General features: G+C 47.3%; 5 protein-coding genes across 9 annotated transcripts in view; 3 read left to right on the top strand and 2 right to left on the bottom strand.

Annotated features, from left to right (window-relative positions):
• Nucleotides 1–1,902: 1,902 nt before the first annotated feature.
• LOC144110524 (uncharacterized) lies at nucleotides 1,903–54,870 on the bottom strand. The gene is made up of 23 exons (XM_077643512.1): nucleotides 54,690–54,870; nucleotides 30,272–30,308; nucleotides 28,614–28,788; nucleotides 27,689–27,806; nucleotides 27,082–27,160; nucleotides 26,786–26,875; nucleotides 26,524–26,644; nucleotides 26,081–26,155; nucleotides 24,589–24,733; nucleotides 23,931–24,003; nucleotides 23,380–23,509; nucleotides 22,398–22,583; nucleotides 20,751–20,862; nucleotides 19,877–19,962; nucleotides 19,430–19,555; nucleotides 18,396–18,560; nucleotides 15,398–15,524; nucleotides 10,899–11,852; nucleotides 9,648–9,970; nucleotides 9,416–9,481; nucleotides 9,210–9,284; nucleotides 6,877–6,995; nucleotides 1,903–5,392 (listed from the first exon to the last, which is right to left on the bottom strand). Coding segments are annotated over exons 2-22 (3,330 nt in total). The 5' UTR covers nucleotides 30,274–30,308; nucleotides 54,690–54,870; the 3' UTR covers nucleotides 1,903–5,392; nucleotides 6,877–6,893.
• Nucleotides 54,871–57,140: 2,270 nt separating this feature from the next.
• On the bottom strand, nucleotides 57,141–77,999 carry JMJD6 (Bifunctional arginine demethylase and lysyl-hydroxylase PSR). 5 transcript variants are annotated; one of them, XM_077644758.1, is made up of 10 exons: nucleotides 77,770–77,999; nucleotides 75,372–75,586; nucleotides 73,654–73,806; nucleotides 72,363–72,389; nucleotides 68,099–68,295; nucleotides 65,504–65,651; nucleotides 63,815–64,003; nucleotides 62,148–62,320; nucleotides 58,976–59,087; nucleotides 57,141–57,709 (listed from the first exon to the last, which is right to left on the bottom strand). In XM_077644758.1, exons 1-10 carry the CDS (start codon nucleotides 77,861–77,863, stop codon nucleotides 57,692–57,694), a joined length of 1,326 nt encoding a protein of 441 aa, XP_077500884.1. In that variant the 5' UTR covers nucleotides 77,864–77,999; the 3' UTR covers nucleotides 57,141–57,691. The 5 variants fall into 5 exon arrangements, with proteins under 5 accessions (XP_077500884.1, XP_077500885.1, XP_077500886.1 ...); XM_077644759.1 differs by lacking the exon at nucleotides 77,770–77,999 and adding an exon at nucleotides 76,782–76,866; XM_077644760.1 differs by lacking the exon at nucleotides 72,363–72,389.
• A 225-nt stretch (nucleotides 78,000–78,224) lies between these two features.
• okr (DNA repair and recombination protein RAD54-like okr) lies at nucleotides 78,225–91,448 on the top strand. Its single transcript, XM_077642797.1, has 5 exons — nucleotides 78,225–79,107; nucleotides 80,651–81,156; nucleotides 81,962–82,387; nucleotides 87,857–88,093; nucleotides 88,934–91,448. The coding sequence occupies exons 1-5, from the start codon at nucleotides 78,400–78,402 to the stop codon at nucleotides 89,172–89,174; spliced, it is 2,118 nt and encodes a 705-aa protein (XP_077498923.1). The 5' UTR covers nucleotides 78,225–78,399; the 3' UTR covers nucleotides 89,175–91,448.
• A 28,570-nt stretch (nucleotides 91,449–120,018) lies between these two features.
• Nucleotides 120,019–144,179, top strand: part of LOC144110506 (A disintegrin and metalloproteinase with thrombospondin motifs 18-like) — a 156,778-nt gene continuing 132,617 nt past the window's right edge. The window contains exon 1 of the mRNA XM_077643481.1: nucleotides 120,019–120,908. Coding sequence (XP_077499607.1) covers nucleotides 120,795–120,908 — 114 coding nt within the window. The 5' untranslated portion in view covers nucleotides 120,019–120,794. The remainder of the gene's footprint in view (nucleotides 120,909–144,179) is intronic.
• LOC144110791 (uncharacterized) lies at nucleotides 125,568–127,547 on the top strand. The gene has a single exon (XM_077643887.1). The coding sequence runs from the start codon at nucleotides 125,568–125,570 to the stop codon at nucleotides 127,545–127,547; it is 1,980 nt and encodes a 659-aa protein (XP_077500013.1).

The raw sequence follows: 144,179 nt of genomic DNA on the forward strand, positions 1-144,179 counted from the left end.
AGTTTCAGCACTGCATGGCAAATACCCACACTGTAAGCAAGAATCAACAAAAAAAAAGGAGTTCAAATGGTTGAAGTCACCCTTTAAACTATATATGTGGCAATATTTACTCCATCATGTGGAACAAAAATGAGACAAATGTGCTGTTTTACTCCGTTTGTATATGGATCGAGTCTAAAGGTGGATTCTTCCATGTTATTTGAAATCTGGTTTCTTAGCGTTTTTCCTCGACAAAAACGCAGCCGCCGCGGTCGGGTTCCCGGGTTCGAACCCGGCCGCGGCTGCTGCTTTTTTATGGAGGAAAAACGCTAAGGCGCCCGTGTGCTGTGCGATGTCAGTGCACGTTAAAGATCCCCAGGTGGTCGAAATTATTTCGGAGCCCTCCTCTTCTTCTTCTCTCTTCTTTTCTCTCTTCCTTTCTTCTTTCACTCCTTCCTTTATCCCTTCCCTTACGGCGCGGTTCAGGTGTCCAACGGTATATGAGACAGATACTGCGCCATTTCCTTTCCCCAAAAACCAATTATTATTGATCTAAACGCTCCCCAAGTTCCTACTGGAGTAAAAAAAAAAAAACACCACTTTGCGCTGTCTGCACCGCCACCTGGCATCTCCTCTGCTTCTGGTCTGTCGTGTTACGACAGTGAGCATGGCGGTATTGTAATGACGGTGAGTGATATGCCCTCTTGGTTACCATCGTCGCTTGCTGGCTACTCGCACCCGTTGCTTCATGGGCGTCTGATCCGCTACATGATGTCGGAATGTCGCCCTTTTATGCTGCAGTAAGCTACATTGAGCTGTTCCTCTGAAGACTCCAGCATGCTACCAATATGCTTTCTTCACGCCGCCACCGCCGCTAGAGCCCCCACTTAGGTCTCATTCTCACGGCGTGCTTTGGCATAGTTCGCGCGGTGTGTTGCAATCAACTACAGTCTAGTGCATCGACATGGAACTGCGACGGAATAGACTTTCAACGCCGAATTACTTGATGTATCCAATGAGGCTACATTGTTTTTCAGTCACATTAAAAACCAAGCTTTAAAGGCATGAAGTTGAAAGCAAACACTGTCATGCCTTGTTTCCTCTTCACCACTGGACATGATGGTGTTGGGTAAAAATAAGGAGTATGCATTGAGACAAAGAGGGCAATATCATTAGCAATATGGATAAGATAGTTAAAGTAGCCAAAGGGTTACACACAAATCTATACAGTAGCCAATGTCATCAGGACGTAAACGAGAGGCAGTAACCCACAGCCATGGGACATCCCACCATTAGTGAAAGAGGAAGAAAGCCTTAGGCTCAATTCAAAGGGGGAAAGCAGCTGGTGAGGATCAGGTAACAGAAGATCTGTTGAAGTACGGATGGGAGATTGTGCTAGAAAAACTAGCCACCCTATATATGCAATGCCTTATGACCTCGAGAGTACCAAAAGCTCACAAAGCACAAGCCGATCACAAGCAAATGGCATCTGCCACTGTCGTCTAAGCCACTGCTGGGGTTCCGGATGGCAAAAAGAAGGCGTGCTGCAAGGTCACACGAGAGCAGTGCAGTTGCCCAAGCTGGGTTGCTGACTGCCTGTGCAGCTCCCTGAATGTTTCCGCCGCTGGCACTGCTGTGAGAAGGAGCCTGAATTGGGATGCAATAAATGGCAACATGCTTGTGTTCCATTTCCGTGCGTAGCAAAAATTTTGATCCTTTGTACTCCTAAACACCTTCCTTGTGTTAAGGAGTAAATAAAATACTTCATACATGAGTAAATAAAACCTGCTTTTTGGGTGTACACCAGAGGACGAGCCATTTACTCCATTTTGGGCGTTTTTTTGCTGTGTAAGCCAGTTACTAAGAGTGTTGCGAAGTCCCGGCTACGCCTTGTGAACACACACTTGACTCACATGCAGTGACTCACAAATCACCAATTTATTTGCTCTTGTAACTCATATTCATGAGAGTACACAGCGCTGTTCGAGCAATCAAGACAAAATATACAAGATCCAGCGTTAATCACACACCAGACAAGAAATAACAAAGGAACGAAGTCAACAAAGAAGAAAAACATCAACAAAGTGAGCATCAACGTAATCTTGAGTTTGTGAACGTATGTGTGCACTCATGCACTATGTACAAACATTATATAATTACAAACAACTGGTTCCAATACAGGATATCTTCAGAGTGAAGGTGACAGTGACGCTGCTATAGCGTGCAGTCTATCTAAGCTGTTCAACGAGGTGTATACGCATGCTATGAACATGAACACAGTGTTTGAACTTCAAGAGCCTGAATTCAATTGGGGGCAGCCTTGAACACAGCTGCAGCGCTGGCATAACAGAAAATGGCACACAAGCCAGCCATAGTGCCCTGCCCAACCAACTTGGCCCTGCCTATTGTAGTGTACGTAGATCGAGGCACACACAAGTGCTCATACTGTTCGCTGCAACTATAGAAACACCTAGTTATTAAAAATACGCTCCTACTTCACGTGACAGGAAGTGAAATCTGTACAAACGTGTTCTTCACATTAACATGCAGACTTTTATTAGATCCAAGGATCTCTCTTGGCAATCAGTCAGCACTCTGTTCGCTCTAACCGCCTGCATGAACATGAATCTTCAGGCTGTGCTGCTAATCGTTGAAAGTTGATGTACAAACGCACAGAGTTTCGCTATGTGCGGTGCAAAAACCAGAAACGCTGGAAAACATAACTCCAACAGACGCAGCCCCAGCTCAGAGTTACGTTTGTTATTGAAGAGTGCTCTTGATAAATGCAGGTCTAATAACATCGCTAAGCTCTTTAACACTGTGCTTTCAACTAAGCTCTTCAAGCGACACCACAATTTTAGGTGCACACCAAAAGCGAGACATCTACACGCACTTAAGCGAGTTTTGTCCAGAAATAAGGCAATGTCACACAAGCATTTTCTTCTGGTTCCTCTCATCCAAACTTGCACTCACCCGTCAACAGCTGAGCAAATTCAAGGCGGAGATACCTCCAGTGGTATTATGTTATCACAAACACTTGCATGACAAGCCTTTTTTTTTTTGCATGATATGTTTGCTGACGTTAGCACGCACAGTGTCAACATGCACTGAGCTATGTAGCTAAAAGTCTCTCTTGTTGAAGTTGAGCCTTGAGGTCACTGTACGTGCGACAGGTAGACACTGCTGTGTCTCAAAGGAAAGTAGAAAAACATTAACATGCCGTCTCTGTTGGACGAAAACCCAACACAAGTGCCAGAGCTGTGCAATGCACCTCGATAACTTTCCTCGGCAAAAAGCTGGGATAGGCGTTTGTAAAATGCAACTGTTTTCAAGCAACTTATATATACACATAATGAAAGCCTGAACACGGCATTTGCACTGAGTAGTATGTTTCTGTTCACAACAGTAACACATGCTGAGCATGCTAACAAACGGTTTTCTACAACTACAAATAACCACTGGCTTAACGCAAACATTGTTCAGCAGTATTTGACAAACACTGAAGCTCATTTCAGCTGATTTCGAATCTCGTTGATCTTTTATATTTCATTTTATGCAGTTTTTTTGAAAATTGACACAATAAAATTTTTATCAAAAATAAAAAAAAAGACAGCATTGGATAAAGAAAAAAGCCTTATGGTATCTTCCACCGAATCTGCCACCGAAGCTGCCTCGAAACCAGTGCGAGGCGCAAGGGCCCACAGTAATGGAGCACTATGTGCTCAGGAGCAATTTATTAAAGATGAAATTGCGCTCTGGTGCGCACTGGGCTGCACCAGTGCACACCAGTGCTGTTTATTGAAGATGCTATTGGCTATCCACCAGAATGTGAAAGCCGCAAAAGAGAAGCAAAAAAGACAAGAAACAGATGGATAACTGTTGAGTCATTTTGTACAGACTTGAGCACATTCAGCACTGAGACAGACTGCTCTTGTGAAATTGCAACAGTAAATGCTCGATCTTTGTGTGTGTTGTTCACCATGCCCATGAGTATTCCAGAGGTGAAAATAAATAGTATAAATAATACAAATTCAAATGAAAAAAAATCAGTAAGGTTGAGTACTGCTTTCAGCAAAAAATAAAATAAAATGATGCCTACCCAAAAAAAGATAGGCAATCTTTACAACTTATCGAGCATAAGATGTTAAAAATAAAAATGTTTCACTCGGTTTCTAAACCAAGTGTCTGTTCAGTGGAAAGCGCAATGTATGGTGCAAAAATGAGATAACTCGAAATTGCTCAAATATAACAAGGGTATGAATATGCAACGCATTCTATGTACAGCTTGCATGGAGAAGTGGGCGCAAAAGCGCGTACTGCTAATGCCATCAAAGGATGCAAGCTTAACACAATGGCAAAAATCTGCCCAAACAGCAAGCGTGCAGCTTCTGTGCACAACCAACTGAAGTGCCCTGCACTTAACAGCTCTCATCTTGCGCTTAACGTGATGAAGACTGAAAATAAAAAAAAAAAGACAACAAGCGTACACAACAGTTGCAGACTTATATTAAGCTGAGCCGTTTGCATTTCATGCTTAACCAGCCATAGTACCCCACAGAAATGTCGATTGGTGTTAGAACATAGTTCTCATCAGAAAAGGATTGAACCTCGGCAAGTAACCTTGCGCGCTCACTTTTAGAGCTGACTGCATAACCTAATGGTATCAACAATGCATGTGCTTTTGTTTTCTCTTGACATCAAAACAAGTTTATGAAAACATGGTTGTCTGCAGAACAATTTGCACTAAAATTTTTATGGATAGGATATAACAAACAATCCTGCTAAGGGTAACGTCACTCCTAACGAACACGAAGCAGCCATCTAAGAGAGGACAGAGGAGGTGACACCAGCCGTCGAGCAGATATATTGCAACACGTACAACGTTCTTGACAGCAAGCCACACACGCAAGCAAGTTTAACGAGCTCAGTGCCACTGCATGGTTTGCTAGGCTGGTATCGCAACCTTTGTCTCGTGTATCCACTTGAGGGTTTCTTTGATGTCACGTACGTGGCGCTTTCAACGACCCAGTACCAGAATGCAGCAGTCTCGCGCTAAATGCATTTTTCCCGACTGTACGAAGAACACTGGTCAGGTACATCGTGGACAAATGTCGAAAGCACCTCCACCATGACACGTGGCTTCGTCCTCCGCCGCACGCTGCTTCACAATAATGTAACAACTCCCAAAAGGGCAGCGGTTCCAGCTGCTGTACAAATGTGTGTGTGAACGTGAGTCCAAAATGGAAGTGGCATTCATGAGACAGGGTGAGACTGAAAATGAAAGTTGCGGATTACGTCTTGTTCATTCTTGAGCTGGTCTTCCAGGCCTGCAAGCGTGGATATTAGCACTGCCTTGCGGTTCCTGTGTCCTGCTTCGGGTGGAAGGTTGAAGAGATGACCATTGCATTCGTTTCTGGGCCAGAAGATGCGTGAAAACACATTGAAAGGGAGTGCAAGTACTTCAAAGTTGACGCAAATGTAGGCAATGCAGGTCACCACAGTCACCACTGAACAGTACAACAGTGAACAAGGTTCGAACACAATGGCTTGAGGTTGAAGGAAGCTAACAATACTCGCGCACAGTGCTTTAGGAAGTGTCAAGTTCATCCACCTGCTTTGCTTGACCCATCTGCTTTGCTTGAGTGTGGTTTGTACGGACCAATTATATATGAAGCCTAACGTATACTGCCGATTACAAGTCGCCGTTTTTAAAAAAAGATTACCTTCCAAAGTCGGGGGTCCACTTATAACCGGAGTACGAGGAGTCGTAAGGTCGATCTATATGCGGCATCAAAAGTATGCATTTACCCGCGTAATGAACCCAGTCACATAATGAACCCATCTCCACTTTTATCGTTGAGAATTAGCCTTTTTTTTTTTAACTGTTAGCTTTTCTTAGCACATTCTTCAGTTTCATGCTATCCACAGCGCAGACCTTGACAGTGCGCCAAGATGCTGCAGAACGATAACACAAAGGCATGTTATCTTTTGATGAGAGCTTCTGTGGGTGGCGCATTTGGCAAACTTGGCAGAGCACTAAGACGCTGTGACATTTGACAGAAGTGCCGGCTGCTAATTGACATTGCCTGTGTGGCATTTTTCCCGTGCATCATCTCTGCACCGATACCACGTGGTGATCCGTGCATAGTAATGTCTTAAGCGTCATTGCAAAGAAGACATGCCGCCAAAACGAAGGGTCTAAACTCGTTTAAGGGACACCGAGGACAACCACATCAAATTTTTGTTCTCCATAAAAATCGATTCTATGACTCTTCCCGGCTATGCTGCGCCATCGTCATACAACCGTCACCTCCACTTTTTGGGCTCCGACCGAACGGCACAGATCAAAGCGGACACTTCCAGAATGTGCGCCCTGGATTCTGCACTGCTCGATTCCTCTCATAGCTTCTTCAGCTCATCCAGCAGAGGTCTGTCAACCTTAGCTATGCGAGTGGTTATTGCTTCTAAGTCTATTCTGCTGTGATGCTGTCATACAAGAGAGCTACACTTTAGAGTGGAAATGCCACTTATATAACAGACCGATGCGATGAAACACATCTCTGATCTTTCATAAGTCTCAAAAGTGGAGTACAGAGGAACCTCAATCTCGCTTTGCAATCACGTCTGATACGAATTTATGGGAGATATACGAGTTTTTAAAGCGCCCTGGCCAGAATGTGCTGCACATAACATGATTCATGCTGAATCAAAGTGAGCTTTTAGAGTTCGGCTAGCTGGTGCATGCAATAGTTTCAAGAAAACAGCGAGGAGACGGGATGTGCTGACAGACTGAAAAAACATGGGCGCTGCTGCTATATTGGTCTCTCCCCACGTCTTGTCTCCGTGCTGTTCTCTCAGCATGTGATCGAGCTTTTTGAAGCGTATGTGTGAACTTACAACTGTTGCTGCTACTGTCATTGCTGTCGCAGAAGAGCGAGCCTGACTTTGGGACCGGCGCTGACGAGTGCTCCCAGGGCGTAATTCACTTCGGCACTAGAGACATCCAAATCGTCCACCTACAACGGCAAGTTCAGAAAACCTCTCAAGTCTTTCACGCTTGGAAAAGAACTCACACTGTTAACATCACCCACGCACGTGTCACATAAGAATAGAAACACTGTGCTTTGGCTTTCACACCTCACTGGCACGTCTCGCATGGCAGGATTCTGGGGACGGTGCTCAATGACACAGCTCTTTGTCACGTGTCGAAAAAACATATATTCTAATCTAGATGTGACAAGAAGTGACAAGCTATTAGAGCTCGGCAGAGCAATGAATGCACGTGTTGCCTTGCCTGAGGTCTCATGTATGCTGACAATAAAAGCTTAAATCATAAAAAGTAATTGCGACAGTCCAAAGTTTGACAGTTGCCAAATAACTAGCGACAAAGTTCTGGTGAAAAGAAATATTGGAGTACAGGGGTGAGCAGGCTTGTATAGGGCGGTTGAGCACTGTGATGCAGAGAGAATGAAGTGAAATATCAGCGCAGCTGCTTCGCTAGGGAAAAGGTGCTTATGCCTGCAGGGTTTGTTACGTACGTGTATCCAGCTGTGCTCGAGTGCGAGTATTGCCTGTGAAACTCAGTACCTGCTGTAAAATTCTGCTTCCTTTCTTTCAAAGAGCACCATTAGAGCACTTTATTTTTTATTTACTTATTTACAAATGCTACCATACCGTGACATTGGGACATTGCAGGAGCAGGTAAAGAAATTTTCACAAAACGCAACAATAGAAAGTACACGACTGCTGGAGCGAGTACAGATATGTTCACATAAAATACGATAACATTAAGAAAGCACATGATTAGGTAATTCACGCACAGAATGATTGCCAGGCAGTTGACGTAATGTGCCATCTGAATTATTTCGTAATTAGTGTGTAAAAGGAAAAATGAAAATTTAAACCAGTCTAAAAATTTCATATATGGCAAGATGTTAAGCGGGTTAGAACAGCAAGTGGCACGCGCCGAACAGCTGGCAAAAGAAAAGGAGGCGTCAGCATAAATATGCTTGTTGATGATCTTGTGAAAAAGAATAATGCGTTCACACATGCGTCTGTGTTGAAGTACTATGTCAAATGATAAAGTACGAGCGTGAAATTTTACTTACTTATTTATTTATTTACGAATACTGCAGGCCCTTCTCGGGCCCATGCAGGAGTAGATACAAAGTAGAAAAAAAAATGACAATGGCGGATTGAACAAGAGAGACAGGTAAATGCACAAATAAATACAAAATAACAATTTAATCATTACAGAAGCATCACAGTGGGAATGATGTTGGATCAAAGTGATTAACGTGTTATAAGATTCGACTGTGTTGCAGCTCACCACAGTAGAGTGTAGTTTATTCCAGTGATGGCTAGCTGAAGGGAACAAGGAACATTTGTGAACATTAATGTAGCTCATGGGTTGACGAAGTGCTTTCATATTGATAGTCCTTGAGGAGTGGCGAAATGGTTCCTGAAGGTAAGTTTTTTGTTATCTTGTTAATGTGGGACTTTCGACAAGCGCGCTCACCTCTGTACCATAAGCAATGAAATTGAAAGAACATTTTATTGAGACCATGATAAAGGAACTTTAAAACGGAGTAGGCTCAGTACTGGGCACTCATTAGGACAAGACTCACAATCGGCCCATGCAAACACTTCTAGCCAACAACATGCCCAAGCTAAGGCATCCCGTGATGTGCTACCACAGTCCATCAGAGTATATTGAAGCCCCTGTTCACCACCTAATGTCAAACTTGGCCCGCTCTTCAGTCGTAACCTGCCTACCCTCCTGTTAACTGCAGAATGATCATTTGCTGAGCGGAGATATACTACACAAACAAGCCCAACACAGTTGGCTCTTTTATCGCGAAAGCTGTTATACAGGGACATCTCCGGCGTATTCAGCGATGGCCGTCGACCATGTATCATGTGACGGTCATGGATGCACGGTCACGGTCGTAATGTGACCCACCCACATGACTAGCACTAGGCATGTGACCATGTGCATACAGTGATCATTGTGATGACCTAGGTTGCCACAGTCTGTATGTCTTGGACTTTACTCTGTGTTTTGGGCACTAGATAAGACAGCCTGTGGCACAGCTGTTGCTAAGTTTAGCACGTTATGCGGCAGAGTGGAAATATTTGCTAATCTTTATTTTTATTTTCAGTTTATGTTACTATGGAGGTTCCTTGCTCAAGTAGTTTGCAAGCAGACAGACAAAACAAGCAATACCAACCTTCAATATTTTGTCCCCAACCTGCAGCTTTCCAGCTGCTGAGCCCTGTGGATTGACCTCCTTCACGAATACTCCCTGCAGAAAAAAAAAGAGAAAGAAATAAACAGTACAGAAAAAGAAATTACAACTGGGCAAGTTTGCAGACCAAAACAAATGTGCCAGAAATAATAAAACCAGTCCAGAGCATAGCAAAAAGGGTGCCATACCAATAACGGTGGTCTGTTTTCCAGGACAAAATCGGCCTCCGAGCCCTTCTCCAGCACGATCTCATTCTGAAACGAGCGAGAAATGAGAAACGCACTCGGGAAAGCTCCAGACGAAACACTGAGCACATAAGCAATCACTTGCACCCACTGACCAAATTAAAACAGCTCATGGTGATTCGTGGTCACGTAAAGCCGTATTCCATACGCAAATCTACATTTACAGTTCACTAACATGGTGTTCCTGTGAATCTGTCGACGAGCGGCCGGGTACGCTGCTTCGTTGGAGCAAGAACTCTGGCTTTGGTGGCGGCGTTGGCGCCAGTGTGCTGGCCTCGCCCGAATGTGTCCTTGGCCGCGGGGGCAGAGGCGGTGCCGGCTGCTCGCACTGCTCCTGTGCCACCCTGAAGCAGGGGGCGGGGCCGCCTTCCGGCGTAGCGCCCTCCGATGTCAGGCTCGAGGGGTCCTCGCTTGGCAGGCACACAGAAGACGAAAGCGAGGAGCTCGACTGGGACGGTGGGAGGTCCTCGCCTTCCGCATGCGGCGCCAACTTCTCAGCTGTGGCATGAAAGACCAAACTGGATTGATTTGTATCCCTGCTCTTGTGATCCCAACAGAATTTGTAGAAATTTAAGGGGCCAGAGTGGTGGCCAAACTCACTGCTATGCGCATCAGTGCAGCAACAAATAAATCTGTTCAAACCGCGATTATCGAGTGTATAATACAGAACACACAGATTCAAAGAAAAAAAAGCTATGCAAAAAAGTTGACAGACAATTACGATAGTCGGTAATGTGAAATTTGAGCCCAGCTCTTCACATGACAATTCCCACCACTGGCAGGTGGCCTGTTACACTGCTTGCCACCCTCCGGGATCTCCCTGTGGTGTTTCGACCTGCCAACACGCCACCCGTCGCAAGCCTACACATGCCACCTGTCAGGGGGCGTGTTACGCTGACTACACCCATGTCGACTACAACGCGGAATCCACGAATGGGTGCCTAAGAGGTGCGCTTCAAAAAGGGGTATTCTGGTTTCCCTGAGAAAAAGATGGACAGAGTGAGGGGGAAAGGAAATGTGGGCGGACGGTTTGTGCCACCATACAGGATACAGTGGGCAGGCAAGATTAGGCCACAAGTTACAAAAATAACACCCAGAATAAGGCCTAGACTTGGCTTTACACTGAAAAAGGACGCTGATAACACTGATAGTGTTTCATGCTTTGAATTCCAAGGCTTGGGCAGTGCACACAGTTTTCAATGAGCCAGATATGCTCATGCAGCTTGAACAACTGTGACCTTAAATCAACTTTGACCTTGCAACTATGCAACTATGACCTTAAAATCAGCATCGAAAACACAAGTGTGGAAGTGTATACTAAATGTTCAGTGTGGCACACCTACCTCAATCGATCAAAAACGTCTACAAAGTCTACCATAGTGCTTCTGCACTCTGCACTGGCAAGCAGTGACAACTAAGAACTTACGTGCCCATCCTGGCTGTGGGCTGCGACGCACCGGCAAGCTGTAACCTTCCTTTGAAGTTCGGACATCCCCGCAGTACTCAGGCAGAAGAAAAAGCGCAGGTCCATCAACCGTTCCACCAGCCACAGGCTTCAGAGGATGCGGTGCCTGGACCGTGTAACTTTGGACCGGTGAACCAGCAACCTTGCGCGGCGACCTTGTCATGACCCTCGGTGACACCGGACTCGACCCGCGCCTTGGAAGTGTCCTCACTGGTGAGCAGGGCGCTCCACGAAAGTACTGAACGGTGCCATCCGGGGGGTGCGACACGGAGTGGCCTCTGGGCAGAGTCACCGTGTCCCAGTCACTGGAGTACCCGTCGTGGTAGGTAGCTGGGGCCCTGGCTGGCTGGACGTAGGTTTCCTGATCGCTTTTGTAACCCAACTGCTCTTGCGAATCTTCCGAGACAAGCCGGTGCTGAAACTTCTCTGCGAGGCTCGCTCTCGACGATGGGGGGTACTTGTCAAATGGACGCCGTGCCACGCGATGGGGTGATGACGCCATCATGTGACTCGGCATCAACTCGGGCATTTCTCCGAGGTACTGCTGCTGCTGTTGTCGCGTGTGATCCCAGGAGGCCACTGGGCTGCGGGGCGGCGGCATACTTGAGTGATGAGGATGCAATGTGTTGCTGTACTGTGGTGCTTGCAAACTGTGTACGGCGGCGAGCTGTGGCGACGATCCCTGCTGCTGCTGCTGCGCTTGTGCTGCGACTGGCACAGACAGATGCTGCTGCTGTGATGATGATGATGATGCTGGGTGATGTTGATGGAGGTAGAGGTGCTCTGCGTTGGCTGCGTGCGGTCCGGCCGGGGTCTGTTGATGCGCGTAAAGAAGCTCGGAAGGTGTGGCTAGGCTGTGGGTGCTTATGTGGGGTACCGGGCTGGGTAACGGACTCGCTACGGCCCTGACGGTTTCTGCGTTGAGAGCGATGGAGAGACATACGAAAGGGCATTCAGTGGCAGACATAGCTGCAAGGACTGTCACTATGAGAGAGAGAAAGAGAGAGAGAAAGAAGAAACTAGGTAAAAGCGCTCCAATGGCACGTTATGATTGGACAAAAGGAAGAGCTATGCAATCTCACCAGTAGCAAAACTTTTCATATGTTAAAAAAGTTTAAAGAAAGCCGGAGAGTCATTGCTGTTGTTATTATTCTCGATTATAAATTACTAGCTACACCACCATCAAGGCATTTTGCACAGTGGTACAAGATACATATTTCCGTTGCCCACGTGGTAACAATAGAAATAAAAATCGAAACAACACAATGATTACTGCTGCTATTATGAGTGAATGTATACACAAATATTAAATAAAAAAATAGAAAGAAAGAAATGGTCTGCACCGAAACTAATTCAGAGATTGTTGCACGAAACTCATCCTCAAATAGGAAGTCAGCGAACTCCAGCGGCAACTTAGTATGCCTGGCGATGGCGAAAAACAAGCTTTAAAAAGCAAGTTTATCTTGCCCGCACTATGCCCGCACTGCACACAACAAGCGGTCTCGTCGGTTGCTGACTTGAGACTTCTACAATTAGGCCCAGTCCACACTGGTCACAATGCGACATTTCTGATTGTCCAGAATGCAGTTGATGAAGAAAATGTCCACTTTTCACCAAACTACATGAAACTGTACGGCCACAAGAGGTTCGTAATCAATATGGTTCATAAGAAGCACACTTCATCGTTGCTTTCAATCCCAATGTTTGCCTTTGTGAAACCGAGTCTGCTGGGCATTTTATTTTGTTTCCCCTGATCTGCCTTCCCAGAACATTTAATTTCAATCTTCCTTATTTTGTACATGTTTTCTGCCAAAATAGATATGAAATACAAATAGAAAAACATATCAGCTATGTGGAGAGAGAATTTTCCTCTTGCAAAGCTCCCTCCATCTCATGATTTCTGCAGAACGGATTCAACATTTAGCTTTTAAACTGAAATGCAAGGACATTGCATAGCAAATCAAATTGGATAGGCAAGTGTCTGCGCGCTTTCCTTGTCCGTGTCTCTGCGCTGTTTCAATTACATTGCATAAATACTCTTATAAGGCAAGCACAACAAAATTTGAAGGCAATTTGTGGTATTTTTAAGGAAAGCTGCAATTCTTGTCAGTCACTGAATTGAAAGACATCTTCGTATCAGCCTTACCTAGAAATATTTAGCGTGGTTCTTCGGACAAAAGGGGGTCTGGGAAACCTTAGGATAATGATGGTAACAAGTGTTGTAGTTTGTGAAAGCTCAAAAACGGCCACAACGCAGAACTTTCTTTAGTAGCATTGTTGGTGATGTCTTTCTCCTTCCTTTTCTCAGTTAGTAGCAAGCTCACACCTCACCCCGACTGCAATTTGCGTATTAATCAACCCCCCCCCCACCTCAAGTTTAGACAGCATGATTTTGAAAAACAGGTCTACCTATACGCGGGTAAATACGGTAGTTGCTGAATAGTTGACTCAATAAGCACTAGGATAGAGCTTGAGAAAGAACTATGTGAACCAGCTATACAAATGAAAAAAAAAAACTTCTAATGATGACACTGCAATTACCTACGAACTAATGCATAAATTTTACAGTGAAAATGACTGAGTCACATTCCCTGAGGCCTATGAAATGCAGCCATATGCAGCCATATGCAGCTATATGCAGAATGCAGCCATATGAAAACATAAGTTCACAGTGAAAAAGTAGGCAAAAAGTTTGTCCAGCTGTGGCCAGCTTTGAACTTGCTCATTAGAAATGTCTGGTCCAGGAGTGTAATTAAGCTAGTGCACTGGTATGTGTGTTGGCAAGATTCTGTTATCGACCGCGTTCACGAACATTGGGGGAGCTTGTAAACACCGCAGGTGGCCAGGAGATTGCCGGTGCCACCTTCTCCTACTGTTTGCAGTTTGATTATCATGTCATTCGAGGACCGCTCCAGGTAGACGTGTCTAGGATGTCTAGATTAAATGACTGCATGTGTAAACAAATGTAGCGTACGTGACAGCACATCGCACTACATGAGAGGCTTGTGCAAATCAGAGAAACACACAACTGACCGAACCGAACGCCCACACATTGTGAGCCGTTTTTCCAGCATCACAACACATTTATTGTGATGTTTTCAAAAGATGTCAGCTTCAAAATGATGTTGCATACTTTTTAGTACATGCTCTTCAAAGTACTAGTGGTTAATGAGTCGTCACCTTCATAGGTGCACTGTAAAATGAGATAATTTTCTCAAGTTTTGTTTACATCTGTTTCTATGGGCTACACACCCGCTCCGATAAACCCACCTGAGGGTAACTCCGGCATGCATATATTGTGGTGTTTTAAAGCTATACTGGCTTCAAAACGATGTTCCACACTAGTACATTCCATTCTGAAATGTGCTCAGCTCTTGTCAGCGTAGAGGCAACCACATAGCTGCAGTCTGAAATCAGAAAACCAGTTCGGACACTTCTGTTTACATGCATCACTGTCGGCCGTACCCCAGCTGTTACCCCCAGCCGGCAACAGCTGTGTCACCTCATCTTGCTTACATCACAGACTTGAGTTGATCAACACAGAGCATGTGGTGGAGTTCATAGGTGCTGTGTTTGTAGCCAGGTGTGCCCACGAAAAAGACGAAATGGGACACTTTGTTCTTTACCTCAGCTTTGCAATCAGGTGAGACTGCATAGCTATAATACACCATGGCATGCAGCAGGCAAGAACACACTAGTGCGGCCAAGTTAGCTGATCAGTACAACACATATGGGAAGAAGCAAACATGCAAGTTGATTGTATGTTTAAGTGCTGGAAGACCGTTTACCGTAATAAGGTTCCCCTAGAAGGGAAGGTGGTCACCAAAACCAACCTTGACTTAGCCAAGATGCTCGAGAAAACAGATCATAAGAATAAGATCTTCACTAATCTCGAAGCTTAAAAAAAATCACCTCGCTGCACCACGGAAACTTGAAGTTCTTTAGTTTCTGTGTCCTTCAAAATTAAGAATGCCCAGTTTTTGTTCTATTTAAGCCAACGATGAGCTACTAGCCATTTTCAGCCTGCTCTGTTCTTTATATGTAGAATGTCGCCTTGCGTACACCTGAGCCTGACAACTGGCACAGTGCGATGCAGCTGGTCCGTCAAGTGCTCCCTAAGATGACATCAAAGTGGAGGGTAACAATGCAGTGTGTCTAGGATACCAACCGCTCTACAAAGAGCGCAAAAATACAAAAACAACATGCTGGTGTTTTGCGAAAGGAGCTGTCCCATTTTACGGCTGAGCGATGTTCTGCATAGGATCCTGCATGTGTTTTTTAAAATGCGCAGACTGCCTACCTCCGATTCAAATCCCAAACCCCTACTGCTCGCATTGTGGCTGGACTCGAATGCACAGGCTTTACGGAAACGCCATTTTATAAAACCACACTGGACACATATGCAAGTTTCGAAGAAGGCAGAAAAAAAAAAGTGCCAGTGGTTCCGCAGCGTTGTTTACCTAGGTCAGTGCACATGGGGACGTTGTTGTTTGTTGCAAACGAGCTTTGAGTGGGTTGGTGACAGGCAAAGCTTTCAGCAGGAACGGGGTTAATGTCCTGCTGGTGCCTTAGGATGCAAGGCTCGTGCTATGAAAAAAACAAACAAACAATGAAACAACACAGGGAAGTTAGCAAAGCGAAACATGTACAGCAGCAAAGTGCACCTGTGATTCTGCAGTTTCATCAGCAAGCTGCCTCAGTAAGACCTGCACAGTGTCATGAGCTCCCCTTCGTTATACTGTCGCATCATGCAAAAGCGAATGAGAAGAAAACCGGAAATATTTATTCAGTGCCAAAGAGCATGGAACTGCATACCAAACATTACAATTAACTACACTGTTCTGCTTTAAGGACTATTACCAGTGCACAACACTTGGCATGTTATGCTGCACTGTCACTGGTTCTATTCATAATTAAAAGCTGCACTGAACTCTCTTATGAGCCAATAATGGCATCAGCTGATCGCCTATTAGCATACACTCCTGCTACAAGAAATTGTCACCCGCAGCAAATATGTTTTTACAATGTGACTCTCTGATCCCAGACCTACACTTTAACCACCGTAAAACCGAATTTCACATCTGCAGTTGGTGCAAAAATTGTTTTATGATTGTGAGGTAAACTGATAAAACTGCAGACAAGTGTGACGTTTTCCTGAAAGGAGCGACCAGAGAGGGAACTGAAGTAATAAAATCAGCTTCGCAGGTATCCTGGAGAAGTGAGCTTGCCAGGAGTGGTCGGGCCTCCGCTGCTGGGACATTTGATGTGCAACACAGTTTTGAGGCAGTGAAGGTGCACAATGTGCAACGGCAAGTGTAAAAGCACTGGGCTTCTTTCAGTGAAGTGAGAATCACAGCAGTGAGACAAACAGCGAAGCAAACATGTAAAAAAAAACGACGCAAAAGCCAAGTCACTCATTTGTAGTAAAACCGTCCCGCAGAAAAAGTTGCGAGCCAACGCTCCACTGCCAGATGCAATGCACCTGCTAACAAGCTAGGCCTACACTTTAAAAAAGTCGCACCTAGAGCATTTCTTACAGGCACATTTGTTTTTGAATTGCATATTTAGATGCTGATGGTGTTCCGCACCATGATGTTTTGTGTGACTGTTGTGTTCAACACATGAGGAACATCATCCTCACTATGTGGAACATAATCAATGCTACACATCATTATGCTTAATGCTCCTCATGTTGTTTGAAGGTAAGCAATGAATGATGAGGATTAAATGTTAAGTGGGTAAAGGACACTCAATGCAACAAGAGAGGTCTGCCATTCATATCAAGTCCTTACACCATGATGGATACTGAACAAATATGCCCGTGAAAAAAAAAAAGAAAGGAATGCAGGTGCATGTACCGTACTGTCATCAACATAAGACAACATCACAAATGCAATGAAGACATGGCTTGCATTTCTTAACAGCTTTTACTGCCAACAACATGTTCTTTCAGAGCTCAGACTATGTATGCGAATGCATAATAGTACATACTTCCATGTTTACTGCAAACTTAGACGCAGTTTTCACAGACTCTTTTACAAATGATCTTGTCAAGAAAGAAGCTTTCAATCAGTACAGTGAACTCCCTTAGTATATCTTGGTGTATTTGCATATTTTTTTAGAACATTATAAATAATTTTATGACTGCTCTCACAAAATTTCACTGTAATATCTCAAGACAATTTTTTTTTAATCTTGTCTCATGAAAAGGCTGCAGTTTTAAGAAAATGTAGCGAAAGGTTGGTTCAACATTCATTGTGTTCCTACAGATGTGCTACAGGAGAAGACATTCTTGAAATTGCTTTTTTGCAAACCACAAATTTTGGGTCTTGAATTTTTGCGATGCAGTGTCTGTTGACATATCTGGAGTGAGAAGAAAATTTCATACCCGAAATCTAAAATCCAAAAATTTGAAATACAGAGAATGCCTTGACCTACACTATGATTCTAGGGGTGCAAAAAAGTAAACAGTTCAAAACCGACAAAACAGTCGCGCAGAAATCTGCTCTGCAAGGTGAGTGTCTCGGCAGAGAACCGTAATGATTAAAACCGCCCATTGTTTGAGTGTTTCCACGCAATGCAGAGCCGCCACAATTAAAAAGAAAAAATTTTTTTTACTAACGGTTTTTTACAATTTTTGACAATTTTTAACACTTTTTTTTCACAATTTTTTATCAGTCCGTTTTTGCAGCAAAACTTGGGTAAAGCACTAAATAAAGACTAGGCATACACGTGGATATGACAATAAAAAATAAATAAATTTTTGGGCCATTTTTTTGGATTTCAAAGGCGTGTCTCTCCTTACCACTCCATTTAAGCCGAGTTCAGGGGCTACTGTGAGCTTTTCCACAGACAATGCAAAGAAAATTCATAAGACAAGCAATTAAAATTGCACATAATGGCAAATGCGATCCCTAGAAAAGTCACACGAAGATAATCCAATGGGTTTTTCATCACACGTCTTTCCAGCGTAGAAAGAGCAATGAAGAATTAAGCTTGGCCTTATATGTGACAAGTAATAAGATGTATTCTACTCAATACGTTCACTGCGTCAAGGGTCACCAATGGGTCATGCCATCTATTTATGCTGTGCGGCTATGAATACTGAGTCATGCAATGAAGCCACTGGACAGCACAGCTTTTTCATAGAGCCAGCAAAAAAGCATGCATGCCAGATCACTTTTACCGTCTGTTGCCAGTTCAAAGAAGCTGGCTTCACCGGTGGCTGACCGGTGGGCCAGGTCACACTGAAGAGAATTTTAAGAATGGCTCACTGGTGGCCACAACACGCAGGGACTAGGGCTCCGAAAATTGCTGCCGCAGTGAACGTTTCAAACAAAGTAAACAGCTGCAAAATAAGAAGCTGGTTGCATGCATTCCCAAGTGCCTCAACTGTTACAGCTTATTAGCAACACAACATCCTTTCACCCCTGCCATTGTCTCAGATCGTCAACTCACGGGTCTGTCTGCGTGCACCTGAGCCACATCGGCAGCAGCGTTTGCCGACGGCGATGTGGGCTGGACGATTTTAGCTTCCCGAACCACCACTTCGGGCGGCGGCAGCAGAGGCTTTTCATGTCCAGGCCTTTCTCCTCGACCGAAACCATCCAACCGAGACGTTGGCTGCACGGCAAAGACAATGCGAGATTGAAAATGTATTTCAGTTGCTCGTGCAATGAAATAACTCCACAGTGCCGATTCAAACAGCACATGTTAACCCTTTCAAGCAAAGCTCATTATTTCAACTCAACACAAAAATTTGCAGCCTCAACAGTATATACTATCTAGGTCTCAAGAAAGCACATTAGCTAGTTTTGCAATACGATGCATCAACTGTTAATTTCCTACCGGCATGAACAAAATCATGCATAAAGCCTCACAATGGCCGGAAACTGCAACACTGAAATACCACGATTTGTCAAATAAACACCTCAATAAAGTAAAACAGAAGGTGCACATGACACTAGAAGCACAGGAAAAAAAATTATATTATTACTGGTGCCAAAATCTGTCCGTATGAAAATGGCAGAAGTGCCAGCATGCTTGCTTCTTTGAGAAATATTAATTACTGCACTGTCCAGCTCACATCAAAAAGCACTTTATTTGCAAAATAAAAATGTTCGATTAAGATGAAACAGGGAAACCACTGCTAAGGGTGTACTAGCACACTTTCAGAAAAAGCGCAGAGTGCGCTATGTACACAATTGTTTACAGAGTGCCTAAAGGGGTTTTCTCATCATCTGTGCGAGCTGTGCAATGTCAAATATGTCGCTTCCCCAAGCAGTATTATGTGCAGTATTATGTGCAGCTGTCGAGAGAATTTTCAGAACACAAAATGAATATCGAAAACACAAACACCAGCTCGCAAGTATCCCAATGAGCTGATTTGGTGCATTTTCAAAAGTAATGAACTGTACACAACTCTGAAATCGTAGAGACAACAGGCAAGCAGCAAAGGTTACGCAAGTGTTCTGAAGAAGTGTGACACTCACCTGTGACACCACCACATTTCCGACGCCAACCACGTCACCGTTCATCTGCCTACGAAGATTCCGCACATGCCGGGCTCGTGCTTTTAGCTCCTTGGGGTATGGAGTTGGCGAGCGGACGAGACGACCCTGAGCACGCATAAAATGGACCAATTGTGGGGGTCAGTAACATTTGGGCAGCATGCAAAATAATTCGCTCCTCAAGTTACACTCCCATATTCAAAGACGACAAAATGGGAAAAAAAAATGACAGTGACCAGCAGCCAGCGAAAGGAACTAACTTATCTCTCGTACGACAGCAAGCGTCACAAATAAAAGAAGTTACCATCAATACTTGGCTACTGTGTTATAGTAAAGCTAAAGTTCTGCACGGCAGCACTGCAGACCTAACTTTTCATAGTACATATGATACACTTTTGCAAGGTTATTTGCGTCCACATATCCACGCACCGGTCGATCCACGTCAGTGTCGAAGGCAAATGTGATGGTGCCTCGCCGCTCGCTGGGCACCGCGCTACCATCTTTTTTAACGGCATCTGGATAAGAAAAGAAAGCACTGGTTTTCACTAGGTGTACAATGAGCACACTAATACATGAAAGAAAGTACAGAATGATGCAATACTAGTATAGCATTAAAAGTGCGAGCTCTACAACATAAACAAGAAGAGTGAGTGAATACTACTACCAGCCTTTGTGAAGCATGGCATAATTTACAAAGAGATGCACATTAAGAACAAAATGAAAAGCAACGTTAAATCAAGACCAAGAAACAACTGACATGAATATGTAATACTGAAACATAGGTAGACAAATTGCAGGTACCAGGAAATGCACGAAGTCATCTTCTACCACCCAGCACAAAAGCATAAAGTCATAAAGTCCTCTATGTTGTGCTCGATGCTTGATTTGACATCAAATAAAGTGATACTCTTTCTGTTTCCTTTCTGCCCGCTTTTTCACAACACTTTAATGAAAAACGCAAAGCTAAAAGAGTTTTTAATGAGGCTTCATAGAAGTAATGGCAGGCCACAGCGGCGTCAATACATATCATACTAAAACATAAGTAGACATAAATGCAAATACCAGGCACTAGAAAATTTACCAAGTCATCTTCTACCATCTAGCACATTGGAACATTGCTTAGTTTAAAACCAAATAAGGCAATGCATTTCTTGCTCCGTTTATTTCTTTCTGCCTCGTTTTTAAAATGTGTTGATGGAAATGCAGAGCTACAGTGGCCATCTCAAGGCTTCACAGATATGTGACAGCAGGTCACAGCGTCAGAACCTCCAGAAATGTGATGTCAGCGGCAGATGCTACATACTCGGCTGATCTCCGTGAGCAGAGGATGATTCCTGTGGCAGGAGGAAACAGGTGAGCACGCGTTGCCCCGTCTCGCGATCCACGTCCGACTGCAGCAGTACCAAGGGCTTTGTCTGCAGACAGAAGGTGAGCACAAAACGGTTGCTATTACCATCATTATCACCACTACTATTATCATTGGCAGCAGCAGCAGCCAAGTTAAAAGCTGCTACAAAACAAAAACACCCATCCAAAAACCTCCAACTATTCCTGCTTTGTCCCAGCCATGGCCAACCTAGCTGAGCTGTGCAAATTTCCTAATCTTCCCCCCCAACTCTTTTTTTGTGACACTGGTAATAATTTCTTTCCCTTGAATAATTCTCTTAACTTAACCCTTGTGCTGTGGCACTCGTTGCCAAAGCTGGCCTTGCACTGCTAAAATCCATCATCATCACCATCTTACATTAACAGATCATCGATTGATTAGTACCTGTCCTCTGCATGACATATCTTGTGGCAGCCAACTTCCGGTTGTCCATTCCTCCGCTCTCATCATGGCAGGTGGCATTTCACTCTTCTACTACCTGCCAACATGCCACCTGTCGCACATCTACATGCGCCACCTGTCAGGTGGTGTGTTACACAGCTAGCCGCCATCCAGTATCTTCCCGTGGCAGCCAACTTCCGACTGTGCCTTCCTCCGCTCTCATCATGGCAGGTGGCATTTCACTCTTCTAGTACCTGCCAACATGCCACCTGTCACACATCTATATGCACCACCTGTCAGGTGGTGTGCTACACAGCTAGCCGCCATCCGGTATCTTCCCGTGGCAGGCAACTTCCGGTTGTCCATTCCTCCGCCCTCATCATGGCAGGTGGCATTTCACTCTTCTACTACCTGCCAACATGCCACCTGTCGCACATCTACACGTGCCACCTGTCAGGTGGTGTGTTACACAGCTAGCCGCCATCCAGTATCTTCCCGTGGCAGCCAACTTCTGGTTGTCGATTCCTCCGCTCTCATCATGGCAGGTGGCATTTCACTCTTCTACTACCTGCCAACATGCCACCTGTCGCACATCTACACGCGCCACCTGTCAGGTGGTGTGTTACACAGCTAGCCGCCATACGGTATCTTCCCGTGGCAGCCAACTTCCGGTTGTCCATTCCTCCGCTCTAATCATGGCAGGTGGCATTTCACTCTTCTACTACCTGCCAACGTGCCACTGTCACACATCTACACGCGCCACCTGTCAGGTGGTGTGTTACACAGCTAGCCGCCATCCGGTATCTTCCCGAGGCAGCCAACTTCCGGTTGTACATTCCTCCACTCTCATCATGGCAGGTGGCATTTCACTCTTCTACTACCTGCCAACATGCCACTGTCACACATCTACACGCGCCACCTGTCAGGTGGTGTGTTACACACCTAGCCGCCATTTGGTATCTTCCCGAGGCTGCCACTACCTGCCAACATGCCACCTGTCGCATATCTACATGTGCCACCTGTCAGGTGGTGTGTTATGCTGAACAGGCTGATGCCAACCACAACTATGACGCAGAACAGGCGCCTAAGAGTTGTGCTCCAAAAAGCCTTTTGTGAAAGCTTTGTGCTTCATGACATCACAACGCACAGCAGTGAAGTAGCACAACGATACCAGTGCCTCACCTGGTTCTGGGACAGCCAGAGTGCGTGCAGCCCCCCGAGTTTGGCGAGGCTGACTGGCAGGTGCCTCAGCTGGTTGCCACTTAAGTTCACCACCCGAAGGCTGGACAGGTGGCCGAGCTCATCCGGCACATTGCACAGACGGTTGTCCCGCAACGACAGGACGCGTAGCTTGGCACAGCTGCCAATCTGAGCCAAGTTAAAAAAAAACAAAAACAAGAAACACACCATTGCATCACGTGCAAGCAGATGATTACATAAGTCTGGCACGAAAAAGAAGTGTCAATGAAGTACCCTGCAGTGATACTTCAGTGACACCTGTATGTGCACAGTGCTAGCTTTAAACTCTGTGCTGTGGCAGCTATGGTTTTTCTATGGCTACAATAGCAATAATGACCACTGGGTACACTTAAGTGTTTGCATTAGCTTGAGAAGAATGTTTAGGCACCTCACAGCAAAAAATTAGACCTATACAAGGCGTAAAAACTGTATAGAGACAGTTCTCTTTCCAGCCATTAGGTGTCACTGATGTGCGACCGTATCTGGGATACTGCAAATGTCTCATACACCACTGATATGAAAAAAGCAAAGTCTTTACTCTTCGTCTTTACTCCTTATGTCTTCTCTAAGCAGCAATGGCCCGAGCTAAAATAAAAAAGCACTAGTCTCACCCACAGATATTTTTTTTCAGACAAGTACTCATACTTCCGCTTACATTAACTAACACTGATGGATACTTTGCCATGTTCACATGCATGTTTCTGAAATCCATTGGCATTCAATAATCTTCACAATCACTCACCCTCACCGGCACTCAATCACACACAAACAAAATATGGATCTCAGGAACCACTCATGAGTGAATGTGCCTGTGGTAGACTGCAACGCTCAGAATTACTTACAAAGCTCAGTCTGCATTTTGCAGCCCACAAAACACATGCCGATTCAAGCAGACACATTATCTGATTTTTTTTTTTCAACTCACCTCCGGTGGAAGGTCTTCCAAAAGGTTGTCATCAGCCATGAGTATCGACAGGTTTCGAAGAAGCCCAACTGTGGAAGGCAGTGAATCAATCTCGTTGCTGTTAATGATGAGCTCCTCGAGTTTGGACAACCTGGAGGGAAAGGTGAAGCGTTTCATTTGAGCAGAAGCATACTGTGTTTTGCATTTTCTCAGTGACAAGCTTTTGTCTAAGGAAGAAGGAATCCATTATTGTAATTTATCTCCACGTCTTATCATTTGTCCTGTAAAGCAGGCTAGATGAAGGATCATGAACATGCTGTCTTCTGACTTATCAGCCACCTTCTTCAACATAGACCCATCCAAAGCTGACGTCTTTAAGAATCAGTCCATTAAATGAAAATGTGTGAAACGTCATTGGGACCTTTGGGCGCCTTGGAAAAGCCACTGCATGTTCTGAAGGAAATTTTTTTACAGACATCAACGCACAACATGCGAAATCCCCGAAAGGCCGATATGCAGCTTCAGAAGCTGCTACTAAGCAGGTGTGTAAATCAAATCTGACAAATACTCACTGTCCGATGCTATCAGGCAATGTTGCTAAGTGATTGTCATCAAGTCGTAAGGTTGTGAGATTCTGCAAAAAGCCTGTAACATACATCACATCATCATTATGACTGCAGACTGTCCTGGAAGTGTTTTTAAGTTACTTGACAATTTTGAAGAACCAAATCCGTTGTCTAAAAAAGTTGACTGGCACAAATTTGCAGTTGTGACTCTAAAAATAAATAGTTACACTGGCATTTTCTGCCCAGTCTCCCAAACCAAAAAGCAGATGGGAACAAAACGACAAAGTCTGAAGTTGCACGCTGTATATTTTTTTCCGGAAAGCTGTGAGACGAGGCTGGGAAGTGAACATTCAGTTTTGTAAAGATCCCCTTTATAGTCAGCCAGTTTAAGTACACTGAACCCGGTTTGCAGTGCCTCGTATCACAAGAATTGAATCAAACTTTTAAGGGCACTAAATACCTTAACTAAACAAACTAAATGTGCCAAAACTAAACTAACAATAACAGATGGATGACATCAGCCGCAACAGCAGAACCAGCATGCAGACATTACAACCCTAAAAACCTCTACCACAGCACAAAAGACCAACAAAAAATTCTGTGACAACCATATGTTCAGTTTACTGTAACAAGATTACATTCTTTGAGAGATGGAGTATCTTACCAAGCGTCTCTGGAATCTTTTGCAGCTTATTTGTGGTGAGTGTGAGATCGGAGAGCATTGTCAGGTTCTCGATTTCATCAGCAATGAATGAGATGCGATTCCTGCTGGCATCCAGGTAGGTGAGCTTTATTAGGTTTCCTATGTACTAATTCAAATACAGAAAAAAAAAAGTGCAAGCAGCAAGCCGTGAGATGTTTAGTGCAGTCAACAAAACAAGCACACAGTACTGCATAGGGCAAAAAATAATTACAAAAGCATGCGCAACAGAGAAGATCAGTTAAGAACAACCCTATGAAATGACCTTCACCTCATAAGCCTACATTTAGTAAGCTGCTGATAAGCTGGTAAGACAGCTTTGCTCACAAAATGTTTGGATCAAATAGGTGACAGCATAATAAGTCAGAAAAAGAAATTATGCATCTTTAGGATGCTCCCACTCAGAACACAAACATTATGTGATGACGGCAAGATGCTGATACCAATCGCCAGCCAGCCAAGCTCACACTAGAACTGATGGCCACATCAGAAAATGTAACGCAAACAGCACTGCCTGCTTAAAAAGTTACTAAATGTAACTCTTTGCATCGTGTACCGTCATCTAAAAGCTAGAGTCAGAATTTCAACACTAGGGTCGATCCTTTTTGCACAGATTTGGACGCCTTCTCTTTTCATTTAGGAAATGAACATTTTCAGTAAGGTCATTCATGTTTTTCATGCTCTGAATCTGCATGCGGCTAGTAAAGTTGCCAGTGACATCAGGTGATCTGAGGCTGCACCTATTGTCACAGAATCTGTAGGCTTGTCGTGGCTTGACTTGCTGATGTTCAACAAATGGGCATGACGAAGATGACATGTGAAGTATTATGACATCACACATGGCTATTATTACCTTTCAGCTTAAAAAAATATATATACTTTTTAGTAAATCCCCTTTCAGCACTGTGCCATACTTTTTTATTTCACAATTGGCTTCCTCCTTATCCGTGATAACTTAGCAGTGGAGCGAGGTCTCTATTTTCAGACCTTGCAATACTACCTACCTAGCTACATACCTACTGCTGCCACAGATAAAAAATATAAATTCTCTCGAGCACAGCTGAAAGGTCACACGTGTTTAGTAAACCTTAGTTTGCAGCACATAGTTCTAACTAAGCTAATTAATACCTTTCTTTAAAGACAATGCCCAACTCGACCACAGAGAACGCTGCTCAAAGTATTTCCCAGCACCGAGCCTTTTCTTCTACTTGGCTGTGGCTTCAGTATGCAGTTAGAAAGAGTCATGTAACAGCTTGGAATAAAAACAAGTCTGCAGGCATTAATGCTATTACTGCAAATATTTCTGCCATGGACAATAAGGAAAGAAGGAAAAGAAAAAAGATGACACGACTTTTGAATAATTCTCCACCGCAACACAAAAGCCGAATGCAAGTACTATAAGTGATCATGTCAAATGATGAGTAATAACAAGTGACCCAACAGAAAGCACACTTACCGAAGGTAAAGCTGCCAGCCTGTTGCTATCACACCACAGCTCAGTCAAGCTGGGAAGGCTGCCAATAACTTCAGGCTGCAAAACAACAAAGTGCCATTACTGTAAGGACCAGTCACGGCAACCCTATTAGGAGCAATATGAGAGCTCTTCGCAATGCAAAGAAGGTTATGTAGGTGATGAGATATTTTACAGAAAAAATGTAGACTAACTTTGGCGCCGATTAAAGTGCCCAAAAACAAGCCACCACATGCAGGAGGGTATCATGCAAGGCAGAGGGTTACAATGCACGTCCTTAAGTAAATACTTCACAATGTTGACCGGTGTCTGAAAGAGGTTGAACAACACATAACCAGCAGACACACACGAAAAAAAGCCCACTTAGGTCATTTTTTCACTTTATCTTTAGATTTTGCAGATCCAACAATAAAGGCTCAGGAACCTACCAGCTCAGTGAAGTCGTTCTGGCCAATGTCAAGGCGAGAGAGTTCTGTTAGGCGAGCCATGGACTTCGGGAGAACCTTCAGGTGGTTTTCTCTCAGCTCCAAGATTTTTAATTTTGACAGCCTGCCAAATTGCAAAAGTTTGGAGACAATCATGCACAAGATACACAGTAATCAACATTGCACCAGCTGTAAAAACCTGTGCAAGCAATACTAAACAGACAATTCAAAAAAGAAAAATAGTTCAAAATAAATGAATACCTACCTCCCAAAATTTGCAGGCAGGTATTCCAAGAACGTGTCATTGAGATAAAGCTGTTCTATGTTTATGAGCTGTGTAAAACCTTCGGGAAGTCTGAAATGCGAGACGTTACAGTTCGATCACTTTTGTCACGATAGAATCAGTGCCAAGCTCTGTAGCAACTGCAGTGCTTCTCACGCCTTCGACATGAAAAGTTCAGTACAGACGTGATACAAAACTGAATTTGCATTTTAGGTGCTAATGAATACCATGCACAACAATCGTGTGAGCAAAAGGTTGATGCTAAACGGGATACTCACTTTCCTACTGGGTTCACACTGGCTTCTACTATGGACAGGCATTTACAACCCTTGATGTTGTCAGGAATTTCTATCACATCTGAAAGTAGAAAGCGGGTAATCCGATGAATCATCCTCGACAAGCTTTACTCACTAAGGTACTACAGTACTCATGTAGTATTCGAACTTCTTGTGATATTTGTGATGCATTGCTATCTCGCTCCTGTGAATTGCTATTTTATGCTGCGCCGTGTGTTCACTTGTATGACCTGTATATATTATTGCTTTTTTGCGTCTTTTTCCCTGAATATCACTTCAAGAATTGTACTCCCTGATATGTTCATTCTTTGTGTATTTTACTTTCTAGTATTAATGCCTTACGTTAAGTTTTACTCATGTTATTTCCTTAAGTGTACCTTTGTGGCCTTTCATTACTACAGTTGTTCCTGTTTCATGTTTTTATCTTGGTAGTAATGTTGATGAGCCCTGTATTGATGTGTATATTTTGTATACCACTTTAGAAGGCTGCTTACTCTGCAACCCCCCTTACACAATGCCCCCATGGGGCCTGTAAGGTATTTTAAATAAATAAATAAATATTGCAAACAACATATGTAAAGGCACTTACTGTTCTTGCTAATGTCTAGTTCTTCTAGACTGACGAGCGATGATACTGCTGGAGGTAGAGTTTGAATGTCATTATCACTTAGGTTTAACTTTCTTAGTCCGTGGCAGTGAAATAGAGGCTAGAAAAAGAGAAGACAATTGCTCGGATCAGCAGCAAGTAGGATGATGGGAAACTCAATGAATGCACAGTACAAAATCAAAAAGCATGGTGTGCACAACATGAGAAGCACACCTATTATGTACAACCTTGCTGTTTTGCGCTCCTGATAAGCATCAACCTATTCACATTCAGGTGCATGCTGGAGTATCGTGCAGAATAAAAACATCCCATTCTTAGAAGCTATGCACAAGCTTTGCCACCATTTTCAATGAAGAAACTGAGTTAATTTTTCTTTGATCACAAGAGGTGCGACAAAACGGCCCAATGCAGATAGTTTTATCTATAACCTACACCTGAAATGTTCTTTCAGGGTCCAAGCAGCCATTTTGAAAGAAAAAAACACGGCGCGAATAAGGACGCAAGACAAAGAATAAGAAGTCAACAATACAGGCGCTGTGTTTCACCAAGCTAGCCAAAGTTGCCGTCCTTCGAAGCGGCCAATATGTAATTGTTTTAAAGCCATGAAAACCCAAGTGCAACTCTCAGCAACCTTAGCAGGCTAACAACCACTGACCTGTTGTAAAACATAGTTAGCACACAGAACACAACAGTGACATGGTGATTTCAAAAGTTCAAAGCAGACACACTACAGCCTGTTTGGATGAGAGCACATATGTGTGAGAAAAGTTTCTGTGGATGGATTGAGCTGCCTACACTACATAATTTGTGAACACATAGCAGCAAATTTTTTTTTTTTTCCTGTTTAAGAAATTAATAGCACCTGGAACGGGTCCTATACCAAAAGGCACTGAACAAAGTGGCTCACCCTGGGTAGATCCTTGATCTGGTTGGCATTGAGATACAGCTCCTCTAGAGTGCGCTCATGGTTGAACACCTCCGACGGAACATCTTCCAGGCCCTGGTGGGCATAGTCCAACACTCGGACTTCCTCTCGGGCGGGCCGCAAGCAGGGGCAGTGCCGGAACACTGGGCCCATCCCCCTGTGCCCCATAAAAATCAATAAGCTATGTGGCACTGGTCACTAGGCGAGACATCCCGGACACACAGAAATGAAACTTGTGAAAGTGCAATCACTTTATCCAATCATCAGTGTACTTCACCTGCTGAACTTGTTTTTAAATGCAGTAGATGTATAGGAGACTCTCTTTAGGGTAAGTGGTATAGCCACCATGCGTTTTTGCGATCCAAAGGAATTTTATACACGTAAGCCTGACCAGTGACAAATATACAGGCTGAATAATGGGAACTCTCAACAATGTGCTATTGGTGGTTATGTGATTCAGGGCAGCAGCTAGCCTTGACTCCGTCCCACCCCAACACACCCTTTTCTACTCTCCATTCTCTTTTATCTTTGCAGTTCCAGACTTTCTTCCTTTCTTCTCTCAGTCCCTCCTTTATCCCTTCCCTTAGCCAGCCTAGCTGGTTCAGGTGTCTGCAGAGGTGTGAGACAGATACTGCGCCATTTCCTTTCCCCAAAAACCAATTTATTATTTAAAAATGGCCTGGCTTAGCTTATGGTTAAGCCTAGGATGCGAAGCATACGTCGCTTGGCAAGCCGTACTTCTCGTTCTTCTCCCGTTTCCGTGGCTCTTTGTAACTTGCGCTTTGCGGTCTGGCGAGCAGCCCTCTCCCTGGCCGACATCTCGCTGCTCAACTGACTCAACGAGTGCGTCGCCTTTTATACAATTGCGTGACGTCAGTATCTCCTAGCGCTAGGAGCGGGAGTTAGGCCGCCGGCGGAGGCTGCGCGTCCGCAAGCGAGCGCACGAGTTGAGCCCCAGCTTTCACAGCTGTTGTGACGTCATATCACGTGGTGCGCCGATGTAGGTCAAGTGGTAGCTACGCGGCCGCGTGCGGCGCAGCAAGGAAGAGCTTGGTTGTGCGGCTAGTATGCTTCGCATAATATTTGCACTTCCAAATATTATCCCATCCTCAAGAGAAAAGCAACTAAACCTCCATAATGCATAGAGTATCCTAAAGAACAAGCAAGCAGTAAATTTAATTCCCTTTTCTGACAAAAGCCCAAATGCACAAACAACACACACAGGCACCAGTAACATGCCCAAGCGCCATTCTGGTCTGGCCTGCAGGCCTAACTCTTAAGCCTTAAGGCAGAAGTCTGAGACCACTTTCTGAAAGACAAAAGAAAGCCTAGAAAAGAAAAAAAAATGCACTCTTTTTGCTTGTCATTTTTGTCTTTCCTTCCTATAATTTTGTTTCACGTTGGTCTCTCTGCTTACTTATTTTAGGTTTGGTCATTCCATGATACATATCTGGCATGAACTGATCATAAGTGTACAACCACCCAAAAATTCTCTGCATAAGCCTCATCCTCAATAAAGCTGCAGGCAGCGATCAGCACTCATGTGCACACATGCTACTCCACTGCACTAGTTTACAAATATGAGCACTCCACTCCCCTGACAGCACATGCCATGCGAGACGAAAAATGATAAAACTCACATTTGCAAACGTCTCAACAGAGATTTTCCAGAATTAACTGTAAAAAGAAAAAGGAAAGCATATAGTTTTCAGAACCGACACATTTGGTGAAAAGTATGCACAAGTGAACTATTTCTTCATCTAGATTGCAGCATATTTTAGGATTTACCATCCAAAATATGGACAAGGGCATGTGGGTTTGCTGAATTCTTTGTAAGTATATCTGTTGACATTTTGAAAATTGCAAAAATATGGAGTGAAACCTGCTTGAACATGACAGTCACAGAAACTCTTACAACTGCAATCAAACCACAGCTACAATCTTCAGTGTATTTACTTAAACACCTTTAGAAAGTCCTTCCTATTATAACCGGCTGCTTGTTTACGCATTAATATGGCACTGAAACCGTTAGTTGTGGTCTGTTTAGCATAGTAATGCACCAGACATTAGCGTGTGCTTGGTTCATGCGTCAGAAATGAAAAGCTGCTACAACTTCCAAGACCCACGGTCAAAGGAGCAGGGTTATTAAGCTGGCTATAGGTAGACTGGTGTCACTCCATGCCAAGGAGGGACAGAAACCATAAACACACCAACAGTGCACTGGTTCATTAAAATGGTGACACTTCACTGTCTGAACTTGCTCTCCCGAGGACAGGCATTAACGTTTCCGCAGCACAAACCTGGGAAGCACTGATACCAGGTGCATTACTTACAGAGCAGACCTCAAAATACAATCTCAATTACAACCACAATGTAACTATCCTCAGGCCTAGCTTGAAAATAGAGAAAACTTGGTAGTGCTTGCGACCAAGTCGCATTACAGCGTCTCACACAACATGATACCAGATTACAGTCCACTGTTTTGAACTTCAACACTCTTCTGAGTGCTGGCAGTTGGCACAGAGTTTCACACGTGGCTCTTCTGCATTCTACCCCGCAACGGAGTTCAGCGTACATGAATGCAAGGCATAAAGAGAAAAGGCAGTTGCAAACAGAAGTTTATGGGATGTGAGTGTGCAGAAAAAAAGTTTTTATTGCGGCATAGTCACCTAACGCAATCACCTGAAATCCCGCCAAATAAGACGGGGCATGCTTGCTCCATCTCGTGGTATCAATAGCAGGCGGCTTGGTCGCAAAGTAGTGCTAAAATAAATTTTCCCCACACCCCGTGCGTCCCATGAACTTTTGCTGCCATGTGTGAACACTAAGCCTCAGGAGAAAAGAAACCATGAAGACATCCAAAGCAAATTCCATTAAACTGAACAGCCCCTTTGGAATTCAACCCCCTCGAGACCAAATGGAGCCTGCAGGTCACGTGACCAACGAAAAAAGAACAGTCAGTACTTTCGCCAAACTCAATACGCCCCTCTCACAACGGCCCTCACTACAGGGCCACAGAAAGTTGATCTCAAATACACTACACAGACGCACACACAACTTTCAAGAGGCCTTTTGCAGCATTTTCCAGCGCCTCACAAGCACGCGCCCTGCCCAATGCCAACGAAGGTTGCACCAGGTGCGAGGAATGTGCTGCGTGCACGGGGTGGCCACCTGATCGCAGGGAAGCGCGAATGGTGGTCATAAGAGAGCGCCCCACCAGGAGACGACAAAAGTAGCGGGAAGCATGTACAGGGGAGGTGTCGCGTGACTGGACCCAAACTGTTGCATGTGCCTCTCAGGGGACATTGCAGGTGCACCTCTCGTTGTAAACACACCAAGCGCTTTCACCACTGCAATGACCTCACAAATCTCGTAGCACTTTTTCCTGGGCTGCAACGAACTGCGCGCAGGCATTGTCTAGTTTTGTCACATTATACATGCAGCGTGTAATCCATAGATCACGATGTTAAAGAGGATCGAGGGTCAAAATTTCGAACACAAAATGAACATGCTTGTTATTCGCTTCAAATATTTGATTTGAGAACTAAAACTTCCGAATATGTTCCGAACAAGTTGGTGACTCTCATAAATCAAACCATAAAAAAACCACAATATCTGAGCAAATTATCAACAGACCAAGTTTGAAGTGTCAGGAAAATAAAAAAACAGCGTCCTATTCACTTTCTTCGTCGTTTATTGCTCAGACCGGAGGTATTTGGATGCTGATAGGCTTGAATGGTCATGCAAAATTCCACTAGTGGACTTTCCCCCATATCAATCAGGATATTTGGGATGGCTGACCGCTCGCTTCGAACAATTACAATGCAAAAGCGCGTGGATTGTTTATTTGATCCTTCCATAATGTGTTACATATTTAATGTTCACACCCATGGCCCTTGTCCCATCGCCTTCACGACTCTTCTAGCGTGATTTCCGGCATCTCGTTTTGGTGCAGGAAAGGCCACGTGCGGAACTTGGCATGGGGTTCCTGAAGGGGGGCCCGAGTCAGGGTCATTAGCAGTGCAAGCGATTTTGTAAAAATCCCGCCTATTGCATGGTACATTTTAACCCATATACCTCTGAAGTTCGCGTAACAGTAGGCGTGACAACAATAGGAGGGTCCCTGTCGTTAGGCCAAATAATAGCCTGGCACCGTAGTTTCAGTTTCCGAGCTTAGCCGCAAGTCCACGACGATGGTGGCTATCGGCTGCACATTCCCCAGCCGTCCGAATCCAACTGTGCACCACTTTCACTCACCACTGGCGTCGCTGATCATTTATTTTCCTTTTTAGGAGCAGTTGTTTTAGGAAATTTGCCTACTTATCTTTTTCTGAAACTTTTTTTTCGTGCTGAACATATATTCAAATGGACTTTTCCTTCACATCTGTCTTGCATTCGTATTAAGACATTTCGATACTCGTGCACCCCTAACAAAAAATAAAGGCCGGCAACGCTGGTGGCATGCAGTACTGAGATGTGCTCTGCCTCCAAGTAAATTCCAGCATTATTCCCCCAATGTAACACACATCTCTCTTCAAAAGCATGCAACTGCTACGAGACACTGCTGCTGTTCACACCTCAAGTGCAGAGTGTTTCAGAGAGCACTTTCAAAAATTCTTATAGATAAGAGTAATTGACACAGAAAGATCTTTTCAGGGCAAACTGTCAGTTGCGGCACACGTCATTTATTTAAAAGTGGCAAACTATCAGAAATCAAGCTTATTTTGGAGAAGGTGGAAACCACCATCCAGTATCATTAGTGGATTACTGTAGTGGATGGTGGCACGGAGGATGGTGGTTTAGTGGCACGGTGAGCAGTGGTTTGGTGGCATGGTGAATGGAGCATTAGTGGCACAGTAGATTATGCATGGTATGCGGGGTTTAACATCCCAAAGCGACATATGAGGAACGCTGCAGTGAAAGGCTGTGGATTAATTTCGACCTCTTGGTGTCCTTTGGCGTGCGCTGGCATTTTTACATTTTGCCTCCGTTGAAATTCAGCCGCCGCGGCCAGGACTCGATCCCGCGATGTTGGGATCAGCAGCCGTACGCAGAAGCTACTGAGCCACCGCAGCGGGTACTTATTTAAAAACCATGCTAATTATCTAGCTAGCTAACTTTATAATTAGCATATTCTACAGCGATCACGTTTAATGGCGAGTTAGCAACCAAAGGCAAGACAATGCCATACCCGTTTTAGAAACGAAGAAGTACCCTAAAGCCCCGCAGCACGAAAAAAATCGGGATTTTTTTCGCATGAAACTGAAACTAAGCGCATGAGGCGCGCAAGAAGTTCTGCACAAACTCAACGTTCGCTGGTGATGCGTATACGAACGACTGTTTGATGAACAATGGCAAGAGCAACTCAGTATAAACCATGCATTCAGTGTAATCAACACAGTGAACAGTATACCTTCTCTGCATATACCAAGGAGCTTTACACAGGCCAGCTTTTGCAGTCAACATAATTAGCAGTGTAGAGCCTCGGAATTTTCAACATGTGTCAGCTAACGGCGATGCCAGTTCTCTGTCTTGAGCAGCTCATCAGATCACCGACAACCATTCGACTGTGTAGGAAACGAAATTACACACCAATATCTGACCTGCCGTGGTGGCTCAGTGGTTAGGGCGCTTAGCTACTGAACCGGAGTTCCCGGGTTCGAACCCGACCGCGGCGGCCGCGTTTCGATGGAGGCGAAACGCAAAAGGCACCCATGCCCTGTGCAATGTCAGTGCACGATAAAGATCCCCAGGTGGTCGAAATTATTCGGGAGCCCGCCACTTTGGCACCTCTTTCTTCCTTTCTTCTCTCACTCCCTTCTTTATCCCTTCCCTTAAGGCCTGGTTCAGGTGTCCGCCGGGATGTGAGACAGATAATGCGCCATTTCCTTTCCTCACAAACCATTTTAATGCGACAGCCTTATGGAGGTCGTATCACAGAAAACTCGGTGTCGTCGGCGTCTTTGGCCATGAGCGAAAAATGCCGCATCTCGGTGGACACCTGAACCGCCGTAATGGAAGGGATTCTCCTTCCCTTACGGCGCGGTACGAGTGTCCAGCGAGAATTGTGAGACAGGCGTCATTTCCTTTCCTTAGAACCAATTTTCATTTCAATTTCCTTCCCTTACGGCCCGGTTCGGGTGTCCACCGATATATGTCAGACAGGCGTCCTTTCCTTAAATTGTCCAATTAACGGGCCACGCGTCGCGCCGAACGGGCGTTGGCGTTCTGTGGACTCCTTGGCAGCGCTGCAGCATGCTGTCGCGTCTCAATCTTAAAGAGGAAGCTTAAGCGTCCCCCAAATTTTCTCGTCAATATCTGCGCGTTGGGAAAAAAAATTGAAAATCGGTTTTTGGGGAAAGGAAATTGCACAGTGTCTGTCTGGCATATTGGCGGACACCTCAACCGCGCCGTAAGGGAAGGGACCAAACGTGAGATTCATAAGCTTTTCCGCCGGTGGCACGATTAAAAGCGTTCCCAATGAGAACGGCGCCGGCTGTCGAACGACGGTGTGGAAGGGGACAGCTAATGAAAGCCGCTCCGACAACCGTATACTCTATTCCACATGGGCGTGCTGAGACTACTTCGCCGCGCACACCAAAGGCAAAACGCTTCTTTCCACGCGAACTTGCCGAAAGAGACACCGCCGGACATCATATGCGAGTGACGGAAGTAGTATTCGTATCGCGGGATGAGAACCCGCGTACACCGCAATAAATGACGCCAGAGCCAGCAGACGCTTAGCGCGCCGCGATTAATTATTTACCGATGTCCGAGTGGGAGCCCGGCAGGAAATCACGGGGAGGCATCTCTGGAACGAGGCGCCGCGACCTCTCCGAAGATAATTAGCCCAACGCCCGCAGTAAGTCTCCTCCGCGCGACGAGCTTCTTCTATATACAGCGTGCAAAGCAAGAACACAAAATACAAGACGCGGACCCCACAGACGTTCGCGATATATCTCGCGGACCTAGTCGCGTAAAATCCATGCAGCGCTGTGGAAAGTAGTCCTAAGGCCTCAGCCAAGCTGGGCGTAATAATAATAATAATAATAATTGGTTTTTGGGGAAAGGAAATGGCGCAGTATCTGTCTCATATATCGGCGGACACCTGAACCGCGCCTTAAGGGAAGGGATAAAGGAGGGAGTGAAAGAAGAAAGGAAGAAAGAGGTGCCGTAGTGGAGGGCTCCGGAATAATTTCGACCACCTGGGGATCTTTAACGTGCACTCACATCGCACAGCACACGGGCGCCTTAGCGTTTTGCCTCCACAAAAACGCAGCCGCCGCGGTCGGGTTCGAGCCCGGGAACCCCGGATCAGTAGCCGAGCGCCTAACCACTGAGCCACCACGGCGGGTGCCAAGCTGGGCGCAGAGCGCAGAAAAATTTGCACCCTTAAGGGTGTTTTGATGCGCTATATGTATCTCATAACCTTACACCCTTTTAAATGGGCGTCACGCTGACTGAAACACCCGTTCACGGCGGTAGTTACAGTTGCACCCATTTACCGCAAATGCTTTGGATACATGGAGTGAACCCTCATTAAGGGTGTAGCAAGTAGCCATTGCTTAGTAAGGTGTCCGTCATTTGTGGGATTCATGTACCCCAAAAAGAAAGATGGAAGTCACTAAAATAAGCAAACACCAGATTGTTTAAAATACACGTGGTCGGCTTATATGAGAGCCGCGACTGTCACGATGATTGCCGGGCATCTTCTTTGCGCCTTGCCCAGACATGTTTGCAACGAGGACGCATTTTTTCATGGCCGCAGAATGACTATGATGCATTCTATCTTGATATATTAAAAAAATTAGCTACGGCACGAGGCGACATCTCAGTAAAGGCCGCTCACACAACAATGCGATGCCAGCCTATGCTATCACCATAAAGAACCCAAACAACCATGCTTTATAAGGCGGAATAAAAGTTACTTATCGAGATGATTGAATTCAGCAAGCAAGCACACAGTCGACACAAGCAGCCGCAACGTGTCGTCGCGTATTTACCCACTACACATTTCCTCCGGGCTTTAGAGCCATTGGCGCCCGGCGGCCGAGCAGATCCACCTAATTATCAAATTGTAACTCGGACAACGGTAATTAAGCTGCACACATAAGGCTTAAATTACCTTTTAACAAAGACCATATCATTTATTGCAATGCTAAACGTACGCATGAACAGGCCCAAATTGCTCGGACACACTATAGGCAACTTTCCATCCAATGGAGCTCCAACATTTACACCTGTGTACCATCAAAGGGTTATCGGGTGTAATAAGGTCGCCATCATACCCACTCCGATTTTTTAGGTGAACCCACAAAGTGGAATAGAATTATAAGGGAGTATAATCACTCATTAGCATCCACCCAAGTGCAGCCACACGCCCTACCATCTGCTAGCCTTCCTGGTTACCTAAGTCGGTAAAGCGACTGCCCCGGACAGGCGGTGGTCTCGGGTTCGAACCCCGGACCAAGAAGCATTTTTCTTAAACTACGAAGCTGCTGTGGAAGCTGTACAGCTTTCCTTTGTAGTCGTATGGCTGCACTTGGGTGGATGCTAATGAGTAATCACTCCCTTATATAATATACACAGCGCACCTTTCTTAAAAAGCTACAAGTGAAGGCGAGAAAATTCAGCAACGTTTTACCCTTGCCGGTGAAATTCTCTTTTTTTAACTACACCCTAAACAGAAAGGAGTAAAAAGGCAGTAAACTCCCCTTTTTAGCGCGCACACTTTCGTTGAAGGGTGTGCGACAGACATCTTACTCCGTTTTTACTCCCGCATAGGCATATCCGTGTGTAGAGTGCATACATCACGCACTCGAGCCTCCATCGTCTAGAGCTACGGCTGCTCACCCCCCCCACCCCCCCCCCCCCCCCCCCCGCGCACATCGAAGTGCCCGAGCAAGTTGAACTAATACCCGTGTTACACGGGCGTTTTCAACGGCAGTTCAGTTGATTCTCAGTTGAAGTGAACGGGAGCTAGCGGTGTTACACGGCAGTGCTAACTGCCGTTGTAACTAACTGCCGTTGAAATCTCAACGGCAGTTGAGTTCGACTGAGATCGGGGATCCCAGTCGAACGGCCAACTGACAAGATTGCGACCTACGGACCGAAAAACTTGCCCTCTTACTGGATTGTCTTGGCTCAGTGTGCTTCGAACCCGCAAATTTCTACCGCAAAGCAAAAATACACAAAAAGAATTGTCACTATAGTAAAGAGTATATACACTACGATCATTTACAGCAAGAAGAAAATGCACACACTGCTTTTTTCTTATTTACACATCGCTCTAGACGCGAGGTCATGTGGTTAGAGTGCTAACTGAACTGAACGCGAAGTGCTCGTGTAACAGCTGGCGATTTCATTCGAGTTCAACGGCAGTTGAAATCCTCAACTGGCGGTTAACTGAACTGTCGTTGAAAACGCCCGTGTAACACAGGTATAAGCCAACGGAATTCACTTTCCTGCCATTTCGAGCAAAAAGGGCCTGCTCTGTCGGCGTCTTCGAAACTACGCAAGGCATTCTGTCAAGCGACTACGCTCTGTTCCACTCTAAGCGTGCAACTCTGCGGAAGAAGCTGAGCAGGTATATGCACTGCGCACGCAAAACCGATTCGCCCCGCTGCCTCTCACTTACATAATATTCAAAGCCTCGGCAAGCGGCTGTACGAAAGCATGGTAACGAGTCAAACAAAATGCCAGACACTGCAAGCCACGGTACGCCAGCACAAGGTCCCGACTAAACATACTTGATTTCTCAAAGTGGCGCAGTCAGGCATTCAGTTCTCCCGATACCCTTTGATTCAAACGACGACTTTTCCAAATTTTACCCACAGCATTTTGGGGCGTGGATACAGCCAGTTAAAACAGGCGCGTTTGGCTTTTGCAGCGTAGCCCGCTAGGAACGAAACGGCGTACAGCGACACTGCAGCTCGTACAGCGCTGCACCCTTTTAATACGAGACTGAGTATACAGCGACTCAATTATCGGCGACGAGTGCCGAGACACGTCGGTTTCTTTTGCCGCTCGCAATCGACCCCGGCCTTTCCGCGCGTTCTAACAACGCTCCTTTGAGAGGCGCGTTAAGCGGAAACCACGCGCGCGCAGTCAGTTAGCTGGGACATGGAAGGGTGCTCGAGGTAGGAAGGACGCACCCCGAAACTGCATAAAAATCAAGTTGCGAGTTTCGGGAAAGGAAAAAAGGGGGAGGAGGTAACACAAACGCTAATACGTGCGAATAGGTTTAGTTTATGGGGGTTTAACGCCCCAAAGCGACTCGGGCTATGAGAGACGCCGTAGTGAAGGGCTCCGGAAATTTCGACCACCTGGGGTTCTTTAACGTGCACTGACAATGCACAGCACATGGACCTCTATAATTTCGCCTCCATCGAAATTCTAGAGGCCCGTGTACTGTGCGATGTCAATGCACGTTAAAGAACCGCAGGTGGTCGAAATTTCCGGAGCCCTTCACTACGGCGTCTCTCATAGCCTGAGTTGCTGTGGGACGTTAAACCCCCATAAACCATAAACGTGCGAATAGTCGAAATTTCGAACACAAAACGAACATGCTTGTTACTCGCTTCAAATATTTTATTCGAGAAACTGACGTTCGAAAACTCGCCATTATGTTTCGAACAAATTGCCGACTCTCATAAAGATCCCGTCGTTCTGGTTGGACCGCGACGGATATCTGCATGCTCCTTCGCTGACTCGGAGAGCTGCTCTGGATCGCCGATTGGAATGCGTCATTAGATATCTTGGCTCTGTCCTCAATGGGATAGGAAGGAGGCTACGAACGTGAGAAGGTTGCGGTCTAAAAAGGCTAACGGCACTTGCGGCCGAGTCTTGTTTCCTCGTGTTCGCGGAGCAAGGCTTAAATTGTCACCGAAGACGCAACTGAGGATGGCTCGCATATCCACTGACTCCACCGTTCAAATTACAAAGATTGCACAGTTAAAACGGAGCTTTCATAACCTACAAAAGCAAAAAATAACTACCGCCGCTGTCAACAAACACTGTCGCGGTCAACCGCGACAGTGCTTGACGATAGACACCTTTAGCATACTGTGTTACCGTTACCGAAGTACCGGGAGGCCGCCGACCGCCTGTGAGCGCGCGCTGATTGGTCCCGATGCTGCAGGAGCGCGCGCAGCTGCCGGGCACCTGGCGCCACCTGGCGCCCTTTTGCGCGTGCACATTGGCATTTGCGCATGCGAATTGGCTGTGCGCGGGCTCCCGGTACTCCGTTACCGGTAACACGGGATGCTTAAGGTGTCTAATAGCTCGGTGGCGGAGGAGGACCGCCACCCAGCTTTGCCGCAGAACAGGGCCTCCATAGACGTAGGCACGTCCGCTCCTAGAGGATTGGCTATGTCCTCCGAAACACGGGGACGATAGCGCCCTCGCGTGCCTGCAGGAAAACCGAACATGAAGAGACCCCCCTGGAGGATCTCGAACCTTTTCAGCAATAAAGCTTTCTTCCTCTCGTGTACGAACGCAAGCTCCGCCTCATGGCCTTGACCTCTCAAGAATTGGGAGGACCAAAGTAACACACGGACAAGGTCCCCGTCAATCCTACACTTTCTTGCCCAATAGCCTCCCCGACCAACGGTGACAGACCTAGCTTCCTCTTCGAAAATTAAATTATATTAAACTCGTGCATTCATTGCGGCACGAGGTAACTTTACTGAAATAGAAAATACCACACGCCGAAGATGGGATCTGAATGCACGACCTCCGGATGTCGTCTGCTCTGCCAACCGAGGCAGCGGCTGACTGCCAGTCTTCTGCCTTCGTGCAGCCGAGTGTGCTCACCAGGCCACATTCGACTACAGAGTGGCGGACGGTCCTGTTATACCGCAAGCTCCACACAGAGTCGAACGGGGAGAGCGGAAGCTGCGAGAGAACCCTCTATGCTCTGTTAAGGCATCAAGACAGCAAGAACCGAGGCCCTCGCTACAGTTCCAAGACATATGATTGAAATACACTTTGCTGCGTTCCGACCGTTTGCTTGTGTTTTTGGAATTGTCCAACATGAATAAAATTAAAAAAGACCTCCGAATTTAAGAAATATTGGAGCCTACAGCACCGCACAGGATCGGGCCAGACCCCGGCCTGAAAATGCGGTGTTTCGCCGGGCCTGGACCAGGCCCGTGCTTGAAGTTCCGGGGCCGGACCGGGGTACAGGGCTGATTAGACGACTTGTGTCCGGCTTTTGATTCATTACTGCAGCGTTACGTACTCTCTGGGCGTTCTAGCAGCGACAGAGATGAAACAGGGCAAATGTGAAGGCTGATAAAAGAAAAAAAAGAGAACTCTTATTTGCTTGTTTATTGCTGCCTACTTCGGTCGCATTTTCCTCGCATGATAAACATTACGAATCCTACTGCTTTATTTTTCTTTACCAGCTGCCCGAAACGTATCAGATATGAAGGAATCTCGGACGCGACACTCTTTCCACGGAGTTCTTTGCTCACGCGGAATGACGTCATTTGTAGACAGGGTTTCATCAGCGTCACTCACAGTGCAATGTCCAAGTAACATCGGAAGCGCACGCGTGGCAACGCAGTAGTGAGAGGAATTTTCAGTGACTGAAGTGAAGAACCAAAAAAACCGCTCATGCAAGTCCTAAAGCGTAAAATCCAGCAACGGGCTGCATTACTGCGGCATGCTTAGTGAAACGCTGTAACGCTTGACACGCCCCTCATTTGCACGAGTGCATTCGGCTACTGAATATTAACAGAATACCGCTGGCTTCGGCTGTTTCGGCTATCAGTAAGCCACGTGCGCGGTATTAGAGAGTTATAGCATAGCGTGATCTACTATCCGCTGCCGTGATCCGCTTCCGCGAGGCGTCACTGCTTACGCGCTGATTGGTCAGTCCCGACGCGACACGCGTGCACGCAGCTGACGGGCACGTGGCGCCATCTGGCGCCAAGGATTTCTGCGCATGCGCAGTGGCGCCTGGCGGGAGCGGCTCACGGATGCGGGCCGCTATGTATACCTCTTTATTATCTACCGAAATGCGCCCCGCAACATGCTCGGCTTTGTGTTAAGAATCGCTGGAGAAGGACCTCTGTTCGACTCCTTGGCGGGCAATGGTATGTTCCAAGATCGCCGTTGATTGTGTGCCTTCGCCCCCCCCCCCCAAGAACACATCTCTGCGCGACGATAAACACCACTCTGAAAGAGTTACAATCGTTTAGGCCACATCGGGTCATTTTAGACACTACGCAGTAGAGCCCACAAGGGTAGGGAAATTATTGCTCGTTGTGACATACGTATTAATGAAGCCATGCAGGCAATAAAACCAAGGAAAGCATAGGGGGAACGTTGCGATGTTTTTATGTGATAGCATAAGGAGTGCGCTGAGGCGTTTTCCCGGCGGTGCTGTTACATTGCTTTCACAGTCGGTTTCTGGGCCAAACATGGCCTCCCAGAGTATCGGACAAGTGCGGAACTGATCGCGTTCGAATATTGCGAGAGATCTATAGTAGGATCGATACAACTTCAAAAAACAGCAGTTGTTAACACTGGGCCACGATCCGCGGCGTACTCGATTACTCCACTAGGCAGTCATAAAAGTACACGAAATCAGCCTTTTGAAGTCTGACTTTATTAAACAAGCCAGGTATGAAAATTCTAGATCTTGTAGCTTTTTCTCCTAATTAGCCTCTTGTTTAGGTGACAAGAGAAGTTTTAACAACGGACTACGTTTCTGTCGTGAAGGAATTCTGTGCGCTGGTCCTAAATGTGGGCGGAGCTTCACTGCAGGCATAAGTTGTATCCGACTATAGCAGAGAATTGATGGTCGCAACTTGCGTCAGCCGTCGGCAGGGAGCCGAACCGCCAACCAACACACGTAAGGGTGTCTATGGGAGCGGGCAACACCATGGGTGTCTATGGCATTGGTGCCTAAGGGGAGCCGCTATGCTATCGCTTTGTCACCCGTAGTCAGCGATTAAGCGTTCCACTTTGGGGATTACTTTACATTTGAATTTGTGGTGTTCCATCAAAGGGTAAAAGAGTATTGCTTGTGCAGCAATTAAACTGAACGTTAATCTCGGTAACTTAAAGGGGCTGTGAAGGGGGCTCTAAAAAAGGTGCGGCATGCCTGCGATATGCAAGCACGCCGCTTCACGAATAATGTCCAGCAAGAATTTTTTTAAATGCGCTTTGTAGAGGCTGAGTTATCTGTAGTTAAAATTCGAATTTCAGCGTCTTCGCGCCTTTCCCTCTCCTCTCGTCACTTTTTGCACGCTGGAAGGTAGGCGCTCCTTCGCCGACCCCCCTCTGGAAGCGGAGCTTCCCGACCGGCCGGAGATGAGCGGCTTATTGGCCGCGGTAGCTGCCTGACGTCTGAAAGAATCTAACCAATGACCACCTCTCACCTTGTCTACGTAGATGCGAGCGACGGAGAAGGGTGCGAGCATGAAAAAAGTCGCCGGGAAGGGCTCTCCAACTTTGACGCGTGATTGTGGGTCGTCTGGTGCGTGTAGAAGAGTATTATTTGGCTCTGGTTTTCATGGCAACACAGTGCAATGATCAAGTGAGTTAATGTGCTCTCCTCGGAAGGCGTTTCAGAGCCCCTTTAAGAGCGGTTCTTGGCTCCAGTGAATAGTTATTTAAAACCGGCGCTGTAAAAAAAAGACAAATGACGCATACTAGAGGCTCTATAGCTTCCCGGTCCAATTGACAAAACGCAAGCACATGCGGCACATTTGTTGATCGAGCATATTTCGTTAAGCGCGCAAAATGTTCTTGAGCTGCACCCAGTAGATCTTTAGATGTCAATGTTCAAAGCTAACCGTCACCACTAAAGAGGTATTCATAGGGGCGATGTAATCCATCCCTGAGTGACAGCGACTGCGTACACGTCACGCCTTCGAGAGTACTCGCAGCTAAGCAGCTTCCGGTTTTGCTCCGGCGGCCGCCGCCGATCGAGGAGGGGACCGTTCGTTCGGCCTCTACGTTCAGTCCCTGTCTTTCCGGGAGATGTGGCCTGCGGTGTCATGCGTGGGGTGCAGCCCGCTGCCGTCTTCCTTTTTTTTTTGGCTGTTCCCCTTCTGGTTTCTTTTCTCTCTCATTTCCCCTCCCTTTGGGACATCTATTCTGTTTCGTCTTTTTTTCGCCTCCTGTGTCCCGACACCCACACAACCTCGCAAGGGAATACCGCTTTAAAACACGACCCACGGAGGCCTGGGCCCGTTTGCTTTGAACATACTCGCTAGATAGCAGCACACGGAGTAGGGCAGCCCAAAAATAGCGTTTTTATGGCACTGGACCTCCTTACAGGGCTTCCGCGCGCTTGATTCCGTTGTACAAATTATATTAGCCAAATTTTATACTGCCGAGTCTCGGGAGGATAAGAAGCGGACAGTCAATGAAGCCAAGGAAAGCATCTGCGACTTACTTTTTTATTTTTGGCAATGCTGATCAAAGGGGCAAATTAACTGCGCAGCTGTCTTCTACTTTTCAGATTTTTTTTACTTCTACTTTAGGCCAATAAATATCTCGCTAAATTGCGCGCGCGAGGTTGCACTCTAATCACAAATATGCCTACTTGGTACGAGTAAAAAGGAAGGTATGCTCCAGTGCACTCCCTTTTACAAAAAGGAATTGCACTCATACAAAAGGGAGCGATCAAAGGGAGTGCGCTCGAGGAGGGTTTATTCCCTTTATACACCTTTCGTGTTCACAGGACAGTTTATTCCCTTTATACACCTTTCGTGTTCATAGGACAGCTTACTCCCTTTTTACACCTTTCGTGTTCAGAGGACAGCTTACTCCCTTTTTACACCTTTCGTGTTCATAGGACAGCTTACTCCCTTTTTACACCTTTCGTGTGCAGAGGACAGCTTACTCACTTTTTACACCTTAAGTGTTCAGCGGACAGCTTACTCCTTTTTGCACCTTTCGTGTTCAGACAGCTTACTCTCTTTTTACACCTTTCGTGTTCAAAGGACAGCTTACTCCCACTTTACACCTTTCGTGTTCAAAGGACAGCTTACTCCTTTTTTACACCTTTCGTGCTCAGAGAACAGCTTACTTCCTTTTACATCTGCCGTGTTTAGAGAACAGGTTACTCCCTTTTTACACCCCTCGTGTTCAGAGGACAGCTTTTTTTACACCTTTCGTGTTCAGAGGACAGCTTACTTCTTTTTTACTCCTTTCGTGTTTAGAGCGTATACAGCGAACCTGACACTCGCAATCATCTCAATACATGCATCAACACGATAGCTCGCTGCACAACGCCAACAATTGTCACGAGGCCGCTCCGAAGGCGCCAGATCTACACGAGGCCGTGGGCGAAGATGAATGAAGCCAATTGCCGAACCCTCAAGAGGCCGGCTGCCACATCGATGCAGAGCGCCCCTGCTTCAGCACCGCTCGTAAGGAGAACAAAAACAAGACGGCTCTGCACGCGGCGAGCAATAAGAAAAGCCCACACAGAGCAGAGCAGAGCCCTTTTGGCTCGCTTTATTTTCTCCGGGGGAGGCGCTCTTATTTTAAGGCGCCGCTAGGCCCGATATAGAGCGGCACTTTCTCTTCTGACTGAAGTGCGGCGGAGACCTGCAAGAAGAACAACTAGCCCCGAAATCTCGCGACCTCGGCGGCCCAGTGGCGTGAGTGCCGACCGCGACGCCGGTGCTTCGTCGTAAGCTTATACAGGGAGCACCTATTTTGCTGTATTTTTGCTTTGTTTTGTTCGTTGTTTCGTAGAGGCTGTGTGCGGCGCTTTTTTGCACGCGCTGCGTCTCGCGCGCAAGGCTGAATGCGTCACTCGGGTGGCGGGTGACGTCGCGAGTGACGTAAGTAGACGAAGGGAGAGGGGGAAAGGAAGGGGGAAGCTCATGGCCGGGGCCCCCCGCACGCGGTCCGTATATGCGCTACAGGCAGGGGGTCCCCCATGGCAAGTCGAGCCAAGGATTAGGAAAGAAAAGATATGGAGGGGAAAAAAGAAAAGGTTTCCCCAGAAAGCCATGTACGGCTACAAAGAAACCTAGGTATACAATTCTCCATACGTATATATATATATATATATATATATATATATATATATATATATATATATATATATATATATATATATATATATATCCCAGCGGCGACATGTACTTGTTTTGTAGCGAGAGCTACATTACTGTAGCCGCTTCGCCTCTTCAGCATGGTCGCACCGCTCGGCGCGCCATCTGGCATGCCGTCACTCCGCCGTTGCGCTCGTCGTGGAGCAGACGGCTCACCAGTTGTGCGCATGCGTAGTAGAGGTTAGGCGTAGCGGCAGGCGAGCCGCAGCGTTTGTTAGGTGTCGCGTCAGCGTACCGACGTGGTCGCTCGGAGCCCGCGGGAGAGGGCGACCAAACACATGAGGGCATACGAACTGGCATCTCCAGTCGGGGGTGGGGAGACATCGTCGGAACAGCCCCTCAATTATCCCCTGTCCGTAGCTAATCGTCTAATTCAGCGGCGACGGGAACCTTATCCGGGGGCAAGGGGGACAAACTATAGCAATGATACAGAAGGGGCGCTGCTGCCTTCGCAGAAACGGGCCGCGGCTTTTGGTCCCACCAATCCCCACCTACGAGGTATTTCCGGCGCCGACGCTGAGATCTGGCCTCCCCAGATATCTGCGTCTCCCTGCGTCGCCTCGCTGCAAGCGCCGAAGAAACGCTGCCTTGTGCTTCGGCCGTTATGGAGAACGATGAGTCGGCTAGGCTGAAAGAAGCCAGACTTCGGAACGATACAGCGTGCCGAAGAGACCGAGGAGCGTGTCAAACGTCTCGATAAGCGTCGTAATGAAGACGCGTCTAGACGAGCTCGCTTAGCCTCCGACAGTGAATCCGCGACGGTAGAAGACGACGTGCCGAGTGGCGTCTCTGAAGGAAGCCAGACTTCAGCGTTGGGACGAAACAAGCATAGACAGAGATTAGCCAAGTAAATCATCAGTAGCATTACATCGCTTAACCAAAGCGAAGCCTAAGCGTAGTCATGGCCTGTAGCTCTCGCTACCTATACCAGGTTTAACCAGAGCTAAACCACAGCCAATTTTTTTCTCCTGCTTTCTAATCAATTATGTTTAAGAGATGAAATAACTACACTATTAATCTCCCATTGGTCGGCACCACAAAAAGTAAACATTTGCCTACTAGTCCTTGGTTTCGGTGGCTGTTGGCTTCCTCCTCCTCCTACACACACACACACACACACACACGCACACACACACACATACACACGCACACACACACGTGTTTACAGATGCATCCTCAAACTGAGGAACTCGGACAGGATCCTCGCGTGCGAATTGCACATGGAGTGAACCCTCCCATTTTATGTTTTGCGAGCCTAATTGGTTGCGAGAAAAACTCCACTTTTACCTGGAACCCATGCTCCGCAAGCTCGCCAGTGTACATGGACATAAGTGTACGCTGGCTGTGGGCGCCCCAACGGTTCAGCACATTAGGCTTCAAAGGAGAAAAGTTTACCGCAGTTTATTTAATTTACCCTCCACGCAGTGCTGTTTTCTTGCCAGCAACGCCTGACGATAAGACGTCTGTCGTGAAAACTCAGCGAAAGCATTTGGGTTTACCCTTGACGATTACTCTGACTCTAAGTCGAGGCTTCATACACACGACAGAACTATTCAGGAGGAAGAAAATGGGTGGCGCATATAAAGAGTGGAGGTGGTGTGGGCGTGGAGAGTATAAGGTCGAGGGTGACGGTACACCCTAAGCACGAATACCCCTACATGGGAGTAATGCGGGTGTGCCCTAGAGGACAACTTACTCCCTTTTTTACTCCTTTCTGTTTTGAGTGTAGGTGGGTGGGCAGCTCAATAGCTAGCGAGGCGGGCAGGGGAAGTGGCTGGAGGGTGGTGTTCATGGAATTCAGCTGGCTTCCCCACTGCGACTTCGAATCCGATTTCGCCGCCGATTTTTCCTTACGCCATCTCCTGCGTGGGCTTCCATAGCGGGTGGAGATAGGTGGGTAGGTGATGGATCACGCTGGGCGAGTAAGGACGTCACCGACTATGTGACTGTGGGGGCGGTCACTGAAGCACGCAGTTGTGATATCTGCGTCACTTGATCACGTGATGTCGTGCGACGCGCGTGCGCGCTGCAAGGTAAAGAAAAAAATAGGGGCATTTCCACCGCCTCAACACCAAACTGCGTCCGAATCTCCGCACAAGATCCTATATAGTGCACATGCTAACAGATATTCCGGGAGAATGTGTAACCACGTGACCGTAGGTGCCGCACGTTCTCGTTACGGGCCCGCACCACAGCCTGTACATCCGTTACGACTCAAGCCCACCACGGCAAGTCTTTGTGGGCTCCAGGTGAACGCGAGTTTTTGGTCACAACGTACAACGACGCCGTTCGCCTCAGGAGAAAGTGACCTTACAAGAGGACACCGTAAATAAATCCACGCAATTGTTCGAGCATATATATATATATATATATATATATATATATATATATATATATATATATATATATATATATATATATACATATATATATATATATATCATATGGCACAGGTATGATATATGATATAGGCATCATAAGGTATATACCTATACCATCGCTATACTATAACCACAGCAGAGGACCCAACCTTGCCGCGAAGAAAACGCCTCTGCGATTTTGCTCTCTCATTAGTCCGTTTGACCAGAGCAGTTCTTCGCGCTACTGCTATCTGCGATACAGTGAGGAGACTACACAAACACCTGTGCGGAGCTCGCTGGGACGGCCTCTAGCTTTCAACCCACATTATGGAGAGGTCTTTGCGGGTTGACGACAGCAAATGTGCGGCTAGTTGCCTCTACACACCCTTTTGACCACTTTCATTCAAAAGCGTGGATTTACGAGTGGTTATCTGAGGAAAGTGCGTAGAACACAAACACTGCCGCCGAGTGGCAACCATGACAATGACGGCATATACCTGCAGAACACGCGTGGGTAGCGGTGATATTTATGAACAGGTGGGATTAGCCTCACAGCGTACAGAGTACTGTGTGTATTCCAAAGAGTTAGAGCACGTGCAAATGCTGCGAAGGCGGGGATCTCAGCGTACACAACCGAAAACGTTTCAAGGAATGAATAGGAAAAAGGTTAACACTTTTTATCGGCAAGCTAACACATAACAGCTCGTTTCACTCTAAACAGAAAGGAGTACAAAAGGGAGTAAGCTGCCCTCTAGAACACACCCTTTTATAACGGGTGTGTACTCCCTTTCTACTCTCATTGAGGTGTATTCGTGCTTAGAGTGTTGGCGAAATTACGCATACGTCAAGAGGACATGAAAAGCAGTGCTTCGAATGAGCACAAAGCTTCTGCATAAGCCACATGCGGACAAGCAAAATACTCGCGAGACACAGCCCCCTAATGGCGCGTTCACACTTGGACGTTCGGCGGCGAGAGCGAGCGGAATCCGCTGCCGCGGCGAAGATTCCGCCGGAATACCCAGCGGAAAGGCCGATCGGTCCAGGACCGAATTCTGCCGCCGGAAAAAAATCCGCCGAATCTCGTTAGCCAATAGGAAGGCGAGCACCCGCGGCGACAAACATGGCGGCGCCCTTCGATGCAGGACGCCTCGCTTCGGACTGAATTCGTCGCTGTTACTGCCTTCTTCAGCGCGTTCAGAGGCCATAAAAGAGCCAGCGGTCTTTCGCTTTGTCTTATCTCGCCCATAAGAACACGTTTGAGCGATAAATTTGCTTTATTTTTATTTCGTGTGACGATTCTTCGCCTTTTAGGCCTAAGAGGGGCGTCGGTTTGTTGACAACAATGGTTCCTCTCCTAACCACCAGATGGCGCCACTACACGTTTAAAATGTGAGAATGTTATAAATGGCGTAACATCCGATAAGGTGGTGGTGGTAGTGGTTTTATTAAAAATAATAGTAAAAAGGAAGGAAAAGATTTTTGCTAGCCCCGGCATCTGCCATCGATACTGAAGCACCTGAGCTGGGGCAGCGGAAATAAAGGATAGCAGGCAGAATGGAGAAATGAAATGAAAGAGGTGAGGGGACAGGAATAGAGGACAGGGGGAGAAGTAATATGTACAAACTATTAACATCCGATAAAATAGCTGCATTTAGCGTACGCAAGCGTGCATACGGTTTTGGTATGTAGACAGCATCGATTAACCTCTTGCCACATCTGTGTACGCCGTGAGCAGACGACACACAGGCGATGAGCGGCGACGCGGTGGCCGGGAAGTGTGAACTAGAGTCACTTTAGTGACTCTAGTGTGAACGAGACAGCATTTAATAATAATAATAACTGGTTTTTGGGGGGCAGGAAATGGCGCAGTATCTGTCTCATATATCGTTGGACACCTGAACCGCGCCGTAAGGGAAGGAATAAAGGAGGGAGTGAAGCGGCCGCGGATTCCGCTTCCTCTCGCCGCCGAATGTCCAAGTGTGAACGCGCCATAAACCTTCGCTGTCAACCCCACGCGGCGGCGAACATTTGGGGATCGCGTTCGGGGCGCGCGCTCGCCTTACGACCCGGGGCACAGTTTAAAAGAGCCGTGGCCAGGGCGGCGTGCAGATCGCATTTGGCTCACCTCGCTTTTGCTCCAGCTAAAAGGGGGCGTGCGGAGCTCGTGACCGGCGTGACACTGACTGCGGCGGCCTCTCTCGCGGTCCAACGAGGGACCGGGAAGTAAACAAGCAAAAGAAAGGAAAGAAAAAAAAACACGGAAGGCGACACGACAGGAGACACGGTCACGGTTGACCCGTCGCCTTCCTTGCACTGTCCCGCTCTTCCTCGAACCTGAGAAGCAGCTCGCCCCCCGCGTACATACGCTGCCTGACATCCGCGAGCTGTTTCACCGTAGGAAGCGAGAGGGTTTCGATGGCCAGATCACGGATGACTCGAATTTCCGGATAATACGAATTTTTACGGGGTCCGGCACAGAATCTGTCATGTGCGCGTTCCGGAATTAGTTTTGTTTTTTTTTTTGGGGGGGGGGGCAGGAAATGGCGCAGTATCTGTCTCATATATCGTTGGACACCTGAACCGCGCCGTAAGGGAAGGGATAAATGAGGGAGTGAAAGAGCAAAGGAAGTGAGAGGTGCCGTAGTGGAGGGCTCCGGAATAATTTCAACCACCTGGGGGTCTTTAACGTGCACTGACATTGCACAGCACACTGGCGCCTTAGCGTTTTTCCTCCATAAAAACGTAGCCGCCGCGGTCGGGCTCGAACCCGGGAACTTCGGATCAGTAGCCAAGCGCCGTAACCACTGAGCCACCGCGGCGGGTTTCCGGAATGAAGCGAATGCTTATTCAGATGATGGCAGATGATATACGAACGGGGCAGAGGAGGGCAGTCTGCTGCATGACAGGTTGGTTACGAAAGGGCAGGTGCAGCTGCCCCTGATTAATTCATTTAGTGTGGACACCCTACCCACGCCATAAGAGAAATGAAGGAGAGGGTGAAAAGAGTGAGACGGCAGAGAGAGACTGCAGTGGGAAGTAATAATTGGTTTTTGGGGAAAGGAAATGACGCAGTATCGGTCTCATATATCGTTGGACACCTGAACCGCGCCGTGAGAGAAGGGATAAAGGAGGGACAGAGAAAAGGAAGAGGTGGCATAGTGGAGGGCTCCGGAATAATTTCGACCACCTGGGGATCTTTAACGGGCACTGACATCGCACAGAACGCGGGCGCCTTAGCGTTTTGCCTCCATAAAACCGCAGCCGCCGCAGTCGGGTTCGAACCCGGGAACTCCGGATCGCCGTGGGAAGGGTTTCTGTTTAATTTCAACTCCCTGGAATCGTTCAGCGTTCTCTGGGCGTTGCACGGCTAGCACTCGGCCACTTTTTCCTTTACGCCGCGGCTGGGATTCGAACCCGCGACCTCTTGCACGGCAGCTCCACGTCACAGCCACTGGGCCATCACGGCCGGGACATGTGTACAGCAACGCCGCCACACCCACGATGTGGGACTGTGAAACCGCAGGCATCTGGTTGCTTGATTGATGGATACAGCGACTGAACGACTGGTTGGTTGACTGAATTAAACATGGTATAATCCACGGTCGATGCACGGGCGCATTATTTATGCCATCGGAGAAGACAATAACGCTTGCGGTGTTAGGATGATCAGGAAAACCAAAGTCGCGCGCCGTCGATTTTAAACGCGCTTGGTGTGCAATGAGCGCAGAAACGTGCTATTAAACAAGCCTGCGCGAAGAAATGGCAATGAGAACAGCATATATCGGAATTAAGCAGGACTACTGAAGTGAAATAAACAGGGAAGAAAAATCGTACGGATTTCGGACGACACCGGGCGTTTCCGCGAAATTAGTGTGTCCAAGGTTTGAGTGCTCTTAATGCTCCTCATCGCGTGCGCATACGTCGAGGGAGCGCAATTTGCAGTTATCAACGCATCTTCGACGTTGCGATCGAGACCTCTTGCCACCCCCCCCCCCCCGCCTGCGCGCGCGCACGCGCACACACACACACACACACACACACACACACACACACACACACACACACACACACACACACACACACACACACACACACACACACACACACACACACACACACACACACAACCTTTTCATCTACACGCATACCCGGAAAGTCGACAGCCTTGAACGCAATAACGTCTTCCATAAGGAGGGAAAAAATAATAAAGGCTTGCGCGGCACTAACCAGCCGATCACAATCTAAACCCTCGAGGAAGTTTATTAACTAGAGAGAAAAACAGAGGGATGGAAACTTCCTCGGAGTCTGCGTCGAACAACGCATATGATAAGAACGTTGGCAGATAGCGAGCCGCGAAGTGCTTGTACTCTCCTCGCTATAGCCGGTAGTTAGGGGCACTCATTAATGGGTGAAATAGCGAAAACCGAAGCTGCAGTAAATTATCAGAAAGTAGAAATAATAACAGCCCATCGATTGAAGGTCTGGCGGAGGAAAGGGAGAGAGGTTTAGCTACGACAAACTGGGGTAATGAATTCGAGGGAGGCGCGTTAGGAGTTAAGAACAGTACCGAATACAAGCGAGAAGCTGTAAATTAACCTAGCGACATCCGACATCAGTGACGGTGCAGTTTTTGTCAAAAGTTTGGAGCCCAGGATGCTTGCTTCTGAGTCACACCAGAACTGCTGCTCTAATGCACCCCCAGTGTTTCAAATCTCTTGAAAGTAAGAACTCTTGACCTGCCCCCTCTAATAAGCAGGACATCCACGAATGCTGTAGGAGACCCACTACAGAGTTTAGAAGAAAGCCCCCCGAGCTCTAAACTTTTGACAAAGGCAGTACCTAACGGCGCTAAACATAGTGTAGGTGGCGCTGTATAAACTGCCGCACCCCACATCTCTCTCTCATCATGCCTCCTGGTGAGGAGCGATATTGGAAGCGTCAATTAATAAGGCTCGCGGGCAGTTTTCCCGCCACGGTAACTATGGTGTGACGTCTGTTTACTTAAAAACATCAGTATCTGAATGCTGCGCATCAGAGAATAAAACGATAAACCTAACTTTATTTTCTATTTACTATTGTTTCTTTGCAATCGCGAAGTTTACGAACTGCGTTTGGACTTCTCCAGTCTGCGACTTTTACAAAGTTAACGAATTAAAGTTCGAAACTTAACGATACGGGGTTGTGGCTAAAGGTTTGCTTTTTCTCTGTATATAATGCGCCTATTTAATTCGTTATATCTTACTGTATTTATGTAATTATATTCCACTGAACTTGCTTTACTCTTTACCTGAATTTTTAGCGTCGCTTGTAGTATAGTTTACTTTCCCGCCAATTAGTGTATTATTACTAGGTAGTATTTCAGATCCCGCGAAAACCCCTCCATGGGACTGCAGTACAAATAAGCTGCACCGCACGATGCTTGTCAAAAACAGCAGCTCTACATCGCTTTTTCTGCACGTAGGTTCCAAAATTTGTCGGGAATTGAGATCAACCATAATAGAGACTCGAAAAACACTCGCTTTTCCTTTAAATATGAAGTGTGAATCGACATGCTTCAGGTATATATATATATATATATATATATATATATATATATATATATATATATATATATATATATATATATATATATATATATATATATATATAACGTCTTAAATGAGCGCTGGTTTCTCCGTTATTTATAACCTTCAATCTCTTAACGGTAAGCGATGAGAACAGCGTAATCTCCAGCCCCGAGCGCGACCCTTCAAACGCCTTCCCGACAGCTTCAGTGTGAAGTCGTCGGCGCCGCTCAAACTCGCCAAAGCGACTGACGATCACTTTGGCGAAAGATACAGCGCCGAGATGCGGCGCCGTCACACACGATACCGGGGCGCGCGGGCGCCAAGAGGCGCGACAAATGACAACACGTCTGGATTGACGCAGTCGGACACCCGAGAGAACTGGAGAGTCTTCTTCGCTCATCTCGGGCTTCTTTTTTTTTTTTTTCTTCCAGCGCTGGGCCACTTTGGACGCCCGCCGCCCGCAGACACAGAGAGAGTTAAATATACATGAACTGAGTAGGAGAAGCCGTGTGCCAAACCGCACCCGTCGGAAACCAAGCGAAGCAACAGCAAAAAGACATCGTGACCGCGAAAACGTGAAGCGCACAAACACGGGAGCCGCCAGCAGAAAGCGCTCCCACTGCTCATCTGATCCCTCCCTCCGACGAGCTCAGTTTTGAAACGTTATGAGCAGCGCCCAAATATAGGAGCTTGAAATTACCCCATTTCGAGCAAGGCCGGAGTTGAAGTGACAGGGGGAGAAAAAAATACAAAGGCGAGAAAGTGCAGACGAAAAGTCACCCTTCCTTTTTTTTTTATAATTAGCTCAGCAAGTGGATCTGCTGCAGAGCCCAAAACAGCTTTCGGGAGGGAAATTTTGCGGGGGAAACAAATGTAAATGTGAACAGAACGGGAGAAGTATTCTCTCCATTAGCTTCACCTAATTCGCGTTACAGGAACAGATAATCGTAGTAGTGCCGTAGTAAAACGGACGGACGGTCCGTGCGAAAGTTGCAGCAATCTGCGAAGACGTACACGAAAAATATCAGGAAAAGGTGTTCTCACCGTAAAGACCGCTGGGTGTTCTCGCCCACTCCTTCAGCTGGCCGGTCGATCACGCATATTTGCACTTTTTTTTTCTTGAGTATTGCGATAGTTTCCTCGGCAGTACTGTCACCTTTCCGACTTCACCTTCCCAGCGCCTCCGTTAACTCCGTGCGCAGCGCGACGGCAGCCATGACGGAATAAACCGGAAAAACATCACACGCTATACAGGAAGTTGCTTTGCTTAGTGCGCCCTCTACAAATAGGTCAACGCCTCAGTTACTAATCGCTGCGGGCGGCAAAATAACTCCAGTACGTAAAAAAAATACGTTATTTGTTTATTTTGAAACTACTTAAATCGCAAAAATTTTGGCTGGTGAATAAAACGAATTGCAGACAACAGCGCGAATTTTGAATTGCCACTCAGCTACCGCGCTTGACACTGATGCGAGTGCACAACACGTAAAATGCGGTCGTCATGCTTAAGCGACACTTTGCTGCTTTGATATCTGCCATAATTTCGAGTATTTCTGTCACAGTTAAATTTCTCTTGCGTAAAAGGCTCCTTCAGAAACATGACGAACGCTGCCACTAAAAAAATTCACGCCAAAGGGAGGTGATAGCAGACCCCAACAAATCGAGAAACGCGACGAACAAGAGCTAACGCTCTTAAAATCGGTATATCTGAGGCTTTGGTTCCTACGCGGAGTATCGATTTAAAACAACAATAATCGCTCACGGCCGGTATATCTGGTTTACGATAAACCTCTACGACCGCGGAGAGCGTACTATACACAAACAGGCTAACTTTAAAACTGGCGTCCGCTCACTTTCTTAAAACACATATTTTTTTCTCAGATGTCGTAGTCTCCCTACCGGTGGCGGTGAAAAACATTAGCCATTAAATGGTTACAGAGAACTGACTGGGTGTGGGCCCTATTGGACACCTCCTCTTACAATACTAGGTGAAGCCCCTATTCCGGGGTCCCATTGGCAAGTAACGCAGCCCGCGTCCGTTGAACCAAAGCCTTTGGGTCTTAGGTCTTGACAGTCGAGTAGGGCCGCTTCCCAGTCCTCTCTGGTGGGGATGGGGGGGTTTGGATAGATGGGCTTGGTTGGCACACCGAAACCATGTGGAAGGTGACAGCCACTTCCCCACAGAACTGGCACGTGCCTTCAAAGGTTGGGTCAAAATGCTTAAGCACCGCCGGGCACAGTACAGTGTTGGTGAGAATTTTGATGAGGAGGCGCTCATCAGCGTGATCCAGTCCCTTACGAGGGGCCAGGTAGCACAGGTGTTCCTCTTTGTATTAATCGGTGATGTGTTTGTAAGGGCCAGATTGTCCGACTGGAGAGCACACTTCCAGGGACATATATTAGTGTGGGCAGAGAAAAAGTACGAAAAATAATGTTGCCCAGCCCGCACCGCAACTTCCAAGGGCAGGGAGATAGCACGGGGAGAGTGTGCACGGGCGGCCTCATCGGCCTGTTCGTTTCCATGGAGTCCCTGGTGTAAGCAATCACCTTGCGCTGCATGCACTACGTAGGAGTCCCAGTGTACGACTGGCGCATGAAGCAAGCACATATTAGTGCTTCAGAACTAGTTACCGTTGGTATTCAAAGAGCTAAATTGAGAATACATCCTCCAGATCATGGACGTCCTACTCAGCATATCAAAGTAAATAAAAGTTATTACCGAGGGAATGTCCAGGGGAAAATGTGATGGTAGGCCTAAAACTCGATACGAGTAAAACCAAAGTAATGTCCGACAGTTTGTAAAGGAGCAAAAGGCATTGCAAGCAAGGAGCGAGTGCAGATTTATGGGCCAAGCAGCGACAGAACACGAGAAAAAAATTCCCGTGCAAAGAGGATTAGGTCGGAGTGCATTTGACAGGCACTCTCAATGAACTGCAGCTTACCAACATCCCTCAAAAGAATAATGCATAACAGTTGCATCTCGCCAAGACTCGCCTATGGCGTTGAAACTGCGAGGCTAACAAAAAGGCTAAGAACAATGCCGAGGACAGCAGAGTGGGTGGTGCAAAGAAAAATGGTACATGTAATGTTAAGGAACAAAAAGGCAGGAGCATGGATTATGCAAAGCACACAAAGATAGGGGGCACATGAAGGCACATGGCACAGATAACCAGAGGAAGTGGATACTAGAGGAAGTGTATGCCGAGGGAAGGTGAAATGCAGTCGTGGTTGGCGGTTGTTCAGATGGAATTATATTAGCAGACATCACATATGATGCTTTGATGAAGAACGTCAGCAGCGGCCCATCAATCTGAAGAAATGTATTGGATATCAATTTGCGAGTATCGGTTGTTGTGAGTAAAATTCTAAGCTATTAAACTTGCCTTTCCTCGACACTCCAATTTTAAAGCATTTGTGTGCTTATTACCATATCCAGAGCTCCTGTCCACTCCTTGCGTGGCTTGCTGTCGAGGTTCACAAGGTAAGACACACAAATAAATAATTCCAACCTCTTTTATTACATCTGAACAATGAGACGAAGAAAACCTTCTGAAATGGCAGCATGAGTAAAAAAAGAAAAGGATCATGAAATGGCCCGAGAGCGCCATAAATAATGAAAGTCGAAAGGGGGGTGAAAAAACCTCTTTTTCAAATAATAATAACATTAATCCTCGTACTGCACAACCGAGGCTCTTGACTATGTGGCAGCAGTGGCGGATGCGAAAAAGAAAAGAAAGTGACAATCGTGACTCGAGATCCACTGGCAAACGCGTGCGGATCCACCACTTTCTTCTGATGAAACCGGTCGTCAAGAATAAGAAAGGTGGGGGCGGACGAGCGAGGTCTGCAGTCCCAACAACAAACAGATGTCTCTTGGCAGCAGTGGCTTAGCTGCCGTCAAGCCGACGATGAGCTGACGTGGCAATGGCATTCTTTCACTCTCTCTCTCTTCTTTTTTGGCATGACATGCACAGTTGCAACACCAGTATAGGGAAATGCTTCCTTAACACCTGCTGCAGCTCCGCTTGTGATCCCTGTGGTCTTCTCTACTGGAGGAGCGCTTTCTGCAAGTGGAACAAAACCGAGCACGGCTCTGAGGACACTCGTTAACGCCGAAAAGACGTGCGCACTCCTACAACAGAGTGAAATATTGCGCTACATTACTGTGACACCGAGCTACAAGTTAGAAGAGTTACCGAGTTGCAAGTTACCGAGCTTCCAAGTTACAAGAATAAGGCACAGGTCTTTTGTGCAATAGTTGCATTTCAGCTGAATTAGTCAAGCATGAAAATAACCAACGCAATCAATCATAAATAAAATAAACAGTAATGCACAGATCGTATTTGAACTCCTAACAGTAAGACACCACTAGGTATTGGCTAAACATTTGCGAGATATGTGCAAAGTGTATTGCCCTTCAGGAAACTCGCTTATTAGCAAATCAGTCTAATTCTAATAAGCGGTTAGGGTTTACTGCCAAGAAAAAAAAAAACTGAACAGTATTCTAGGCATCCTAAGCGGTTTTGGAGCTACATGCAATTTCAACCTGTGTTACCTGCTATCCCAGAAAATAAATAAATAAATAAAAGCGCAAGACCGAGGCAAGGCAAGCGACGTGCCCCACACATCAACTTGCACAACGATGACAGGAAGGTTCCCACAGGTTCACCAACATAGCCACGCAGAATATAAGCTGCGGCAAGACAACTTTCAACTCGTGACACAATTGAGGGTGGCACCAGTCTCACCTTCCTCGCCTGACATGGCAATAGTTTTAAACTCTCAAACAGAGACATCGTCAAGGCTTACAAAACGAGGCACAGGAAGGGTACCAATTTTGAAGCACACTCCAATCAGCGCCAGCAGTTGGAAAGCATGGGCATCTACATGACTTCCAGCTAATCTTCTTTTGGTGCTACCTAAAGGCAGCTAATAAAATTACTAATGCAACCGTCTATTCCAGCAGCTCTCAAAACTGAGTTCTGTGGAACTCTTGTGTTCTGTGGAGCGCTTTTTGGGTTCCACAAGTTCCAGAATAGGATACTGGTTTACTGCACAGACAGTCATAATTATTACTGAATTCGGCCATTTTTTTTTTCATGGGCCGTGCACCTGCAAGTTCTTTTCGCAAGCATGGCAGGCAACGAATGATGAAAGCCAAGACATACGGATTTCTCAGCTCCGCCAGCGATCCCCGAGGCAAAAAAATAAAAATATAAGGACCCCTTATTCGGATCAGTGGAGCTGAAGCAACGCCAGCAAAGCATACCTCCGCGCTGCTTGTGCCCTATTCACACAGGGATTCAAGCGAGTGTTAGCACGTTGCGTACCTTGTCATAAGTTTGCCACGGTATTACAAACACGAGTTTCCAATAGATAACCAGGCCCCTCCAGATGAGCCCAGCGAGTGACCAGTGCCAGTCAACGACCACCAGTGGCAGGCTGGGTCAGAACAAAGCGCAGGGCGAGAGAGACAGATGGGCAGGCGGTGAGACCGTAGTTGGCGGCACAAGCCAGCATGCCGCTAAGTCACCCATCATCAATTTGGGCCACCGCGCAAGCTACAGCCTAGCTTTCTGGTCAAGTCACAGACTGACTTAAATCTCACCTGGACCCCGCAAAAACTGCTCTAAAAAAAAAAAACAGGACCTCCTTGTCAGTTTTTCTTTCCACGATATTACAAGCTTGTGACATGTTGGAATAAGGAGCAATAAAAGTGTTTTGAACAAGTGCTAAAAAGATATCTCAAGGTATTTTTAAATGAAAGGAATGGACGTAGCAATGTGATGCATGCGATCTGAGAAATGCAACAACAAATCTTTACACCACCACGTTTAGCCCTCAGAAAAAAGGTAAACTATAAACTAAAACTTCTCGCCACAACAGATCCACGATGATCCGATCAAGGATGATACAAATTTGTAAAATTCCCTGGGTGAAGTGCATTGTGAATAATGGGCAGAAATTTGTATGTTACGAACATTCTCCTGCACCACTAAGGATGGTACGAATGCGGGAGCCGCGATCCCACCCGCTAGCACCAAGCGCTGCTGTTTTCAGCCGCGAAGTGCGCATCACGGGCGCGTGGCCCACACGTTGCCGACACCACAGTCGCCAGTTGTGTAGTACATACTGTAAGCAGCGGCACATGGCCATAAATATATCCAATTAGCCGTTAAGAAAGACATTTGCTTACTAGCTGCATTTCTTGTGCTTCAGCATATGGACTTTTTATGGTTTTCTGATGATACAAATTTAGGGTGACATGAATATTTTTCGTGACCCCGCAAGATTTTGACCATTGAGATTCTACTGTACCTATGCTCCATTAGTGAGCTGTTCTCAAGGAAACTATAATACTTTGCTGTCCAAAAAAATGACGAAATTTAGAAGTAGTAAGCATTGCTACTTTATTGCCAAAATGCAGCCAACAAGCTGCCCTATAAATGCTTTACACGGCATTGCTCCAATCTTTCTCGCATCTGTTACCAGCCTTAACATGGGTCAAATCAGCTGAAAGCTTTGACATGGGCACCAGTTATAGTACTAACATGCTTACACCTGCTCCCTGAGCTTTGATCAAACGTTTTGAACTCCAAAGTAGACGCAATAGGCCAAAAATGGGATCCGCTGTGCAGCTAGTCTTCTCTAAGGTCCTAAAGTGAGTTAATGGACAAAAAAAAAAAGGCAGGGCGAAGGATCTCCACGATGAAAAGATGAGAAATAAAAGAATTGGGAGGCTGGGCACGAACTTAATACAGTCGCCGACCAATTTTTCGGACTTGGCGGGTCCCGGAAAATGGTCCGAATAATCGAACAGTCCGAAAAATCCGTGAACTCCAAAAAAAAAAAACCTTTCTGCAAAAAACTGGCTTTCAAAATCGTGAAAATTGCTGCTCCCCATGTTCCACCTAAAAGCGATAATATTACACTGCATGTGAGCCATAGTCATGTTTCTGTCATTTCCGCGCCCTCTCATCTTACGCTACCAGACAGTGTGACGCGGCCGCAAGTCATGCCGTGAACGAATGAACTCGCCGCGCAAAGCAAGAACAGCCATGACACAAGGTAGTTTTTAATTTCACAAGGTGGGGTCAAAGACCCATTTCCCAAGCATTTCACCTTAAAGCAGCCGAGCACCAGGCAGGGGAAAGCTTGTAACCCATTGTATCACCGGTGGGTACCCGGCGGCACTGGGGATCGAACCCCACAGCGCCCGACGATTCTGTTTAAATCCAAGGTGGTGTCTTTCGTGGTGGCGCAGAACGAGTTAGTTGTGACAGTGATGCCCGCGCGTGTATACTAGGTCGAAATAACGAACTTTCGGATGAAGAACGATTTCCACAGTATTGTTGGCGTCAGTTTTAGTTCGCAAAATCAACTTTCACCACACAAAGTCCAAAATATCGGTTGTGAAAATGTACACGCTCCTATGGGGTGTGCAATGGCTCCTCAGCTAAGCCCGAAATACCGCGCAAGTCAGATTTATTGGAGTCTAAAAAATCGGCCGGCTATTGTAGTACAAGCACCAGCTCCATGTTCTTATCTTGATTTCCACTGATCTCCCCTTTCCAGAAATTCTGTCATGAAGCTGCTACTCTGATATAAAAAGCTACAGTTGTGAATAACGAATATTTCACCGTCAGCTAGAAAAATAGCCACGCTGTCTCATCAATGAAAGTACACATGCAGAGGACAACAAACTATCATCTTAAATACACAAACAAAAGAACTCTGTTTCTTATGACATCTGATGCTGCTGTTCTGCTATATCAGCTTCTGTGGCAACATTATGCAGAGAATTCAAAGCACAAAGTTTCCACGATACAGGCCACCACTATGGCATCACCGATTGCAGTCTATTTATACATGTGACTCCAGTTTAAGAAAGCCACCTTGTATTGAAACAAGTGGCATTCAATTACCTCACTTGCTATGCCATTGAGTATGTATTTTCATCATACAAACAACGGAGCTAATACATGCATGCTACGCCTTTTTTTTTTTCATGCGTTCCCTTGAGCCAAGCAAAATTCTGACCGGATTTGCAAAACCGATGCATGAGTGTATTTCACAGCGCAACAAACTCGCCGCCTAGTGAAGCATGAACCACGGCCGTCAAGCTGGCTGAAAATGGTGCCATTCCTGACGAAGCCGAAAGTGCACGCCGCCGAAGGCCAACTATTCTGCACGATGCAGGCAAGCAATAAACCTTTACTTGAAGCATTGAAAGCGTCCCCGGAGAGCAGTGACAGTAGCAGGGCAGCTTCGTGCGTGCCGGCGATAAGGCGAGCACCAGATCATCGAGATGGGTCAGCCGAATGCGCCGACACACCCCTCGCTCTTTGCTGCGCATCTGCTGATAGAGCGTGCTGGCATGCAGTTTTGGCCAGTTTGGCCACCACTCGCATGCTCCGTTTTGCTTTTGGCGCACCTGTACACTCCACTTGTGCATCAATACCAACAGCCAAAAAAAAAAAAGAAAACCAGAGAGACCCACACCTTTTGCGTTTGTAGCCGTTGAGGCTTCCTTTGCCAGAGTCCTCGTCTGAGCTCGAACAGCAGGAGGACTCGGATGACGATGAACTGGAGCCCGACGAACTGTCCGAAGCCACTCCAGAACCTCGGGATACGTCTATGTTGTCGGCAATGGCAGCCAGCTCGGGCCTGTGCTCCTGAACAAGCCAAAAGCGAGAAGAATTGAAATGGGGGGGTTAACGTCCCGAAGCGACATGTGAGCTCAGAGGGACTCCATAGTGGACAGCTCCAGATTAATTTAGACCACCAGGGTTGATTAACATGCGCTGACATCACACAGCAAACGGGTGTTTTTGTGCTTCGCTTCCATCAAAATATGGCTGCCGCAGCCGAGATCAAATCTGTGACCTTGGGATCAGCGGCTAAACGTTAAAGCCACTCAGCCACCATGGCAAGTCAGTGTAGTGTGCCGTGCCCACAAACCACATTGGCGAAATATGTACAGGGGGGGGTTGAAAGACCAAAAAAGAGAAGACTACAGCAGCAAAGGGTGTCGAATTGGCCCCTTTTTGCAGTGTGCAGAAAGTTGCCACAGATGTGACCACATTTGCTTTTCTACTGCACTTAGGGCGGAAAGGTGTGCAGACAAATGCACCACACATTTGTGCTGAAGGAAGCAGGAAGAAAGGAAAGCACGGGAAATGAAGTAGGAAGTCTGAGGATGGGTGGAACCCCTGTGGTCATTTTCCACAGCTGCCACAGTACCGCGGTCATATTACGTGGCTCCGTCCTGAAGTGTGTATGCATGGCGTACGCCTCATCAGATGCGACTGGCAGAGGGCGGGTGGAGCCGAAACACTGAAGTGCCAGCCAGCAACACGTGGTGCGAAAGGCCAGGCGCGAGAGATGTGGTTTTGGTATCGCATATCGACACCAGGAAGATTGCTCTGGAGTCCGTCCGCACCTTGTTAGTCTTTCAGTGCTCTTCTGTTTTATTTATATGCTAGGCATTTCATGTATGCACTGCAAGCACAAACACCAGCTCACAATTGCTGATTCATTCATAAAGTCTGGAGCACTGAATACGAACAAATTTTAGCACTTTTTTAAAATTCATCCCACCAATTAATTTGATTCAGTATTCCATTGCTATGAGGGTCGAATTAACGAGTTTAATGCAGATTACAAACGCTGCGCACAGATTTTAAGAGTGCCAATAGAAAAACTGGGAATTCAAATTGCGTTCTCTGCAACTGAGAGCACGGTCCCTTTCAACCACGAATGAGTTGTTTTCTTACGTACCAGGTGGCACTGCATCACTGCATGCAGCCGTAGTTACGTAAGCTGCAGCAAAAAAATACATTTCCAATCAATAAGAGCAGAAACGGTTTTGATCAAAACACTGCCGTGCAACCTTCAAGGAACATTTCTTAGGCACGAGAGAAGCAGCGGCAGGTCTTTCTGTAAACCTTGATCACACTTTGGCATCTAGCTAGGTATCAAGCGCGAACGACTGGGGCCGGATCCCAATTCAAATCGGTCATGTAAAGACAAAGGATCTTCATTTAGATTGGTTGTAAATGGCTAAAAACAGGATCTTCAGTTGACAGGAAGTGAAGCCAAAGCTGGTGAACCTGCTTCGACTACCAGCTACCCCAGCTTCAGAGCGTGAGCAGGGTCACACGTCTCACCTTGAGGGCCTCGTACCACTTGCGCGACAGCTTGGGTCTCCCACGCACTGTCTTGTGCCACACAATGGGGAAGTTGGTGCGGCTGCAGAAGTTCTGCGTCACCGCGATGGTGTGGTCCAGGTTGAGCACCACGTGCCACCAGCCGCCAGGCACAAACACCACCTCACCGGGCTTCTGCACCAGCTCCAGCTGCACAGGAGGGAACCTTCAGGGTTAATCGGTTTCTAACAACCTCCAGTGAAAACACCATGCATGTCAGTTGTGCACAGGGATTCGCTTCTTTCCTTTTTGCTTGCCACTTGTGGATAGCGTCACACACGTCGGCTTGCCACTGTATGCTACTTGATCAAGTCATCTTAGGCTCTTTTTAACTTTATTGCTTTCTATTTTTTTTTTTCACACCCACCCAATCCTGCCTAAGGTACTTTTACTGAGGCTAGCAGTACTTACGTAAAAACCAAAAGTTCCTAAGCTCCCCAGGTGAGCTGTGCAGTGGAGCTCTAGTCACACTCCTGGCACTTTCAAAGCCTGAACACCACATTTTGAAGTTGAAGTTTATTTCTCGCTCTTAGTGGTACAGGTATCACTGGGAGAGAGAAGACGCAGGGAAAAAAGCTGCTTGAATGCAGCTTGAGAGGCACTCTACTCCCACATTGCCGAGGCAGCGTATTGCCTAAATTTTTCACAAGACAGCTACAGGTGAGGCAGTCGAAACAAAAACTAAAGTATCAACATGAATTAAATACTGACAGTAGGATTTCAACATTTAGCATCACAATCAAAACAAAAAGCAATGTAAATACTACAAAACAAAAGCACTACATCGTCCAAGTGTACAACACAAGCAGGATTTACCCGCGTTATAATCTTACCTATTTACAGTGCAGAGCAAGTTCAAGCAAAACGTCTTCGAAAAGGTACAAAATGGTTTTTAGGCTCTTCACTGTGATATCTCTTAGCGATATGTTGTTATTTTCTATAATGTACAGGTATTTTGAAAGAATAAAAGTCATTGATTGCATACCGTATTTGGTGTGACAAAGAGGCAATGACCAAAGAAAATGAGAGCGGGTATCATACACCGTTGAATAGCGAGATATTTTTAGAAGCGAGAGAGTGGTTTCATTGTTAGTAATAACCGCAGTTTTGTACATTGATAGCAGTCTGAAAGGAAACAAAGAAGTGATCTTTAGAATGCCAAATTTAATGAAGTATGGATGCGTGTGGGTATGCCACGATACATTTGCTATTAGTCTAATTGCCCGCTTTTGTGCTGTTATTACATGCCACCAGCCATTAAGGTTTCTGCCCCAGCTCCACCCAAGCGGTGAGGAAGGCTCTCCTCACCTTACACCAATTTGGAACGTCGTGGATGCTACACGAGCCGCACCGCAGGATCCAAAAACAAACTTTGTGGCCCTGGAACTTTTCAACAGGATTGTACGTACACCAAGAGTCACAAAATACTGGTCGAGAACAAGCGAAAAAGAATTTTGTGCCCGAGAACAGTGAAAGATCATTTAAGTTAACATATTTATACACTCCCGAGCTGTACCTTCTTAGCAAGCACTAAAATCTTGGTTTGTGGCAGCATCAACAAATTTCCCCTTCCACAGGAATGTGGCTACCGTGGCTGGGCATCAAACCCACATTTCAAACACGCATTCCAACCAGGCTAGGGCTTCTCACCGGCTTGCACTCCTCGGGCCACCCTGGCTGCTGTGTCCTGGGGTAGACTAGCCGGAACCACGTGATGGCCTCGTCCCCTTGCTTGCCCCCGTCTTCCGGCCGCAGCTTTAGCATCTCCTTTGGCGTGTGAGTTGGGAAGAGGCACCACCTGGGAAGGCCGTGGGAAGGCGATTAAGACAGGAAAATCATCACGCAAATTATGCCACGCGCCCAACATCGGCAAACCAGCTCTAAAAAGCGAACAAAATAAAAGGCCAGAAAAGAGGGCAAAGCAAGAAAGCACAGTGGTGCAACATAAGGCCTTAGTGAAGCTGAGCAAATTAAGCCGTGGGTACACTTTGCAGTGAAAGTAATGAGAAATAAGTGTATGGGAAAAAATTTATTTTGGCACCGTCACACAAGCAAATAACCTAAAATGCCAACAAGTAAGAGACTACATGCATGCTCTATCAGGAGGGGTTATGACCTAATTTTTTAGAACTGAGCAGACTTTTTTCCGTGTTTATTTCAGACAGATGAATTACTTTTTTCTTGTTGATGACATAATGTGACATTCTTGTGCATTCAAAAGTCACCTGTAGTTTATCTTTCCCATTTGGTCAGCCCGAGCATTCGATTTAAAAGTAATTAATGCAGAAACAGTCACAATGAGAGCTGTGCTTATAAGAGTAAATGTTAGTGCTACTAAGTTTTTCCAAAAGTAATGGAAGTCAAGTGATGGAACAGTCCGACAAAAACTCAAGTGGATGTTGGCTGCCAAAAGGTGGGTTGTCACGTTATCATTGGGCTGCTACAATGGGTTCAGTGAGAGGACCGAGCATCTTGTGGTCTGCGTGTTGACAGCAGTGATGGAACTCCCCCTGAACCATTGAAATGATTAGAAATAGTTATCTGATTCCAATCCGTTATTGTGCCAGTTTTCTCCTAACAGCCAGCCAGCTGCAGCGCGCATGTCGTGGATACCGACCTTTTCCAGTTAAAACTTAATTTCCAAAGCTGAGTTTGACGCAGTTTTATTGTTTTTTTTTCTCAGTTTAAACCGAAAAGTCCAACCCTTTTTATCAGGCCACATCAACACTGGCCGAGTGCGTCATGAGGCAGTGCTACAATATTTTTATCGTGCACACACATCCTGTAAACTTTTCCTGCCAACTACAGTGGCAGCGACAAAGGCACCCCAAAGGCATTTGAGTTCAAGGTCTTTGCATCAAAGGGCATCGCAGATGAAGGTGACCACCTGAAGGAGCAGCTTTTTAAAAACAAGATTTCAGAGAGAGGAAAACTGAGCAGCTGACGCGATTCAAAAGCGTCGTTAAGGAAAAGTGTGTCCCCACTTATTAAGAGATATGCTTACACTTTTAAACACAAGTCTGAAAAGTGCACGACATAGTAGCACCAAGTGCTTACAGTCGCCAGAAAGTGCTCATGGCGGTCCTATTCGTACAATGCATTTTTCAAATTTTCGTTGGAGAAAAAATACTAAATGGCATCTAATGTGGTTTTTTTTTTTCCTTAAAATTTCTTGTCCACAGGACTTCCACATCTCATAAAATCCATCCATGGTGACAGATGTTACCCACTCCTAGAGAATGGGCTACCGCTTTACTAAAAGGGATGCACAAATTCTATCAACTGAAACTTCCCAGAAGGAAATGTCTTCCAGTTAAACAGAAGCACACTGAAAACGATCTACCACTGAATCAATGAAGTGTTGGTAAAAAACAAACAAGTGGTACCGTAAAAACCGGACTATAGGTCGGACCGGAATATAGGTCGACCCCCTAAGTAACCAATTCTAAAAATGAAAAAGATCTTTTTTCAATGGGAAAAGTACCGAAAGACATCCTTACTTTGAAACAAATGCGACTCGAGAGGTTGCACAATGGTGACAGTATTTAATTTCATTTAAATGCTGCTTGTATGTACACCCGGCAAATTTTTTAACAATATCGCGCACCAATCGGCCCGCGTGTTTGTTTCTGGCACAGGCAAGTACGGCGCCGTAGAGCAAAGCCCTCCTCTTCATGAATCGCCGCAACCAGGATGGCGAGCCTTTGAATTGCGCCCTCATGAGTCTAGAGGCACACGCGATCTCTGCCGCTTTCACGTGGATGCATTCGGCAGTCACAGGCAGCGATCTTGCTCGCAGTGCAACGTTTCCTTCCTATTCTCGATACACTACGGTCTGGCCACGAAATGTTTTCTTCTGGTTGCTGCAAGTTGTAATACGCAGCTTCTGCCTCCGCCAGTACTGAATGCTCTTTTCGGATGCTCCAAATTCGCGCTGTACCGCCAGGTTCCCGTGAGCTTCCTCGTACTCAAACGTGTTTTTCTTGAAGGCGACGGTAAATTGCCGTTAGCTTCCGCTTTGCATCTACTAAAACGCAAAATGGCAGCACTGCTGCTGATGGCGATGGTGATGGAGAATGTTGACTTCAGCCATCCACTGTTGCAAGACTTCCGTATTTTTTCCGCCAATGACCGGTATATAAGACGGGGGTCGACTTTTCACCATGGTTTTTTGAAAAAAAGTTCGACCTATATTCCGGTTTTTACGGTACTCAATTTTCATCAAGCTGGAGCCCAAGCTTATACCTTTTGTGGCCGTGCACCAGAGCGTTCCAGGCGCTGGTCCCCAGGGGATCTATGTGGATGCCGGTGCCGGAACGGGCAGAACCCATGACGAACCAGCGGTACGGGGGCCTTTTCTCCTCGCCGGCGTACTGGAACAGGTCATCAGTGAAGTAGACAGGCACTTGGTAGTCCTCGAGCAGCTTGGCTCTCCGCGAGTGCTACAATACACAACGAAAGGGTGGTTACTTTCACCGTTACAGGAAATCTTCTGGCTGACCGTTGCATCCGCATGGCTTTGTTATTCCGCCAAGGAATTTTTCAGGGACCTACTTGCGAGTATGTTTTTGCAGGCTAGTTGGTGCCTAAGCATTCTGGGTTTTTTGCGCAAAAGACACGACACAAAAGAAACGAGGTAGACAGTGCTTGTCCTGTCTACCTCGTTTCTTTTGTGTCGTGTCTTTTGCGCAAAAAACCCAGAATGAGAAGACCTACTTGCCCCCGCGACTGCAAGTCATGAGCCGTTTCTAGCACACGTCCAAACTGACAATCCACACACAAAAAGACAGACTATACTGTAAGGAGAATGGAGGCAAAAAAAATCTGCTACAACAGGCCTAGTTGTGGTGAGTGCCACAAGAGGGCACTAGTGTACCTTGAAATTTCAAAAATTCACACGAGAGCACTAGGCGCAGGATGGCAAGGGAAAGGACAGACGGGACAGAAGAAAAATTCGTTGGAGGCACTTAGATATCTTTTAACTGTGGGAAGGCGAAAGCTGTTTGCAACTCATTGCACTGATTTTAATTACACAAATTATAGATCACGTGACCTTAAGATCACGTGACATCACAAGGTAAGGCGACCGGCGATGTAACTGATGGGCGGTCACCGTGAGTATGAGCCATCAAAGTCTATCGCCTTAATAAAGGTTGTCGACATAGAAGCCATGTGTGTTGGTGTTGTGTCCCTGCCGAAGCGTGACGGTGCAAAAAAATTTTACGCTGCTTACAAACGAGGTTATGAACTGTACAACAAGCTCAATTATAATGCTACACTATACCAGCATTTGACACGAATGCATGCTTTGGGTTACAAAGAAGCCACACTGCTCAAAATAAACACAACAGTGAAGGCTACAATGAGAAAATGGTTTCACCAAGTGCTTTCGAAATGTGGCAGCGGGTTGCACAAAGCTGATACACAGCTTGCATCAGATAACTAATTATGCAACTCATTATGGCAGCCACTCTCTGAATAAGAGAGATCCCATCATGCTGCTGGAAGAAAGCGTACTCCTTCATTCTGACGTGTTCAAAATTTTTATTTTCAAAGCACTAACTGCCATCTCGTATATCACACATGTATTTCTTATCCAATTCTTAGTTACCATACACTCCACTAATGCGTCATCTCGCAGCGAATTCATGCATTGTATTTATAATAAAAGAGCCTCTTGCCACTCATAATTTCATTCTTTTTTTAGGTGTAAACAGCAAGACCTATATTTAAGCATAGTTATTGCAAGTAGTGCAGACACGAGTCAAAGCACATTATGACTTTATTGAACCACAATTTAATGAGTGTTTTTGTCACGATAGGCCAATCTTTCCTGCCGAATGCTCTAGGTTGTTTTTCATTAGTAATCAGACTACACTCGAGGCCAACAGTAAGGGTACTGATACTAAAAGTTTTTAGCTACACGTGAATGTCTTACTAGTGTTGTTTAGTCATAACGACTATCCTTTGCAATGTATTTCTTGCCACAACTTTGACTGCATTTTCATTAAACGGAGGTTTACCAGCCCCTTTTCTTTACAACTGTGCTGAATTAAATCAAAGAAAAGGCCACAAAGTGGTGTGCTTATGATGAGACAGATGGGCTTATAATACCAGCTGGAAGAAATCACAACCATGCTAATTCTGAACAACTTTCTTCAGTTCCTGGAGTGCCTCTCCACGATAAAGTTTACATTTTACAGTAGAGTTAAAAATTTGCTTCACTTTTCACGGCAGCCAAAACCATAGCACAATAGCCAGAATTGAGGATAGAATATGCCAGAACAAATACTTTACACGGACATCTAGTTGCCTTAGGTGTTGGCAACTCGACAGCATTAAACGCTGCTGATGCACGCCACTTCCGGTCTGGTGGCATCACTTTCCTGCCAAAGGGACACTTTCAAGACCAATGAAATATATTTTTTTTCTCGATGAGGCTTTTAATGCTATTGCATTGCATTAAAAGAAGTGCAGTGTTGCACACATGCTGAACCGTTGCAAAACCAGCAAATGGATAACACAAGCACAATGCATGACTTAAAACAATTCAAATTATAGCTTCACATTAGTGCATAGTGAAAGAAGACTTACGAATCAAGCTGCAGAGTATAAAAAGCATTCAAACACTCATTCCTCACTACTCAGGAATACTCCCCCATAAAAGGGGGTGCTACAAACTGAAGAGAATGCAATATGCACTTGCGCGCCATACTGCAGCAATTGCAGTCAATAACGCACTCACCAGAGTAAGAGGTGGATTGGGATGCCACTGCTACTATACATTATTATACAGGCATGCAATGCCATACAAACACATAACCGGTTGATAAATGTACACACTGCAACGATCTTTAATTTAAAACCTTGTTGGTTTGCATTTCAAGGAAGTGAAAAAAACGTCCGAATTATCCAGATGTCGAATTTTTAAATGGTCCCTCAACACTGCCAAAAACAATTCGCGTGAAAGTAAAATTTATTTTGCAAAAACCTGAGCAATGGTCATCTCTTTTTAAGAAAAAAACTCCGTGATGACGATTTTTTGCAGTTCCATTAAATAAATGCTTTAATGCGTGCACATTGTTGGGAGTGTCGGAAGCAGGAATGCTTCATAATGGCAAAGGTCTTTGCGGCTTCTTTCAGTGTGCGATGCCGTAGCACTGGAGCTTGTTTGCACGTGGAGCCGCACGTGAGGAGGCTTCACCGCACATGCTGCCAACAGCACGTGACAAGCGCGGAGTTTCGGCACGCTGGAAGAACGGATATGCCGCACACATAGAACTGAGGGAAGCGCGCACTGGCACTGGAGCAGTATGACGCCTTCGAAACAAAAAATAAGCAACGAGCCAATTATCGTTCTAAACGGTGTGTAGTTTATGGGTTCAGCTGGCTGATAGGTATGGCTGAAGCCTCGGCTACGAAACTATGCGGCCGGACTTTCTCTAGGTTTGCCTACGGGGGACAATAACACATCTAACAGGTCAACACGGTTGCTGTTATGCGCACGTCAGAGGGGTGCTGGAAACAATGTAATGTGCAGTTCAAGCCTGAGGATGAATATTTGGGTAACCGCTTGTTGACCAGGCTGTACCTCGACATGGCGCCATATCGGCAGCCTAACTGAATTAACCGACGCCAGCCCTAGGGCGTCCAAATAAACACGCTTCTGACGCCATAGACTTACAGGGGTGTTTGGCAGGAGACTGGCAACAGTGTGAATTAACGGGTGTCAAATTAGCGAGGTTTGACCGTGTGTAAGCAAGATTCACGATTATTGCTCACTATGGCTAAACACTGAAGATTGTTTTCTGTTCGTCGATGGCGTCCAGGTTTGATTCTGGCCTGACAGGATGCATGATAAAGTACACGGAAGACATACAATCGCAAAATAACTTCTCCCTGAATAAACTTCTAAACATTACTTTTTTGAAGGTTTGGCTCCCTTTCTCTTTGCTGTAATATGCAACAATGTTAGGTATGTAAACATTAATACAGTAGCTTGTTTGCGCTATTCCATTAACAAGAAATACAGTCTTGGGTGTCCTGATTCACACATGCTGGTAGCAATACTTTCTAGTTTATTATACCATCAAACATTATTGTAAGCTAGCCTGACAGTAATTTTAAATTTAAAAATTACAACACTTTAAAATGCAAAGAATACAGCTGCAATGGCACGCAGAACTGTGCCAGCAACAAAGTGCTCAACCTCAACCTTTATGGCACACACATGAGCCCTAGGCAAGAACAAAGAAAACTGAAGACAAAAAGAAAACATTACTGGAAGTTCTGTCAACATAAGTTTCCGATCACAATGCCTATTCACAACATTCAAATCTTCACTGCTGTAATGCAGCGTACTGTGCCAAGGTTCTGCCGTACTTACTACAGTTTGCATGCGGGCGTGCCGCACATCATGTTACAGCTTGTACATAAGTTTCATTTCCTTTAAGCAGCATAAATAGTTAGGAAGTTCATATTTAAATTATGGTCCTTCGCATAGGCCTACCGTGATCTTGTTACGTTTTCCTGTGCCCTGCAACCAAAAGCACAATTATTTCAACATGCACATGCAGGAGTACACGTCAGCTGCAAAATGTAAAAAAACTGGCGACGCTAGATTCTTAAAGAGCTCAGCATCGACCTGCACAAATGATCAATCTGTATATGTATCATCTCTGAACATGAGCATCACCTTTATATATCACCTCAGTACTATCACCTTTATACATGAGAAACTACTTTCTCCCAAAAAATCGAAATCCCTGCTGCATAATTCACAGGCACTATAATGAAAGCAGCCCTAATTTTAGTTGCTTTCCGCTTAACTCTTAACATAAACCTTCAGCAAAAGAACTTTTCTAGACACACAGCCTCCTTTTATTTTGGCATCGAGAAACCTCAAATTGCAATCTGCAGCCCTTTCTGCCTAAAAGAAATCATTATAGCAAATCATTTAAAAAAAATAGATCAAAAGAAACATTGATTTTTCATTACTGGATGGTTTAAGATGTTCCAAAGAAAATATACGTTCCTTTCATTCAAAATGCTGAAAACTGGTGTGAAGCTCTCTGCCATTGACAACTACAGGAACTGGAACTGGACGTGTGACCAAGCGCTGCAACGACGGCTTCATAATCGCAACAGATGTGTTTTGCAAACTGCAGGCACAACTTACAAACATGAAGACTGTCGCTGTATGTAAATGAGGTAAGAAACGGCACAACGTCGGCCTTTTGGCCTTCCATTAGTATATCAGCTGTCCCTCAATGTATAAAACTGTAAGCATTTTTTACAAGCTTTGACTTTTTGCACGACAAAAGTTCCACGCTTAAAGCCTCAACTACGCCTTTCTAACAAAACATAATTTTTATAAATTCGAAAGGCACCCTAAGCTGGCAGGCAATACAAAACTTTTGCTGAAAACCTGACAAAATGTATATGTTGAATCTTTAAGCAGCAGAAACCAGCATGTTGTGACATTCACAAGCAAAGTTTCATAAGCTACTCACAATGAAATATAAACAATGAACCGTTGCCTGTGCCCATCACAGTAGGCCGGCATGCCCGGTGGGCTGGTGCTTTTCCATACTATAGTCAAATTCATGAAATTATGAACATCTCGTGCTTCAGCACTGAATCCGTCTCTTTACATTGATATCCCCCAATTTAAGAAACCTTCCGATAAATGAAACAAAAATTGTATTACTGCTTGAGTTCCTTTTCAGCCAGGATCACTGTAAGGTTGACATAAGAAGCACACAAAATGCACCGAAAAGTATCGGCCAGAAGTTACTCACTTCACCAAAGCTGCTGTCGAAAATGTACAAAGGGCTGTCATCCCTGTTGTTTTCCATGTAGTAGACAAAGTACTTCATCTTCAGCTTGACGCTGTAGCCGTCGTTGTCTTCACCACACTTGAACTTCTGATTGCGGTACTTCCTAGCCAACCTCTGTGAAGCAGGAGCGAAGGCACGTAGATTAGGATTAGCTGCCACCCACACTTGACACTGCTTCGCTAAACTTCTGAACATCACAAAACACAAAGAATCAATCTTGACAGTTATGCAACTCCCCATATGTTTCTCTATAAGCATGTGTAAAAATTCTGTCATTGGATTGCATACATTACTTGTGCATACTTCAGCTGGAAAGCATGTTATAATAAGTTGTCAGCATAGCACTAGCTTAGAATAAACAAGCACATGAGAAACTGAACAGGTGCACAGTGTTGCAAACAAAAAAAAAGACATTTTCTTCTTCAGACATAAAGCATGGTCTAGACAATCAGGCTCTGGCAGAAGCCTGTCTGATCAGGAATATTCAGACTGCAAAGTACCGAGCGCCGACCAATCGTTCCGGCCCCGTTACGGGGCCAAAATGGGGTCTTTTCTTTTAACGATTGGTCGGTGCTCAATACTTTGTTGCCAAGCATGACTTAGTACTCATCTTATCCTTTTTAGCGTCAACGTTCCGTTTAAGGAAAGTCACTCAATTAGACGTTAGGCAGACTTAGAAAACTATGTGCACATGCCAAGTGAGGGCGACACATGCTTAAGAGCATTTATTTGCTTTGTTTTCATTATTGTTCTTCGAACTTACCAGAATGACAGAAGCGCAAAGAGTCAATGAAAACAGAAGGCTGTGAACGTTGGAACTGTGAAACCCTTACCAGCTTAGTCATGAAACAGCAGCAGCATATAAATAGCTGCGGAACTGCCTGAGGCACGTGAAGCAAGAATATGATTTAGGAGTGTCCCGTCTGTCGCGTTGTTATTTATATGTGTCAAGAATATGAATATGCACAGCGTGCATATGCAAACACATGACCAGGTAATGTCATGTACAGTAAACTTGGCAGTGGAGGAGTATGCACTGATGGCCCCTGGAGGTAAAGAATAAATCTTCCTGCATGGTGACCTGTTTTTTGATGACAGCTTTAGATACAACTAAGTGTTTGGGTCTATGGGTTTATCGGGGTTTAACGTCCCAAAGGGACTCGGGCTATGAGGGACGCCGTAGTGGAGGTCTCCAGAAATTTCCGACCCCCTGGGGTTCTTGTAACGTGCACTGACATCGCACAGTACACAGGCCTCTAGAATTTCACCTCAATCAAAATTCGACTGCTGCAGCCGGGATCGAACCCGTGACTTTTGGGTCAGCAGCCAAGCGCCATAACCACTGAGCCACCGCGGCGGCTACAATAACTAAGTGTAGTAAGAGCCGTTCACACATGCCTATAAACGTCAGTTAAATGCCTCAAAGTATAAGACTAGCACCACAAAGAGATGTGATGCAAAATGTTAGAATGATTTCCCTTCTGGCCACTGGATGGCACTAGCAAACAATCCACTTCTCAGTGACAATAGCATGCTTCAACATAGTGTTGGTGTTTTCTATTGCTTCAGGGCGCAATGTGATGCATGGCAGCGTGTTCTTCATGCCAGCCCTCTCAAGGCGCCAAGAAGTTCCGGTAAACGTTGACAGTGTTGCGGCCTGTGAGAAATGATTGACTTACAGGCAGGTTCCACTTGTACTGGGCCTTCCAGCTGTCCGTGGCTCCCTGGATGACGACAGGCTTGTACAGCTTCTCATACTTCTCGATGAACTCGTCGGGTGACACGCGACTGACGTGGATGCGCTCGACGTTATCCGGCAACGAGCTCGGGTCCATGTTGAAGCTGTTCGCATAGCCCAGCTTGCTCCAGCCATCGCCCTCCTGCTCAAAGAGCTCTGAAAAGGTCAAATGACAACAACGACAATAACATTAAGGGTGCTGTAAACAGTGGCCTTCTTCGCAGCTGAACTCAACATAAATGAGGCTGTTTCAAAGTAGACAACTAGTTTAAAGCAAACACAAAGAATACAGTAGACATATGAATTGTGAAACACTACTTGGTCTGTAAGGCAAGGTTCAGCCCAGTTTTGATTTTTACTGACAACCTGGTATAAAAGCTGAAAAAGGTCATTGTAAAATACAAACCCAAGGGCAGATGGTGAAAGTGCTAATAAAGAAATAGAGCACATCATAAGAAACATTCCCAACATCAATTAACGTGGCATTGCTTTGGATAAGAAAATTCATTCGTTATTCATAAAAAACCCTCTACAAGCTGTATCGTCCTCCAAACACCTCAATCAGCATGGAGACTTCAAATAGTGTGAATGCTCTGCTGTTCTTTATTCAATAAGATAAGCGAAAGGTGTACTTGTTTAACAAAACCTCATGCGAGCACAGCCATGAGGAATGCATACCAATGGGAACTATAATGCAATATCATGGTCTAAAACAAGGCTTAATAGCATATACTGATTACCGATTTAGAGTTACTCAAACGGCGAGAAAAAAATAATTCCAAAATCCCCAGGCACTACACAGTGACAGAGAAAGTGTGGTTTAACTTTCTTTGGTTTCCCCTAGTTGTCCACCTTTACTTACAGGTCCAGTGTCTTGCGTGTTCTGTGCTATAATGCAACAGCTTCGACGCAGAACGAAACAAACATGACATTCTTGTGCTGCCACATGCTACAAGAGAACTATGGTTAGCAAGGCGTGAAAAAAACCCATAAGTACCACAACAGGAAACAGCTGTGCGCTGGCATGAAGTTCACAACAGCACATAAAGCTGGGCTTATAATGGGCATCTATTCTCTATTTTATAGACATTTCAGATGCCTCAGTACAGAATGGCATCAGCAACAGGGGGAACATGTCATCAAATCCGAGTCTGTCTAGCTCGTGCGCTCACTATCCAAGCCTATCCAATACAATGATATAAAGACTACAATGCACATGAGGGCATATTTTGAGGGTCGACAACACAGCGACATCACGTAGCGCATAAGCGTGCTAACGCTCGCCACCTGGCTCGGTTTGCTCTGTGATTGATGAAATTCCTCCACCCGACGAACGGTGGGCCATACCTACCATTGTTGGGTCCGCGTTTGAACCACAACGTGCGGGCTGCGCAGAGTCGAGAACGAGAGAGCAGAAACATGCGGGTTAAGGTCAAGGTACGAGTAGGGCACGGCGCGGCTGTTTCTGCAAATGCAGGCGCCGTTTAAACACACGAGTTAGTACTTTACAACGATCCGTACGAGCGAGCAAACGCTGGCAAACTTCTTTCCCGCACGTTAGTATTCCTCTCTCTGACCGCACGAAGTTAAATAAAATTGGCACCTAAACACTGCCCGTTCTCGTGACTTCTCTCACGTGTGTACTTTTAAGCGCCAGCGACGAGTTTAATACATTCCATCCGTTTAACGAGATAGCTATGCAAATTTACCTATTTCTCTTTTGCGATTGATTATGTCAACGCGCTTCCGCTTAACCCGCTTACGCAATCGAATATTTAGCGAACGCGAAAATCTATTGCTTGCCGAGACCTCGTTTCGCAATTGAGCCGAGGTTTCAATCGCGTACCGGACTGCTCTAAAATTTATCGTAATTTGGAAACGGTAAAATGAACGGAATTTTCATAACGGACACTAAATTTCCCGTGGGTGATGACTGATTAGGTTGACCGATCACCACTGCTTGTATCAAGGCGAGGGCAATCGGGATTCGACCCCAGGTGCCCTCACGCTTGTGAACAGAGAAGCGCGCCTGGGACTAGAAAAGAAAAAAGCACTTCAAAGTTAAGAAATGAATACTGCTAGAATAATAATTTCCACGAAGACTTGCCGATCAGTGCACTGAGCCGGTGGCGAGTAACGACACTGCAAGGCACCGTTACTGGACCACGCGAGTACGCCGATCACAATGAGAAATGTGAACCCCCGAATAGTAGTACAGCAGAACACACACAAAAAAGCGGGACGTTACTGAAGCTTATATCGGTCAGCGTTTCGAGCAAATTCTTCACAAATTCTTGCAATGGAGCGAGATTTTCACGCAACTGCGTGCACAAGCGCACCTGGCCTCGCCTTGAGCTTGGCGTCGATGATGCGTTTGACGGCCCTTCGCTCCAGCCGTAAGGCGTCGTCGGCTTCGTTCGCCTCGTTATCCATGGCTTGGACAGTCCGGCAGCATCTGAGCCTCTCCCTTAACGCATTACCGACCGCCGAATTTTTTACAAAACAACGGCGGTGGGCAAGCGCGCAAGGTAAATGTCACTTTCGTTGCAGAGGCTGCTTTGATTTTTAGACCTCTGGCGGCTGAAATCCGCGAAAAGCGAAAAAAAAAATATTTATAACCGTACATTATAAAACAATTTTAACTAAAAACTCACTACAATATATTACCTTAAGTGCATAGTTTATTGTGAAATTATTTGCCGGTTATATTGTTGATAAAAATAAAATCTTTTCAATAGTTCATTTTTTTGCCACGCAGAGATTTAGCGGCAGCACCATCGCTTTTTTTGCTTGCGTTTCCATGCGCGACTGCCCGCCTTTTTCGGATAGCGGGAAAGAGAAAAAACGATATCGCCTCGACATGTAAAGTTTAGTCTCACTGAAAGTAAACGAGTGACGTGTCCGCGTTTCGCTAAAAAAATAATAGTCCGATTCGCGACTGGTTCCAGTGGTGCTGCGGTCAAGTTGACATGCGCCGCTGCTTTGCTCCGAGCCAGCTGGCCAAGCGACGCTGCGTCCAGGACGACGGTGATGAAACGAACGGTGGCGTAGCAGTCCGCCGACTCACAGAGATCAGCTACAATGGAGGCACGGCTAACAGCGGCGGCGAGAGTGTCATCAGCAAGCACGAAGCCTTCATACGATCGCTACTCAGCAAACCCTACAAAGTACCCATCCCGAACTACGTGCCGAGCCTGCAGAGTCGCTCGCTGGGCCTCAAGCGAACGTCGGGGCCTCGTCCGCTTCACGATCCAGACGAAGAAGGTGCCCTTGTGTTGTATGCTCCGCCTTTACAAACGAACCACGAGCAGATGACGGGCAGTAGCCGCTTGGTGCACGTGGTTGTCGATCCGGTGCTCACCAAAGTGCTGCGCCCTCACCAGCGCGAAGGAGTGAAGTTCATGTGGGACTGCGTGACGGGCTGCCGCATCGAAGACAGCTTCGGGTGCATCATGGCCGACGAGATGGGTCTCGGCAAGACGCTACAGTGCATCACGTTGCTTTGGACGCTGCTGCGGCAGAGCCCCGAGTTCGCGGTGCCCACCATCACCAAGGCGATCATCGTGACGCCCAGCAGTCTCGTCAAGAACTGGCACAACGAGCTGTCCAAGTGGCTGGGAGACAGAGTCCGCTCAGTCGCCATCGAAAGCGGCAGCAAGGCTGAAATCGATTCTGAGGTTCGTGCGGGTTGCCCCGTCGCGTTGGCTCAGTAGTTAGGGCGCTCGACTACTGATCCGGAGTTCCCGGGTTCGAACCCGACCGCGGCGGCTGCGTTTTTATGGAGGAAAAACGCCAAGGCGTCCGTGTGCTGTGCGGTGTCAGTGCACGTTAAAGATCCCCAGGTGGTCGAAATTATTCCGGAGCCCTCCACTACGGCACCTATTCTTCCTTTCTTTCACTCCCTCCTTTATCCCTTCCCTTGCGGCGCGGTTCAGGTGTCCAGAGATATATGAGACAGATACTGCGCCATTTCCTTTCCGCAAAAACCAATTATTAATTATTATTATTCGTGCGGGATAGCTTTCGCTTCCTGCATTGTGACGTCACTTGTTTCTGTGTTAGTAAGCTTCGCCATTGTTACGTGTGAGCATCGTAACTGAAGCTAGGTCCCCACATATTTTGGATTTTGAAGTTTGTTTCCAGTGACAGAAATGCTGTCTAAATGTCTTTCTTTACACTGAAACTGTGAAGTTGGCATATATGTCTTTGCAGTTGCAACGCTTTTCCTGTGAAGCACGCAGGACCAACGTTGCATGGTCTTGCGGGCTTCACTCGTCTGCATCTACCTTTGATTGCACGAAGAAACTCTGCTTGACATCTGCAGTCACATTTGCTCCGACAGTGCACCTTCATATTACGTGTGTGGTGTTTTGTTGAAAAGGATACTGAGCATATATTTTAGTCTGAGACATATGGAGAGTTTTTGTTCACGCACTGTTCACGAGTCAAAGTGCCATGGTGAGCATAGAGGCCTGGCATGCACTATGGCAGACATTACGCTCAACACCATCTAGCAAGAATCTAGGCATCATGCAGGCTTGCGAAGTGATGGCAGTTGCAGTTCGTTGCCACGTACAAAGATTTGCTTGTCATTGTTTGTTTTGTACAATAACGATGATGCTACTACAGCTGTATAGGCCGCCAGGGTGGCTCAGTGGATATGGTGCTCAGCTGCTGACCTGAAAGACGCAGGTTCGATCCCGGCTGCAGTGGTCGCATTTCGATGGAGGCGAAATGCTAGAGGCCCATGTACTGCACGATGTCAGTGCATGTTAAAGAACCCCCAATGGTCGAAATTTTCCGGTGCCTCCACTATGGCGTTCTTCATAGCCCGAGTCGCTTTGGGATGTTACACCCCATTAACCAAACCAAACCACAGCTGTGTGCCATCTTTGTCGACGCTAGTATTAAAGTGGTAACTGCAGTGTCTGATTTTCTCAGGAAAGGAAAATGTGGAAATTTGCTCTTTATTCCTAGGAGGTAACTAACAAACAGCCAGAATAAAACAAACTCTCTGAAAGTTGCACCGAGTTTGCAGTGGAAGGGCTGTTGATAGGTGCTATTGATTGATCAATAGGTCTATTGATGTATATGTGGGAAAGTAATCTTTTTCTAATGCCACACTGCCATTGTATTTGCAGGAATTAGTTGTAGCGTTTTTTTTTTACTGTACTTCACCCTGCACCACTTATAAAGTTTCATGGCTTGCTCCTTTCTCAGATCCGCAGCTTCATGACAGCTGTCGGCAGGCGTGTCTGCACGCCTGTGCTGATCCTGTCGTACGAGACCTTCCGCCTGCACGCTGAAGCACTGCAGAGTGGCGAAGTCGGGCTTGTCATTTGCGATGAAGGCCATCGGCTCAAGAACTGTGAGAACCAGACCTATCACGCTTTGAATGGCCTTCGGACGCGGAGACGTGTGCTGCTTTCAGGAACCCCCATCCAGAACGATCTTCTCGAGTACTTCAGCCTCATCCACTTTGTAAACCAAGGCATCCTCGGAACTGCACAAGAGTTCAAGCGCAAGTTTGAGCTGCCTATCTTGAAGAGCAGGGATTCGTGCTCCACAGACGCTGACCGTGCGCGTGGTCAGGAGAGACTGGACGAGTTGGTGGGCATTGTGAATCGATGCCTGATTCGCAGGACGAACGCTCTTCTGTCACGCTACCTGCCAGTCAAGATGGAGTACATTGTATGCTGCTCCATGACATCGATGCAGCGCACTTGGTATGAACTAGTATTGTGTTGCAGTTCATTTGAAAACTGCCTACTTTCCACATATAGCTAGTTGCCTCCTATGGTGGACGCATGAGACACATTTTTGAACGGACACTTAGTACATTATGCTTTTAAAACGTAGCCGTTTGAATGTAGAGGTAGTTATGAAATTTGGCCTAGTGCACAGAGTAATAGGCATTAACGCTTGTATGTGAACTGCTAAGTACAGTTCTGAAACAATATTTGGAAATCATATACAAACTGGCAAAGACAGAGTGACATATGTGAGTTTATAAGTTGCTTATTTGCTTATAAAGTCTACAATTTAAAAATACTGCAGCACTTGTGATGTCGCAGAGGTAAGATGTTACCAAACTGTTTCTACCATCATTGTACTGCCACACGTTTGCTGCTCTTCGAGGCACTTCATCATACATGCCAAGCTGTGTTTCCAAGTGTTATTTTGAGATATGCTTTTGGTGCCAGACAGAATGGACCTGTACCTCGCCTCATTGTAAACACTTGGCATTCTTGGAACCAAAGCTTGTGTAAGCCAGTATAAGTAGTAAGCATGCCAGCGCAAAGTGTTGTTTCCCCACGTTATCTGCTTTACAGAGCACAGATTGCACTGCAAACAGTTGCATAACATCGGAGTGCTTTGTTAGGTAGTAAATAGGGTTTGTGTAAGCTGTGCATGCTGGGCGCTGCTTTCTGTTACACACTAACGACTGCCTTAGTACATATTTCAACTAGATTCCTCAATGCTCCTTGTTTCTCATTTGAATGTATTCTGAAACCTACCATTGTCGTGCAGGTATGACGAGCTAGCCCGCTCGAAGGGAACCACTCCACTTGCTACAATCACACTTCTCAAGAAGCTGTGCAACCATCCGTCACTAGTCCGTGAGTGCTTCCCCGAGAGTGAGAAGATATTCCGGGGTCGGTCGGTGCAACCTGAGCTTTCGGGCAAGCTGCGCCTTCTTGACTGCCTCCTCGCTGTGATTCGGAGCACGACTGACGACAAGGTGGTCCTCATTTCAAACTACACCCAGACGCTGGACGTCTTTGAGCAGCTGTGTCGTGAACGTGGCTACGGATTCTTCCGTCTTGATGGCAGCATGACCATTAAGAAGAGGGCAAAGATTGTGGCGGCTTTCAACACGCCATCCAGCCCCGAGTTCGCTTTTATGCTCAGCAGCAAAGCGGGAGGCTGCGGACTCAATCTCATCGGCGCCAACAGGTGAGTGTCGCTCAGCCATTGTTGTGAGACCATATGTCTTCGGAAAGGTCCACATTAGGGAAGCTGGGTGTTAAATGTAATATTAATTCAAGGCAGGCCGAAACAGGAGCAGAGGCTCAGTGGCTGACACGATTTGAACAAAGTTGAGTTATCAACTTACAACAAGGTGGTCAAGTTACAAGACAGGATCATTCGACACACAGGGTAGAGAGCAAAATATGCAATTTTAGATGATGCACAGTACCAGACAATTAAGTAGTAATTTCTCATTACCATCCACCTCAGCACAGCGATACGGCTACAAAGAAAAGTTCAATTCGTCCTCGCTCTGCCATCGGCTAGTCGTTCTAGTTAGCTTAGTTGATAGAGCAATGGCCCTGGACGTGAAGTGGTCCTGGGTTTGATTCCCAGGTGAGTACAAATTTTCTCCAACTGCAGAGTTTCTGAGAGAGCTATGTAGCTTTCCGTTGTTGCTGTGTGGTTGTGCTGAGGTAGATGCTGATGAGTAAATTACTCCCTAAATGAAACCTACTCCACCCTAGGGGTTTCCCCAAAAATACATAGAGCGCACTCCGTTTTATAAAAGGAACAAATTTAAGCTACCTTCGGTCATCTGGTACCATTCGGAAGCCACGTCAGAATAGTGAAGGTAAGTCTGAGTCAGCGCCCGTGGTTTCGTGTTTGTTTCTTTACCTCTTGTCTTCGTCCTTGTGCGCAGTTTCTAACCTTCCTCCATAATGAACCAACTAACCCGCTAGAGCGTCCTACCAACAGCTTAGTCCCTTTTTACTCTCACATAGGCGTTTTACTCCCACATAATTCCCGCTTTCGCGGCGCGGTCACGTGGTTTGGGTCGTTTGGCGGTGCGTTTAGTGTGCTTATCAGCATCGACGTCCCGCTCGTTTCACTAGGCCCAGAATTTAGTGGTAGCTGTAGAAAAAGAAAGCGCGAAACGATTTCCGGTGGCAACAGGCGCCCATAATAGAAGCAGCTGCATCAGCTTGGAAGAAGTGTCTCTGGGCACGTTGTCTACAGTCGTAAGCAAAAAAAGAAGCAATCACTAACGCTCTCGACTTCGGTGTGAAAAGATTTATACGCTGATATCCCTTGTTTCCGAAGCACATGAGATCCTATTTCAAATGGTTTTTCTTTAGCCTCCGGTCTGGCGTTTGCTTTCTCCGCAGCACAATGGTGTCGTGCAGTGAAGTGCCGTGACCAGTGTGCTCGTTTCTTGTGCGGGAAAGCCAACTATACGGGTATTCGCGCCGAAATCACCGTCGCGTGGCTTCTTTCACGACAGCCCGTACCGGCTTCAGCACCTAGAAAATGGGGCTAAATATTCTTGCGCAGTGGTGATGGCACTCCGTAAGACAGCGAAAAGGGCTTTCAAAAGAAATTGTTTATGGTGTTTATGTGGCTGACTCGCGCCCACAGTTAAAGAACTGAATGACCCGGAGGTGGCAATAGACAACAAGCGTGCTCGGCGGTCGTCGGAACAGAATGCCCGCCGGTTTCGGCCGTGCTCAATTCAAAGCTGTCAACGACCTTTCGAGACGCGGCGTGCAAAGTAACCACAGCAGTCTGGTACAACGCAGAATCGGCTCCGCCTGAGTGCGATCAATAGAGATAAATCTGGTCGCATCTTGCATTTTGATGCAAGATGCGACCGAACGACCATTAGAAAGCTTTGGGTCATTACCCCCTTCTTAAAGACGCGTCGACCGTATGTTTTACAACGAAAAGAAGCGTGGGCAAAAATAAACAATGCGGATGCAATATTCACTGCCGCCTGCGACATTATTCCTCCAACGCCCATCATCTGGTTGCGGAACCCCCTGCGGAACGCGGGAAAAACGGGAGTGCGTTAGCGAGAATCGCATTTTAGGTTCGTGTACTTATATTCGGCCGTGTCAGGGCGCTCGTCGGACGTGCTGGTGGCGCTACCTATACGTTGTCTTCTGTCCACACGGTGGCACGTAAGCATTTTCTCATGTGACAGTCGCGGCCTAGGGCGCCGACGGCTGTAACGAAGCAATGTCTATAACGAAGAGATCGCGCGGCTCAGTCGTATTCGTTATAACGAGGTTCAGCGGTATGGGTATGCAACCGAAAGCATTCGGTATCACTGGGCTGCCCCTTTCCGAAACGCGCGCGGAGGATCTGTGTATGCAGGGGCGTGGCGAAAAAAGACGCTTCACATAACGGCGCAGTGTTCACTTCACGTTTGACTCATCACGACGACCTTACCCGTCACAGCCCCCGCACTCTCTCATTTGGAAGGCTGCCGTTACGTGACACGGGAACTCTGCAAAGAGGGCTTCATTGGAAGCTCCATCGAGCTAGTTGGCACATGCTTGGAAAAAAAGATTCCGGTTGCAAAGGAGAGAGCACTCAGAAAACGGCTTCTTGCATATGGCGCCCGTGTGCTGTGCGATGTCACAGCGCGCTAAAGAACCTCAGGTGGTCGAAACTATTCCGGAGCCCTCCACTACGGCACCTCTTTCGTCCTTTCTTCTCTCAGTACCACCTTTCTCCCTTCCCTTACGGCGCGGTTCAGGTGTCCACCAAATAGACAGTTACTGCGCCATTTTTTTTGCTAAAAAAAAGAGAAGTAAAAGGACTACATCCGCTGTTTCCCCTCATAAAAATGGTCTATAGACTTCTTATAGACTCCATTGCCTTCCATAGATATTTCTTTTTGTCCACTCAGTTTATATACTGTCTATAGACAAAAGTCTACTAAAAGTGTATGGCCATAAATCTATAGATTGTCTATAGACTGCCTATATGATTTGTATTGCCCCTGGACTGTTCTATAGGGTTCGTCTATAGAGAGTTTATAGACAGAAGTCTATGAACATGTCTATAGACTGTCTAAAGAAGTTTTTGTAAGTGCCTCGCCTTTGACGCAGACGCCGAGCCACTTCGGCAGCTGCAGCCACGCGCTTGACCATCTCGTAACTCGCGTTAGCGTAGAGCACGCCGTTGTTGACAGCTTCGTTTCGTCCGCCATTTGAATACCTAACACGCGCGCCGACGTGTCTCGGCCGTCGGCTCTGTTTAACCGGCCTGACAGCTGGCTAGCTAGCTACCGTTGGGCGCTTGCAGTCAAGACGACGCGAAGGGAACTGCTCTTCACTCCAACAGCTCCCTCGTCGGTTTTTTTTTCTCTGTGTGACGCAAGAACTTCCCTCCTTTTGTTTTTCTTTTGTTCGCGCTGCGCCGCTGCAAAGTGTGTGTGTATGTGGGGGGGGGTCTTATTTGTGCCGCGGAGGTGGACGTGTCTATCTCTCGGCAACGTTTGCCCCGCTACACGCGGTTACAATGTGCGCGCTTCTTCACTGCGGGGGTTCGCAGTTTCACTGTGTTCAGCGTGGCGATGTCATCTGTGTGTGTCGCGTGATGACAAGTAGGCGGGACGAAACGTAAACATGGCCTCCTCCGCGCGTGCGTAGTGAGGGAGACAAAAGGCAGGGGAGCGTCTTTTCATCGTCGCTTGCTGTCGGGGCTGCGCGCGGGGTATAGTGGTGACGACACGCCCGTTGCGGCGACGTGCCTTTTTCACTCGGTGCGAGGCGAGGCGAAACTGGACGGATTGCGCGTGCCGCGGTGGCCTCGTCGTCGTCGTTCGAGAGAAGCTGCTGCCCCGGCGGGCGCGGAGGCAGGGAAGGATTCTGCTTCGCCTCCTGCTGGCCTCACGATTAAATGGGTACAAAAAATTATTAATAATAATAATAATTGGTTTTGGGGGGAAAGGAAATGGCGCAGTATCTGTCTCATATATCGTTGGACACCTGAACCGCGCCGTAAGGGAAAGGATGAAGGAGGGAGTGAAAGAAGATAGGAAGTGAGAGGTGCCGTAGTGGAGGGCTCCGGAATAATTTCGACCACCTGGGGATCTTTAACGTGCACTGACATCGCGAAGCACACGGGCGCCTTAGCGTGTTTCCTCCATAAAGACGCAGCCGCCGCAGTCGGGTTCGAACCCGGGAACTCCGGATCAGTAGTCGAGTGCCCTAACCACTGAGCCACCGCGGCGGGGCCTACAAAAAATTGGAAGATTGGTTTTTGGGGAAAGGAAATGGCGCAGTATCTGTCTCGCATATCGGTGGATACTTGAACTGCGCCGTAAGGGAAGGGAGGAAGGTGGGGGGAAAGAAGAAAGGGAGAAAGAGGTGCCGTAGTGGAGGTCTCCGGGCTAATTTCGACCACTTGGGGTACACACACGAAGCTTTGAGTGTCCGTTATTTTGCCTTTAAAGAGGTCTTACGAGTGCAGTAATCATTAAAATGAGTTCATTACACCAGTGCGAAGCGTTAATAATTAATTTTAAGAGATTTTAACCTGATAGCGTTAAGGAGGTCGTGTGACAGAAAATCCGGCGTCCCCGTCGGCGTCGTCGTTGACCGTGCGCGAAAAATCCACGAAAAATCTCCAGAGAAGCAACCTAGGGTGCAAGTTGGCCACCTAGATTACGTGACCTTGTTGCGTCACCACAACCTGCCCGCCGGTTTGTGAGGAAACTGCGCACTGTGACAGGTGGAACATAAATTAATGATTGGTCGTGAGAGGTGGCCCGCGAAGAGCAACCGGGATCGCACAAGCCACATCGATGGCAGCACCTGCCATCGCAGGGAAGTGGTGCCTCACTGACGCTGCACCACTGCGCCAGGAGTAGTATGAGGACTCCCATGGGATAAGGATGCATGAACGTGTACTAGAGAATGACTAACTCTGCATGGGCATTAACCAACTAAAGCTATCGCGTTATACCCTTTAAAGGAGTTCTGGAAGGGGCTCTCATAAATTTGCAGTATGCCTGGTATGGTAAAGGTCGCCACTCCAAGAATATCCTCCAGCAAGCATTTATTTTTTATGCGCTTTGTAGAAGCTCAGTTATCTGTAGTCGAAATTTGAATTGCAGCGTCTTCGCACCTTTCCCCCTCCTCTCGTCAATTTTTGCACGCTGGAAGGTCGCCGCTCCTCCGCCTGCCTCACCGCCGGGGAGCGGAGCTTCCCGACCCGCCCGAGCTACGCGGCTTACTGGCTGCGGCCACGGTAGCTGCCTGACGTCTGAAAGAATCTAACCGAATATCTGAACTTGTACACGCAGATGCGGGGGACGGTGGAGGGTGCGAGCATGAAAAAGCCGCCGGGAAGGGCTCGCCAACTCTCACGCGCGATTGTGGACCCTCTGCCGCGTGTAGAAGTGTATTATTTGGCTCAGGTTTCTATGACAACACAACGCAGTGATTGAGCGAGATGATGTGCTCTCCTCGGAAGGTGTTTCAGAGGCGTTACCATAATGGCTGCCACCACGATTAGCAAGTATGCGGGTCCAGTGTAAACAACAGCGCGGCGGCCACTTTGGCTCTGGAGTCGTGGCTAACCTTGCACCGCAAACTGATTTTGACGCGGAGTTTCGCAACTGCTGCCGCGACGGAGGCCAACTGCGAAACGGCTGTGCAGGCTGGTGATGTTCGACCCGGACTGGAACCCGGCGAACGACGCGCAGGCCATGGCCCGCGTGTGGCGCGACGGACAGCGCAAGCCGTGCTTCGTCTACCGCCTCGTCTGCTCGGGCAGCATCGAGGAGAAGATCCTGCAGCGGCAGACGCACAAGAAGGCCCTGAGCAGCTGCGTCGTCGACTCCGAGGAGGGCGTCGCGCGACACTTCAGCGCCGCCGAGCTCAGGGACCTCTTCAGGTATGGCATGCCCCCCTTATTACTCCGGACTCGTCCTCACTGTATTCGTCCTCACTGCATTCGTCCTCACCGTGCGTGGACGGTGAGGTCATAGCGCCCTCTTCCCTGCCTACATGGCCTCTACAGCTCTTGTTCCGCGTACCGTATGGCCACAAGGATAGCACATCCTCGTGAGGGACCACTAAACGGCTGACACGGCTTTCAAGGGCCCTATCTACCCGTATAACATTCTCAGCTGGCCAGTGACGAATTCGAGGGTGGTTTTGGTTGAGGCGTACGATATATGGTCGGATATAAATCAAGGATGAAGCGGGAAATGTCCTGTACAAGGAGGCTATATGCCCTCCAACTAATGGCGTTGGCGTATTGTCATGACGTCGCGGTCCACTGCCTTGCGCCTTCCAGCCACATGCGATGCCAGGATACATGCAGCTGAAAGGCTGTTGATCGTGATGTCATCACAAGAGGTGGACGCCATTGGTCAGAGGATTGCCATTAAGGGACATTTTCCGCCGTGTTCTTGAGTTGTATTCGACTATAGACCTTTTCACATTTGCCTTTTTGGACGCAGACGTATTCCCACTGGACTGTGTCAGCATCGTTCTAATTGGCGGATTATATACAGGCATCTACTGCGCATGCGCAGCACAGTCCACCGCGCACTGGCGCTCAGTCAAGTTGTAAACAGTGAAAAGGTCCATACCGCGGGTAACGCCGGCACTGTTTAAGCCAGAAAAGTCCCTTGCGCAGACGATCGCTGTGTGACTTCGTCGTGACAGGTATTGTTTCCCTTTGTGACTCAAGGGCGCCTGACCCGCTGCCTGTTCTTCCCGCGCACAGGTTGGACGGCGAAGAGGTGCGCAGCTCGACGCACGAGTCCCTGTCGTGCCGTCGCTGCGTGAACGGCATCGAGGCCCGACCTCCGCCCGAGGACGCCGACCTGGCGAGCGACCTGTCCCAGTGGCACCACTGCTGGGCGCGCAAGCAGTCCGAGGACCACGTTCTGCGCCAGTGTTGGGAGTCCGGCGTCAACTTCGCCTTCGGGCAGCGTTCCCACCGGGCACCCGTGGCCGTGCCCTGATCGCGTCCTTGTTCAGGGGTCCTGATGTTCCTTTGCTGTCCTGGACTGCCGCCCATGGACATTGTAATATAGAATGCACTGCTACCGCCTCTGCGGTCGCAACGGAGATGCCCGCTGAAGACAGCTCTGTATGAAACCATCGTTGTTCATTGCCTACTGTCCTGGACCACCGCAATGGATGTACCACGAAACGCACTGTCGCTGTCGAGCCTTTGACCGGCGGCGTCGTCAGTGATGACTAAGCTGAGGTCCAGGGGCTATCGGGCAGCGATGTGTGAACTCCACGGCCCCCTCCATCACCCTTGCGCCTTTGAGCACTGGGGTCGTCTGTCCTGGACCTCCTCCAGCACACGTGATTGGCACTGTCGAAGATACCTACAGAGCGCAGCGCATGATCTCGTTTTCGGCGGCGCTGTGTGAGGCCCTGTGTGATGGCCTTACTAGAGCCGTTTAGTCGTCGTCGCGTAACTGCGATTTTCCTTGGCTGCGATGGTCGACCTTGGTATGACGACGAAAGTGTTATCTTGTTCTCATGCTTCGGAGTTTGACGCGAAAGACTTGAAACTGTGACATCTCGTGATGTTAGTTCCTGCCTGGCTTCATTCAAGGTTCGCCGAGCGTCTGGCCCCGCGATCTGACTCCACTTACTCTGAAGTGGCTGCTGTGCGTATAGCTCGTATAGGAGGACCGCTTCGAGTGGATGACTAAGTACCATGAACTTTTTGTCGTGTTCAAAGCTTCCGAAATTCTGCCAGCTTGCTTTGGTCTTGACTGGTTAAGCTCATCATTAGCTCACACGTTTAGCGACCAGTCGCAATAGACGGCGAGACGGTATCTAGTTCGGCTGCTGCGATTGGACCGTTGTCGGGACAGTCGCGGCAGCCGTAGAGAGGATAGCCAAACCGGTGGCCAATCGCGAGGCTACAGACTGCGCTTTTGATATTCAGGGCCACATTTTGTCGAAATTGTTTTCCCGATTTATTCTTTTGGCTAATTTTCTTTGTTCAGCATCGCTCAATCCTGACATTATATTTGGCGACATGCATAGCTTGCAAGCAGTCAGCCCTTATTTGATAGCCGTTATAGGGACCAAGTAGCTGTGAGACGAAACAAAAGGAGAATGAACTGGCAATAGAATGGCGACAAAATAGAATTACTGGAAGGAGTGGAATTTTAACTTTTTGTTACTTTTCTCAAAGCTAGGAAACTTATCTGCGGCACTTGGCCTTGAATCGACCTGTGACGCCGCTGGTTTGACGTCACTCACTTGACGACCACATGCGTTCAGATTCCGTTACTTTAGTCCATCTGGATGTCTTTACTCTAAAGGAACAAAATGCATCCATGCAAGCTATAGTCGGCTACAACTCAAGAAAGAAACGCCTTTTCCCCGTCCAAGGACCCCCCTCCAGCCAATGGCGTCTGCCGATTCTCATAAACCTGCTAGCGTGACAGTGCAGGTAGGGTACTATACCCGACAATTTAGGAAGGGGACTATCCCCTTTTATCGCCACTCCCTTGCATTATCACGCTTGCAGGTTCATGAGAATCGGCAGACGTCATTGGCTGGAAGTGGGTCCTTTGACAGGGAAGAGCTAGCCGCTTCGTTATTGAGTGGTATCCGAATAAGCTAGCCAAGCCTGAACTATGCACTGAATGTCGTGCACCGATATGCATAGCTGACAGTGACTGCGTTAAACTGGAGCCGAAAATCTCAATTGTTTTTCTTAAATCTCTGTTTACTAACGTTGTGCAGTCTTTGTGCTAAAACTTCGACGGGCATATTGTTGTAAGTGCTCGTATGCCAAAAATCTGTTGCATTTCCTTAATGGTTGCAACCCACAGTTTTGCTTCTTTGACGAACTGCGGCGTGACTGCGGCTTTTGAAAGGAGTGAAGATTTTCTTGACTGTCGTAAGTTACGCGGCATAATCCCCTCGTCACCGCTCCTTCTCCTTTTTCTATTATCTTGTTCCTGCGGGCCTCAGGAGCGGCTGTTTTTCTATCGTCTTGCATTTCGTATCGTGCGCAGTAATCAACACAGCATTCGGAAACAACTTCTGTGTCGACAATTGTGTGCTTCCTGTGCCATTTTGTTTTTGCTTCTTATTTGCCCTTTTAAACTCGAGCCTTTCGATACGCTTTGTGTGCGCAGCTGCCGTATTACAGTCCGCCATTACCGGCGCGTCGCAAATCTTTTGTGTATTGTGTTCATTTTTCGATCACTTGTTCCCCCAATCACTGCGGTTGTAAATAAACAGTGCTTTTCATCCGGCAGTTCTATTCGCCTTTCGAGACTCCTATTTTCTTGTAAAGTTGAGCGAAGCGGCCATCGATCGTCTACCTGAAAATAATTCAGTGCCCCCAGATATTGATTAATGTAAGAAAAAAAAACATCGGTGCAGGCACTTGAAGACTTGCTTACTGTGAGAATGCGAAAACATTTAAGTGCGGAGTCATTATACGTTGCAGAGTGACTATGAGTCATCACTATGCATACTTTGTATAAACTCTGCACACATAACCCTTTGCCTCACGCAATACGGGCGGTGTCACAGGCGCGTGTCACACCAGCCGGAACGCTGTACGTCGAACGGCTGCGTCACAGTTTTCATACGAAAGTCTGGACAGGAACGCAATTGAAGGTGCATATGTCGTCGGTTCGAATCCCTGTTGGAAAGTAGCCTCCAACTTGACTAGCACATGTAAGCTATATGCAACGAGAAATCGTATGACACCACTCGGAACGCTGTACGACAAACGGGGGTGTCACAATTTTGGTACGAATGTCGGGACAACTGGTGCCGCATGGAGGTCGGCCAGTGGCGAGTATATATCGACGAATGACATGTGCGACATTGAAGTGACGGCGCTCGGCTTGCTGTGTGCGTCATGTGGTCGCTTGACGTCACCCCATTTTTCTTGCCACGCACACAGACCCACACACGATGACTGCTTTTCTCGTAATGGGAGTAGTAATGCCTTCGCATTAAAAAAATGTGGTCAGTGGTGTTCAGGCTTCCCTGATCACCGTGACATCGTTTTGTCATGTGTTCAAATCTCACGAAAGTTCAATGACCGGTACGAAAGAGCGGTCACGTGACCGGGGCTATTGTATAAATCTAACGTTCCAAAAGGCCAGTTTTTTGCGTCGTAATTGAACTTTCAAAAGAATGTTCTCCGGTTGAAACTGGTTTAAAATAAAGCGTAAACTGCAAAGCCCTCTAACAGCTGTCCTTTTCTTTCTTCCTGCCTTCTGACATTTACGAGCGGTGATAAAAGCGACGCCTTAGGTGTAACCGGATGAACACCTCAATGAACATGAAACGATAAGGACATCGAGCGTATGAGCCCAGTACCATTTGCGGAGCTTAATTCGGACGGCGCAGTAAACGCTGATGGGCGATAACGGAAAGTAAAGAGGTACGGGATAAAGTAATTGCGGGCGGTTAGTGAAAGCCCTACGAACAAGACCAAACAACGCGCTATCAGCAAAAACCAAACAAAGCGGATGGAGCGGACACGCACCCTAGCCACAAAACGAAGCGTGCTAAATTGCGGGTTATAGCAGACGCTGAGGGGTAGGTGGCCTTGCCCGCCAAGGCTGGGAGAAGGAGCTTGTCCAACGCACTCGGCTCGCACGCCTCTTCTTCGAATGGCAATGACCTTCCAGGGTTATGTGTGTAGATACTCGGCGTCATTAACTATACAACGGCGTTGTTAGCACAGGACGTCCCTTTGTTTGAAAATCGTGGGACGTTCGAGTTGCAAAGCTGCTTCGCAGTTACAGCAGGGCAATTCTACGCGGGCGATGGAAAAGGTCAACGATCGGCGTAGCATTAAGCGACGACGAAAGCAGCGTGGAATTGGACAGCGAACTCGAGTTGAAGATATTGTAGCTGAGATTAAAAAAAAATATTAATGTGGATTAGCTCAGCTAATCTAGGCCCGTTTCACATGCTGCGACTAGAACGAAATTAGTCAGTGACGCCGCAGTGCGATTTTCGGTCAGCGCTTTCACATGCAAGGCGTAGCCAGCGAATTCAGTCGGAGGGACAGGCAATGCTGCTTGATGTTTGCATAATAGGCAAACCATGATTAAACGTGATATAAACGGTGCACGAGATGTGTTGATGATGTTAAAAACACCGTGTTTTTAGATACAATACAATATTTCGTATGTTTTGATTAGATTAAACAGCTTCGCCTCCCTCGCGACCGCACGTACCACGCCGTCTCGGCGCTCCCCATTGGTCAGTCGCAGAGCCAACGCACTGACGCTGAGACCCCGCCGCGGTGGCTCAGTGGTTAGGGCGCTCGACTACTGATCCGCAGTTCCCGGGTTCGAACCCGACCGCGGCGGCTGCGTTTTTATGGAGGAAAAACGCTAAGGCGCCCGTGTGCTGTGCGATGACAGTGCACGTTAAAGATCCCCAGGTGGTCGAAATTATTCCGGAGCCCTCCTCTACGGCACCTCCTTATTCCTCTCTTCTTTCACTCCCTTCCTTATCCCTTCCTTTACGGCGAGGTTCAGGTGTCCAACGATATATGAGACATACTGCGCCATTTCCTTTCCCCGAAAACCAATTATTATTATTAGTCGCGCTTTGATACATGTGGCGGTGGTGAGAGAGAGAGAGAGAGATGTGGCCTGAATGCATTAGCGCTGACATTGTTGTGGCTGACATGCGTCTCTGCAGCAATAGCTAGGCCACAACGTTCATTTGGTGATCAATCTCTCGCGATCAACCATTAACTGCATGCCACCTTCCAGGGAGGCAGGGAGGGCGCACTGCCTATCCTGTGTGTGGAACACAATCAAGGCAGGTTTTTGCAGTTGGACACCAACGCCACGTATACATGAAAGCGAGATTGAGGTCTCCACTGACCCACGGAGCTGGTTGTGAGCCTTTCCTTTCGAGAAAATGAACAGCCTTTGCAAAGTTGTCAACGCGAATGAACTCTATGATCGCCGTCGGCTCACTTGTTTGCTTTTTGAGGAAAGGAAATGGCACAGTAACCACCTCGCATATCTCGGAGGACACCCGAACCGCGCCGTAAAAGAAGGAATAAAGGAGGGAGGGAAAGAAGAAAGAGAAGAATAATAATAATTAATAATTGGCTTTTGGTGGAAAGGAAATGGCGCAGTATCTGTCTCATATATCGTTGGACACCTGAACCGCGCCGAGAAAGAGAAAACTGAAAATTGAAAGTTGGATTTTGAAAGGCGCTGCGCAGCGACGGGACACCTGTGGCTCGGTGCTACTAGTGGCGCATGCGCAGTATAGTGACTAGGGAGCGAGAGAGAAACAGGCGACGGAGTCGGCGGCGGCCACCTGCGCCGTGCGTGACGTCACTCGTGCTCCGACATACGCCGGCTCGCGCGAAGCGCGGTGTTGACGCGTAGTGAAGCTTGTCGCTTCAAAAAATTGGCTGTGGCTTAACTTGGCTAACCATGGAATAAAGCAAAGCACGCTTGCTAAGCGTCTGAGGCTCGTCCATGGCAGCTTCGCTACACGTTCGCGACAGCCGTTCTGTATATACCCACACGACCAAGTGGCTGTGACGTGGTATCACATGGTCTTACGACACCCCCTAGCGGATGTAATCACGTGGCTTCACATCACCCCATCGGATGTTCTTAAGGTCAAAGGTGAACTCACGGTCAGAGTTGACCTTTATTGTCATACACGGCTAACATGGTTGGGCTGAAGGTCGTTCAAGGTCATTTTCCGGCCTACGCGACGACTGCTTTACCTAGCGTAGTGAAGCTTTTCGCTTCAAAAAGTAGGAATGGAGGTGGTGATGACATGTGGCGCGTCGAATTGACAAGTCATGTTAAGATATTAGAGTGGATACCGAGAAATGGACGAGACTATGTCCTTAAACAATACATTTTTTTTTCATTTTCATTGGAAACTTTAATGAACCAAAAAGATTGCGCTGTCACCGCCGTGGATGCGGTGTTGGGTCCAGGCTTCAGGTGATGGCCGCGGCTTCGTGCCCGCAGGCGACCTCCAGTGCCCCATCCACCACCAGCCTCTGAACTTCAGGTTCCGAGCTGGTTACCGCAGCCTACAACAGTCCTTTGTTGCTAATATGCCATCCTGGCCTAGGCCTAAGCCTGGGGCATCCGTACATCATATGTGCAAGGTTCCCTTTTGGATCCATACACCTGGGGCACTGTGGTTTAAAGTTACCGGGGTACATTAGGGCTCTTCTGCGGGGGCTAGGGAATGTGCCTGTTCGAAGTTGCCTGAAGTTTATTTAGTGATGTATGCGGGGCCGGGTGTATTAATCTCTGTTCTTTGTAATAGTTTGTAATCTCCTGGTATGTAGTCATGCGCTCCTCAGCTATCTCCCAGGGATGAGAGCTCACGGCCCGGTTAATGAGACCTCGAGCTTTTTCATGAGCCATTTCATTCCCTGGATAAAAGGGGTGTGCGGGGACCCAGATCAATTTAATCTGGCGAATTTGAATATATTTTGCCCTGTCGAGGATTTGGTGTGCAATTTTGTGTATTTTTCCTTGTGCAAAGTTCCTTACAACACTTTTCGAGTCACTCATTATGACTCTACATTGTGTGTTGGTTATCGCCAGGGCGACTGCTGCCTCTTCTGCTTCCTCGATGTTGTTTGTGAGGACAGTAGCAGCTGTTGTTGTCTCGTCGTCCTGGTTTACAGCGGCTATCACGTGGCCCTCCCTCTCCTCATGCTTTGCCGCATCCACGTAGGTTACCTCCCTTTGACCACCGTAATATTTATGGAGAGCTTTAGCTCTAGCCAGTCTTATAGCTTCATGTCTCGTGGGGTTTATATCTTTTGGAAGCGGCTTAACTTGAGGCATACAAAAAACTTGAAACAATGCAAAAAATTCGTGCCCCGAAGCACATGCACGGCAGCTGGGTAGGGAAGAAATCTAGTACCAAAGTCCAGAAAATGCACGTGCATATGTATTGTCATTGCAGTACTGACGCGTATTAAACAGTTTGTGAGGCTGTCATTACTTTTCACAGGCCTCAATACGACTGAGCACGAGTTCAACGTTTTGCGATGTGAGGCCCGTTTCACATGCTGCGACTAGAACGAAATTAGTCGGTGACGCCGCAGTGCGATTTTCGGTCAGCGCTTTCACATGCAAGGCGTAGCCAGCTAATTCAGTCGGAGGGACAGGCAATGTTGCTTGATGTTTGCATAATAGGCAAACCATGATTAAACGTGATATAAACGGTGCACGAGATGTGTTGATGATGTTAAAAACACCGTGTTTTTAGATACAATACAATATTTCGTATGTTTTGATTAGATTAAACAGCTTCGCCTCCCTCGCGACCGCACGTACCACGCCGTCTCGGCGCTCCCCATTGGTCAGTCGCAGAGCGAACGCACCGACGCTGAGACCCCGCCGCGGAGGCTCAGTGGTTAGGGCGCTCGACTACTGATCCGGAGTACCCGGGTAAGAACCCGACCGCGGCGGCTGCGTTTTTATGGAGGAAAAACGCTAAGGCGCCCGTGTGCTGTGCGATGTCAGTGCACGTTAAAGATCCCCAGGTGGTCGAAATTATTCCGGAGCCCTCCACTACGGTACCTCTCTCTTCTTTATCCCTTCCCTTACGGCGCGGTTCAGGTGTCCAACGATATATGAGACAGATACTGCGCCATTTCCTTTCCCCAAAAACCAATTTTAAAAAAATTAAAAAAAAAATATACCAACAGGACGGAACACGATCGCAAGACCGACGCCCCCCCCCCCCCCCCCCCCCCCCCCGTCGCAGACCGACAGAATTCGGAGTGTCGCAGTCGAAAATCGCAGGCTCACACGTGTGAATAGGGCCTAAGAGGAGCTCATAACGATCGCTGGAGGGGGATAAAGCAAAGCTGGCACAACTTGAATCAATGCTGGAATCCTGGAGCATCCGAAGGCATGAAAAAAAAGTAGGAACAAGACCTTGCAAACCGACGGTCGACTGGGGAAGACGTCGCCCCCAACGTCGCCGGCGCCATCTCTCGGCAGCCAGCGCATTAACTTCCCTGAGAAGGGAGGAGCAGCGGAGCGCGGAGTTGCCAGGCGCAGAAGCTACAGAACACGTGAGTTGAATTTTTTTTTTTTTTGTAATGCAGCTTAGATAGCAAGGGCGCCTCCTGTCAGAAGGAAATGTGGTGGTGGTAGTGGTTTTATTGAAAATAATAGTAAAAAGGAAGGAAAAGATTTTTGCTAGCCCCGGCATCTGCCATCGATACTGAAGCACCTGAGCTGGGGCAGCGGAAATAAAGGACAGCAGGCAGAATGGAGAAATGAAATGAAAGAGGTGAGGGGACAGGAATAGAGGACAGGGGGAGAAGTAATATGTACAAACTATTTACACAATAAGTAATGTGTCCAGGTTGTGCGCGTGATTAGTTCAGTTTAGAGGAATTAAATCACACACGCGCACAGCACTGTGTAGGTTACAACTGGAGGGGGCGTCCAGTTATTAATCGTTCAAGGTAGAACTCGCGGAGCGTTCGGTCACTGCGTGTAACTACCTGACGGAGAACAGACGGGACGTCAAGCCCGTGTGTTCGAGGAATGCACAGAGGCTCACCAAAGTTCGCTCACGAGTGCGCGCACTGCCCTGCGGCCACAATAGCGTCTTGATGGAGTCTGGTAGTATGCCCTGCGCCCTATAGGCCGCGAGCATATCGCGACGAGCATCGGCGAACGCGGAGCAGCGAAGGAGCAGATGTTCTAGTGTTTCCACTGCACCGCATCCGTCACACACATCACTCATCGCGATTCCGTGCCGCACCCGTCGTTCCCCGGGCCACACGCAGCCAATGCGCGCGCGGAGGATCATTGCACGTTGCGACCGTGTAAGTGCGCGACAGCCGGTGACACTGTCGATGCGCTCACCTCCCGCGATGCGTGGGTCGGGGTGCTGCTTTCGGAGATGGTCGTGAATGGCCGCCCGCACGTCCTCCAGCGCAAGGGGCAGATGTAAATATAGAACGACTTGACCGCGGCGGCTGCGTTGTTATGGAGGCAAAACGCTAAGGCGCCCGTGTGCTGTGCGATGTCAGAGCACGTTAAAGATCCCCAGGTGGTCGAAATTAAACCGGAGCCCTCCACTACGGTACCTCATTCTTCCTTTCTTCTTTCACTGCCTCCTTTATCCCTTCCCTTACGGCGCGGTTCAGGTGTCCAACGATACATGAGACAGATACTGCGCCATTTCCTTTCCCCAAAAACCAATTATTATTATTAGAACGACTTGAACGCTCGCTCAGAAGGTATTTGAATCGCATAGAAGTCCATCCTTGAATTAAGGAAGTATTTCAATTAAAAGCCCCAAGGAATATTATCGGGGCTTTGTTAATAACTGAAGCATACTCGGAATACGCGCCACTGACGCGCAGTTTTCTGTGCCCAAGGGACGTCCTCTCCAAGACAGGACGCAGCGCTGCTGTGAGTAGCTAGGCTTGAGGCGCGTGTGCCGAGGTTAGGAGAGGCCTTTGGTGGACCTACTGTGCGGGGTGTCCGCGATCAGCAAGGCGGGACCTCCGGAGCGAGGCGCGGAGACTTTTACGCGGTCCGCGCTAAGCTCTGCCATTACCCCTGTTGGGCAATGGGCACGTAAATTTTTGGTAGTGGGGGATGGTCTCGTGCCTTCCCCCTCATCAGGAAATCAAAAGATAGTTGCGGTGTAATCACTGATCAACCTCGTTAAGGAACGAAAGCTGCGGTGTTAGGGCACGATTTAAGCATATCTTCAGTGTTGAAAGCGGCAGGGAGCATGTACAGATCATGGTCGCCCTCTTTTACGCTTTTACGTGCGGGGCCACCGCGCAGAGAGGGCCAATCGCTTGCGGAGCGGCGGACTCGGCTAAGCGGTTTTCGGCGCCGTTTTAGGCTGCGTTTCTCTGCGTCTTGCGCTGTGCCACTGTGCGTCACAAGCTGTGGACGTGATAATAATAATAATAATTGGTTTTTGGGGAAAGGAAATGGCGCAGTATCTGTCTCATATATCGTTGGACACCTGAACCACGCCGTAGGGGAAGGGATAAGGGAGGGAGTGAAAGAAGAAAGGAAGAGGTGCCGTAGTGGAGGGCTCCGGAATAATTTCGACCACCTGGGGATCTTTAACGTGCACTGACATCGCACAGCACACGGGCGCCATAGCGTTTTTCCTCCATAAAAACGCAGCCGCGATTCTCGGATTCGACGTTGTGTTAGGCACCGCGCACGAACAAAGTTGGCTAGAAACAGCTTTTTGTGCCGCGGTTCGGGACCAGCCGCAGTGATAATAATAATAATTGGTTTTTGGTGGAAAGGAAATGGCACAGTATCTGTCTCATATATCGTTGGACACCTGAACCGCGCCGTAAGGGAATGGATAAAGGAGGGAGTGAAAGAAGAAAGATTTGCCGTAGTGGAGGGCTCCGGAATAATTTCGACCACCTGGGGATCTTTAACGTGCTCTGACATCGCACAGCACATGGGCACCTTAGCGTTTTTCCTCCATAAAAACGCACATGGTGGCGCGTGCCGACACTAATGCCTGGTCGTCGCGGCCTTATGTTTGCACTTACATAGTGGCTGTATTGTGTTGGTTGTTGGAATGGCACACCTGAGGAATCCAGCCGGTTGCTGATGTGGATAAGACGTGAGTGCTTCGTAACCAACCGCAGATCGACCTACCAGAGTTGTCCGCACACAGCGACACTTTTGAAGCGAAAAGCTTCACTACACTAGTCAACACCGCGCTTCGCGCGAGCCGGCGTATGTCGGAGCACGAGTGACGTCACGCACGGCGCAGGTGGCCGCCGCCGACTCCGTTGCCTGTTTCTCTCTTGCTGCCTAGTCACTACATTGCGCATGCGCCACTAGTAGCACCGAGCCTCAGGTGTCCCGCCGCTGCGCAGCTCCGCGCTTTTCCTCAAAACCCAACTTTCAATTTTCTGTTTTCTCTTTCCTCATTCCCTCCCTTGGTGTACCAAGTCGTCTTAGGCTTGCACAGTGCAAACGTCCCTTAGGGCCTATACACCGTGAGTGCAGGGAGGAATACGGCTACGATGTGTGTCCGGCCCACTTGAAGAAATGCAGCTGTCGATACAATCGCAAGGAACGTGTTTCTGGTATAGAACAAACAGCAAACGGACTTGCGCGAAGTGTGTTAGTTTCCTTTTTTGCAAAAAAAAAAGAAAATAGATACTGAACACCAACAACGAAACACACAATATGTAGCAATCTAAATTTCCCGAACACAAGATCCCCCCGCTGTACATGCACAGAACTTGACTTCGGTCTGATCCTTGCAAAGAAGCCATCATGCAGTGAACTATTACGTTATAACCCTCTTCAATGACCGCGCTGTTTTCTGGCACGGTAGCACCCTTCTTCCATCTTTTCTCACCAATTCCCTCCCCTACGCAGAGTAGCAGAATATTCACGTCGGATAAAATCTGTTTTTAATGCGAAAGCATTACTAGGCAATGTCGACAAGGTCGCGTCCGCAAAACGTGTCTGCAGCAGTTGTGAGGAACTTAGAAGAGGTAGCGCCAAACGAATGGTTGCCATCGAAAGAGGATGATGTGAGGATGCTGCACAAAACAAGGATTACGTCGACAGAGTGATTAGATAATTAATTAGAGCCAAAACTGTCCAAAAAGTTGGCGGAGCCAAGCCAACGTGTGGCGCCAAATTTGAAAAACCGGAAGTTTGGGCGGAGCGAACGCGTGGCGCCAAATTTGAAAACGAAGCGTGGCGCCAAGTTTGAAAACTCAAAATGGTCCATTGATGGAACTTGGTTAAGTAAGACAATTATTTGTGGTAATTGGGAAATTGGATGAATTTACATTAGTGCTTAATCGAGTACATTTGAGGAGAAGGGACAAGTGAGGCAAAGAGAAAGGAGGAGGCGTCAATGCTTTCGCATCCCTCCAATGCGCGTTACCGCAGCGACCTCTAACGTTTTTTTTTTCAAAGCATTGAAGGCGCCCGTGTGCAGTGCGATGTCAGTGCACGTTAAAGATTCCCAGGTGGTCGAGATTATTCCGGAGCCCTCCAGTACGGCACCTCTTCCTTTCTTCTTTCACTCCCTCCTTTACCCTTCCCTTACGGCGCGGTTCAGGTGTCCAACGATATATGAGACAGATACTGCGCCATTTTATTTCCCCAAAAACCAATCATTATTAATTATTAAAGAGCTCTATCCCTCCATACCGAAAATTCATTATTTATTCTCAATGTCTAGCGCTTGAGCGCTCTGTCAAATCCAGCGGCTGACGCCGGCGGCAGTCGTTCCCCTTGGTTGCGGCGCGTTCGAGATGTTGTCGAAGACCGTTTTGTCCCGAGCTACGACGGTCCATCTACCTATTCCGGGTACAGCACTGTCCTCCCTCCACACACGCAGCAGCACCGTGTAGGAGCGACAGTGTCTTACCGCCGCTGCGTGGCTCCCAAAACGGCAACGTCGCGGACGCATTGAGGGGCGGGTCGTGAGCGTGGGACGTTATAGTATAGAGTATACAGTAGCGATGTCCTATCTCCGATCGGAGCTGCCACGCTGCCCACGCGTTGTATCAAAAGCGCCTGTCTCCGGAAGCACGTTTCTTTTTTCTTTTTCTATTGAAGCTGTCTGGTCGGAAGTGGCTAGCTTCCTCCAATGCTGCCAAGAGCCGCGCGCCGTGCTTTTCAAGTTTTCTATTTAAATCATAGATGTGGGTGGGCTTAAGTAAAAAAGTGAAAGGAAATTGCTTGAGGGACCCCCGGACCCGTCTTTACAAGGCATACAGGGAAACGGATATACCAGGTGTCCCAGCTGAAAGTAACCAAGCTTTTAAAAAACACGGAATGTCCCAGCCGCGTGCGACCAACTGAGGGTTGTTTAGAGTCGCGTGTCCTAGTCTGCAGTATGTCTGCACCTCTTTCTTCCTTTCTTCTCTCAGTCCCTCCTTTATCCATTCCCTTACGGCGCGGTTCAGGTGTCCACCGAGATGTGAGACAGATACTGCGCCATTTCCTTTCCTTAAAAACCAATTTCATTTCATTTCAGGTCGCCATGTTGGGCGGCGGCTTAAAACAGCAACACTTAAAAGTAGCTGCGAAGTGACGTACACAGTGACACCTTCCTCACTGCTTCGTGGATCTGCACTGTAGACGTTGCCCGTTTACGTCATATCAGAGTTTTTTTTATTTTTTAAATTTGGTTTTTTTGGAAAGGAAATGGCGCAGTGTGTGTCTCGTATATCGTTGGACACCTGAACCTCGCCGTAAGGGAAGGGGTAAAGGGGGAGTGAAAGAAGAAATGAAGAAAGGGGTGCTGTAGTGGAGGGCTCCGGAATAATTTCGACCACCTGGTGATCTTTAACGTGCACTGACATCGCACAGCACACGGCATCGCACAGCACACGGGCGCCTTGTGCTGTGCGATGTCAGTGCACGTTAAAGATTCCCAGGTGGTCGAAATTATACCGGAGCCCTCCACTACGGCACCCCTTTCTTCCTTTCTTGTTCTCTGGTATACGATATTTGTCGCAACCGAGGCTTGTTCCGTATGAATGACCACACCTATAATTCACAGCAGTTTCGTTTGCCGATACCGATTGACAACTCGGCTGCCGCCCTTGTGCAGAAAAAGCGAGTTTTTAAACTGTAGTTCTCGCCCAGTCGTCAGGTGCGCTGAAGTATTGCAAATCGAAACTATACGATTTTCCTGATTACATTACTGGCGGAACTCTATTTCGGCTCGGTCGGCCGATCGGGCAACGCCAACGAAATACTAGAAATACAATAAGCGCCCCTCGTCCTGGACCGCGCGCGCGTCTCCTCAATCCATGACTTGGCGCCTGAAGCCCCGCTCTGAGCCTGATTATGTCCGATACAGTAGACGACAATATCCAGCGGGCGAGCGGCTCTGTGCCGTCTGTGACGCTAAAGAGCCTCGCCTATAGGCAGAGACTGGAATCGCCCGCATCGTGTCAACGGAGAGCTGACAACGTGTACCCAACGTTAACCACGTTTACCCAACATTTAACCAATATTGGAAATGTATTGGCAAAACTTGGTCATATAAAGGACCAGAGTAAAACCACCCATTTCCAATGCTGGGCCGATTACTTGTGCTGCTTGGGTACTCAGCGTCGCAGCAAAGTGCCAAAACACCAGGATATACGCACGACACGGCCATATCCCCACCTATGCAGGATAGCGGCGTTATCGACTCGCTTTGTCTACAGCTTGCGAACCCAAGCGTCATTTACACGCGACGTCTGAAGCGCCGCAGTAAAAGGTGGCGCGCCCAGTGCAAACAGCGTGTAAGTCTTGCGTGGCTTTATTCTTTTACACTCCGGATACACGTGTACTGTGCGTACAACAATGTGTCATGCAGGGGCACGACATCCTTTATGCAGCCTTTCTGCGCAGTTTCCCCACAATTTCACAATTTCCCCACAATCTTACGTCCATGGGCAAGGAGAGAGACAATAAAATTTGTTAATATAAAGTAACTACGCGGGTGGTTCAGCCAGGTCCGAGAAACCATTGGCGAATACGGCCCTCCAGGCCTGACCAATCAGCTGGCGCTGTAGGGGGAGCTTCGCCTTCCACTGCTCACAGCTGAGTTAATAATAATAATAATAATAATAATAATAATAATAATAATAATAATAATAATAATAATAATAATAATAATAATAATAATAATAATAATAATATTGGTTTTGGGTTAAGGAAATGGCGCAGTATCTGTCTCATATATCGTTGGACACCTGAACCGCGCCGTAAGGGAAGGGTAAAGGAGGGAGTGAAAGAAGAAAGGAAGAGAGAGGTGCCGTAGTGGAGGGCTCCGCAATAATTTCGACCACCTGGGGATCTTTAACGTGCACTGACATCGCACAGCACACGGGCGCCTTAGCGTTTTTCCTCCATAAAAACGCAGCCGCCGCGGTCGGGTTCGAACCCGGACAGCTGAGTTGCCGTAAACTGCGCGCTTTACGCTACTCAGGACAGTTCCAAACCATGTGGAGGATGTCGGAAATCTCTCCGCAGGCAGGGCATGCCTTTGTTGGGTATTGCGCGGGCCAAAGCATACTGCGTCGAGCTAAGTTTGGTATTGTGAGGGCTTGCATGTTTCGCCATATAGTGGCTTCCTGACGAGTGAGGTCTTTGTGGGGGGCTGCGTATTTCCTGCGACTAAGGCTGTGGTAGTCTATAATTTCACCGTATGTTAGTGGAGACTAAGGTTCGGAGGTGAATGGCCGGGAAACCACCTGGCTTCACTCGAAGCTTCCCTCTGCAGACGTGGTGCGCACGTCTCAAAGCAGTGACACACCCGAAATAAAGCGAAGACAAAAAGAAGGACAATAGACGGACAATCGCTGCCAACACATGTTGAACGAATTTCATTCACTACATTTCATTTCATTCATATTTCAATCATCTTCCAATGTAGTGGTCTCATGCATTCTACTCGAGGAGTGTAGTAAGAAAGAAAGGAGGAAAGAAAGAAACAGAGAGAGAAAGAAAGAAAAAAGAACTCAAGGAAGGCAGGAGAGAATGAAAGAAAAAGTTCGAGCCTCACTGTTTGCGGTTATCTTGCTTCGGCAGCTGTCGACCTCTTCTGTTCATTCACTTAACGCGCTCCTTTTCTGCGCCCCACTTGCATAAGCTCACGATGCGGTTCAAGCAGCGCGTCTTCTCCTCTCATTCGGTCGTTAATAGGCCGATTGCGAGCGAGATGCATCCATTGTATCGCCCCCCTCACCGTGACCAGCCCATCGGCAGCGCGGGCGGAAGAATAATGACCGCTATAATTAGAGCTCAGATTGGACATCGCGTATATACACAGCCTGCCGTTGTACGCGTCCGCACGTACATAATGACGGGACGCTACCTCGATCGTTGCGAGAGGGGACTCAATACCATCTGTGCGGGCAGGTCGTTCCACGTCCGCTTCCGTGTGCTGGGTAAATGAAGAGGAAAAAGTGATGGGGGCCGATCGTTCCGCTGCGATAGATCGGCTATGCAGTTTGAGCTGTCTTCATTCCAATAGTAGTAGTAGTAGTAGTAGTAGTAGTAGTAGTAGTAGTAGTAGTTGTAGTAGCAGTAGTAGTAGTAGTAATAGTAGTAGTATAGTCGGATGATACACAAGAACCCTTACAAAAATTTCTTGATACAGTCTATAGACTGTCCATAGACTTCTGTCTATAAAGTTTATAGGCTCTCTATAGACAACCCCTAGAGAACATCATCATCATCATCAGCAGCAGCCTTACTACACCCACTGCAGGGCAAAGGCCTCTCCCATGTCTGTCCAATTAGCCCTATCATTTGCCAGCTGCATCCACCCTTTGCCTGCAAACTTCTTAATCTCATCCGCCCACCTAACCTTCTGCCGCCCCCTGCTACGCTTACTTTCTCTTGGAACCCCCTCCGTTACCCTTAAGGACCAGCGGTTATCTTGCCTTCGCATTACATGCCCTGCCCAAGCCCATTCCTTTCTCTTGATTTCGACTAGGATGTCATTAACCCGTGTTTGTTCCCTCACCCACTCTGCCCGCTTCCGGTCTCTTAACGTTACACCTATCATTTTTCTTTCCATGGCTCGCTGCGTTGTCCTTAACTTAAGCTGAACTCTTTTCGTTAGCCTCCACGTTTCTGCCCCGTAGGTGAGTACCGGTAAGATTATGCTGTTGTACACTTTCCTCTTGAGGGAAATTGGTAAACTACCACTCATGATCTGCGAGAATTTGCCATATGCGCTCCACCCCATTCTTATCCTTCTAATTATCTCCCTCTCATGATCTGGATCAGCTGTCACTACCTGCCCTAAGTAGACGTATTCCGTCACAATTTCTAGGCTCTCGCTGCCAATTGTGAACAATCGACAGGCAATACAAATCATATAGACAGTCTATAGACAAGCTATAGATTTATGGTCATACACTTATAATATACTTTTATTTATAGAGAGTCTATTGACTATCTATAGACCATTTTTTTGCATGGGAACGAAGTGGCATTTCCCCGTCAAAGGACCCAGCCTTCCAGCCAATGGCGTCGGCCCATACTCATGACCTGGCTAGCCTGAGAATGCAGTGAGCGGCGTGACAATGCAGGGAGGGCACTATCCCCGACCATGGAGGGAGGGGAATTTTCCCTCTTTCATGTGCCATTCCCTGCACTGTCACGCTAGCAGGGTCATGAGAATTGACCGATGCCACTGGCTAAAAGGGGGTCCTTTTTCCGCTTCGTTCTTGATTTGTATCCAACTATAGTAGCTGTAGTAGTAGTAGCAGCATTCCCGCCGCAAGAGAAGACTCAGTGACGCCACTACTCGTCGATGACGTAATCACCTCCGACCAATGGCGGCAGACCACTTAGGTCCTTGGCATATGTGGACGTTTTAATTCACGCCTGTAGTCTGTGAATCCAACAGTGGGCTACTTACGCCCCGAGGTAGGGGGGGGGGGGGGGGGGCAGCCATGGGTTCACATCCATGTTCATCACTTCTCTGCACCGACGGAGGATGAACACTCTGACAGTTATTTCTGCTCTGCTTTGATATATGCAACCCTGCATCGTCTGGTGATAACGATAGTGTAGCGCTTCCAGACAAGTGCATCGTTCCCGAAAGCTCCAGTCCCGTAAGCGTTCTCCCAACATAAAAGCGTGATTCGCGAGTTGCTGCTGGCTGTCCACTGAAGAATAAAAGGGGCGGAAGGAGGGGAGGGGGTTTGATTGCTGGCTCTATTACGTCACCGTCAGGAATTGCGCTGAAAGCGAGGAAATTCTTGCGGCTTTTTTTTTTTTTTTTACGACGCTCCCGCTTTTTACAACGGCCAGGCGCGTGGCGTTTATTGTGTAACAGTGCCATAAAGCGGCGGCCCGCCGCCACATAATGTGAAGACGCTGTCATCACCTCTTGGCGCGTTCTCGGTTTGACGACCGCATTAAAAGCATCACTATAGACACCCACGCGCCGACAGACATCACAAACACTCCTTCGAGCACATATAAGCAAGAAAAAAAAAACACTCCCTCCTAGTGCACACTCGCATCCCAGACACACGCACACAGATCCACTCACAAACAAAAGCTCCCGCCTTATGCGCAGGCGCCCGTTGAGCAAATAACAAACGCGGGCGCACAGACAGACAGACGACAATGACGTATTGAAGCTATGACCGCGTGTCGTATAAGCAGGATTTGCGGATTGCGTCTTCGCAAGAAGTCGAGGGTCAAAAGCTTTTGGCGGCGCCGGCAATTAAGGGGTGACCGCAGCCTGCGTTGCTCCTACGCTGCAGCTTACCGAGAAGCGTGCACAAGGACGATTACCGCCGCCAGACGGCTGCACGCGTCGCACGAGAGACGCGCATTGAGGAGTTCTCGCGCTTTCGGCGAATATCATCACCACTTTCGCCGCGTACACGCAACTTTTGCCGTCCTCTCGCTTGAAGTTAATGCCAACAAGAAATTTAAAAAAATATCTAAAAGAGAGAGAGAGAGAGGCAAACTAGCACGCGTTTGTGTGTTTACATTATTGGCTGATGGCGGCGCTGCGCGCGCACAAACGTGACACTAATGAGGAGGGGTGTCGGCGCGATGATCCGCGGTCGTCTGCGCATGCGCATCGTTTGTTTTTCAGCCGTTTTCTCATTATGGTTTGTTTGTCTATTCGCTTGTTTGTATGTTTGTTTGTTTGTTGAACGGGACCCCTTTCTCGAACGCTGGACGTTCGCTGAACATAAATGTGGGTGAACGCGAGGAACCTTCCCTCCCTACTGAAACGTCCCAAGTGAGCCTCTCGTATGGAATTATGGGAATATGGAGTTCATAAGATATGGAAGAATATATGAAAATCTATATCATGTCTGTAGGGAGTTGATAAGCATTCCATATAATTTCTATAGGATTTCCATGCAGTGCGCATGGCGTCATATGAAGTCCGCAAATTTCCATACGTGTTTCCATATAGTGCACGTCGACTCCATATGCTCCATACTGACACCATAAAATTTCGTATAAAGTATGGAATTATATGGAACTCGTCACATGGAAACTTTCAGTAGGGCTGGCATAAAATATACAACTGTCTGCTTGTACGTCGCCGGATACATTAACGTACATGTTTACGGCCACCTATCTACGAGTATATACAGGGTGTCTAATAATAATAATAATAATAATAATAATAATAATAATAATAATAATAATAATAATAATAATAATAATAATAATAATTGGTTTTGGGGAAAATGAAATGGCGCAGTATCCGTCTCATATATCGTTGGACACCTGAACCGCGCCGTAAGGGAAGGGATAAAGGAGGGAGTGAAAGAAGAAAGGGAGAGAGAGGTGCCGTAGTGGAGGGCTCCGGAATAATTTCGACCACCTGGGGATCTTTAACGTGCACTGACATCGCACAGCACACGGGCGCCTTAGCGGTTTGCCTCCATAAAAACGCATCCGCCGCGGTCGGGTTCAGGGAAGACTTTAAGTACTTTTCAAAACTCGACTTTTTGGGGTAAAAATATAACTTTTTCGGCATAGTCTATTACCAGTGCTGGAGGACATAAGAAAGCAGGTGAATTGTCTTAAGTAGTAAACTGGTTAGCCAATTTCTGATAATTAACTTTTTACCTACGTCTGCAGCACGGCACACAGAGGGACCGGAGAGAGCAAGTGGGGGGGGGGGGGGGGGGGGGGTTGAAACAATAAAGTTATTCTGAACTGAACTGAACTTTTTACCCATCACAGCTAGACAACTGGTTGAAATTAGAGATTTGTAGCCAGTCGTTAGTAATAGCAATATCAGTTTCTAGAATTTAGATAACGCGATTATTCTCGGCGCTGTGGCTCGACAAAATATGGCTACATCGTGACAAAATACGTGCGCTTTTGAAAAGCATGCCGGCCCACAACCTTTTCAGTGCACGTAACTAGTCAAAAAGGCCAAATCTTTTCCAGCAACAGCGCCAACGGTAATCGCGTTTTCGAAAATATAAAAACTGATTTGGCTATTAAAAACAAACGACCGGCTATAAATCTCTAATTGCAACTAGATACCTAACTCTAATAGTTAAAAAGTTCATTTTTAAAACTAGTTAACAAACATATTACTTCTGACGCGATTCACCAGTTTTCTGGTGTCCGCCAATACTAGTAATACTATGCTGAGAAGGCCATATTTTAACCGAAAAAAACCTTTTTTTTTTAGAATTACTTATAGTCTTCCCTGAAACACCCTGTACATAAGGTACAATATCGAATAGCGCGCGACTGCGTCAAGCGTAGGCAGTCGCAAACCGCGTTTCGTAGGTGGACCGGTCGTCTCTAACGGGCAACTGGGCCCGCAGACGCATCCAATTTAGGCACCTTAATCAATAAATCAATTTCAAACAGCAATCGCGTGGGCATGCATGGAGACATAACAAGTTTGCACACGGTCGCCCTTTCAAATGATGCTCTGGAAGTTAAAAGTCATGTTTTGCTGCCGTGGTTGCTTTCCTGAAAGAGATATCGTGAAATTTATGCATGGCCATAGTTGGGGGGGGGGTCAATGTTTCTGCGGTTACTCCTTGCATTGTGAGCGCAGTTGAACACATTTATTTTGTTTCTCGGCCGACATACACAGAACGCTGCACACACAAAATTGCTTGCTTTTTTTTTCCTCTGTTGGCTTTAGATATGGTGTCTCATGCATTCGTGTGCGTAAGGCCACTATCTACATAGGCTACCACTCCGAAATGAATGGTCAAAGGCCGCCTCACGAATCGTAACATTTGTCTGTTGACCCGTTCAAAAGCTCTTGATTTTTTTCATTTATTTTTAATATTCGTCTACTAGCGAGGTAGACCTCGGAAAGAAGTAGAAGTCCTTAAGAACTGACGCACAACAACAACAACGACGACAGAAGCTGTGCTCGCTAGTTCAAGTTGCTTCCGGTATGCCTACTCCCGTTTAGATAAAGACATCACGATGCGCGATCGCGGTCAAAAAGAAAACCCATTCAGACCGCTCACGCGTGGTTAGTCAGCGGTAGGTAAGCTGCTTTTCAAGAAGCAGGTAAAAAAAAGAGTACGTCACAATAAAAACAACAAAAAGAAAGACCGGGACAAGAGAAACGACTGGAGTGCGAGCTGCTGCACAGATTCGACGTTAGTAAGAAGCTGGATAAAAACGGCGCATTGATTTCATGCGCTAAAAGACAAAAACTAAATGTAAACTAGACGATGCCGGCAGTAGTTCTACGTTGTTGTCTGCGCAGCCAATATTAACGGTTATTTTTCTTATCGCAACATAAACAACAACAAAACGATGGGTACAAGAGAAATGACAGGAAAGCGAGCTGCCGAACAGATTCAATGCTTGTCAGCGGCTGGACAAAAACGGCGCATTGATTTCCTGCGCTAAAAGACAAAAACTAAATGTAAACTAGACGCGTTTCCGCTGTAGTTCTACGCTGCTGTCCGTGCAGACAATATTAACGGCTATGTTGGTCGTCTAGGCGGCTCCAGCCAAAGCTAACCACAGAGTTATAGCGCAAACAGACTGGCTCCGGTTTCTGTTGTATTTGTATGCACGTATAGACAACAGATAAACACCACCTGAAACCGGTTATCGGGAGAGCACTAAGCAAGGTCGGCGCGCTCTGCAGCTTCATGGTCACCTTTTCTGGCGCTTGGGGGGAGGGGGGGGGGGGGGGGGGGGCAGTGAACAAAACCGCGTTAAAACAAACGAAAAAAAAAACTGTATTCATAACGTTCGCTGAACTGACATTTGAGTTTACACAAGGCTGATGACTGGGCGAGTTGGTAGTGAATCGTCTTAAAACCAGCCAAAAGACGCAACACAGGAGAAAAAGATAACGAGAGAAGGCAGGACAACAAAAAACAACCACATCCCAACGGCGGCATGTGGTTGTTTTTTTCTTCTGCCTTTCTTATCAATTATCGCATAAATAATTACCCTTTTGAAGTTCTTATTTAGCAGCACTACAAATTACAAATAAAGTAATAAAGAAAACATCCCCTACGATCCTTGATTTCGTTGACTGTTGGCTTCCGTCACGCTGTATATGATAAATTACAGGATGTACACACACCACCAAATGTTTAGGAAGGCAACTCCATCGAAAAAAAAAATTAATTTGTTTGCATCCAAAGCGCACTACTTGACATTTCGTGATGCAATGCGTAATTCGAACAATTACAATTAGGCTTTATTTACTATGCCAGGATGCATGCAGCGACGGTTACGTAGTTATTTTTTTTTTCGCTAATATTGCCTTCCATCCGTAATCTTTTGGCTGCGGGTGTACATTAAGGTAAAGAAAAAATATTCTTATGATATCTGAGGGGATATATACTAATGCCAGCATTGCCTTCGCCTCGCAGTGCTGCGACGTCTTATGACGCTAATATTGCGCTCTTCCTAAACTTCCTGAACGATCGAGTAAGCGGTCTAAAAGTTGCGAAATTCGGCACGCTACAATATTCAAAACAAAGCAACTTAAACGACCTCGCGACCTAGATTAATTTAAGCATTTAGTTATTGCAACTAGTTATCGGTCTTATGTTATGCAAACTGTAAGAATGTTTGCTTCTCGGGTTCTTAAAGAGACAATTACTTTAGCAGCAGGCTACACGGGGGGGGGGGGGGGGGGGGGGGGTGCAAAGCGCGACACTGGTGTTCTGACGAGCTATAGTAAAATCAATGATTTTAATGCTGTATATAGAGCTCTATCCTTGTTTTCCGGCTTTCTAGGTTAGTCCTAACGTGTAAAAGTGCAGAAAGCGCAGTGTAAACCCTAAACAGAAAAGAGTAAAAAGGCGGTAAGCTGTCACCTAGCGCGCACCACTTTATAAGAGGGAGTGCACTAGACATCTTACTCCCTTTTTACAGCTCTACAGGACAAGTTACTCCCTTTTTACTCCGAGTGCACTAGAAGACAGCTTACTCCTTTTTTACAGCTCTAGAGCGACGAAAGCGGGAGATTGACAAATACTGCGTAGCCTGGCTACAGGCAGTGCTCGGCTATAATACTGCTTATACTGTAGTGAGTCGCGGAATAAAACAGCGCCTGGTTTGGTTTCGGTATAATGTCTGCCATTCGAATAGGCTGGCAGACATTGTTTACATATCCAGGGAGCCGACTTCGTGTGCATCGTTTGCAAGGATGAGTAATGCGGTTATTTCGGAAGGGCGTCTAATTTTTCTCCGTGCGTGCGTGCGTGCGCGTGTGCGCGGGGGGGGGGGGGGGGTCAAAATGCGATAGTTTTGAACTTAAATAAATTTTACTGCGTTTTACTGCGTGGCCTTTTCACATTTACTGAGCGAGATGCCACAGGACCCTAGGAAATAATTCGGCAATATTTGCTTTTTGATATCTGGGAATAATGAAAAGAAGGCGACGATTTTCAAATTTGTGCCGGCCGGATTTGCTCCGTTCTTCCTTAACTTTTTTAATGGATATAAGACGTTAATCCTGAGGGGAAACGACACAGTCTGTACACAGCCTCTCATAGGCAGAGAACAAACCTACTCGTGCGCCTAATTACGCAAGAATGCTCTCTGGAACCGGGACCCAGTCGAGTTCAGGAAGGGCTCTGCTTGTTTAGAACAAGTGGTAGAAGTAGCAGTAGTAGCAACAGTGGTGGCGGTGCTGGTAATAGTAGTAAAGGTAGTAGTAGAAATAATAGTAGTAGTAGTAGTAGTAAGGGCAGTAGTAGTAGTATAAGTGGCAGTGTTGGTGGTAGTAGTAGTAGCAGTGCCACCGGGTACCCACCGGTGATACAATGGGTCAAGCTACCCCTGGCCTGGTGCTCGCCTTATTCAGGGTGAAATGCTTGGGAAATGGGTCTTTGATCCCACCTTGAGTAGAAGAAAATACCTTGTGCCATTGGTGCTCTTTGGACACAGATGCCCTTGCGCCATAAAAATCCACTATCATCATCAGTAGCAGTAGTAGTACTAGCAGTAGTAGTAGTAGTAGTGGTAGTAGCAGAAGTAGCAGCAGCAGAAGTAGTGCTAGCCGTAGAAGTGGTGGTGGTGGTGGTGGTGGCGGGGGTAGTAGTTTGGTTTATGAGTGTTTAACGTCCCAAAGCGACTCAGGCTATGAGGGACGCCGTAGTGAAGGGCTCCGGAAATTTCGACCACCTGGGGTTCTTTAACGTGCCCTGACATCGCACAGCACACGGGCCTCTAGAATTTTGCCTCCGTCGAAATTCGACCGCCACGGCCGGGATCGAACCCGCGTCTTTCGGGCCGGCAGCCGACCGCCATAACCACTAAGCTACCGCGGCGGCCTGCGGGGGTAGTAGTAGTAGTATTAGTAGCAGTACTAGTATCAGTAGTAGTAGTAGTAGCTTTATTGCACCGCGTACCAGAATGGCTCCAGTACCACACCCTCTGCCAGACGCAGTAGGACCACACGACCGGTGCACATTTTCGAGAGCCTAAACCTGACCCGCATGCCTCTTTGCCTAAAGCCCGCAATAATGAAGCTTGGTTGGCTTCAATAACTAGGCCGCAGGTGGTCAACCATCGTTGAGAAATTTTCAAAGCGGCTGCATATACTTTAGTATTGCATTTAAAACTTATTCTCTTATTCTCTTTTTCCTAAACACCGATCATGCAGCCCATCCTAGCGAGAAGGCTTGCAAAGCTGCTCCAAAGCGTGCGAAATTTTCACAATAGTAAATTCAGCGTCGATGATATACGACAAGGCAGGTGCACATCTTTCCCTATAGTACAAATACACGTCTCGCATTTCGTGCCAACAATATCTCGAAAAGAAAAAGTACATCGACTCTTTTCCGCGCACGTCCAGGTTGACGGGTACCTGACAGCTACCGGCTTAGGAAAAGAGTCTAGCTGCCGGCATTACCGGTCGAAACCAAAAGAGCCGATGGCTTTTACACACGTTGCCTATTGTCACCACTATTGACACTGTACCAATAAAGGCGCGCCGTAAATTTTCTCATTGACTGCGCACAATATGGACATATTTACATAAGCCCGTGCCCAGCGTCTACAAGGAAGGCCTTGCTAGCTCTTAGGTATTTCAAGGGGGGAAAAGAGCGTCACCTATAGCAGATGCGTGGTTCTGCATGTACGAAGACGCAATGAATCTCCTCCCCAAGTTTTATGATCCGTGCAAGACAAGCGTTTAGTTTATTCTTCTTCCAACTACCATATCTGTACCTTGAACATAAATGACATTTTACATTACCGGCCAAGGCAATTGCCGCACAAATGGTCACCATATATATCCCTATAAAGAAATACAACGTAAAATTTTCTGTTGTCGCAACAAATTTTTCTGGAGTGGTTTGGAACCTGACAACAGAAATTCTTGTATCTATAGGATTTTCTGTAAAACCCTGCAGTCCCCTGTCGTAACGACGGAGCCAGTTCTGTCGCGACAACGGCCAACTTCGTAATAGTACAAAAATATCTGTCGTAACGGGAGCACGACAAACATTTTTTGTCGTATTTTGGGACCAGCCCTGTCGTGTTTTACGATTGGAATTCCATCAAGTTTCATAATCGAAGACAATTGTATTCAATTACTGTTTTCAGTAAAAATTGCTCATCTGGCTCTTGTTCGCTACATTGAAGTTTGTCCCCGGCAGCAAAGGGCGCATTTATCGTCGATAAAATTGAATTTATTAAAATCTTCACCTCCCTGCGGTTCAGGTGCCCACCGATATGTGAGACACATACTGCGCCATTTCCTTTCCCCGGCAACCAATTTTCAAAATCTTTCCGCCAGTCGATTCAAACTCGTGACGTCCTCACCGAAAAGGACTCCGTGATCACCACAGTGAAGTGAATGGCGCTGCAGCATAGCCTCTGGTATCCGTGTCAGGTAAATTGCATTTTACTTGCGAAATCGGCCGGTGATGGCGACACCTATATTTTGTTTATCAGTCGGAAAGAACGACAGAATCGTGCCCAAAATACGACAAAACATTCTGCCGTTTTGTCGTAACGATTTTCCTGCAGTATTATAGTATTTTTTGTAGCTCTGTTGTTGCGACAAGGGACAACACAATATTTCGGAAAATTATGCTGTTACTGCAATAATTTGTTTTTACTAAAAGTACATGGCCAAAAATATTAGTAAGTATCTAATGTGAGGACAGAAAAAATTATGTTTTTCGTTCGGGAGTTTTTTTGCCTTTTGTAGCTTATAAAAGCTCCGTTTTATCTGACAGTAGTACAACAGCTGTATCTTACCGGTACTCACCTACAAAGTAGAAACGTGGAGGCTAACGAAAACGGTTCAGCTTAAGTTAAGGACCACGTAGCGAGCCATGGAAAGAAAAATGATAGGTGTAACGTTAAGAGACCGGAAGCGGGCAGAGTGGGTGAGGGAACAAACACGGGTTAATGACATCCTAGTCGAAATCAAGAGGGAAAAATGGGCCTGGGCAGGGCATGTGATGCGAAGACCGGATAACCGCTGGTCCTCAATGGTAACGGAGTGGATTCCAAAAGAAGGCAATTAAGCGTAGCAGGGGGCGGCAGATGGTTAGATGGGCGGATGAGATTAAGTAGTTTGCAGACATACGGTGGGCGCAGCTGGCAAAGGACATGGGGAGGCCTTTGCCCGGCAGTGGGCGTAGTCAGGCTTATTATGATGATGATGGCCCTGTCGATAAACACTGACATGTATCTGTCCTCAGAATTTTTTTAATATGATCTTTACACCCGACTCTGCTGCCCTCCATCTACGTGTTCCCTCACTTGGAATTCATCAAGTTAAAAAAAAACAACGCTTATCTCTTCGTGTCCCACGTTCAACCGAAGTTCATTTCTTTCTTCATCCTGAGGTCAACTGGGGAGTCACAGCTCGGGTTTGCTTCCGAAGTTATCTGGAGGGTGTCCTCTTGTTAGATGCCGATAACTGACAACGAAAATCATCACAGTCCTTAAAAACAACAAAGTTAAGCCCACTACAGGGTGGAGGCCGGTCCAATGCAACGACCTCGAGGCATGCGCAAGTCCAGCTTTCTTGGAGGTCACTTTTATTTGTGAGGCTGCTGTGGAATATAGTAAGATGATGTTATGCACATATTGATGGGAATGGTCTAATCTTCCTATGCTCTGCAAAATCCTGCTTTTAAAGTTCGTCCTGCGCCGAGAGCCGTCAAGAATGGGCGGCACCTGGCGCATGCGCGGAGAGGGTAGCTGACCGTGCTTACGGCGCATGCGCGTTTGACGGCAGCGCTTCGCGATCTGCGCAGGCCACGTGCTCCCGTCTTCCCTTTCATAATGATCAACCCTGTACACCTGTGCGCGAGCACTCCTTCAATCCCCCCTTTTGAAGCATAACTGCATCATCCAGAAGGCTGACAAATGTTGCTCGAAGATCCGCCATGGTTGCCATCACGTAAGAGATTCTTTCGCGTGCTACTGCCGCTTGCTTTTGGTGACGAGAACGCACACACACCTTTCTACAAGTGATCGCTTTGCGAAACTAAAGACAGCCAGGTAGCAATCAGAGTTCCTGTCTCCGCCCCTTCCTTACAGCGTCCTTGCAGCCGCGCTGTTTTCCACCTTGGTAGAAGGAATCCCCTGCTCTGCTCATCCATCGTTAACACTGATGGATCGGTGGCCACTTGGTCAGGAGTTACTCAGAAGAATAATAACAAAAAAGCTCCTTCGCCTGGCAACGCAATAAACGGGCAGACGAAGGATTGTTTTCTACTAGTATACGTTGCAGTGGATCGGTGGCTATTGCGTACGACTGCCAAGCCCGAGGTGGTGGGTAATCCCGGCCACGGCTTCCCAGCTGCGGTGGGCCCGTTTCGATGGAGGCCAAGTGTAAACACGTGCAATGTGCCATGTGAGTGGCATCCTAATAAGTGGTTTAAATTAACTTAAATTAACGTTGAACCTTTAACAGCGGTCTGCCGCTTAGCCTGTATGTGCAGCTTCGTTACGTTGAGCCCTGCCTACCATACCATACTGTACCATACCATAGCATACCATACCACAAGATACCATACCATACCATACCGTCGCACCGTACCGTACCGTACCATACCGAACGGTACCGTATCATGCAGCAGCTGAACGAAAAAAGCGACGACGAAATCAACGACTTAATGGGAAAGTAACGATTGCAAAAGCGAAATTTCAAGCCGATTCTGCTAACGCAGATTTGTCGCATCACGTCATACGATCGCCATTTTTTTTTTGCATTCTAATTTTTCCCCAGAGCCGTAAGCAGCGCACAAAGATGCAATACCGCGAACACTGCCTGTCCTGCTGCTCCGCCTGTTTCATGATTGGAGTGACGGTCACATTCCCCGCAGCTTAAGCTGACTATTTTATTATTTGTAGTCGTCGGGGGCTTGTCCACCAGTGGTGTCGCTCGTTCGTCAGTCCTGCATAGCTCGCGTGCTTCTGACAAAACTGTCAGCTTCCTTGTCGCAAAACAGGTCTGCAGAGACTATCTGAGGCTCCATGACGCGTATTTCATTCAGGTTCAAGAATGACGCGGTTTGAAGCGTATAGCTGACAGTGCTCTCACAACGTATCGCCAGCCGAGTAGATGTAGAGTGGTTTACACTCTGGGCACTGCAGATATTATTTTAAAAAAAGCAAAGATGGAATGTGAGGCATATATAGCACAGATGAGGCATCACACAGGGCAGCAGACAGGCCACTCAGAAACAAGCAGACGAGGGGCGCCAGTCTGCGTCCCATGTGCCGTGCGCAATATGTGTGTCCAAACTACACTGGCTTTCAGTTTTTCGATGGGATACAATTTTAAATGGTCTGGTTTGAAGCGCTGAGTTGTTTTCTTGAGCGTTTCGAAGCAAATCGTACGTAATTATCAATATATATAAATGAACAAATTCGTAACAAGAATTCATAAATTCATAAGAAATCCATAGCATACCTTCACGTAATGCAGAAAAACAAATATTCGAGACTGTATAGCGATCGCATTGATTGTATCGCCCTACCGCACTTGTCCCCTACTAAGTTAGGGAAACAGTGCTAAAATCAAGTACGAGACAAGACTACACAGGCGCTGTAACTTCTGTTCGTTTCCGTAACTGTAACTTCTATTCTAACTACTGTAACTTCTATGTCGGCCTTTCGGTGATGGCCTCTTTCCGAACGGTCAGTTATATCGTATATCCTTCGTGACATTGCAAAACAATCCAGTGTGAAACCTCAGTAGAAGATGAAAAGAAAAAAAACAACGAAAATAAACGAAAACGAATAAACGAAGTCATTATTAAGTTTTTATTTAATGAGCATTTGTATTAAGGACCGTCTAGTAACTTCGTGGGGTCAATGCAGTCGTATTTTTGCTCGTTGGAGTCGTGCCATAAATAAACAAGCTTCAAGCTTCACAAAATAGAAAAAAAGGCATCGGCGCAGGGTTTTCCACCAGACATATTCCCTAGGCGGCGTGAGTTTTGTTCGTTTTTTTTTTAAGTTTTAATTTTCGAGCCAGCCGTTCACGTCGCATCGGAAACCGCCCCACACCGGAAAGTGGCAATCCGCTTTCTAGAGAACGCCCACTCACGTAGAGCGTTGTTTTCGATTCAAGCAAGGCGCAAGTGACTTTAAACTGTACTTTGCTTTCTCAGAAAAGGGGATTGCGGACCGGCTGGCCGTCTTCTGCGTAGAGTATAATGTAGTAACGCAGCTCGTCTGCTGTCATCGTCAATCGCCCCTTACGCATACATTTTTTCTGAGATTTCATAGAGTTTCTTTGGCTTTCAAGAGACTTTCTTTGGCAGTTAGTTGACAGAGCACGATGCAATCTCTTAGCACCACTTTTGTGCATTCTTAGCTTGTGATCCTCCTTATAAGCGTTGGTCGAAATGCACCTTCGTTACTAAAGCAGGTTGATTTCGAAGCAGGTTCATTTCGACTAACACTTATAAGGCGGATCACAAGCTGAGAATGCACAAAAGCTGTGCTAAGAGATAGTATCATGCTTTGTCAATGAAAAGTCTCATTTCTTCCTTTCCTTCCTTTCTTCATTCTTTCTTTTTCAGAAAACAAAAGAGCAGAGGTTGCACAGTACTGACGAGAAGAAATGGAACGAGTATGGGACTACTGGAAGCCGAACAGCGAAGATTTTAGCTTAGAGAGCACATGTATACTTTCAAAAGTGGCAACGAACCGTGTCTGGGTGTCCCCCGTAGCAGTTATTTATCGCGTTTTTCCGTGTCCAGTATGGTTTGATGTGGTATGGTATTGTATGGTATGGTATTGCATGGTATGGTATGGTTCGGTCCGGTATAGTACGTTGCGGTGGGGTTCGGTACGGTAAGGTTCGGTCCGGTATAGTACGATGCGGTGGGGTTCGGTACGGTATAGTACGATGCGGTGGGGTTCGGTAGGGTATAGTATGGTGCGGTAAGGTTCGGTGCAGTATAGTACGGTATGGTATGGTATGTAGACTGCCCCGAATTAACTTCGACCATCTCGAGTTCTGTAATGTTCGCGTTCAAACAGTCTCGTTCTCGTTGCATTCGACACCGGTGGAACCCCATGCAGTTTCTCCACGGGGCATTATTTAAAACCTGACACCAAGCGAGCATTGAGCAAACTTCACCGCGATACTTTGCCTGCTCTCGCCAGATCGCGCTCTTTCTCGCGCCTTCTGACCTTCTTTTGACTCCGACAGCAAGGGGAGGAAAGGGAGAGAGTGCAGTTTTTTTTTCGGTGGCAGTGAGAGGAGGTGGAAGGAAAGAGAGGGGGGGGGGGCAGGAATCGTCGCTCGGGGAAGGGAGGATGGAGAGGAGACGCAGCCCTCTCCTCCGCTCTGCCGCCGTTGCTGCAAGGGTTAAAGAAAGAGTGCGCGAGTCGGCCGCCGCCGTTCGGTCGGACGGCGCTTGTCGGCGAACGCACGCAGTCGGTCTCTCTGGCTTCGGCGTGCGACCGTGTGTTAGCGCGCGCGTTTCGCCGACGGTTCGCGCGCGCGCTGTTATACAACGTCCACCCCAACGAAAACCCTGCAGCATCCAGGCGTCGACGAGCCACTGGCATCCCACCCTTCCTCACATAGTTCCCGCCAGTGGATGCTTGATATCACGTTGACATAGTTATAACTTGTTATAACCTGCACAGTAGGGTAGTTCCTCGTGGCAAGTCGCTGGATGAAAGCAGGACTAACAGACTGACAACAACGAGTCCTCGCCCGAAGGACGCGGGTGTCTCCTCGATGCATCATCCCATGATCTCTGCCTCTTCTCGTCACTTGTCATCTAAGTCTACCACGTGAGATCTGAGCCTTCGAAGCGAAGCTATAAACGGCAGTCAAGGCACACGAAATTGTGGATGAAACAGCGGGCGAAGCCCTCAACGAAGCCGGTCAAGCTAAAGAAGACAGCCGTTTATATCCCATCTTCCAAAGAACCCTAGGACGCCCAAGAGACTCACCGCCGCATCCCGCCTCCAAGTTCTGGTTTCGCTTTCCAATCTCTGCACTGCGTGCCTGACTTTGCGGGCTGGAAAAGACAGATGATGCGGCTAGAGACAGATGATGCGGAGGATCGTTCTCGAGTGCGGGCCGGTTTTGAGAGAGTGTGACTGAAAGTGTTTTCTTTTTAATTTTTGCCTTACCGCGGCGTCGGCCGTCTTCACACCGACTACGCGATGAGGCTGTGCGCGTGTGTTGAGGTGATTCTGGTGCTGCTCACCGCATCTCCGTTTGGCCTGCACCCGGCGTCTTCCGTGAGTGCGGGAAAGCCGAACAGCCAGGCGCCCCAGGTGAGTTGACGCGCTTCCGTGATATACGCATCGCTCTCCTCTGGACTAATTTCAAACTGATGTCTTTCTCTGGTGCAGATCACTGTATTCTTATACACTGCAGCGGCGCTACGTCATTATGTTCTTGTTTTCTTTGATTTATGTAAGGTACCTCACAGGCATGAAATTGGCATTGCGTGAGAGGAGTTCAGAAAAATCACGCGAAAAAAAAAACAGCTTGAGACCTACATTAATAAGTAAATGTTTAAGCCTTGCGTTCACGGAAAAGCAGAGGGCATCATTATACATTGCTTTGAAGTAGAACTGGTTCTTTTAGCAAACTTAAACATAAACTCCACACAGTTTGACTCGTTAGAAAACAAGATGTATAAATGCTCATTTCATGAATGCGCGCTGTGACAGGCTGGCGCAGTTAAACGATCAATCCAGATGGCCATGTAAGTGACTATGAATGGTTTCACGGTCACAGGTGCAGTGACACCGGGTAGATCACTCCAAATTGATACGGCACTTGAATGTGAAGCTGAGTTCAACCGCTTATTTTTATATATTTGCATAACTGCAGTATATGAAAGAAAATACGTACATATAAAAGAAATAACTGAACTGTACCTCACAAGTGGGGCAAGTAACAAGTTCTACGACTATGACACAGAAGCGTTACCCGAAATAGGGACACATTTTCAAGCATTTTTTTCTGTTCATGCCGCTTTCACTCGACGGCAGGTGTATGAGGTCATTCGCATTAAACATACTGTTCAGGTGATCATCGGCTGCTTAGAAGGTCAACCTGGATAATCTTCGCTGAAGGCCTTTACAAGTTATCTAGATGACGTTGGAGACAGTTGCCACGGAATGTCGCGTTGTTGCCTAGATTAGATAGAAGCTTCAGCTTTCGGAGCAATGCAGAAACCTCAGGTGGGTCGTAAAGAACGCCCCGTGTTTTTTACGTGCGACATTCCGCTCAGCTGAAGGCGTGAGTAACAGCTATGTGGTATATGCAGCTGCTTGCAATGCATTCCTTCTACTTATTTCGGAATAATAATTTATATAGTTTTTTTTAATTTATTTTAATCAGAGTAAAAGCCTTCATGCCGTTCTTCACAATGCCACCTGCTATTTGTCCTCATGTAAGAAATTCAATCTTCCATTCAATATTTTTCCTTTTAGAAACCTAAAGTATGATGCAATATACAAGAAACTGTTTTGAAGCGCCTCGAGACCTTGAAATTGCAAAAAAGACGAAGTATCCGAAATATTCCAACTTCCGGTGTTCCTTCAGTCGCCGAGCACTTCCGGTCTCGAAACCGAGTATGCAACAGGCTCGAACCATACGGTGTTCTATTTAGTTTTCTCGACCGCAGTTTTGTCAGGGTTATCTCACTCGTTCAGCCCCTTCGGTACTGACCGACCTTCGAACACCTAAACTTTCACGTCCCAGAAACGTCCCGACAACGTCCCAACAACGTCCAAGAGCCAGTGCCGGCGTTCAGCGGTCGGCGCCAGCGCTCCAGCCGCTTAAGAACCGCGATATACATCAGGCTGGCGCGCGTAATACCGTTTGTGCGTCTGAGCGCCGCGCCGTTCGCGGCGTACACGTAACGCAGCCGCTCTTGAAACGCTGCCGGTCCCTGGCGCCGCCGGCGTCTCGGGTCACAGCCGAACGAGCGCAATTCGCCGCACGCGACCGCGCTCGAGCGCCACGGCACAGCGCTCGCACAAACACTCGACCGCACGCACGCACGCACACAATCACGGCTGACTGGGAATAAATGTTTGCCAATGCGGTCGAAGGCCTGATAGGGCTTCCACACGGCGGTGGGCGACCGCCAACAGGCCGTTTTGCCGCTGAAATAACGGCCCGGAGGAGAAGAGAGCGGGCGGTGGCCGCTGCCGAGATTGAGCGGGCGTGGGGCGGGGCGGCCATCGTCCATCAGAAAAGGAAGGTGAAGGATACGTCTCGAAAGTGGTGCTACAAAAGGAGCGGACTCCCTTTCGAGACATGGCTGGGATGAAAATGGAACGAGCCTCCGCTCCTCCTCTACGTGTGCGTTGAAGATGAATATGTAGCGCATTGAGCACTGCTGCGAATATAGGTATACTACAGTATCGCACGATTCAAGCACTGCAGTGCTGATAGTATGCGGTATGGTGTCGGCACCGCAGTAACAATACCCTAATATTCTATACAGGTGACCTATAGAATGTGAGTTCTTTATATATCGTACTGCAAGACATAAATGTATTAAGGTGCATATTTCTTCGTATGTAGGTACCATAGCTTTTGCATTGTTTACTACGGCAGTACAGTGTACATAGGGACCATATAGTGCGCCATAATACCGACATTCTAGTACTCTATAGTAAAGGTATACAGGTAGTATACCTAATGTAGCACATCATCATCATCAGCCTGACCACGCCCACTGCAGGGCAAATGCCTCTATCATGTCTCTTCAATTAACTGTCATTTGCCAGCTGCGGCCACCCTATCCCAGCACACTTCTTAATCTCATCCACCCACCTAACCTTCTTCCACCCCCTGCTGCGCTTGCCTTCCCTTGGAATCCACTCCGTTACCCTTAAGGACCAGCGGTTATCTTGCCTTCGCATTACATGCCCTGCCGAAGCCCATTTCTTCCCCTTGATTTCGACTAGGATGTCACTAACCCGCGCTTGTTCCCTGACCCACTCCGCCCGCTTTCGGTCTCTTAAAATCACACCTGTCATTTTCCTTTCCATAACACACTGTGTTGTCCTCAATTCAAGTTGAATACCTTTGATTAGCCTCCGCGTTTCTGCCGGATAGGTGCATACCGATAAGTTACAGCACATATGAAGCCTCTACTTTATTTCTCTGAACTACTGGAGTAACCCTTGGGGTTACTGGAGGAGTTGATGGAGCAAACGCTGGAACTTGACACTGACTTGCGGTGCTATGGCGAATATGTGCCGCATACACAGACTACTAAAAGGGCGAGCTATATTACCCACGTGGGCATAGTATACCGGTAAACTGCGTTAACCTTGGTGCAGGAATTACGCGCTTTAGAGCACGTGGTGTTCACGACCTGCTCGCAGCACAGCACACGGCCATGTAGCAAGCATACAGTTGTGCTCGGCATGGCGGCCGTGGAGCTCAACTATTCACAACGCCCCAGGCATGCTTGTGGGCGCGGCTCTGAGCGCTCTTCTATTTTAGAGGTTATTTATATTCTTCGCTGACACACCGTTTGTATATAACGCCGCGGCGGCTGGCACAAAGATCTAAAGACCCGGAGCACGCCTCAGAATCAAGAGTGAAAGGCTCGGGCAGAGTTGTATAGCTCCGCTGCAAAAAGAAAAAAAAATGTAACGGCGAAAAAAAAAAAAATCTGGCGCGTTCGAGAGCAGCTCGACACGATTCCGAAAAGAGAGGCTCATCAAGAATTCCGAGACCGGACAGCAGCTTCCGTCGGTCCGTTTTTTAAACCCGTCGCGTCCCGCCGCACTTTTTCGGATAATCACAGACACCCCCCCCCTCTCTCTCTCTCTCTCTCCTTCTTTCTTTCCTTCTTTCTTTCATTCTAATTTCCTCATTTTTTTTCCGCCCGTTTCCAAGTTTATTGCGCGGTTAGCTTCTTAAGATTCCGGCTGCACAATACCGCGCGTTTCTTTTCGCTTGTTTTTGTGTTCTTTCGACAGAAAACTTTTCCGCGTACGCGTGTCGTCTCTCGCCCTTCCTGTATAAATACAGCCTTTCTTTAAAAGGTCTCTCATTCCCTACCGTATCGCCCGATCTCCGATTCGCTGACTTGTCGTATAGCGCGGAAGAAGAAGCAATACTTGGAGGAGGTTGATGTCATTTCCTGGTATATGAGGAGATCGGCGTCGTCGTGGAAATTAGACGAGGTCGGAAGTCATTTCGAATGATCTGAACGTCTCTTCTTTCTGCGGCATGGCGCAAATATACCTGCTAAAACGGACCCGTAGGAAGCCTATTTTTACCGCTCTTTTTTTTACCTGGGTGGTATTTTTCGGTTGCCAGCGATGGAGCTAGGCTGGTCACGTGTTGTTATGACGTCACAGAGCGAACGCTTGATTGGCTTTAAACTAAACGAGCAAAATTGGTACGGCAGGTGCGACGAAATGGAAAGGGGCATGAGCCTAGCAAAGACGTGGAATATATTGAGGCATCTCCTCGACCCGGGAAAATCTAAACAGGCAGCGAGCGCTAACCAAGTGAAAGCGAGACACGCTTTCCAGGGGACGGACAAACAGCTGATGGACAGGCTCAGGGACATTTACATAGGGGACGCGACAGAAGTACGACAGGCAGAATATGGAGGAGCGGAAAATGAAGATCTAGACGCGGACATTACGGTAGCGGAGGTCAGAGCAGCTATCGCTGAGCTAAAAACTCGCTCGGCCCCTGGCCCGGATAAAATATCCAATGTCATGCTCAGGAATCTAGACGGCGACTCGATAGATGCAATTGCGCGGTACATGAACAAAGTATGGACGGAAGGTAAATTGCCAGAGGAATGGAAGCAGGCAGAGGTTGTTCTCATCCCCAAGCCGGGAAAAGAACCAAGCTTGGAAACCCTAAGACCGATCTCGCTAACGTCGTGCGTGGGGAAACTCATGGAGCACGTAGTGCAAACGAGGTTAACGAGATACATGGAAGATGGAAACCTATGGCCGCACGAGATGGTGGGCTTTAGACCTAAGCTCAGCACGCAGGATGTAATGCTCAGACTCAAACATGACATTGTAGACAAGAAAGGATTAGATGCCAAGGTGATCCTAGGTCTTGACCTCACGAAGGCCTTCGACAACGTCCGACACGAGGCGGTGCTCAGAGGTCTGGAGGAGGTAAACGTGGGCAAGAGAACATACGAGTACATCAAGGACTTTCTCCAAGGGAGGAAGGCGGTGATTAAATTCCACGACGCAGAGTCGCCCACCATAAGGCTGGGCAGCAAAGGTACCCCGCAAGGCGCCGTACTGTCCCCCTTCTTATTCAACATAGCGATGAGAGGTCTCCCGGCCATGCTGAACAAGATCCCTGATCTAAAATTCAGCATGTACGCGGACGACATAAACATGTGGATGAATAACGGAAGCGACGCGGAAATTGAGTGGAGTCTGCAAAGGGCAGCAGACGTAGTGGTGAAGTACGCGGCCGAAAGAGGCCTGGCGTGCTCACCGCAGAAGTCGGAGCTCTTCGTGTACAATAGCGACAGCAGGAACAAGAGAGACGTAGAAATTAAAGTGATGGTGGGAGGCCTGGAGGTGCCCAGGGTCGAGGAAATGAGGATCCTAGGCATGTTTATCAACAAGAAAGGCAACAACACCAATACCATAAAGAAATTAGCCACATATGCAGACCAAGTGGTAGGCATATTCAGGAGGGTAGCGGTAAAAGGGCGAGGACTAAAAGAAAGGAATCTCCTGAGAATGTCGCAGGCGTACGTAATAAGTCGGATCTGCTACGCGACGCCGTACCTAAACATGAACAAGGCAGAAATAGAGAAGGTAGACAGAGTATTGAGGAAATGCGCCAAGCGAGCTCTGGGACTCCCGACATCTACGTCGACGGAGCGGCTTGAAAAAATGGGGGTACACAACAGATGGGTTGAGCTGGCAGAGGGGGTGAGAATATCCCAATTAGAACGGCTCGGCCAGTCTGAAACGGGCAGGACAATACTCGAATGGGTAGGAATCCGGCCAGAAAGTAGCACGCACAAGATGGTAAACATCCCGGCAGGAATCAGGGCCAAGATATGCGTCCCACCTATGCCGCGGAACATGCACCCCGTGTATAACAAGGAAAGGCGAGAACATAGGGCTAAGGCCTACGAGAGGAAGCTGAAGGAGCGACCGGCAGACCAGGTGGCGTACGTAGACGCGGCGTGCGGACAGCACGGGGCGGCTGTATCCGCTGTGGTCGACGGGGCAGGAGTACCAACGGTAGCGGCTTCGAGCCGCACAAGAGATGCCAATGCGGCGGAAGAGTTGGCGATAGCGCTCGCTTGCGTCGGTACCAAGGCCACGACGATTTTAAGTGACAGCAAAACTGCAGTAAGAAACTTCGCGAAAGGAAGAATCTCAGAAGAGGCCAAACACGTCCTCGAGGCGAGGCCGATAGAACGTAACATAGAGATAATATGGATCCCAGCGCATGAGTCTATTGCAGGAAATGAGGCTGCACACGAGCTTGCCCGAGCTCTCTATCACCGGGCGGCCGCAGAGCAGCCCTCTCGCATAGACATGAAAGATGGCCTAATTTCATACCACGAGATCACGGAACATTATAAGCTGAGCAGGAGGGTCTATCCGCCGCCCGACCGTTCCCTCGCAACCGAGGAGGCAATTGCGTGGAGAAGATTGCAAGGGGGGAATCATATAAGCCCCTTCTGGGTATACATCACAATCTCCAAAGAGAAGAAAGACCAATATTGTATAACGTGCGGGGAGAGGGGCACTCTCGACCATGTCATATGGGAATGTGCTGGAAGCCCGGGCGCCGAGCAAAAGATAGAAGATAGAGAAGCCTGGGAGACCTTGCTGCGGAGCGAGGACCCCGCTAAGCAGCGACAAGCCATCCGCCTGGCGGCTGAGGCCGTGAAGCGACAATGTGTCTTCACAAGACCTTAATTTGCGAGGCTCCTAAGTAGGGCTCCCTTAGGCCTGCGTGCCGGGGGGTCCAAAAAGGAGTTTCATTTCGGTGGAAATAAACGTTTTGATGATGATGATTGGCTGCAGAGAATTACATTCTTATTGGCTAAAGGCGGTCATGTACAAACGAGGAAAAAACTCTCCAGGACGATGAAAAAGCGGTTTGGGTCCATAGGTGTCACGCCTGCCAACGAACATCTGCTTTCACTGCACTACATTTGAGCACGTTGTGATAAAGATGAAGTGTGGCAAGTGCGCTGCACGCACTCGCGCGCATGGGGGGAGAGAAGACGACGAAGTAGGAGAATAGAGATCGGCTCGACCGTATGTTACGTGTACTGTTTCATTGCTAATTATCATTACTACGATACAACACACGTGAGTCTGACGATCCCTTCCGCAAGTTTGGCTTTTAACGGAGCTATCCCCTTACAAAACTTTTTTAGACAGTCTATAGACGGTCCATAAACATGTCTATAAAGTCTATAGACTCTATATAGACAAACCGTAGAAAAGTCTTTAGGCAATACAAATTCTATAGGCAATCTATAGATCTATGGCCATACACTTTTAGTAGAATTTTTTCTATAGACAGTCTGTACCCTATGGATAGACTAAAACAAATATCTATAGGAAGGCAAAAGAGTATATAAGAAGTCTATAGACTGTCTATAGAACATTTTTATAAGGGTCGGCTTGGTTCCCGGGTACTGCTGGCGAAAAAGAAAACAAATTAAGAGCAGTGCAGTGCGTCGGGTTTCATGTCCCCAAGCATCGTGCGAGTTACGAGGGACGCCGTAGTTAAGAGCTGCGGATTCATTAAGAACCCTGGTGGACTAAATTAATTCGAAGCTATCGACTGCGGTATCTTTCCCATTTTACGGGCCGCTTCGTGACTTGGAACTGCACAGGCCATACCATACCATACCATACCATACCCTACCACTGTCACATGTGATAGGAAGTTTGAAATAGAAGTATGAACTAAAGAAGTTTGGAGAAGACGACGAGGATATGACGATAAACATGACGTATATTTACCCAAGAATAAATAATATGAAGAAGTAGTATTGGTAGTCTGTGTTTTGTGTTAGTCTTGTTAGTTAGGTTTGAGTGCTAGTGTTTGTGTCACGTAGGGTGTATTAAATGTGCGTCTGTGTGGGTACGCCTGTCGCCTAGTCCATTCTTTCGGCCTGAGTGTTCTCCGGGGATGCGTGACAACCATACCATATCAACTATACCATACCATACCATACCATACCATATTATACAATTTAGTTTGCTCCATCTTGACCGCATATTAGAGAATGAAGGAAGGGAAGTGCACAAACAGATGGCAGGAATAAGCCGCAACAAGGAGAAGTTTGCAATAATTTTAAAAAGCAACAAGTAAATGAGGGAAATGTTTAACTCTTTCGCCAACTAAGCACACTGCATGGTGACTTGGTTGGGGCAAAAGGGGCTGGCGAAAACCCGACGGCATAACAAAAGAGCTGTTCAAATACAATGACCGCACGCAATGGGTAAGACTGTGGGGGGGGGGGGGGGGGGGGGTGGTGCGAAAGAGGAGGGTCGGCTAACCGCAGGCCTGCAGTGTTATCGATGAAACCACTAATCGCCAGTTCCACGAAAGAGAATGCCGAAGACAACAAACAAGAAAGGTCGTCTCTATTGACCCGGCGCCGAGTATGCGGAGTTCATCCACCCCGCGGCGACAACGCGAACGCCAAGGAGAAGGGGGGGGGGGGGGGGGGGGGTAGCTTGCTTTTTACGGCGGACGCAAAATTCAGTCAAGGGCAACGCGGCGCCCGCGAGCACAGAAACGGGCAAGATATGCTTTTGCTTAATGAGCCGTAACAAAATGCGCGCGCAATTTCCGCTAACCGCGCCGAGCGACAGCCGTTGCCCGGAGGGAGTCAGAGAAAGAGAGAGAGAAAGAAATATAAACAAAAAAAAGATGGAAAGAAAGAACCAACGTAACAAAAGAAACGTAGAAAAAAAACGATAGATGCAAGGAACGAAAACAGAGTAAGGAAAGAAGAGAAGAAGCAAAGCAATGGTGAAAGAAATATGGAATGAACGAAAAAATAACGAATAAAATAAAACGAAAGAAGAAAAGCAAAGTAATGAAGAAAGAAAGGAGAGAGAGCGATGAAAACAAAAATAGAAAAAGAGACTGGCTCTAAAGAGCGGTACGCGTGTTGGGGTTTCGCGAAGGACCCTCGACTGGATGCCCGGAAAGCTTAGAGGCCGCGCAAGAACAACGCTCCTGGCGACGTTTCATTAGGCGTTTCCGTAACGCTGAACAGCGTGCGGCCGTTTGCAGGAGCCGTCACTCTCTTCCCGGCCGCGCACACGCGAACGGGGCCGCTCGTTCGCTCTCTTTATTATCGGCGGCGTGGTTTGAAGGTAAACCGGAACGGCCCGTGTCCTCTTGCATAGCGAGAGAGCCCGTGCGCATGCGTCCGGACGCGGTTTATGCGTCCAAGTTGTGCACGCCGCAACTCCTTACGCAACGTTCCAAATGACGTTAGGTAGTCTTCCTCGTCGTTACGGGTTTATGACATCGCGTGGCGCTTTCTTGTTTTTATATTTATTTCTTTGCATTTTTTATCCCCGGAGAGCTAACGGAGGAACGATCGAACGAACCAAGAAAATAAAACCCAATGGGCACTGAAACTCCCTTGGATGTGTCATGGACGTCTTGGACGTCCACAGGACGTGTAAGCGAGTTTCAGTGCCCATTGGCAAATTGCTGGAAGTCGGTTTAGGAGTATAGTTGCTTGCGGCGTAGCGGTGCATCGAAGGATGTGGCGTTGTTTGGCCGATCGCGAGGTCGCAGGTTCGAATGCCGGTCGCGGCGGCCGGCATTTCGACGGAGGCCGACGCGAAAGACGCCCGTGTGCTGTGCGATGTCAGTGCATGCTAAAGATACCCCAGTGGTGAACATTATCCCGGAGCCCTCCACTACCGCACCTCTTTCTCTCTCTGTATCCACTCCCTTGTTGTTCCCTTCCCTCACGGCGCGGTTGAGGAGTCCACAGAGAAGTGAGGCAGTTACTAAACCATTTCCTTTCCTCAAAACAACTTTTTCTCATTCGCATCTTCCCTGCCGCGGTGGCTCAGTGGTTAGGGCGCTCGACTAGTGATCCGGAGTTCCCGGGTTCGAACCCGACCGCGGCGGCTGCGTTTTTATGGAGGAAAAACGCCCAGGCGCCCGTGTGCTGTGCGATGTCAGTGCACGTTAAAGATCCCCAGGTGGTCGAAATTATTCCGGAGCCCTCCACTACGGCACCTCTTCTTCCTTTCTTCTTTCACTCCCTCCTTTATCCGTTCCCTTACGGCGCGGTTCAGGTGTCCAACGTTATATGAGACAGATACTGCGCCATTTCCTTTCCCCCAAAACCAATTATTATTATTATTAATTCTTCCAGTTCCCATCAGCCTCCAGGCTTGGTATAAACTCGACCAGTTTTCTCATTTCACAAGCTTGCAACAAGCGCGAATAGCTTTACGTCCCTTCGTTTCTTTTCCCTTTCCTCCTTCTTTCTGTTTCTTTCGTCTTTTTTTTTTTGTCTCATCTCCTGATAACCAATCACCATTCTACGTTACCTTCGTTCTTCTTTGTTTCTATCGTTGTTCCTATTGTTGTTGTTGTTGTTGTTCCGGCGTCGCTTGCAAAAGAAGCGTTTATCAGACAACTCCCTGAAGGCAGACCTTCGCCGCCGCTGCCATCTGGCACAGAGCGGCTATCTCTCTCTCCCCCACTTCTCCGTCTAGGGATCGCTCCAAAGGTGGCTCGTTCGTGCAGCGATTAGCGAAAGTGAACCGAGGCACAGCTTGCCGATTGTAACACGTCTCGCCCGTTAAGCGAGCGAAGCCGTCTAACCACCGTCGCCGGGCGAAGGTTGCACCTCACCTGCCCGCGGCTACAGGTATGGCGCTCATCCGGGGGCGTATAGATAGGAGCCGATCCGGATAGAGCAGCTGACCTCTGCATCGTCCTCGGTGCAATCCTCTGAAAGCGCAACCCCGACTAAACACGCTTCCGAACGATCGCCGGTGAGCTCTGGAGTCGCTACCGAACCGTAAAACACAACAGAAAATTCTCTATCTTCACAACAGACTTTCTTTTACTACACGCGGGCTCGATCCGGGCCGCGGTGGTCGAATTTCGGTGGAGGCGAAATTCTAGGGGCCCGTGTACTGTGCGATGTCAGTGCGCGTTAAAGAATTTTAAAAGAAAAATACAGCGCGAACATAGACGACGGACGAAGAAGAGGTGCACAACACAAGCGCTGTCTCGCAACTAAAACTTTATTAAGGAGGGAAACACATATATAAAAGCGTCCGAAAAAGCGGCAAAGTCAGCAATCACCTGAGGCAATCAACACAAGGAACAAAGTCAAAAACTGAAAAGATACCGCGGGGCGCCCTTTTCTATGACCCATGGCAGATCAGGTATTGTCTAGGAACCGAATCTCCGCATCAAATAATGTGATAGAGGGTGGGCTGATGGACGCGCTAATTTTCTTCTTCATGAAAAACGGTTCCATAATCTCTCTGGTACGCTGGTCCCGGCGATATTTCAGAAAACTGAAGTACTGTACCGGCACCGGGACCAGCGTACGAGAGAGATTATGGAACCGTTTTTCATGAAGAAGAAAATTAGCGCGTCCATCAGCCAACCCTCTATCACATTATTTGATGCGGAGATTCGGTTCCTAGACAATACCTGATCTGCCATGCGTCATAGAAAAGGGCGCCCCGCGCTATCTTTTCAGTTTTTGAGTTTGTTCCTTGTGTTGATTGCCTCAGGTGATTGCTGACTTCGCCATTTTTTCGGTCGCTTTTATATGTGCTTTCCTCCTGAATAAAATTTTAGTTGCGAGACAGCGCTTGTGTTGTGCACCTCTTCTTCGTCGGTCGTCTCTGTTCGCGCTGTATTTTTCCTTTAAAATGAACATACCCCAACTAACCCAACTCTCCATCATACCACGTTAAAGAACCCCAGGTGGCCGAAATTTCCGGAGCCCTCCACTACGGCGTCCCTCAAGGCCTGAGTCGCTTTGGGACATTAAACCCCCATAAACCCATAAAACTCTTGACCATGAATATGTAGTTACTACAGAAATTTCGCAGTAGCAGCAGAACTACTTCTATTATTGTGCCGTCCCTTGTAGCGACCGAAGTATACAGAAACATACTCAAAAACTACAAAAACAATTATAACAATTATCGTAACACAAAAACGACAAAACAACTTGTCGCATTTTCGGCAGGATGCTTACGTTTTTTTTTTTCGACTGGGGAGCAGTGGACATGCGTCTTACTGCCTTACCTACCTATATGACGTCAATTTTTTTTTTCCGGTGAGCGGTGTGCTTTAGGCGCGGCTTCGGCGCCACCCACGGGCTCGAAAATATTAGATCCGCAGATGGTGACACAACCACAACGCTAGGCAGTTGACATCGAACGTAAGAAGTCTCCTCCTAGCTCCCCGAAACCCGAAATATATGGTCTGGTTTTTATGAAGGAAAAACGCTAAGGCGCCCGTGTGCTGTCTGATGTCAGTGCACGTTAAAGATCCCCAGGTGGTCGAAATTATTCCGGAGCCCTCCACTACGGCCCCTCTCTCTTCCTTTCTCCTTTCACTCCCTCCTTTACCCTTCCCTTACGGCGCGGTTCAGGTGTCCAACGATATATGAGACAGATACTGCGCCATTTCCTTTCCCCCCAAAACCAATTATTATTATTTATATGGTCTGGAGCAGATTAGGTGATCACTAGACAGATAAATTGCGAGACTCGATCTGGAGTGAAACACGGGGTAACCACTGAAACAGTGGGTTTATTGACGTGCGTGTCAGGTGCTTCTAGCTTGCCTCCTGTGAAAGGCGGGATTCAAATTAATGTGCTGAACAAGCGTATATATACCCAAAAGGGTGACTACAAAAGGAAATAAGTGAAAGGCATTTGTTATTTATAGGCCATAATCAAGGCCTACTAAACAATGCCTGAAGGAATTAAGAGAACTGCTTTGTCACGTTGCTCGGTATTTGGAAATAAGAAAGCGTTTAAAACTTCTTTGCTCTACGCGCTTTAGCAGCTTTACGTTTTAACACATGTTAAAACCTCTGCTTATGTGTTACACATAGGCTGGGTTAAGCATCCTCTGCATCCTCTAGAGGGATAAAGTGATGAATGTTTAATGCAGTGAAGGATGGATAGACCGAAAAGTAGAATGTGTCTCAGCCCTTAAAAAAATGGTCTATAGACGGTCTGTAGACTTCCTATATACTCTATTCCCTTCATATAGATATTTCTTTTTGCTATTCATGACCTGTAGATTGTCTATAGACAAAAGTCAACTCAAAGTGTATGGCCATAAATCTATAGATTGTCTATAAACTGTCTATTGATTTGTATTGCCTATAGACTGCTCTCTAGGGTTTGTCTATGGAAAGTCTATAAACTTTATAGACAGTCTATAGACTGTCTATAGAAATTTTCCTAAGGGTGGTTTGCCACTCCACTCTGGGACGGGAAAGGAGTATACAGCACCTGTATCGTGCCGGTATAGAGAAGCTTTGTATCGCAGAGGCGAAAAAGAACACTGAAGATTTTTATGCGACTGTCTAACAGGGTATACCTTACGATCATTAAGCTTTCTGTTCAAGTTGAAAATCAATTCAACGCGCCTATTTGATAAGAGCTCGCCCTTGACCACCCAAATTTCAACACTTTCTACACTGCCGTGTAGCAACGCTGTTACATCAAACACACCCTCGTAGCTGCTGTTTCGCATGAACCAGCGGAAACAGCTTGCCAACCTCTTGCAAAAATTTCTTTAGACAGTCTGTAGACTGACCATAGACTTCTGTCTATAAAGTCTATGGAGTCTCTATAAACAAACCCTAGAAAACAGTCTATAGGCAATACACATCCTATAGACAGTCTATAGATTTATGGCCATACAATTTTAGTAGTCTTTTTGTCTACAGACAGTCTATAGAGTATGAACAGACAAATGGAAATATCTATAGGAAGGCAACAGAGGCTATAAGAAGCCTATAGGCTGTCTACAGGCAATTTTTGTAAGGGACGTAGCGTGCTTCGTTGCGAAATCGTTTGCAAGCGGAAAGACAGATGAGCATTTAAACGCGATTGCCTTTGCTTGCGTTTGCATAATCTCACTTTGTCAGTTTATAGCGCCCTCAAGGCCCGAGACATCACTTAAGGGAGGGACATAAGTAAAAATGAACCAACACCGAAGGCAAACATTCGCGCTCAATGACAAGTGGAGAAGTGCGCAAGCCGTGGGAAGCGGTCGAAGTGGTGCGATCAGCAATGAAAGAAGAAGTTGAAAGGTACGCATACACACGCGACGACCGAGTGGGTGTCAGTGGGCGACGCGAAGTGTTTGGACGGCGTCTCCAGTTGTGGCGCCCGTACGAAAATGGTCAAGCGCCGGCCTGGCGCTGGCTCTTGAGACAGGCGCGTGGTTCTGTACAGATGCGGCGTGGTCATAATGGCTCTTCTATGGGTGTACTAACTTGGCTAGTAAACGATGCGGCGCGATCGCCAAGGCGCCACCAAATATGAGCGGATATTTAACGCAGGTCAGGCCTCAGGTGACGACTCATAGTAATAATGACTAAACTTCGAAGCGTTTTGAAATTGATTGGAATTGAGAACAAGATTGAAACTCAGAACAGATAGCGACAAATTTATCGAAACGCGGAGGCTAACGAAGACAGTTCAGCTGAAGTTAAAGACAATGCAGCGAGCTGTGGAAAGAAAAATGATAGGTGTAACGTTAAGAGACCGGAAGCGGGTAGAGGAGGTGAGGGAACAAACGCGGGTTAATGACATCCTAGTCGAAATCAAGTGGAATGAATGGGCTTGGGCAGGGCATGTAATGCGAAGGCTAGATAACCGCTGGTCCTTAAGGGTAACGGAGTGGATTCCAAGAGAAGGCAAGCGTAGCATGCAGGGGGTGGCAGCAGGTAAGGTGGGCGGATGAGATTAAGAAGTTTGCGGGCATAGGCTGGTCACAGCTGGAACAGGACTTGATTAATTGGAGAGACATGGGAGAGGAATTTGTCCTGCAGTGGGTGTAGTCAGGCTGGTGATGAACCTTCAGAATGACGAAATACTTTTTAGCCCACATGTTGAAGCCATGCTCTAGCTTATGTGTAAGAGCAATGTTCTCTTTCATCTACTACTCACATGAGCTGGCATTGAACGCCATGTATTGCGTTGAGGAAGCCTCCTTAATTCCTTCAGACATGCCTGGATAACAATTCATGCATTCTATGATGGGCATGTTGGACATGGTGAGCATGAAAATCCTCAGGGTCCACCCTGTGAGTGCCTTGAATTGAAAAGTAAATCTATATATTTAGCTGCCCGATGTCAGCACACGTTAAAGGACCTCAGGTGGTCGAAGTTGATCCGGGATCCTCTCCAACAGCGCCTCTTGCGACGTTAATCGTCACCTACCACCACCTACACCAGCAACTCAGACTTGTGACGTCACTGTCCGTGACTCGCTCCCTCTGGGGCGAGGAGGAGTGAATAGGCGTCACAATAGGCGAGGGCGTTGGAAGGAGGGCGCGCGGCCGCTGGCAAAAGAACTTCAACTTCCGCGCCTCTCTTCCTGGTCCTTTCTCGCTTCGGAAGCGGTGGTCCTCCGCGCCCTTTGTTGCGACCAGGCAACGGTAGTAGCCCCCCCCCCCCCCCTCCACGCCTTTCTAAATCGTGTGCGGCCGATGGATCTCTCGCTCTTGGCTGCCCCCACCGCACGGTGGCGCACTTTTTCTTGTTGAGTTGCGCTGTTTGTCTATATACACAGACACGAGCGTGGCCTTCCTCCGCAGATCGCGCCAGCACGCGCTCTCTGCTTGATCTCATATGACGGTCCCGAAGTAGAACAGGATCGAGCAACCGGAGGCGTGAGAAGTCGAAGTCGTGTTGGCTGCATGCGTTGTGCGCTTGAGTGTGTTGCTGCTGGCGTAGCGTGCGCTGTTCATCGGTCTTGAAGGCACGTGTGACGACATCCCGCAGTTGTTCGGTGAGCTAAGAAAGATAGCATAATCCAGCGGTTCAGAAAAGAGACCAAAAAAATTGCAGATAGTAAACAAGCAAACGGAACATCCGTTCCTCATTGACTACGCCACCGAGGGTTTAGCGCATTTTGTGAAACACGAGTTCATCTGGAGCGTCGAAAATTGCCTTCAAGTCACGTTTTCACGGAATAACATTCGTGGTTAATGTGCCCGTGAAACATTTAAAAAAAATTGTTCTCTGTAGGGAAGGGAGGTGAGGAGAAGGGTCGGTGGTAGTGGTAGTGGTTTTTCTATTAAATTTTATTAAAATAACAGTAAAAAGGAAGGAAAATATTTTTGCTAGCCCCGGCATCTGCCATCGATACTGAAGCACCCGAGCTGGGGCAGCGGAAATAAAGGATAGCAGGCAGAATGGAGAAATTAATTTAAAGAGGTGAGGGGAAAGGAGAAGGGTCGGAAGAGCTGATATTGGTGTGTGGGCACGAGCGGTCGCGCTGCACTTTGGGGTCACCTGGACACACCGTGTCCGCGGCGATGCATAGCTGTGGATGCAATGAGACTATCACGCATGTATCCTGCCCTGTGACCACCCTTTGACCTCGTCCGCTGTGGTCCTGTAGACAGCCTTAGGCCGTCCGGGCACTGGACCTTTCTCGGAGGCTAAGGTACTTGTACTATGACTTCGCCGTTCCATGGCGCACGAAGTCATTCTACTGCTGCTGCAGCACCTGAAGCCGTAGAGCCAACGTGATCGGTCAGGCACGTGTCCAAGGACCCCCCATCTAAATTCAAGTTCATCTGCCCCTCCACCGCCCTAACTTTCTTAGCAGTGCTCTTGAATGTTTGGCATTCCTGACCTCGATTGCAAGAAGCTACCTTGGGCCCCTCCCGAAAAAAAAAATCCCAGCTACGTATGCCTGAAGTCGGTTATGGACCATGGTGGTGGTAGTGGTGCTAAAGGGGTATGCCAACAACTGCTTTACTTCTGTCAGATAGACTAAACAAAATACGTAACTCCTATTACTAGCCCAGAAGGCCAGTGTCTTCTAAGAATTTCAGTAGTGGTCTTTAACAGTAGTGTGGTTACGTATAGTTAACTTCCCTGCCTTTCCTTTACTTCCTTTGTCTTTGGCTCTTCAGTGCAGAGCAGCATTATCGCCGGCTCCGCTCGTAAAGACGTAAAAGACAAATACATGAAAGCCTAAAGAGTGGACTGAGATAAGATCTTTCTACAGTTTTAGAAAACTGTATATCCTCGATATGCAATGTGCATCCGAACCCGCCGCAGTGGCTCAGTGGTTAGGGCGCTCGGCTACTGATCCGGAGTTCCCGGGTTCGAACCCGACCGCGGCGACTGCGTTTTTATGGAGGCAAAACGCTAATGCGCCCGTGTGCTGTGCGATGTCAGTGCACGTTAAAGATCCCCAGGTGGTCGAAATTATTCCGGAGCCCTCCACTACGGCACCTCATTCTTTCTTCTCTCACTACCTCCTTTATCCCGTCCCTTACGGCGTGGTTCAGGTGTCCAACGGTATATGAGACAGATACTGCGCCATTACCTTTCCCCCAAAAAACAATTTTCATTTTCATCCGAACTCACTGACCTCCTTTATTTTTTCTTCTTTGCTGCATTAACGAAGCACTGAACGCGTGCACGTGTCCTTGACCGCTGAACGCTGGGGGGTTTTCCTACTCTCGTCGTGACTACGTGTTTGTCGGCTGTCGGCGCTCAGCTCATCGTGCCGCCTGCTATCGCTCCCCAGATTAGCCAACGAAGCTGACATTCAAAGCTAACCTAATCCATTTTCCTGTTGACTTTGCCCAAAGGCATTTGCATGAATACTGTTTGCCCAACAGCGGTCGTCTGAGCCGCCGGGGAGTCAGCTTTTCGTTTTCTTCATTGTTCCGCCTGTGGAGACACATAGCCAAAAACAAATGAAGAAAGGAGGAAAGAAAGGGTCGAGTGAGGTTATGTAACGCGGAACGCAATCTATCGCGATTCTCCGGGCCACTGACAAGATCAGGACGTAGAGGCCGCTGGCCAGCTTGAATTAAAGAAATGCTGCGCGTGTTGCGATATCGCAGGAGCGGCACATTCGGTGTTACTAGCGGTGGTAACAGTATGGATGTGATCGGGCTCACTAGTGTCCGCGAAGCCTTCCTCGACGCGTAGTAGAGGCCCTGGCTGCAAGCTGGCTCGCTCATTCATTCATTCATTCATTCGTTCGTTCGTTCGTTCGTTCGTTCGTTCGTTCGTTCGTTCGTTCGTTCGTTCGTTCGTTCGTTCGTTCGTTCGTTCGTTCGTTCGTTCGTTCGTTCGTTGCAGCGGTGTGCTGAGTGGTTATGGTGCTCGGCTGCTGACCCGAAAGACGCGGGTGAGATCCCAGTCACGGCGGTCGAATATTTATGGAGGCGAAATTCTAGACGCCCGTGTTACTGTGCGATGTCAGTGCACTTTAAAGAACCCTGGAAGGTCGAAATTTCCGGAGCCCTCCACTATGGCGGCCCACAGAGCCTGAGTCGCCTTGGGACGTTTAACCCCCGTAAACCATAAACCATTCATTCATTCATTCATTCATTCATTCATTCATTCATTCATTCATTCATTCATTCATTGCAGCGGTGGACTGAGTGGTTATGGTGCTCGGCTGCTGACCCGAGAGACGCGGGTTCGATCATAGTCACGGCGGTCGAATATCGATGGAGGCGAAATTCTAGAGGCCCGTGTGCTGTGCGATGTCAGTGCACGTAACAGAACCCTAGAAGGTCGAAATTTCCGGAGCCCTCCACTACTGCGGCCCACATAGCCTGAGTCGCTTTGGGACGTTTAACCCCATAAACCATTCATTCATTCATTCATTCATTACTTCGTTCGCTCATTCATTATTTCGTTCGCTCATTTCCTTCCTTCCTTCTTCGCTCACTCACTCACTGAGGGTTTAGGGGAAGTCAGCCGTACGATTAACAATACCGATATGCCCTGTGCAAGAAAAATCCACGCCTCTTTTGTACTGACACAGAAAACCATAAAGCAAACGCGTATATACGTTCGCGTGTACTCGACCGCTCCGGAGTCGCGCCATTGTGAACGGAGATAACGGGCGCAAGGAGCCAAAGAACCGCTGACCCGATCAGCGCTTACGTTTACCCGCGCCCAGGTTTCCCTTTCCAAACAACGCTACTCTGCTATACACACACAGTGTGCCACAAAAGGCCAGCGTTCAGCTGGGTCGCATGCACAGTCTGCGATTCCTCAGTGGAAAGCAAAAAAAATAAAAAAGAGAGAGAAAAATAAGACTCAAAAGTGCAGTTTCACTATGTTTCCTAAAAGCAGACCAACCCTCCGCTCTACAGCGCATTCACTTCCCTTCGCCTAGTTCTTCACATGAACGTGCTTCAAATGCCTTTACATTTCTCCAGCAGCAGTCGAAGAGTGGAGCGGAGTTATTATTCGCCGACAGTGTCAAACACGTGTTCAACCTAGCAGCATCTTCCCAAAAAACGCCATCATTCGCTTCTTACACAGTCTGCCTCCCGTGCATAACAAAGCAGCCCCGAAGCGTGTCTTGCATGTTCGCGTTAAGAGTTCGCAAGGCCGCAGCGCGCAACAATAACGCTCTCTAGGCACGCGCAGCGGACAAGAAAAAGCACGCGCCGAGCAGCAGCGTGCAGGCATGCCGCCGCCGCGCCCCCTGGCAGTCGGAGGAAGCGGCGACAAACGAACCGTTGACAGCCACGACGCCGCCGCCAGTGACCGCAGCTCGCACGCGAACAGCTGCTGGGCGAGCATCGACAGTGACAGCGCCCAAGCAAACCAGCTACGCTTTCGGAGAGAGCGCCAAAAAAACGAAGAAAAAAAAAACAAATCTCGCCGCCTCAAAGAATCGGGGTTTATGGACCAAGGCGTCGACGTCGTCACGGGGTGCGGAGCTCTCCTCTGCGTGACCGCCGGACACTGGCGGCCGCTAGAGGCGCTGCGGTCGCGTGGCGCTGTTCTTCGCTGCCCTTTTATATAACGCGAGCCGCCAGCTTCTCATCACTGCTTCGTGCAGAGAGCGCTACGTGGACGACGCCGGTAGTGTGGCCACGCCTAAACTCGGTCTCAGACTTTAGAACCGTGCAACGCTGTAAAAGTTACAGCCGGCTCCAACCGATCAGGAAAAGAGTTTACTACACCTCTCACAAGATAGAAAGTTTTGCGTTTGTCCAGAGTCTCCAACAATATGTGAACAGCCTAGCGAGTACATCCTTTCGTTAGCTCCAGAGCGCTGCACCGATTTAGTGAGACCGGAGCGCACAGGGGTGTCGGCCTTACTTCACTGTGTGCGTGCCTGCATCAAAGCGTGTGCAAGGCGAGCGCCCGCTCGCTTGCCTGCAATGTGGAGCGGGCCAGCAGCGACTGGCCTGTTTGGTTATGCGCGCCGCGCGCACCACGAGTGGTCCTCCTGCCTCGAGAAGGCGACCGATCGGAAAAGAAGGTTGTTGTGCACGCCTATACGAACGAGTCCGTATTTTTTTGTTCGGCGGCGTTCTTATCTCCTCGCAAACTTTAAGCTGTCGCGGCGACACAGGAACAGAGGACGATATAAAGGACACAGCTGCTTAGTCTTAGGGTGTTTGCGTTGTTTTTCATCGTGCGCTTTGGAAACTGTAAGAGGTGTAGCTTTCTGTCCCGTTTTTTTTTTTTTTTGTACGCGGCAGCATTGGCGTCGATTTTTTTTGTTCTTTGTCACTTTTTCCTCTTGTACATCCGATGCATCGAAAAGGAGATGCGGTGTCGTTGAGGAAAGCAGAGAAGTCGACTTCACGATACGCGGTCGCGATAAGGCGCACTGCATGAGTCGCATCGCTCGAAGGCCGGTCGACAGACATTCAGGGTCGCGGCAGCAAAGTAGGATACTCGTATGTATAGTAGTGAGGTCGACGGCTGTTAAGGACAAGCCAGTAACGTAACCAAACCTGTCCCATCATTTCAACGAAGTTACGTGCAGCGTCGACAACGTAAAGATCAGGCTTTCTGCCTTATTTTTTTCATACGTGTGTCGTTTGCTGCCTTAGAGATCAGAAGCTTTACTGAGTTCCTTGCTGGCGTCAAGCACAGAGTAGGGGTGAATCATTTCCTCTTGCGAAGACTTCGGTTCTTTTCTTTGTCCCGTGTTTTTGCGCTAAAAGCTTTGCCCTTGCACGCCGTAAAGCAACTAAGGCAGCTCTTAACTTTTTCCTCGCGGGTTTTGCATCGCGATGCCCGGCCTATCAGAAGTTAGGTTGAGGTTGAAACTTTTTTTTTCCCTAGCTTTTGTTCCATCGATTCAGCCACGCGTAGTAGAGAGGACAGTTTATTCCAGACGCCGTTGGATGCAGGGGATTGAGGTCATTGAAGCTCCGGAACATGCAAAAGAAATTTCATGCGTCACGGTGCCCTTGTATATCTTAACACTGCAGGGCGTTTCTAAAGGCCTTAAGTCGTATTTTTACATTGACTGAATCTGTGCGATTTGTTGAAGACTGAGATATAAACGAGAGTAGAGGAAAGTTTATGACGAAAGACACAGAGGTTGGGCTGAAAGTTACCTCATCGTGCCACCAGAAGGGGGGGGGGGGGGGAGGAGGGGGTATGAAATGGTTTTAACTGAGGGTCGAAGAAGTCACCCCAGATGCGCACCTATGATCATGGGAGCCAAGGGGTCCGGCATATGAGTGCGGCTTGTGAAGATAATGGTGCCAAGGATATGTAGTAGTAGCGGTGGTTTATTAAAATAATAATAAAAAGGAAGGAAAAGATTTTTGCTGGCCCGGCATCTGTCATCGATACTGAAGCACCTGAGCTGGGGCAGCGTAAATAAAGGATAGCAGGCAGAATGGAGAAATGAAATGAGAGAGGTGAGGGGGACAGGAAGAGAGGATAGGAGGGAGAGGTAATATGCACAAAAACTATTTACACTAATACCAAAGATATCTCCCAAAACAGCAAAGCAGCTGCGAGGAACACCAGTGATCGCTTCAATTTAACCTTCAGTAAACAGTAGCCCGAACTTCATAGCGTACGTACATCGATCTCTTCCTATGGGACCATTTAAAATGGAAGCAGTTACGGAAATGTCATCGACAATGGAATGCATAGCGGGTCTCTTGTCATAGGTACCCTTAAGAGTAGCGCGTCGTGCAATGAACTTTCATTGGCCAATGTCAAAGGCATTAGCTGCCTTGACATTCTTCAGAATATTTTTCTATCCCCGTTTGCAGCTTTTGTATCGGAACTCCACATCCGCTTTTAGCTTTTTGACAGGCTTTTTTTATGCTATACCATTTCCCGCCTTCATTATCCTACCATGCATCTCCCTTTCCATAAATCTCCTCTCCTACAGAGAACCCCGCTATGAAAAATTGCTACCTTTCAAGCTGGAATCGCACTGTTTACGGAAGTAGGGGTGTTTGCAGTGCTCAGATTTATGGTGTGATGCGCATTACAACTGTTTATTGCACAAGTGAGTAGTACCCACTCTTGTATGGCTTATAGATCGCGCGTGGTATGTGCCCTCACTTCTTTCTGTTTTCACTATTTTCTCTCTTGCCACAGCCTTTACACCATCTTTCACAGCGTTCTTCACATCTCCTCCTTGAGTGAGACTATTATTAATGGGGCCAAAATACGTCGTCGGTATACGAGCATAGTAGAAACAATAGTATCTTTCCCAAGCCGAATCGAATACGAATACTGTAGTTTTGCTACCGAATCGAATATGAATCGAATAGTTAGGGAACCGAATCGAATACGAATACTGTAGCTTTGCTACCGAATCGAATATGAATCGAATAATTAGGGAACCGAATCGAATACGAATCGAATGTTTTTTTACGAATATTCGCTACTTGTGCGAATATCCAATGAGCGATCGTGAGATATAGCGAAGAGCTGCTTTAGCGAATATAGCTGTATATGATAAAATACGCAACACTCGTCTCCATTTGGCAGGTCGCAACACGAAGTCGCTTTATTAACTTTTACCATTGCCATGTTATGCGCATAAGAAAAATACCTTTTGCTGTTGATAACGGAAGGTAATAAACTATAGCACCACACCTCAGAGCATGAGACGGGCGAGAGCTACGAATGAGGCATGGCCTCCGAGCTCAGGCATAAAGGCCGGGTTTGCTGAACGTGCTTGGGCCCTGTCGCGTCGTCTAATCTCTGAGGCTATGTATGAGGATTATGAACACCGTCACGCGAATGGTCCGCACCGAGGCACTGAACCCTCCATCCTGCAACATCCCGTGCATACCGATCACGGCAGCATGATACGCGGCGTGTACGACCCTTGTTTTTGTAATAGTCGTGGAAAAAAAATACGACAGGCCTCATTCGAACTTCGCTTCAATTATTCGAAAATTACTGAAAAACTTGAGGACATATTCGATTCACTTCGAATAATTTTGAACATACACTCTTTGATTCGTTCTAATAACCGAATAGGAGGATATTTGTCTCTGCATTCGAAATTTCAGAATATTCCCACACCCCTAGCTAGAGTGAAGTGGCGTC

This window comes from Amblyomma americanum, chromosome 11, assembly GCF_052857255.1.
Source record: "Amblyomma americanum isolate KBUSLIRL-KWMA chromosome 11, ASM5285725v1, whole genome shotgun sequence".
In the NCBI taxonomy this organism is placed as follows: Eukaryota; Metazoa; Arthropoda; class Arachnida; order Ixodida; family Ixodidae; genus Amblyomma; species Amblyomma americanum.

Bases quoted from the DNA above. Each gene is read 5' to 3' on its own strand.
- JMJD6 (XM_077644758.1), bottom strand. From the start codon at position 77,863: ATGGATAACGAGGCGAACGAAGCCGACGACGCCTTACGGCTGGAGCGA. The intron at 75,587-77,769 runs GTGCGCTTGTGC...TGACCTTTTCAG, and splicing joins CAAGCTCAAGGCGAGGCCAG to AGCTCTTTGAGCAGGAGGGC. The intron at 73,807-75,371 runs GTAAGTCAATCA...CCTGCTTCACAG, and splicing joins AGTACAAGTGGAACCTGCCT to AGGTTGGCTAGGAAGTACCG.
- LOC144110524 (XM_077643512.1), bottom strand. The intron at 24,734-26,080 runs GTAAGTGTGCTT...TATTTGAATTAG, and splicing joins GGCTGGCAGCTTTACCTTCG to TACATAGGAAACCTAATAAA. The intron at 9,285-9,415 runs GTATGGCACCCT...TTTTTTCTGCAG, and splicing joins AAAACAGACCACCGTTATTG to GGAGTATTCGTGAAGGAGGT.
- LOC144110791 (XM_077643887.1), top strand. From the start codon at position 125,568: ATGGAAGATGGAAACCTATGGCCGCACGAGATGGTGGGCTTTAGACCT.
- okr (XM_077642797.1), top strand. From the start codon at position 78,400: ATGCGCCGCTGCTTTGCTCCGAGCCAGCTGGCCAAGCGACGCTGCGTC. The intron at 79,108-80,650 runs GTTCGTGCGGGT...CTCCTTTCTCAG, and splicing joins AGGCTGAAATCGATTCTGAG to ATCCGCAGCTTCATGACAGC. The intron at 81,157-81,961 runs GTATGAACTAGT...ATTGTCGTGCAG, and splicing joins ACATCGATGCAGCGCACTTG to GTATGACGAGCTAGCCCGCT.